The sequence below is a fragment of the Diceros bicornis genome, chromosome 29 (genome assembly GCF_020826845.1).
Source record: "Diceros bicornis minor isolate mBicDic1 chromosome 29, mDicBic1.mat.cur, whole genome shotgun sequence".
In the NCBI taxonomy this organism is placed as follows: domain Eukaryota; kingdom Metazoa; phylum Chordata; class Mammalia; order Perissodactyla; family Rhinocerotidae; genus Diceros; species Diceros bicornis.
Window position 1 is genome coordinate 15,871,359 of NC_080768.1, and position 144,179 is coordinate 16,015,537.

The 144,179-nt window shown below is 42.8% G+C and overlaps 1 protein-coding gene across 2 annotated transcripts; it reads right to left on the reverse strand.

Annotated features, from left to right (window-relative positions):
* Positions 1 to 12,426: 12,426 nt before the first annotated feature.
* Positions 12,427 to 119,829, reverse strand: ENPP6 (ectonucleotide pyrophosphatase/phosphodiesterase 6). Of its 2 annotated transcripts, XM_058524964.1 has the most exons (8): positions 119,467 to 119,829; positions 75,156 to 75,335; positions 46,719 to 46,830; positions 38,021 to 38,162; positions 37,097 to 37,276; positions 33,975 to 34,112; positions 19,256 to 19,379; positions 12,427 to 14,680 (listed from the first exon to the last, which is right to left on the reverse strand). In XM_058524964.1, exons 1-8 carry the CDS (start codon positions 119,705 to 119,707, stop codon positions 14,475 to 14,477), a joined length of 1,323 nt encoding a protein of 440 aa, XP_058380947.1. In that variant the 5' UTR covers positions 119,708 to 119,829; the 3' UTR covers positions 12,427 to 14,474. The 2 variants fall into 2 exon arrangements, with proteins under 2 accessions (XP_058380947.1, XP_058380946.1); XM_058524963.1 differs by lacking the exons at positions 12,427 to 14,680; positions 19,256 to 19,379 and adding an exon at positions 33,109 to 33,836 and having other exon boundaries at positions 119,467 to 119,764.
* Between the last annotated feature and the right edge of the window lie 24,350 nt (positions 119,830 to 144,179).

Below are 144,179 nucleotides of genomic sequence, written 5' to 3' on the forward strand. Positions count from 1 at the left end.
AGTTAATTCTTTTTGCACATTCTCTCCTCATTTACCTTACCCCAATTTTCAAACAGTTATACCATGTCTACACCATCAAAGCGTATACCCACTGCATGCTGCACTCTCTCCCTTGTTCTATAGTAACTGTTTAATGATCATCACCAGGCCTTGTGTCAATGTTCCCCTGGTCACTTTGGTTGATTTTTAAAATATGTGCATGCGCTGTTACTTTGTTAATAATTTGAAAAAACATTTTAAAGACCATGATGAATTAAAGGTTAGGTATATTGTTCAAGGTTTTTATATAGAGTGCCAAATTGTCCTCAGAAGGATATGCTAACTTAACGCTGTTGGGGTCACGTATCCCCTCCTGATGGGTCCTGTCATGTGGATGGATTTCCATCAGAGCAATGCTCCTGACATATCCCCGCTATGACTATTGAAAACCTGTTGCCAATTTGATAGACAAAAATAGCATCTTAATTATTTACAATTTTGATTACTTGTGAAGTTACAGAATTATTTCATCTGTTTGTGTATAGTAATTTATGTATAGTAATCTTTTATGTATAGTAATCTATTATGTATAGTAATCATTTGTGTATAGTAATCTATGCCCTTTATCTATTTATTTACTGTTTTCTTATTGATGCATATGGGTTTTTTTTTGCTTTTTGGTTTTTTGGTGAGGAAGATTGTCCCTGAGCTAACATCTGTGTCAATCGTCTTCTATTTTGTATGTGGGATGCTGCCACAGCATGGCTTGATGAGCGGTATGCAGGTCCGCGCCCGGGATCTGAACTCGTGAACCCTGGGCCACCTAAGTGGAGCACACGAACCCAACCATAACAGCACCACCAGGCCCCCATAAGGGTTTTTTAAAGACTGAGGATATTTACCCTTTATCATATTTACTATAATTCTTTTCAGTGTGTTCTCTTGTTGTTTGGGAATCAATTTAGCTTAATTTTGCTCCTTGACACACAGAAGTTTAAAAATGTTATGCTTCCCTTTACGGTGGCTGTCATTGCTTTTAAGCTTTAAAAGTTCATCTTTTCCCTCCCATCACCCACACCAGAGTCCAAAGATTTGATGACTAACAAGTTCATTACGACACTTGCTGGGAGCAGCAGGCTTTTGCTGGGATAAAGACATTCCGTATTTACAGGGAAAGACATAGAGTATGCCTATGTTCCACCACAGTGGGCATGCAGATTATGTGAGTGACTGCACAGCCTCTAAAAACGAATCAGAGAAGACCCTCCTTCACCCTGACGCATCTGCTCTCCGTAGCTCTGCTGGCCCTTCCTATCCTCTTGGGACTCCAGGCAGTGGCAGCTCCCTTTTAGGCCTGATTAGTGCTGAGACAGCCCAGAGAGCCACCTACTGGATGGCCTTTCCCTGGAAGGTAATGGGTCTGACCTTTCAAGATACAAAATCCCTTCACTGAATATTTGCAAATGTTCAATGCAAAGTAAATTTTATTAACTCTAAATAGCTCTTCCAATATGAAGTTGTCTGGTCCCTGCTGGACTTACTACAGTCAGTGTTCATCTAATTGCTAGATTTGATTTTCTTACTTCAAACTGACATGTAAACCAGGTGAGATAACTTCACCCAAAGACAAATTAAATTTCATCCTCCACAAAATTTCATATCTTGTGGCCCAGAACAAGGCCCGTTGCTTTTCTGGCTATACTCTCCCAAATTTTTTGTTCTGGCTACACCAGTGGAGTTGCTTCCTGGTATTTATTATAAAGTACTAAAGAACTTCCAGCATACTGACTGAGATGTATTTTTTGCAATGTGACAGAATACAATGAACTTCCTAATCTAGACAAATTCTAACATTAAAATTATGCAAACCATACATGCCCCCTTAGGATTCTTAGAAGGGCCTAATTTCAACGAATATTTTTCTTTTTTAATTAAATTTTTTTCTTCTTCTTGGGTGTTTTTCATTCCTAGTTGAACATTAGAACCACCTGGGGAAATTTTTATAAAATACCAACACCTGGGCTCCCTCCAGACGATCTGAGTCAGAATCTCCAGGGTTGGGACCTGGACATGAATACTTTCAAATAATTCCCTCAGGTAATTCTGGACAGCCAGGTTTGAGAACCAGTGCCCCAAATTAAAAACTTTCATTTCTTAAGGTTATTACACAGTGCACATAGATAAAGATAGAGCTCCTCCTTAGGAGCTGGTAGAGGCCATTTGATGGGGTCTTGGGTCATCAGTGGCAGCTCCAGAAATAGTGTGGGGGATCATGGGGTGACAGCTTGGGGAGGGGGTCCTAAGAGAATGTCTGAAGCTATTTATAAAGCCCCCTGCTTTGACTGCGCTTGCATGTTTTGGGGGGCGAGTTCTTGTGGGGGTGCTGATGGGAGACTGGGGGGCGGGGGCAGGTTACCAGTGCTGGGATGCTTCTCTTCACACCCAGAGTCATCCTGACTGGACCTCTCTTTCCTAGCTGTGTGGCCTTGGGCAAGTCATTTAATCTCTAGGCCCCTCGGTTGCTGTGATAAACAGGAAACACTGTGTGTAAAACGCATTTCATCACACGAGGCACCAGAGGGGTGCTAGTTTTACGGGTTTCAGATGCAGAGAGCAGCCTGGATCCTGGAATGCCCAAATCCTCCACAAGTCACCGCCCACTTCATGCAGATTCCCAGAGATCGTCCAGGGAAAGAATGTTTATTAGTCACTGGGGCTTTGATCCCAAATCCCTCTTCCTTTGTTGAAATGGACTATGGTCTGGACTATGATGAGCTTCCAGAATTCCTTCCGCTCCTTTAGTTTAACAGAGAGAGAGTTTAAAGAGAGAGGAAAGGTGTGAACAAGGCTGTCCCAGGAAGGGGATTTCTTAACCACCCCTCTCCTCTCTCCTGCCTCCTACTCCCCATTTCTCAGGAGCAAAGGCAAATGGGACCCAGAAGGCATGGGAAGGAAGGAGACTGACTGGGGTTTTTCCTCCTCCTCCATATGCTACATCCTGGGTGTTCAAGGCTTGAACTCCCTTCTGTTGTCTCTTCCAAGCCATAGGGAAATAACAGCACCAGCTTGTGTTGGAGTCTTGTTGAAAAGTCGAATTAAACATGGTGAAGACAGAGCTAATTTATCTTTTCTTCCTTTCTTCCCATCTGTTCCACTTCCTCTTGTTCATGGCTCAAGAGGGGGCCTGCTGAAATGCTGAAAAAGAAACTCCTGCCCCCTGGATTCTGTGTCACACAGCTAGTCATTTGTCAAATCCTGCTACTTTCTACAAAATGGTTCCTGCATTTGACTTTTCCAACCTGTCGCTGGTATGAGAAGCTCCATCCAAACTCAGGAGATCTTCTGACCAGAGTGCCCTAACCCTTTCACCTCATTCATTCATTCAACAATTCATTCATTTATTCACCAATTATCAACTAGTTTGTGCAGACTTTGTTGGTGCTTCTGACTTTGAAGACTCCAAAAATGAGAAGACGCAATCCTGGCATTCTGTTAGCTCACAACCTAGTTGGAGAATGCTTGAAAACAAATTATTACAACGCAATGGGACTTGCTTTGTAACAAATGAAACAATAAAAGAAAAGGAGAGCATAAAGGCTTCACAGAGAATCTAGTTACGAAGGGTAAATAAATGTTTGCTAGACAGAGAGTGGGAAGGGGCATCCTGACATAGGGCCAAGGTAAGAGTTGAGAATGGCACATTCAGGGGGCTCAGATGAGAAATTAGATAGGAACATAGAGAGATGGAGGGGGAAGTCAAACCACAGAAACGGGTTGGAAGCAGAATTTGCAATTTAATTCTCTAGGAATGAGAGAGACAAGGGTGGTTTTTAACCAGGTGAGTAACATGATGGATCATCCTTGCTTTTGCTGAGAGATAATGATCTAGGCAAGACGAAGAGCAGACTGGAAGGGGGGACATCCAATGGCCAACAGCCAGATCCCAAAGGAGGCGATGGACGAGATGCCATCAGGAGCACAAGAGGGTGAGCTTCCTGCCTCCCGCTCCTCTGCTCTAGAGCTGATGCCTTCTTGCATTGTGTTACTCCTGTTTTCTCGGAAATTCTCTCCATGCATTGCCCATAGCAACCAGAACGTTTTTTTCCACAGCAATGAGAATTCAACTCTGCTCAAAAACGGAAGAAATGAAATGACTACATTGTATGTTCAGTGAGGACAGTAATGGTATTTTTCTCTTCTATGTATTCCCAAAACAAGGCACAGTTCATACCTGGTATGAAGAAGGAGCTCAAGGAATCTTTGATGAGCTAGACTGACTCCCAAAGCAATCTGAAGGTTGTACTAGTTTCCCGTGGCTGCTGTAACAAGTTACCACAAACTGCGTAGCGTAAAACAACAGAAATGTGTTTTCTCATAGTTCCGGAAGCTGGATCAAGGTGTTGGCAGGGCCATGCTCCCTCTGAAGGCTCTAGGAGAGGATTCATCCTTGCCTCTTCCAGTTCCCGGTAGTTGCCAGCAATCCCTGGTCTTCCTTGGCTTATGATGCATCACTCAAATCTCTGCCTTTGTCACCACATGACCTTCTTCCCTGTGTCTAAATTTCCCTCCTCTTGTAAGGACACCAGTCATTGGAATAGGGCCCACCCCAATCCAGTATGACCTCATCTTAACTTGATTACATCTGCAAAAACTCTATTTCCAAATAGGGTCATATTCATAGGTACCAGGGATTAGGACTGGGAAATATTTTTTAGGGGTCACAATTCAACCCATAACAAAGGGTGTGTGTGTCTCCTTCTGTCTCTACCAGTCTGAACCTTCTCTGGAGGGACTTGCTCCGCGTGGGGCAAGTTGTCCCCAAGGCAGCTCTAGAACTTCAAATAATTGTATTACATAGCCACCATGCTCTTCTCGAAAAGAATTAGACCCATCTAGTCTACAGATACTTGAGGGTCTACTATGTGCCTGACTCTGTCTCAGGATCTGGGTATGCAGAGGTGAATAAGCCAGACCTGGGCTCTGCTCTGATCGAATAAAACTATTTGACCGTGTTTTAAACTTGCCAAGAGTATAAGAAACTGTTGGTAATTACATGAGTGAAAGTTTTTTAAGAGGAAAGGAAATTAATCATTCTTTTGCCAAAAGTTAAACTTAGACTCACAATTGGGAGAATGTTATTTCATAGAATTATGCCTTAACTACAAGAGCTTCTGGCAAAAATGTGAAACTCAGTTTCGGGTACCCTGGATCTGAGAACTACAGGGAGGACTGGGCAGCCAGCAGGGCCAGGGGCTCTGAAGGAAGGGCAAAGTGAAGAGAGCTGCCTGGAGGTCCTTTCCAAGGACCCGATTACAGGCAGTTCTGCCTCACCGTGGATCATGCCATGCTGAGTCCTCCTGAATCACCTTGGTGACCACTGGAACCACCACAGTGATGCTCCTTAAGAGCTTGTCCTGGCCCAGTGAGTATGCTGGGTAGCACAGAAAAGAAATGCCCTAGCAGGTACCCAGCATTCAGGGATTTAACTCCAGAACTGCTGTGGATTAGTCTTTGTGCCTTCTGGCTTGACACGTCATTCGCTTCCCCTCCTGCCTCCTGCCTTTGATTTCTATCCTCGGATTTTGAACAACTCTTCTTTCTTTTGGCAATATTGAGAGTACATCATAACCGGCCTCAGGATGGCTGACACTTATGAATGGGCCCATAGGCAGCTCCTCTAGCCAGACCAAGCCTACAGGGTCCCAGATAATGACAGCAAGCAAGGAAGCTATGTCCTGGCCCAGGAAACCTCAAGTATGCCCAATAATGAAAGACACAGCTTAAGACGCAAAATGAAATATATGGACATGAGTGTAGTTGTCTAGTATAGCCCCCAAATAACGGAGCAATGCTACGTCCCTCTACAGCTTTTCACCTGGTGATGCACTATATATACCTCTCATATCTATATGAGAACTAAGGACAGATTCTTGAGGATCATGGTTCCTGAACACAAATTATAAGGACCAACCCTAATGTGATGGTTACAATCAAAAATCCTATCCAGTTTCTCAACTGTCACCCCTTCACATGTGTTAGGATTTCGAGACATTGTAACCTGCAGGTAAAATTTAGTGTTCAGGTGTGGGCCCGGTGGCGTAGAGGTTAAGTTCGCATGCTCCACTTCGGCGGCCCAGGGTTCGCAGCTTTGAATCCCAGGTGCAGACCCACACACCGCTTGTCCTGCCATGCTGTGGTGGCGTCCCACATACAAAATAGAGGAGGATGGGCACAGATGTTAGTTCAGAGACAATCTTCCTCACCAAAAAAAAAAAAAAAGGGAGCACCTCTCATCTCTGGCTATAGCCCAATATACTGTAGGCTGGTGCTTCCTACTCATGCATGAACAGACTGCCCCCCTTTTGTAACTCCTGGGCTGGGGTACTAGACATCTGGCACCTATGAAAAAACAGCTATACTTTCCCCCAAGCTATTGAAAGACATGTGCTTTCATATTATTTGGTATTAATTTTTATATTTACACTCATTTGTATACCTTTTTTTTAAATCTTGAATTCTAAGACTTGGAAATGAACTAATTAAAAAAATCCACGGCCAGTGCATTTCAGGTCAGGACTCACAGCAAAGTACTGTGAGTGGCCAACATGAGCTTTTGCCAAAAGGCTCCAGGAGAATCATGATGTGTGTGAAGTGTCTGAAGGTCCCCTATAAGATGTTTTACTCTACTTACTTTGCATCACTTTGGTGTGAGAAGCAGAGATGTATAGTGAATGCATAAATAAAACACTGAATTTAGTAAATCAAATCCAAACCCCCAGCTCTCTCATGCATCCAATGGAAACCTTTGTCCTTATAAAGCCTATGATGTTACGGCATGATAGCATTGTGGCTGCATCACGTTTCTCCAGAGCAAGCCTGTGGTTCACCCATAAACTGTTACCATTTTCCTTATCCATCAGCTTTTTTTGCTGTCTAGCCTGGTCGAGACCTTGCCTTGCTAATCTTTTCACAGCACGTCTCAAAGTGACAGAAGCTGCTTCTGGATCTTGTACCCTCTGGTCCTCTCATTCCAGAATATGTATCGAGGTCATATGCCCAGGACTAAAGATGCTCCGTGTGGTAGGGGAACATTTACTCCCACTCCTGGTGCTTCTTTCCATTTGCTATGGTACCAACTCTGGCCTTTCTCTGCTCCCCGTACCCATGTCTCCCCAGAGGAGATTTACCTGACGGTGAGTTTGAGAAAAGAAACCCCTTCCTCTTCCCTTCTTTCTGAGGGGCTACCTGTGCACACGAAGCCCATGGTCCTCTCTGCTCCTCCGTGCTCTAAGTCTTATACACTTGGTGGGCATATCTGTGTAATTCAGAGGTGTGGTATTATAAGCCACATTTTCCAATATCTACCAGCTTTAATGTGATAAAAGTGATGTTTTACTCTCCATCCACCAAACTCTGGGTCTACCTCAGTTAGTTACAAAATTAGGGATCAGAGATGCCAATTATTAGCATTCCTCTAATCCTGACATTCCAAGAAGGAAAGAAAAGAAAAGGAAGGAAGGAGAAGGAAAAAGAAGGAAGACGGGAAGACAGGCAGGCAAGAAAGCTCTCTGCTTCCAAGGAAACTATAATCTAATGAGACAGAGAAGAAAAATGTAATTGTTTCTATACTTAGCATGCAAAACAAACTCATGCAAAATAGAATGTGTATGAATTCTAGGAAATGGAAATAAAGATAATTGTGAGGTACATTTCTCAGTGCTAAAGGGAAACCAAAGTGAAGTAATTAATAAGGAAAAATGGGGTTAGATAAGAAGGCCAGAGGTGAGATTAAAATCGTGAAGCAGGAACCTTAAGAAGCATGTGTAGGGGGTATAAAAATGGGAAGAAAATGCAATGCCACTCACGCATTCAACAAATATCCATTGAATACCTGTTGTATGCCAGGCATTTTGCTAGAGGGATAAGACACTGTCACTGCCTTTCTCAATGGAACTTCCAGTGAGCAAAATAGACAATATTAAACAATAACTTAAATTATTAAATGATTAGAATATTAACCAGTGTATGACAGAGAACCACAGGGGGTTTGCATGCAGCTAGTGAATAGAGGGAGAGTGTACAGCCAGGAGGGGCCTAACCTGGTCAAGGGGAGTGTAAGGAAGCAACATTTACCCTGAGCCCTAAAAGAAGGGGACAGCAGCCTGGTGAGGATGGGCGCTAGGCAAGGAGGAGAAAGTGATGTGACTGCAGTGCCCTAAGGCAAGAAGAGCTCAAAGCGTGAAAGAGAGAGTGACATGAGGTCAAGTTGACAGAAGGGCAGACAGATCCGGGAAACCATGCTAAAAGTGTTAAATTAAGACAATGGAAAGTCACCGCAGGCTTTAGAGCAGGGAGTGCTGGTCTGACTTGCGCTTTAGAAAGTCCCTCAAGTGGAAGAGAGAACAGTGGCTACCAGCCCTAGGGATCTCAAGGAAACCTGTTAGACAGCCACTGTATAATGATACAGTGGACCTTCTGGTTGGGGTACTGGTGAGAAGGGGCATGTGGGGCTGTTACTGGTTTCTGGGGTGAAGCCATAAGGATGCTCTGGGAGAGACTGGGTAAATTTGGGTGGTAAAGTTGGATAGAAACTGGACTCAGGCCATTATAGGGATCATGGTTGAAATGGGGCACCCCTGGAAGACGGCACAGGCTCCTAGTGGTAGGGTACGCCACAGATGTTTCCAGTGGACATGAGTTGTTTTCAGGAAAAACATCAGTATTCATCTTCTGTAGAAGATATTTCTTCTTGAATTTATGGGATTCTTATTGAAGTGTTGCATGTCCAGTGTTGTGTAACCAGAAGTACAAAAATTCAAATTTCTGCAGTGACTATTACCTTTTTTTAAAAAAAGAAGTGTTTACGTTCAACAGAATCATTTTAACATTTCTCTAAAAAGTAAATATTCTTTGCAAGAAACAATTCTGGGACAACTGGATATCCACATGCAAAAGAATTAAGTTGTATCACTTTCTCATACCATACACAAAAAATTAATTCAAAATGGATCATAGACCTAAATGTAAGAACTAAAACTATAACACTGCTAGAAGAAATTAGAGGAGTAAATCTTCACGATCTGGGTTAGATAAAGTCTTCTTAGATATGAAACAAAAAAGCACAACTGACAAAAGAAAAAATAGATAAATTGGACTTCATCAAAATCAAAAACTTATTTATTTATTTTTTTTGGCTGAGGAAGATTTGCCCTGAGTTAACATCTGTTGTCAATCTTCCTCTGTTTTTGCTTGAGGACGATTCACCCTGAGCTAACATCTGTGCCAGTCTTCCTCTATTTTGTATGTGGGTTGCTGCCACAGCATGGCTGATGAGTGGTGTAGGTCCACGCTTGGGATCTGAACCCCACGAACCCTTGCCGCCAAAGTTGAGAGTGCCGAACTTAACCACTATGCCATGGGGCTGGCCCCAAAATTAAAAACTTTTGTTCCAAAAAGTGAAAGTGAAAAGAAAACTCCAGAATGGGAAAAAAAAGTGAAAAGAAAATCCTAGAATGGGAAAAAGAAAAGTATTCGCAAATCATATATCTGATAAGGGATTTGTATCTAGAATATATAAAGAATTCTTACAACTCAATAATAATAAGACAAAAATCCAATTTAAAAAATAGGCAGAGCATTTGAACAGACATGTCTCCACAAAGACAGACATATGGCCAACAGGCACATGAAACGATGCTCAACATCATTCGTCATTAAAGAAATGCATATGAAAACCACAATGAGATATCACATCACATCCACTAGAATGGCTACAATAAAAAAGGACAGATAATAACATGTGTTAGCGAGGATGTGGAGAAACTGGAACCCTCATACGCTGCTGGTGGGAGTGCAAAATGATACAGCCACTTTGGAAAACAGTCTGGTAGTTTCTCAAAGGTTTAACAGAATTACCATATGACCCAGCAATTCCACTCCAGGTGTGTTTCCAAGAGAAATGAAAACATATGTCCACCAAAACTGGTACATGAGTGTTCAGAGTAGCATTAGTCATAATATTCAAAAAGTGGGAAAAAACAAATGTCCATCAACTAACAAACGGATAAATAAAATGTAGTATATCCATACAAGGGAATATTATTTGGAAATAAAAAGAATGAAGTACTGATTCATGCTAAAACCTTGAAAACATTATGCTGAGTGGAAGAAGCCAGCCGCAAAAGACAACATATTATGTTATTCCACTTGTATGAAATACCCCGAATAGGCAACTCTGTAGAGACAGAATGTAGTTTAGTGGTTGCCGGGGGGGTGGTGGAGGGAGGAAATGGGAGTGATTGCTCCTGTACTAATGGAGATGGAGTTTCTTTTTGGGGTGATAAAAATGTTCTAAAATGGATTGTGGTGATGCTTGCACAACTCTGTGAATATACTAAAGCCATTGAACTGTAAGTACACTTTAAATTGAGGAGTTGTGTGGTATGTGCATTAAATCCTCATAGAGCTGTTATATTTTTTAAAAGCAAATATGCTTAGCATATTTAAAATCTAATCCCCTTCCTTCCGTCCTGCCTTCTTTCCTTCCTTCCTTCCTCCCTCCCTTCCTTCCTTCCTTCATTCCTTCCTTTTTTCCTTCTGTCAAATTTATAAGCCTGGGAGAGAACACCATGAAATTGAATATAATTATATCATTAGTCGAGTGATAAGAAAGGACAGCAGTGAAAAGTTTGTTTAATTTGAGGAACTACAGATAAAGAGAGGCTATCTGAGTGTAAGCAAGACTCCGTAATGATATTTATTGTTTTTTTCATTCAACTCATATTGATGGGACATTATTAAACATTTGAGCATAGCACTAGGTGCTATTTTATGATTTCAAAGCAACATTTGAGTATATTTTTCATAGCATATACCTGAGACCAAGTTTCAAATGTTTTATAACCAGTCTGCCAAGGCTACCAGCTCCCTTCCTTCTAGCAAGTGATTTACAACAGCTGACTTTGGTCTATCACAAATTACTTAAAAAGATTAAACACACATTCACATTTGGAAGTCTCTTGATATTTACAGAAAGGCAAAATACTTTCTTAGAAAATTCATAAAATAGCTGTGTGTCTTGAACAATGAGTTTGCCTGATAGCACTGTTGAGAACCTCAGACCCAGAAGGAGTGGGGTGTGGAGAAGCCAAGTTGGCCTGTTTGGATTCTTCTCTCCATCACTGGAGCTTACAGATCTGCTTTGGTTTAAAGAGGGCTAGATGCTTGACCCAGCTTGGATCGGAGCTCATGCCACCCTAATGGCTCTGGAGAAACTGGCAGATTATGAAATTGCTATCAGGAGACATAGGTCTCCCAAGGTCAAATCAGAACCCATCTCTCCTTAGAGCAAACCTAACCTTAGATCAGTGTGACTTAAGTGTTGTCTGAGGCCCCACCCCAGATCCTCTGAACGCGCATCTCTTGAAGCACGCCAGATGATGTTGATAATCTTAGAAAGTTTGCAAATTTCAGTAGTCCCCCTTGTCTGTGGGGGATACAGTCCAAGATCCCCAGTGGATGTCTGAAACCACAGATAGCATTGAACCCTATATATACTATGTTTTTTCCCATACATATATACTTATGATAAAGTTTAATTTATAAATTGGGCACAGTAAGAGATTAACAACTAACAATAAAACAGAACAATTATAACCATATACCGTAATAAAATTTACCGTAGGTCTTAGCAACCTCAAAACAGGATTTTTTTTCTTTTCCTTACTAAGTCAAGAATATTCACCTTTTCACTTAAAGGAAGCACTTTACAGCTTCTCTTTGGCATATCTAAATCGCCAGCATCACTACTCTTGTGCATTGGGGCCATTATTAAGTAAAATAAGGGTTACTTGAACACAAGCACTACAATACCGGGACAGTCATCTGATAACTGAGACGGCTACTAAGTGACTAACGGGTGGGGAGGGTATACAGCGTGGAACCACTGGACAAAGGGATGATTCACATCCCGAGCAGGATGGCTGGAATTTTCATCACACTATTCAGAACAGCGCACAATTTAAAACTTATGAATTGTTTATTTCTGGAATTTTCCATTTAATATTTTGGGACCATGGTTGACTGTGGGTAACTGAAACCACGTGGATAAGGGGGGACTACTCTACTACCTATGACTGAAATAAGATCTGATGTGGATTTCCAAGGTCCCTTTAAAAGTAAAGAGAGTTGGGACTTTATAATTCAGGACTCTCTGAGACTGGAAAGAATTCCCTGGGCCTGTTCTAATTTATGCTTAAGGCTTCAGAACCTAATTGAATTAAGTTCTGGAGATTAGGCATATGGCCAGGGAAAGTAGCCATTCATCTCCTCTCCAATTTAAGGATCATTCCTTTCATTTATCTTCAGTATTTGCAGGTCAATCCAATTATCTTCTTCCAGGAATTAGCAGTGAAGTAGTAAAATAATCCAGGAGAACAGGTGTCTATTCAATGTCTGAAGTTTCTTTGTTATTTATTAATATTCATGATTCCAAAAGTGTCTTATTCTCGTTCATCTATTCAAGATTATTTATTAACTACACTTTGTCAGACAAATATCTGAAATTTTATTATGTAACTTGAAGATTTTTTTAAGGATATGTGAGGGAAAAAATGGTAGATCAGAACAGGAAAGACACATGCAGGACTGTGTACATGTTTGTATGTTTGTACCCTGCTTGATTTTGATGACCCACTTTAATTTAATCCCTTGGATATCTTTTAGTGATCCTTCTTCACAAGGGAGGAAGGTGGGCTCCACTGAACTCATTAGAACCTGTCCTTCAAGGAGAAAGGAGCCCTTGAACAATAGATGGCTGTTTCAGTGACCCCGCCAGTGTTCTGAAGGCACTAATTTGCTTTCAGCCAGAGAACAAAGGCTGATTTGCCTTCTTCCCAATTGATTTGATGGTTTGCTGGCACTTTAAAAACACATTACATAAATCCTGAGACATCTTTTCTGAAGAGAAATTCAATGTTTTTAAGCAGTGGTCCTTTGCTCTCATGACTGAAGGCACAGAGACTGCTCCCGGCCTTCTTGAGCCAGGACGAGCGCTGATATTCATTGTTCAAGGTAAATGCATAAGGGCTTCATTGTCCTGAGGAGACCTGATGTGCTGTCTTTTCCTGACAAAAACTCTCATTTGCAGATGTGCCTCATGGAGAGCAAACTCATTTTTAATGCAATGCAGTGATATGGTATATACACGTACCATATCCATACATATCATCATTTAAAATCCAGTTATCCCTTGTTTTACAAGATGTCCTACAGCAAACTTAGATGACTAAACTACAAACATTTCAACTCAGGCTCAATGGCTCTTCTCAGAGGTTCTAAAGAACAGAGGTCTCTGAGGTGGCGCTTTGACCAAACTGTGTCCTAATCAAATGACTAGTTGTTTAGTGACTGGGATTCAGCTCCATCATGTTCTCTCTATTCCCCATCCCCCTCTCTCTCACCATTTTCCTTGGAATTTTGGGTCTCGATGATTCATTTGGCTGTTATTGTTAAATAAGCATTGCTCCAGGACACTGGTGCATAAAACTTATGCTTAATGCATCACCATTCCCAGCAATGAACTGAGATTTCTGCAAGTATGTCTACACTCTCATTAGCAAGACATCCCTCTCCCAGTCTGTAATGATATGTCAGGTATTGCTCTGTATGGGACCAAAGAGTGGCGGTCTCTGAGGAAGTCTCCACACAGATAGACAGGCAGGCACGCAAGCCATCCATCCATCCACAACACGCAGGCCCTGCCACGTGCAAGGCTTATACTGTGATACACTGTGATAAGTCTCAGAGAAGCTTGTATCTGTTGTAAGCTTTTCTGGTCCTCAAGCAAGGGAGAAATTTTTGTGCACTCGAGACTTTGGGAGGGAACTCCTGTCTTTCACCTTGTCCTGTGAGTTCTCCAGTCCTTAGTGATTTTGACTGATTGGTGGTCCAAGCTAAGATACACCCTTCTGGGACTCTGTAGACAATGAAAAAACTCCATGAGCTGGGTCAGAAACAGAGGGCAGCTATTGCTTTCATGTGGACCTCCTTTTTCTGGGATGGAAGGAGCAGTGCAGGATTGTGGCCATAGACCCTGACGGTTGCTCCTGGGTGTAGACAAGGGCCTGCTTTGTGCAAGACGGGACAGAGAGGGGCCCAGGGCTACTGTGCAATAGCTGCTCAAAGTCTGTTTGCTGCAGGGGCAGGCCCCTGCTCGGACAGGTCACCTGAGTAACTACGTGAAAAGAAAGGAGAAAATGACATACAGTTGAACAAATGAAAAGCTAGAATTTTTCTTACCTCCAGAAAAAACAAAGTTTGGGTCTCTCTTTTTTTTTAAGAAATAGGACTTTTATGTATAGAATCATCCAAGATAAGATATTTACAATTTTTATGGCCTTGATTGTGTTAATGAAGCTATTATTCATATCGCAAATGAAAACCATTCCGCCATGGCGGCACACATCCCGGATGTTCTGGGACAACAGCAGGAGCAGCTATGCAAACAGCAAGAGGAGGACCAAGGCCAGTGCACAGCCGCTCGGCAGGACGGACGGAGCCGAGCCGGCCTGGCCCCTCAGCATGCACATCACCCTGGACCAGGACCCGTTGTTGGGCAGGGGCGTGATGCCTGTCACATTGCACATGACATTGTAGACGTCCACGGATCTGATTGGAGCAGCTCTGAAGTTGGATTTGAAATCTGAAAGGGAAAGGCAGGCAAACAAGTTGTCACAGTCGCTCCTCTGGCAGAGGGGGGCTGAGTCACGATATGGAAGAATTACGCTCAGGCTCCAGGCAGCTTTGGGATTGGAAGATTGCTCTGTCGATGGGGCGTGGCCAAGTGGTTGTGAACGTGGAAGAGTATCTGGAAGGCTACAGGTTATGAAGGGGAGTAGCTTTCTGTGGCTTATAGAGATGAATTTCTTTGAAAGACAAATCAGCAGACAGACTATTTTTGTGCATAACTGTGCTTGCTTTGTGACAAAGAGCTTCCCTGGAGGGGCAGAAGGGCCACCTGGTGCTGCTCATTTCTGCAGAGCACTGGAGAACAAGCGTGGTCACGGAGGTTTGACTGTCTAGCTGTGGTCCCCAAAACCCAATTAAAAGATAGCTTATCTTCAGAACAGCTATCTAGCAGAGACTGGTTAGCCAGGGTACCTCACAACTCAAGAATGTTTCTCCATTTTCCTGCCACATCGAGGTCCCAGACTTGATGGAGTGTGAAACTGTATGGTTCCTTCGGTGCTGGCTAATTTGACAGTTAACAGCAATGGTTTCCTAAATATGTTTGGGAGATCAACTGAACATTCCCTGGGAGCCTTTCACTGGCAGATAAAATAAGTTAGCTGTGTGGAAAATGTGCGAACTGGTCTTGGAGTTAGGGAGCCGGGTAGAGGTTCTGAGACGTCTGATGGAGAGGAGAACTGTGCTTCTCCACAGAGGCTGCACCAGACTCCAGCGGGGACACAGGATATAAAGGGTGGGCTGGCTGCTCACAGCACAGCGAGTATGGGCGCTGAGGGAGGGATTTCAATCCAGATGCGCCTTCTCCTTCTCCACGGGGGCGCAGAAGATGCTGAATGCAAAGGGCTTGTCTGTCTAAAGAGTGAATGTAAGAGTTTAGTAATATATGTAAGCAGCTTCACTTTTAGGCCCCAAAGCAGAGTTTCCAACACAGTACCCAAAGCTGCATGAGGCTGAATTCAGGAAGGAGATGTTATCTATCAATACAGGCCTGTGCACGTGCTTTTAGTCCATCTAAGACTGTCATAGGAAATGGGTAGTTTGGGGGCTGTAAAGCCAAGTTTTCTCTCTTAGAAAATAATCTTTATAATTGCTTTGCTAAAATGATCACATATACTTTATTTAAAAAGCAAACACACACCACCAGCAACATAGAAGTGCCCACACCAAATTCTGCTCTTGTATTAACCCTGAAATTATAAATCCAGGAGGAAGTTATATACGGAAAATTCTGTCACAGAGTATGTTAGATCTGGGGCAACTTCCCAAAGGGTGGGTTTTGCTCGCTTTGGAGAATTAAAGTTGAATTCAGTACAAGAGGCTCATGGGCTCTACAACCAGCCTGCAGCCACTGACTAGCTGGGTAACCTCAGGAAATGGGCATGGATATGGTACCAGAGTTCCAGGCATTCCCAATAAATGCTAGCTGTTATTTAAAAACATGTAAAATAAATGCTCAGCAAGGGCAAACTATGGATTGAAAATATTCACCATGTAAATTAGTTGGAGGGTTCACTTTACTTTTGGGGCAAGGAGGGTAAGGGTCAGCATCCCCTCAGGGTAAAAACTAGTTTAAAAAAAATCCAGAACCTCCCTGGAGAGGAGAATGCAGGGGCTGCCCTGGAATGCCAGTCCTTCTTAATATCAAGGCAAATTTTACGATTAGATGAGGATGGTGGTTATACTTCCTTGGAGAATCAGCTGCAGCCTGAGAAGTCAATGGAAAGGTTGTCTAAGCGACATGGAGGTAACTCCTCTCCCTCCTGTGACATGCCACGGACCCGGATGTGAGGATCATCCTGCCCCATCACATGGTGGTCATGTCCTTGTCACGTGTGTGGGAGGGAGGGAGGGTATGTGGGGTAGTGGACAATGGTAAGTCCAAGATATCCTTCCCCAGCCTTTCAAACACCTACTTCTTTAACACTTGGCAGGAAAAATTGAGATCAACTCTACTGACAAAAATGCTGGAAAAGATGACCTTTTTATGTTGAAAGTACAAAATCCAATCCTGTGCACGTAAGCAGGAAGGAGAATTGGGTTTTCTTTCCCATTCCATCTGGTTCACCGCTTTCTATTCTGCAGGACTGGGACTCTGGGCCCAATGCAGAGATGATCCAGGCTGGAATGAGAGCTTCTAGAAAATTCCTGAATAGCAAAACAATACCTGATGCAACTTGGGAGGACCCAGCCAACCTCTGCTAGCTCAAGATGGCATTTGGAACCTGGATTGGGAATCCACGTTATTCCCATGGGCTTAAATCTTTTGGATATTAAAACCATTTCTCCTAAAGACAGAAGGTTCTCAGGTTCACGCGGTGCCTGGCCACCTTGGGCTGCTTTCCCAGTGAAGCTTGCTAGCTCGCAGGCAGCTCAATGAATCACACTCCTGCTGTCTTATCTTGAATGTGGCGTTCTCCAGGGCAAGATTAGGTTGTTCAAATTAGAAACTGGGATTAACCAGAGGGAGGCTATCTTCCAGAATTATTTCCCTTTGTCTTAGCTGGACCAGACTTACTGACTTCTAAAGCTGTGTCTGAACAGCCGCGACGATGCCCAGCTTCCTTCCTAAGCGAGAAGTACATACAATTAATCAGGCAGGACGCACCTTTATCTCAAAGTGCAGCTAGATAGCTATTAAAGGCCTCGCTCTTAAATTTCCTTCTGAGTAAACAGTCAGTGTGTAAAGCTGTTCAATCTTTCATGAGAATTGGAGCCAGAAACGTGATGGTTTGCGGGAGACTCTCAAGGCTGTATCTGCCTGGAAACATTTTTGCAATTAGCCCAGTCCATTTTCATCAGGGGTCGTCTTTCTGTCTATAAAAGACTTAGCCTTTTAGTTTTAAAGGAGCATGTGATGGAGGCCTTTGTTGACGGACAAAATCTCCTCACCGAATTTTACTCTAAACTAATGCAGCTTTGAGTACTTTGTTTAAAAATGTTGGTTTGAGGCTAGATTCGCTTCTGCTTTCAAATATGCCCGAGACTCTTGCTCATAAACTTCCATACTCCTTCAACTGACAACTGTTTTGCATTCATGATCTTATTTCTCTCTTCTGGGGAAGGAGGAGGCGATGCTTTTGAATGAAAGCCCTGCTGTCTACTGTTCTCCTCTGTAAAGGCCATGGCCCTGGAGCGTCTCCAACCTAATCCAGCAGTTGACCTCAACAAACACCTCAAGGCTCCATCCCTGGTTGGTTTCATCTTTGAGCCCTGCAGATCTAACCCGGGGCGTGGCTAACAGGGAGCACCTGATAACTATTATCGGCTGATGGCAACACGCTCTTCTGGCATCCTCCACACTCTCTTAGGCCAATGTTGTGAACCCAGTTAGTGCTCTATAAATGCTTGCTGCTACTGGTTCTGATGCTTACTTCAGGGCGCGGGAACTTGGGTCACACGTGGGAAAGGATTTGGACTGATGTGTTCCCTAAACTCAGGCTCCCAGAGGCACCCATGGAGCATGCAGAATCTGACACCCCATAGTTCTCAGCACCTATTTTGTGGTAAGTAGAGTGACCCAGGGCAGATGGAATGAGGTGGGTGGACATATATCTTTGTCTTGTTACATCGAGGAGAAGAGCAGGGCTTCTAGGGGTGATCTCTAAGCTATAATTTGAAGGGAAAGCCTGGACTTTCACAGGCTGAAATACTTTGATGAGCACCCAGAAAAAAGCATTTGAATATGGAGATCACGGTAACCTTATTATAAGGAGGGTGGACAGCAGAAAGGAAGAGGAGCAGCTCACGAGCCAGGCCTCTCACAGTTGATGGCTGTTGCACGCTCTTTACCCTATCTTTTAAAAATTGGATGTTCAAGTAGTAGTATGATCTTCAGAGTATTTGACAAACTTTTCCAAAATGTGAATTTACGGTGCTCTATCAATTACAGCAAATGACCAAATAGGCCTTCTCCATCTCCTCTTTCTTCCAGCCCTAGGAATTTATCTGGTCAAGGAAGTCAGTGAATTTGCTCTCATCCAAGACATCGCTAGTCATTCTGGCTCATTCTCAAAGTCAGTCTCAAGGTCATTTCCTGGCCTGCCCTGAGCATATCCTAGCTTCTGGTTGGGGCCTAACCTGAATGACCCCCACAGGGGTGGGTGCTCCAGACAGGGAGGAAGTGTGGGAGAGTCAGACCCCGTGAAGCGATCACGTCAACCTTGAGACTCACAGCTGTCAGCAACCTGGTGTCTGACAAGCTTTCCTGGACATCAGATAGCTGTGAAATAACATTTTGATGAATTAAGTAAAAAATGAATGACCAGCATGTGGAATACATTTTCTTCACTGCACTCAAGATTTAAAATTTACAAGGAAAAGTTTCTGGTCACATTTGCCAAGTCCAAAGAAGCATTTGAAAGCAAGCCAGCAAAAGACGTTTCATGGAGACCAGCTGGGTTTGCTCAGCTTTGCTCATAAAGAGGGTCCATAAAGAAATCACTCCAGCCTCTACTAGCGCCATTAGCCCCTACTGGAGACGCTTCCTTGGGAATGGGTGACTAAGAGAATTTGGTCATTTCTTGCCTACCAGGTCCAAAGGCCAGGAAGACGCCCCTCATGTCCATGAGTTCATTGTCATATCCATGCCATCCATGCTGCCAGCCTTCCCTCTTGCCAGTGCTGTTCATCCAAAATGGAAGCATCTCTCGATTCTGAAAGCAAGCAAGGCAATTACATTCCACTGTGTCCTGACTATGATGATGAGTGAGCATCTGGTCCAAACTACCACCCAACATGGGGATTTCCTTCCCAGCACTCTCAACTGGGGTCATCCAACCTCAGCTGGATCACTTCCTACTCAAGGTAGCTCAGACCTTTGGAGGCAGCCCATTAAGTTGCCGAAGAGCTCTAGTTATGAAGGTATTTTCTTACATTGGGTTGAATGTAATCAGTTTTAGAGCCACTAAATATAGCATGTTAGAGACAGAGGGATGTTGAAGAGTACCCGTGGTATAATAAAAATATATTTGGCCTTTGTCTCAGGTTCCTGGCCCAGAGCTCCTAAAACTCAGAATTTCCTTGAGTGATAGGAGTGATTTTTGTTATTCATCACTAAGTTTATGCTAATGAGATGACCCATAGCAGTGGGGGAACTAGGTAGCTACAGAATGGGGGCTGGTCGCCAGACGAACCAACCACATGATGAGAGGGTTAGCACTTTCAGCCTCATCCTCTGACCTCTAAAACTGAGTCCAATCATGTGGCCAATGATTTAATCACCCATGCCTACACGGTAAAACCCCCTATGAAAACCCTGAAACAACATGGCTCAGGGAGCTTCCGGATTAACGAACACCAGGAGGGTGGTGCGCCCAAAGAGAGCATGGAGGTTCTGCTCCTCTACACTTTGCTCTGTGCATCTCTTCCAGTTGGCTGTTCCTGAGTTGTATCCTTTTTAATAAAATTGTAATCATAAGTATAGCTCCTTTCTGAGTTCTGTGATTCATTTCAGTGAATTATTGAACCTCAAGAGGGGTTGTGAGAACCCTCAGATCTGTAGCCAAGTTGGACCCAAGTGTGGGTAGCCTGGGGACCAAGGACTTGCGGCTGGTGTCTAAAGTGGCGGCGGTCTTGTGGGACTGAGCACCTTCAGTGTGAGGGCTGCTCTAGCTCTGGGTAGTTGGCGTAAGAACTGAAGTGAATTGCAGGGCACCCAATAGCTGTCGGAGAATTGTTGTTGGAAAACACAGCATCTAATCTAATGAGCTCTTTCTTCTAGCAAAGCCATTGAAGCCTGGAGGCGGTCCAGTCACTACCATCCCAGTGCCCTTTCCACCATACGTAGAACCCCTGTCCTTCCTCTCTTCTAGCTCCACCCATGGGAGAGACTCAGAATAAATTAGTCCCCTCCTCTCCATGTGGCCAAACATTTGAAGATGGCACTCATGTTCCTCTCATCCAGGCCTTGTATATCTTCATTTCCTTCAACCAGTCCTCATTTGGGATGAGTTCCAGAACCATGAGTCCTGTCACCCTTCTTCCCTTCAGAACTAAATTTTCTTAGACTGCAGAAGCTTGCTTGTGAGACAAAAGGCTTAAAGGTTTTGTGAATCCTGGGGAGGCTGTAGCCAGTTGGACACAGCCCTGGCCCTTCATTGCAGACTAACCACTCATTCCTGATATTCCAATCATCTTCTTGCAGAGGGGGGTTGAATATTACAGATATTTCAAGTGCAGGAGGTCATGATGAATGAGTGGAAGCAAAACAGCTAAAATACCGGCAATTTACAGGTTGGCTCACAAGACTCGTAAGAGTACCAGGTATTTCATGTGCCACACGGTTCACCAAGAGCCTACTCTGACACTCACTCACTGCTCACCACATCCTAGTATGGATGATATTATTCTCCCCACTTTGTAGCTGAAGGAACTAAGGCACAGAGAGGTTAAGTGACACTCTTAAAGTCACACAGCTGTTGAGAGGCAGGGCTGGGATTGGAACGCAGATCACCTGTCTCCCAGTCTTATGCATCTTCTACTACCCCACAGCCAGAGGTCACTGCAGTGCCCCTGGGTGACAGTGAGGTGTCCCCTGTCCCTTGCCTCTTCACTCACTGAGTGGTACCCAGTTATACAGTACAGAGAAGAGATTTTGGAACTGCACTGGTGTGGGATTGATTTCCAGTTTGCCACTTTCTAGCTCTGTGATCCTGGGTGAGCCGCTTAACTTCTCTGAGCTTCGTTTCCTTGCTGAATGCGACCCTGCAGAGTTTTTGAAGGAACAACAGGACTGTGTGCCAAGTGCATGCCACACAATAGGTGTTCAATAAATGGCTGCGGGATGGTCCCCAGATGCCCTGGCTGCAGGGCGAGGTGCTCCAGCCACGTGCAGCAGTGGTGGTGAGGCAGTCGTGGTGCGAGGGCTGAACTTGCCTTTGCTTATGTAGCTGTCACATCGCACTGCACGCCCATCCAGCCTCACCCCATAAATCGCTCCCTGGCCTTACTGCTTTTCACCTCACAGGATTTCATTGACTCTCTGTTTCCTGCATTTCCATCATCCCGCGTCCCTCCTTCTCCAGCTGTAGCTTGCATTTTTCCATGGGAATGTGTTTATTAACTTACTGCCTTTCTAACGTGTTGTACTCGTTTTTGTTCTTTATCTGTCTCTGGTGAGGATCACAACACATCCCAACATAGCTTCGTCGGCTAATTGAAGGTGTTGTTTCCCCTCTCACAGTCTACACGGCAGTGATTCCTGAGGCACGAGGTAGAACATTTTGTTACTAACGACTTCACTCATTATGAACCCCACAGGACATATGTACCCCACGACAAAGGGACAGGTGAACGGGAGACGAAGACTGATTACCTCATTAAAAATTCCAGTCTAAATTCCACACATACACACAGCAGGGAACATCTCGGCCCTGAAGGTAACTGGGGATCTGTCTGATCATAGGGAAATCCACTGGTTTCATTAAAATGACAAGCTGCTCCAGGCAAACAACTGTTCTTACCGACTTTAAGAAGTAATAATAAACTGGCTGGTTATGTGGGAAGCTAACCATCTTGTCTAAGTGATTGAGTGGATCACGTTACATGCACTGACTTAACCAGAATAGTGCATTGACGGTTTTCGCCTTTTCCTTTCCTAGTGGCTTTCCGTGTCTGTGTTCTGTACCCACGTTATCTTCCCAAGTGCATACACAGGAGCCCACGCTGAGGAGATGTGGGTCACAGACCTTTCAGCCTCCAGAGCAGGAAGCCCTGGGCTGCCGATCCTCAAGCTACCGGTTGAGGAGCCTGACCTCATCCTGACCCTACCAGGCCCAGGGACTGCCACATAGTGCCACCTAGTGACATCCTGAGGAGGTGCCCAGATCCTCCAGATTTTGCCAAAGGTGAGAGACAGGGTAGAAGGGTGCGTGTGCGTGTACGTGTGTGTGTGCACGCGTGTGTGTGTCTGTGTGGACGAGGGAGGGGAGTGCTCCTAAGTTTAGGTCACTAAGAAAGCCAGCCCATCGCAGGGTGGGCAGCCCATTCCCAGGGGTTGCAGGAAACGTCTAGTCCTTCTGCAGCATGTGTTGGAAGGCCCGGATGAGGGCCCTGCCTGGAAGGGGTGGTTCCCCACTAATAAACAGGCGAGGGAGGGAACCCACTCTGTGAAGGCAGTGAAGGAACAGGGTGTCGTTGGTGAGAGGAGTCCCAGGCGAGGGTGGGGGCATCCCTGCCAGCACGGGGGAGAAGGCAATGATGTAAGAGCCTCTTTATTCAACTCAGCAGACACACACTGAGCTCTGAATCGGCCAGGCACTCTGCTAGGCTTTTGGGTGGGGGCACAGATGAGGAGCACAGTCCCTGCACTTAAAAGAGGTCCTCTTTAGTGAGGAAAGAAGGGTTACAGCTTCTCTGTACTGACTCCCGAGCAAGCCAGGACCAGAAACGGGTGCCCTGAGTCGGAAGCGCAGGGTGGGGTCAAGCGCTGGGGTGGCCTTTGACCTCAGAGGAAGCAGGAGGAGCTGTGTGGTGAGAATCACTGTCAGTGGGGATACAGCTGTGTGTGTGTGTGTGAGTGTATGTGTGTGCATAAGTGTGTGCAGCAGCGGGGAACCACCATGAGTAGGTCACAGAGGAGGCTCTAACAAAGGGGGGGGCAGGTACCGAGGCCCCCCAGCAATGGGACCCTGGGGAGCTCCATTGGTGGGGAAGGTGTGACACGGAGAAGGCCCTGAGAGGCAAGGGGACCTTGTGTAACCTGACATGGGAAAAGCATCAGAAGAAGGTCACCATGAGACTGAGACTGTCAGAAAGAGTAAGGAGGTGAGAAAAACTTGGAGCTTTCTGTTCTCAGTGTCTACCTGAGGTTGTGCCAATCACACAGGGTGACCAACGGTCCCAGTTTGCCCAGGACTGAGGGGTTCCAGGGATGCAAGACTTTCAATTTGAAACCAGGACAGTCCTAGGCAAACCAGGACAAGCTGATCTGTCTACAATGAATACTCTCTTGGAAACTTCAATAAAATCCTCACCAAGAATAATTCTTTCAGCACATTCCAGAGCCTTCCAGAACCCTTCCACGTATAATGAGTGGATAGCAGTGCCGAGACCCTCCTTGATGATCCACTAAACGAGTTAATCGTTTCTCTCAGGAAGGAGCCAGAAATATCTCCACACAAGGAAACACTGTGAGCAATGGTTGAGTTATTGTGTTTACAGACTTGTGTTCTTTTACTTCAGAGCCTGCATTCCACCACCAGCTCACCATGAAAATGTCTATCGTAAGCTTGCTTGAATTTGGAAAACCAGGGGAACATTTATGGGATAAAAGTTACAGTTTCTAGACTAGGTATTTTTCTCAGTCATCCTGAACGTTAAAAAAAGAAAAGTAACATTCACTGTTTACCCCCAAATCAGAAAAGCAGTTAACGAAGTTTGTTCAACACTTGCCTGGACGCACCTCTTTGAATCCACCATTTTACGATTCCCTCATGGTGCTGAGCCTTGAGGTCTGGGGGTCACAGTCAGAAATGGGGTAGGAGTGGGAATGAGGATAAAGAAGGAAGGAGGGGTGGAAGGACAGGAAAAAGCAGGAAGGGCCTAAACAGTCTGTGTTCATTATTTTCTGTTTGCACACGGCCAAGGCACCTGCTGTGGCAATCTCTTGGGGCATTTACTTGTTTTTTAGAGTTGCATTTTTGGAATATATTAGTATGTATGTTCCTCACCAGTTCCTTCTGATTTCCCCTCACTGTAGCTCAGAGAATGGTTGCTAAGCCACAGAGAAAGATACTCCTGGGGAGGCGGGAGGGCTACCAGCTGCCGGGTCGACATCTGGACTCCAGCTCTTGCCCTGCACCCCAAAATGACTTCTCGTGAGGATGTGGAAGTCCGTCCTTTGTGGATTCCCTCCCTGAGCAGAGGAGCTGCTGGGCCTTGTCTGGTCCCTCCTGCTCCGTCTGGGGTCTGGGTGATTTCCTCTCCAGTCTTCCGCCCTGGAGGCCACAGTGGGCACTGAACCTCGAGCACTCACTGTCTGCACTGCTGGCTCCCAAGCCTGGCTGTGCACAGAGGGCCCTGAGCTTATCCTGGGCCCCACTTTCGGGATTTGCATTCAACAGGTCAGGATGAGGCATGGCATCTATCTATTTAGTAATCTCTCCTCAGGTGATCGGGACGCAGAGTCAGGAGTGGACCTGGCATCTATCCTGTGGTGTGTTAAATGACTATGTGTCCTTCCTGAGGACACTTCGTGTTTACCCTGGATGACCAGGCTGAGGCCCCTCTGTATGGCCCTGTGGCAGCAGCATCGGGCCTCCCTCCCAGAGAGAACGCAGGGCCTCGGGGGCGCGGAATCACTCACAGAATCGCTCACACAGGGCTGCTGTCCAGAGCAGGCCCCAGTGCGGCCCTCCCGGCTGTTTCTAGCTGGCATTCATTCTCACCGGCCGGTGCCCATGGGGTTCTGCTTGCTTAACATTTTGACTGTCACCCCTCCCTTCAACCACTAAGCTTATAATTCTTCCAGGGAAGTGGGGTCAGGGACCCAGTTCCCCCTGTCCCTCCTTGAGGAGGCTTCCCACCAGATCTCTAGGGCGCCAGGAACACAACTGAAATCCGGTCAGATGAAAATAAATAAAACGTGAACGCCTATCAAAGCTGTGTGAAGGGCCTAATAAAAACTAAATCTACTTTATTCTCCTAGGACACGGTTATAAGAGGAACCTCCCACGCCCCTGAAAATACAATAAACTTCTGACATCATCTCAGGCTGAAAAAGGTACCCAATAATGTCCAAGTCAGGGTGGCTTCAGTTAAAACTCTTGTGGAAGTGACAACAGTTTGGCTGGCTCTGGTGGCTTTGCTGCTAGGGTTAAGGTTGAGACGGTTTCTATTACAAACCACTGTGTCTCAGATTTTGTGGCACTGCCATTCTAACTTGTGCCCCCGAGTGGCTTTCTGTTGGCATGACTCCTTGGAGCCCGGGGCAGTGTGGTTATGAACCCTAAGATGTGGGTGTGCCACACGCCACTGCAAGGAGATGTCCCCCTAACTGTCGCTCTTTCTCCATCTTAGAAGGCTGCCTCTTTCTAAAACAGAGTTGAATTGCTCAGGCCACAGGCCCCGGTCTGACCCTGGAAAGCCCATTGGCACACACAGCCTCATCCTGGAAAGGGAAAATGCCAGACAGCAAAGTCAGCGGGGATCAAGAGAAGCAGAATTCCTTGGAGTAGAGTGAAGTGTTGGAGAACACTGAGTGGATGGAGTTTCTTTTTTCCTTTTTCTTTTTTTCCGGGCTCATATTTACTGAGGTTTGCCAAGGGTGAGAAGGGTACGCATGCGCTCTCAGACACCTTACACAGACAGCTCTAATCACCACCAGAAAGCAAGCAGCTTCCAGTATTCGACACCCAACTTTCTGAAGCTCAATTAGTTGGGCCTGGACAATACCACTCTAGCTGCCACTAAAACTCAGAAACCATGTTTTCCAGATTGTCTTGATTTACCCGAATATTTTAGGTCTAGGCCTAACTGCCATTCAAGCGCAGGCCTTAGAATTGAGCCTGGCATTTCATATCCTTTGCCAGTTTTCAAAATAAATCTTTCCTCCAGAGACAAATATTGGCCTCTCTTGGAAGCTCGGGCCTCAATTTGCCACATCTCTTTCCACTCGACAAGACTCCAGAAGATTCATTAACAATGAAGCACAACCTTTCACCGGGTTCTGGCCACCTTCTGGAGCACGGTGGCATCAGGCAGACATTGTTCATGACAGGCCAGAGGAATCAGCCCTTGAAGTTCAGTGGGCACTGGGGGGAGCTGACAGGTCCTGCCCGTGGCCTCCCTCTGTGGATTCACTGAAGCTAGGAGAATTGCCATCAGTGGTTTCAATACTTTTTCCTATTGAAATCCCTTCTACATCTACGAACAATTAGCCAAAGTTGAAGGCCTGACTTAGTTTTCCTCTCTGCTTACTAGGTTGCTAGTTTAGAAACCTACAAAGTGAACGAACTGTTGTTAAGCAACCAAGAACCAACTCTCTCAATATTTATTAATTCATATTCCACAAACATGCACTGGGCCTCTGCCATGTGCCAGGTTCCATGGAGGAAAACGAAGGTCAAGTTGCCACAGACCGGCCCTCAAGGAGCTTCCACCCAGTACAAAAGCACACAGACAAATTTAGCACCTGGGGGAGTGATTCTGGGTTTTATGAGAATTCTGAGATGGAGGAAATTAGAGAAGAGTGGGTGTTTCCCGGAAGAGATGGTATTTGAGTTGGGCTTAAAGGACAGATGGGAGTCAGGAAAGAGAGGGCACTCTGGGGATTCTACTGACTATTTATTGGACTGATTGATGTTACTGGAACCCGTTGAGTACAGGTGTGGGGATGGGAGAGCATGGAGTACCTTGGGACCCCAATCACTTAATTCCCAACACTTCGGTCTTGCACTGGAAAACTCATTTTCACAAACATAAAAATTTTGGTTCAAGTATTTGCAAATCACTCATGTTGGTGGTAGGAAAGGAGAGGGCTGGAGCTTAGGAACAGAAAAAGGAGGCAAAGTGGGCAGCAGAGCCAGTGTAGACGTTTTTGCAGTGTGACATGAACAAGAAAAAAATAAATGACTACGTTAGAACTTTCGTGAAGGAGCCGAGATTTATCTCTAGACTCTGTTGGGAACCAGAAGGGTGAGTCCATAAATCCAAAATATGAAATCAGAAATACATTGAACATTTTGATGTGGAGGATGAGGAGCATCTTTGGAAAAGAGGATGGACTGAGTGTCTTAATGGTTATATTTGGGTTCAAATCCTGGCTTTCTCTCTCCTAGCTTTGTAACCTTAGGTAAGACATTTACAACTCCGAGACTCAGTTAACTCAGGAAAACTGAGATAACAGTATCTACAACGCAGAGACAGCAACCAGGAGACATTTAATTCAAGATAGCTATTATCGCTGTCGTTGTTGTTGACCAAAATTTTAAAAAGAAATTTTTTTACATTTATATAAAATATTGTATTTTATATATTTTATAAAAGAATATTTATTATCTGCAAAATGTAAAATAACTTGATGCACGTGTCAATGAAACATTTTGGGGGTGGTCATGGGGAGCTCATTCTAAAGTTTCTAATCATCCATGATAAATGAAGATGATTTTTACAGTACTCATTATTACTAAATAAAGGTGTATGAAATAACATTGGTAGTCTCTATATTTAGTGAGTCAATAAGAAATACAAGAAATTTGGGGGAACTGCTCACAACTTCAGTTCCTCAACTCTGTTTTTCTTATAAGTCGTGAATTAAATATCCTGAGGATTATGGATCAGGATGCTCCCTCGTTAAAATTCCCTATGGTTTTCCACTGCACTTGAGATAAAATACTGTCTTCCCCGTGGTCTGGCCTGGTTGGGCCCCTGCTTACCTGGGCAGCCTCATCCACGAGACGTTCTCTCTCCTCACTCCCCACACTTGGCCATGTGGTCCATACTGTAAGTTCCTCTAATTCTCCAAGCTCTTTCCCGCCTCAGATTCTTCGAGCACCCCACAACTTCAGTCTGGAAAGCAACCCCCCTCCCTGCCTGAATGATGACTCCTCCTCCTTCGGGTCTCAGCCTCAAGGTCACTTTCTCAGAGAGACCTTCTCCCCGTCATCTAAATTGGATTCCCTCTCCTCCCAGACAGTCTTGTTCATAATACTCTTTTTCCATCATAACACTTAATGCAATTTTTAATTGCACATGTATTTGTTTGCGTGGCATGCATGTTTATTTAACATTCGGCTCCTTCCCTAGGTTCTAAGCTCCATAAGGGCAGGAGCTCCCAGTGTCTCCACACTCTAATTGGGATTAGAACTTTGAGGGGTCACATGGACTAGGTACTCATCAGGTGCTTGTTGAACTTAGTAGACGAATGGTTTTCTAGGTATATGGATGTAACAGGGAGGACGGAAGAGCGTACCTGAGTTTGGCAGGAACCACCCACAGTTCTTCTCCACTTCGCATTTTGCATGTTGTTCCTGACTGTCCCATGTGCCAAGGAAGTTTGGCATCATTAGACCTACCTCCCGAGGGCCCTGGACCACTCTAGACATTGTGACAACCCAGTCGGCCCCAGCGCCTTTCCCAGCGCCCCCTGGGGGAGACGTGGGTGTAGAGCATGGGTAGGTGAAATGACGTGGGCTGGGAGAGTGGGGCCAGCTTGTGCACGGCTCGAATGTTCCAGTGAAGAGTGTGACCCTTGTCCTCTAAGGAGGACAAGCAAGGTCTCCAGAGGACAGTGACCAGATCTTAGGGAGACACAGGAGTTGGGGGCATCAGTTAGGAAGCTCTATTTCCATCCTTGAAGAAAGGAGCTTGGCAGGTGTCCAAGGCTGGGGCTTGACCTATGTAGGTGGCTGGTTTTGTGCCTTCAGTCCTCTGGCAGTATGAACACCTTCAGCTTTCTGCCCTTGCAGAGAAAAGACTGGCAGCACTTGGAAATCCAGTCTGTACAGTAAAGAGTGCAGGAGCAGAAGCAAAGTGCAGGGAGCCACTGGGCGGGGAGCTTGCTTTTATACGGCAATGTCGGCAGTCACACTGGATAACTGTGCAATTCCAGGTGACAAAGGAAATCTACTTCCATGTCTGTATCTTTTTCAGTGACAGCTCACTAAGCAACCACAAAAAAAAAAAAACAAAAAATGAACTCAGTTAAGTCTTCCTGTTAGAGCAGCTGCCTTAGAGTCCACAAATTTACATTGGTGGCAAAAAGTTGGTGTTTATGTGGGAATGGCATTTTTGCCAAGAAAGCCAAATCTTGTATGTTTATAGGATAACAGCTATAGGGACAAAGGAAGGGGAGATGGTATTCTATTTTATTGGCCCCAACCAGCATCAATTTGTTCTGATTCAACTGTTTCCCTAATCATGTCTAAACCAGAAATAAAGACTCCTCTGCTCTCGAAACCCAGACCCAGAGAGATTGCTTTTGGGGCTGAGAATTCTGCCCTGCTGCAGATGCAAAATGCAGTCCAGCACAGAACACCACCATGTGCACTGTGCACTGGTTGCAGGTTACAAAGCAAACAACAGTCTTTTACCACGTGGGGAGAGATTTTGCAAATAGGAATGTGGGAGATTAATAGCCCTGGCACAGGCAGGAACAAGGATATAGAATAGAGTTTTCAATTCTCTGTAGTCTAGTAAGTATAATAAACAACAGAAAGACGTAAAAGAAAAAAGTCCAAGGCAACAAGGGAAAAATGGACGCTTGTTTTTAGGATTTTTCAGAAGACAAAGAGGTAAAACCCCAATGTTATGTCAAAGTAGAATTGGAAATTATAATTTTTATATATGATCCTTAAAAGTAGAAATCCATACATTCAAGGATAGGAGTAAAATGATTAAGGTATTTAGTTTAGGAAACTAAGATACAAAAAGGAGTAACTAAAATATACCTAAATTTCTCTTAAGACTCAGGGACAACCATGATTTTCTGGAGAAGCATCTGTGTTTGTATGTTATAGACACATAAGTTACATTAATATAATTCATTGTACTTAATATAATATAATTGACTTTCCTCTTTGAGTTGGCTGCTAGGAAGCTCAGAACCACGTTTGTGTTTCATTTTATGCTGTGGTATGTTATTTTCAGGACTAACAATATCTACAATGCAGTGTCATTGAAAGATGAGAAATATTAACCAGAAAGTGCTTAATTGAAGACAGCTATTATTACTGTCATCATTGACCAGAATTTTAAGAAGGAATTTTTGTTGATAGATTTATTTCAGCAAAAAAGTAAAATAACTTTATGTTCATGTCATTGAAACTCTGGAGGAGGAATCCTTCTAAACTTTCTAATGAGCCAGGCATGATAAATGAAGGTCAGTTTCACAGTAGCCGTTATTACTAATTAAAGCTGTGTGAGATAACATGGATAGTTCTTGTATTTAGTGGGTCAACACTCATCTTTCAGAACTAATCTTATTTTTTCACATTCTATTTATCTTCCTTCTGATTTCTTTCTTTTTTGAAAAAAGTTTCTGCTTCAAGTGTTTTTAAAACTGCATCAAATCTCCTTGTTGAAATAATTCTATATATATTTTAAAGCTGCTCAAGTTACAGCCAACAGTTAGGCATTTTTCCTTTCCGTTCTTGTGGCTTCTCCCCACTTCTTAAGCCATACGATGAAATACTGGGGAGCCCTTGCTAGCTGATTGACTCTTAGTTCTGATTTACACAAACATACAAATGTGTGTGTGTGTGTGTGTGTATTTGTGTGATACATACAAAAGTAATATAATATAACATACAATTGTGTCGCCTAACGATGGGGACACATTCTGAGAAATGCGTCGCCAGGCGATTTCGTCATTGTGCAAACATCATAGAGTGTACTTACACAAACTTAGATGGCATAGCCCACTACACACCTAGGCTGTATGATACTAACCTCGTGGGACCACCTTCCTATATGTGGCCCATTGTTGACTGAAACGTCATTAAGCAGTGCATGACGGTAGCATAATAGATAGAGTGCACTTGCCATGTGGCTTTCCCTCAGAAGACATTGCAATTTGCCAGTTTCCTGCAGGGGAGCAGGTACTTGGACCCTGAGCAGAGTGGGGGAATGTTGGGAGGTAGGGGGAGGGTGCAATGGAAGCACAGCCAGGGGTAGGAGGAAGCATCATCAGATTTGTCACTGGGTTTTCGGAGCTAGCCATCCCTAGTCACAATGGTAGAGATGGTGCCCTTCGTCCGTGCTTTCCTCTCACCTCCTTTTCTTGGATGATCTAGGTTCAGGGACCTTGTCTGCCTAATCCTCTGTATCACTTTTGTCTTGTGATTGTGGCTCCCTGGTCTGCATTATAGCACAGTTCCAGATCTTTGGACCAAAGGGAACCCAAGGCAGGAATTTTCTAGCCACACTAATGAGTTGATTGATCAGACATAAGGAGAAGTTTGCTGGTGGGTTCTGGGCAGAAGCAGATTTACAGTGCAGTTAAAGAAGCTTCTGGGCTTCTCGCTTACATAGGTTTCTTCCAAGTCCCTGTATCTAATCTTATATTCATAATTATGTATTCTTTTCTTAAAGAGAGACCTCCTCCCCCCAATTTTGTAATTGTCAGAGTCCCACAAAACCGATATCTGCCTCTGATTCTGGGTTATATTTTGCTCCCTAATAAAATAGAAGATATACAAGAAGAAATCACATCTCTTTTTTCCTGCTTCGGGATGACCTGAAGGGATGTGATGCTTGGAGCTGCAGCAGCCATCTTGTGACCCTGAGGGAAAGCTAAAAGAATTGCAAAAGAGCTGACCCAGGACCTTGATATCATTGAGTTGCTGGATGAACCAACTCTGGAACTGCCTACCTCCAGACTTCTAGTTATGTGAGATAATAAATCTTTATTATTTAAGCCACATTTATTCAAGTGGCCTATGACTTATAACCAAGAACATCTAGACTGATGCCCCTAGGTTCCCTATCACTGGGTTTTAGTCACTCATCAGAAAAACCTGCATCTTCTTGCAGGATGTGCTACTGCAAGATACTGTGTTCACCTTCCAGAATGAACTTTCTCCGACAGCACGTACGGCTAGAGCAGCTTCACTGGTGCCTGTTCCACTCTACTGGAGGGGTCCAGGGCCTCTCCTGTTGGAATTGAGATGGCACCTCATTAGCTGTCCAGTGTCTTCATGCTGCCCTCTGGCTTTGCCACTCTCCCTACCTAAGCCTGTTTTCCCATAAATTACCCCAAATCACCTCTGCATTCTTACAATCTCCCTCCCTACCATGACCAGCCTCTCGGTGTAGTTGATTTTCAGCTAAATATGAGAACGCAGACAATAGATACACATAGGCACGCTAAGAAATGAGTGACAGCTAACTGTGGACTAGCCCTCATTGTCTTTTTGCTTTTAAAAACTCAAAGCAATTCCACTAGAATTTTCTAAATTGGAAAAGTTTTAAAACACAAGCCCTTTGGTATGACTTGGAAAGTTGGCTTTATGGGATAAAGCTGGGTGGACACCCATCCGGGTGACCACTGGACTGCATGTGTGTTCAATGCAGAGCCCTGAAGAAACCACACCAAATGAAAATGCTGGGAGCCTAGAATCATCTCACTCTAGGTGAGCTTCAAATGGTGTGATCAAGTGAAGAGAAGCATGTTGGTTCTCAGAGGAGAGCGCGTTAGGGGCAGAGGGACCCTCTTGGAGACTTTTAAATCACGTGGCACAAGCAGCCAAATTCTGCTCATTAGAAGGGCCCAGCTTGGCCTCGGGACTGTGCAGCTGACACTTCTGAGCGAGTCTGCTTTGTTTCCTTGGTGACCAGGTGCTTCTCTTCGTCTGCGAGCACAGAGGAATGACAGTCCTCTTGAAGGACTGAATTTCAGGTCAGGGAACCCCCTGCAGAAGAATGGGGGTTCTTCAGAATGGGAACCCCCATTCTTCCACACCTAGGTCCCCAGTCTTCCACTCATTTGCTTGATCAGTATTTCTGCTGATCACCACCTTCCCTCTCTCTGGTAGATTAAATACTAGTCTGAGGTCTTACACTTCAGTGGCCTCGACCAACAACTCGCATGTACCGATGTGTGCCACTCCCTTTCACCCTGTAGTCTGATCCATTGGCAACCCATCTTCAAACTCATGTCTACAGTAAACCACGCCCTCTTCAGGAACTCATCCTGAAGAGGACATGACCTCGGGCTCCCCTGAGGGGCAGGCCTTCCCACGCTGGCCCAGTATCAGAAGCTGATCCAAGAGCCTGGTGAGCTTGGAGTCCAGGCGGGCGAGGAGGAGCCTGCTGCAGTCACTCGGGCGTGAGGCTATTAGGGTCTGGACCCAAAATGCAAGATAATCTCCTCCATAAAATCAAGTTGGCCAACTGGGGACCTGGATCTGTGGAGTTTTGTTTGCCAAACCTTTCTCTTTAAGGTGGAAGCAAAGCTGAGCCTTTCCTCGCTTTTCACAGCCCTAGAGCAGTTGCTTCGGTTCACAGTGATTGCTCCAGTTTAAACTGAATAGGTTACATTGTAACCCTGGTAACTGAGTTAAGGCCCATTTGTTAAAACAGAGCGAGTCTGGAGCGGTGCAGTCCAAACCGTGACTCTGCGTCGGGTCTACAGTTTGTGTCTCCCGAGTCACCTGACCAAGACTTCTGATGCTCTAGAGAAGGAAGTAATGCAATGAATGATACTTAAGTGAAAACAAAATCTTTTAAGTGTAAAAGCTGACTAATTATTTATCTTTGACTGTTTGATAGAATTTGTCTAATGAGTAAATTGTCATGTATTTTATAATTACCTCAGTTATGAACCATCCTTCATCGGCCACTAAGGTCAAAGGAGAGACAAATTTCCCTTTCTTGTAGTAGAACCTGCTCGGTATGGCTTCTTTCTCGTAGACAGTCATGTGTTCCACTGTCTTCAATTTGTTATATATCTGCAAACATAACCAAGAATGACTAGGTTTGCATTTTCTTTCTTAAATATATGTGAATATTGATTAGACCTGGGGAGAGGGAGGACTATATAAGACCAAAGAAAGAAATTACCAAAACCCCTGATAGATTTGACTACGTAAAAATGAGAAACTTGTCTGTCTCAGAAAGCAAGATGGCTTTATCCAGTAAGGCTGAAGATCCACATAGCCCATGACCTAACAAGTTAACCCCCAGGGATATAGTGAGAACTCTCATACATGTGCACCTGCAGACATGGAGAGGCATATATACTGAAAATTGGGAGAGCCCAAATACCTGGCAACAGTGGGAAGGGATAAATGGATTGTTGCGTGTTACTGCAGTGGAATACTACACAGCAATGAAGATGAATGGATTACAGCTACACTTGGAAGAATCTTGGGGATCTCAGTTTGAGGGGAAAAAAAGCAAGTTGCAGAAGAATACAGACAGAATAAGAATACATATAATTATTCCTATTATATGAAATTCAAATAACTACAAAACTAAAGAATATATATGGTAAAACTAAAGAGAATTATGGAAATGATAAGTCATAATTTAGGACAATGGTGTCCTCTGCGAGGGCAGAAAAGGTGATGGCGTCTGAGGAGGGCACACAGGAGACACCACTGGTAACGGTAATGTTCTCTTTCTTACATGTCTAGTGGATATAAAGTGCTTGTTGTAACATTATCCTTTATACTTTACACATATTTTATAATAATTTCTTGGTATCTACTCAATAATTAGTGAACAAATTACAAAAACTTACTTATGTCAAAAATGCTATAGTAAAATTGAAAGGCAAATGAGGAATTGGTCTGCCTGATGTTAAATACCACCAAGATCAAAGAAAGAGGGTTTATTCTTTGACTTGACCTAGAGGGTGTCCCACCTACACTTGAATCCTAAAAGTACTGGTAATAGTTTGCCATTAATTACACTTCTAATTTCATAGTGAAGACGTAAACTCTGTCCATATTTCCAATATTTAGCAGGAGCTTAAATATTTATGGCTAAAATTAAAATTAACTCGCTGATGTTGACTTGTTGGCCCTTAGCCAAATCAGGCATATATTCCTGGGTAGAACTGAATGTAAAATTGAATTTATCAGTTCAATTCCGGAAAATAATTAGTCCTTAGGCTGTGTAGTAGAGGGTTTCTGATGGCCCCATGAGTTATGATTTCCTACTTAAGAAAACCCATAGTTATTAAGGAAAGTAGGGTGCATTTGCAGAAAGATTTTGGATAAGTGAAAAATCTGATGACACATAAGGGGTCTCACAAACTGTTGTGTCCATCACGTGACAAACTGTCACCCAAACAGAGCCCCCGCTTTTGAATAATCTACCAACTGCCTGATTTAAACACCGTATTGGAAGCAGCTCTTCCCAGCTCATAAGCTGTTGATGCTCAAGCATTCTGGAGACGCATGTTCCTAAGTGCCAAATTGGAGATACAGATGATCTTCCTTGCCAGGAAAACAGAACTTCTTTGCAAGAAGCCATTTACTGTGGGACCTGCCAATGTGTAAAACATTCTTCCCAGATTCATATTTAGGGAGTTCATGGGGACACTCTGTACACATATTCAGTACATCCACTTCCTGATCATGGAGCCTGAGAAAAAAGGGGCATCCACAAGGGAATGGGACAAGGCTGAGGAGGAGTGGCATTGTTGGCAACTGTGTTCCTCAACCCCAAACAGACAGATCTCAGACTCTTATACGGGAGTGGGCAGAGTTGAGAGGAGGGTCTCTCTCTGGGCCAAAGAGGAGAGACGTGGCCCACCCTTGTGCTCCGTCAATCCCAACAACAGTCCATCACCAACTTCATCACTGCTGTGAGGATGAGTGGAGGCACCAGGACCACCCAAGGCGGATTCCTGGCACCCTGTGGTTGGCACCTCCACAGGCAGCAGTCTGGGCCTCCCCCGAGGAAGAGACTCACTTCCTGGTCCAGACCAGTTTTCTCTGGGAGTGGGCAGAAGCCCTAGAGCCTGTCCTGGGAGGTGGCTAGGCAATATGGGGTCAAAGTATTCCACCAAAGGTGTCACGTGCTCCTCCTCATTTTCTCCGTGTGATTTACCAAGGACTGCCAGACATGATTATTGTGTGGAGGGAAGGGTAAGTAGAGGCCTGGTCATCTCAGGGTGCTGAGTTCCTGGAGGGCATGACTGTGGGGAGTGGAGCTTTCTCCCACATCTGCACATTGTGGGAACTCAACCACACCCTCTTGGGAACATCCCCCTTCGATGGTGATAATCATAATAAGTGACACGTCCATCGTCCTTGCAGTGGGCCCAGCACGGTTCTGCGTGCTTTCCAGCAGCCCAGGAGGGCAGCTACGACGACATCACCACACGCAAGGACAGAGAAGAAGCAGAGGGCCAGGTTAGGGAGCTGCCCGGGTACCAACTGATGACAGAGCTGGGATCTCAACCCAAGCAGTGTGGCTCCTGCGATAAGCCTCAGCTTTCATTCATTCAACACCTTCTCATCCCCAGGTCCCTGAGGAAAACAGATCAGACTGGCAGCTTTCTTCCAGAGAAAGAACACTCGACGCCTGCATCCGATATGCCCCAGATTTGCCTGAGAAGTGCTGCATTTTAGCCAATAATAAAATCGCCCTACTAAGGACTAAGCACTTAACGTGCTAAGCACTGCACATCCTTTATCTCACTGAATTTCCACTAACATTCAGTGTGGTAGATACCTTTCTGCACATTTCAGAGAAGAGAAGACAGAGACATAGGAGGATGAACAACTCGACAGAGGTCACTCGGTGAGTGAGTGGCAAAGGAGGTCCCCTGTCCCCAGAGTCCCAGCTCCTGACACGGATCTGAATGTCAGCATGAAAACTACAGACAAGAGCAAGCGCAAAGCGATGGCGAATGAGGGCGTGTCTGCCCCCCTCCCCTCGCCCCTCCTGCCGCCCTTCTCCCCCATGCTGGCTGTCTTGCCTCGGAGTGTTTCCCAGGGGCTGGCCAGAGGCTCACAACAGGCCCTCGGTCTTTCGCTTGCTGCAGGTCATTCAGGCTGATGTAGTTATTCAGCTCAATCACTTTGTCCATCCAGAAAATGTCTGTCATCCCGTGATCTGAGAAGATGATGACATTGAGGTCGTCCTGCAGCTCCCGCTCCTGTGGGCGACAAAGGCGTCATGCCAGCGCTGAGAGAGGGAGGGTCTTACACTCAGGACTCTGTAAAAGGGTGTTTTAAACTACAAGTTATAGGAGAAAGGATACTTCCTCAATTCCAGATTTAATCCTCTACCCTTCTGCCCTGAGGGGGGACAGTTCAAAATCGTAGCAGAAGCCCTTTGGGGAGGGGAACGTGAACGCCCAGTCCCCATTCTACCAGTGCTAAAAATAATACATATGGGGCATTAGCCTTTTGAGGTATCTTCTCTATTTTCATCTTCTTTGGCTCTTTGAACAAACTTGTGTCGTAATACGAGCACTGCCGCTTGCCCATTTTACAGATGTGAAAAATAAAGCCCAGGAAAGTTTAAAAAAAAAATACCTTGCTTAAAGTCATTCAGCAAGGGTGTGGCAGAATCAGGGACAGAAACCAGGTCTGGTTCCCCTGCCCATGCAAAGCTGGTTACCAGATTTATTAGGTTTGGTAAAGGACTGAGCCATTCCGCCAGCTAAGCCAGGTAACAATGAAGACCTGGGTCATTTCCATCCACGGGCCTGGCTGTAACACAAGGGGTCCCTTGGTACCTGAAGAGGAGTTGTGTGAAGAAAAGAGACCCCTCAAAGCCTTGTGCCAGCCTAGTCAGCTATCCACAGTAAGAAGGAAGATGTTGAGGGGTGTGACAGTCAAGGAGACAGAGATTGACAAGAAGGAAGGTTAGCCCAGTGGTCCTTGTATTTGGTCACCTGGATCCACTTGGTCATGTACTTCAGGACGGTGTCCACTGCCTTGAGGGCATCTTTTCTTTGAGGTGATGAGGGGCCGTAGTGGTGGCCTTCCACATCCAGGCGCTCGTGGTATATGGCTGCCAGGTCAGCCCGGCCACTCCTGGAGGGAGCAGAGCGGGAGACGCGCAGTTGAGGGAGGCCCCCGCCAACTCTCTCCCTTCTCACCCACATCCTCTGTGAAGGCATTGGTGTTCCCTAAACCCTGCCCTGTGGGCCAGGCAAAACTGATACCTTAAAATAAACAAGGTGGGATCTCCAAGGGAGAAACAGGAATACTGCACCAAGATGGGCCAGTCCTGAGCACCTTGGTGTCCCAAGTCAGAGAGCATGTTTAGGGGTCACCTCCCCTCTTGGCTCATGTGGCACTGCTCATCATGTCCCAAGAGTTGGAAGATGTGGTAACAGGCAGGAGATACTTCTGATAGTTCTACCCTGACCATCTGCTGTCATTGGAACATCAGAAAAACTAGAGGCAATCATTTAAATAACAACTATTTGATTATTGCTGGACTTCAGGAAGTCTACAGATAAAACACTAGACTGTGGGTTTAATTGACTGGTGAGAAGAAGAACAAGCTATACTGCGGCAACCTTGTGGGAGTCAAGCAGGTTCATGTTGAGGGCCTGACCACAGCAGATACCCCCAGGACCCTTATTCTATGGGGACACATGAAGGCTCAGCTCCAATGTGGATATAGAGTGAATTCTAGCAGTGACCACACTTCTATGAGTCCCAGGAAGACCTTGGTTCTGGCAAAACTCCCCTTCTTGGCCAGAAGACTGATGGTAAAAATCTAAGTTATGTAACCCTCTACGCTGGGCTGAGAATGCATGGGAACTAGCGACATAAATTGGAAGAAGGGGCTTCTGGAGTCAGGGAGGAGAGAAAAATACCATGTAACGTACCCTCCCTCCTTCACCCAGTGCTTTCCACCGAGACTCCCCTCCCCAGCTCTAGCTTTGCCCACAGCCTACCCCCAAAGCACCTGAACAGAACAACGATCAGGATGATGGTGATGGTATCAGTAATAGTAACTGACAGAAGTTGAAGCAATGGAAAAGAAATTAAAGCTAGAGCCAGCCCTAATGGCCTACTGCTTAAGCCCAGTGTGCTCTGCTTTGGCGGCCTGGGTTCGGCTCCAAGGTGCAGAACCACACCACCCATCTGTCAGTAGCCGTGCTGTGGCAGCGGCTCACATAGAAGAACTAGAAGGACTTACAACTAGAATATACAACTATGTACCGGTGCTTTGGGGAGGATAAAAAAAAAAAAGAAATTAAAGCTAATTCCTTTGCTTGGACTTTACAAGGGTTAATAATTAATACTCTTGGCAGATTGCCTTATTTCTCTTGAAAAACTATATTTTAAACCCACACACAAACACACACACACACACACACACACACACACACACACACACACACACACGAGGTGGCATGGTCTCTCCTGATGTGGCCTCCCCACACTTGAAACACAAGGCAGGAAAGAATATGCACCCTCAGAGCCTCTGTGCCTTGGGTCTTGTGATTCTCAGGGCAGGAAAAATGGCCTCACAGTGGCCCAGAGAGCATGGTCTGCATGACCACAGATAATCAGCTCCTGTCCACCCTTCAGGTCTCAGGGGAGGTGCTGCCTTTTCCAGGAAGCTGCCTCAGTTGGGTGGCCCTCCTGGGTGCTCCCATAGCACTCTAGGTTCATCTCCGGGTTATGATTTTTCATACTGTGCTATAATTGCCCATTTCTGTGTCCTTCTCCCTCTCTAAATTGTGAGGGTTTTTCACCTGAGGGGTGGTGACTCATTCTCCATTGTGTCTCAGCTCAGCCTAGGATTTGGCATACAGTAGGAGCTCTATAACTGTCAGCTGAATGTATAATAATAGTAAGTGCTCAATAGATGATAGTTACTCTGGGTCAGGCACTATGTTGAGGGCTTTTCATATATTATCTTATTTAATTCTCACAGCAACCCTATAATTGAACAGAGAGTTCAATACAGCTGCCGGCATCACACAGCTAGTGAGAGATGGAGTTGGGATTCAAACCCAGGTCCAGCTGACTCCAACATCCTGGACACAATCACGGAATACTCTGAAAGGTCTCAACAGCCCACACCAATGGGAAAACGTTCTGCTTGACCTAACTGACCTTTTGGAAACGGTTCTTATTCTTATAAGAATCCCATCAACCCCAAGAAAGCTGGGTATGAGACAAGGCACAGGCAGCACAGGGAAACTGAGTCACTTCCGTTTCTCAATGCAGAGGGCTCTATGTCTGTGGTTTGGATGTGCCTCCAAATTCTAGAACTACAGTGAAAAGCATCCCTATAGAAAAGCATTTACAGGGCCGGCCCCGTGGCTTAGCGGTTAAGTGCACACACTCCGCTGCTGGCGGCCCGGGTTCAGATCCCGGGAGCGCACCGACGCACAGCTTCTCTGGCCATGCTGAGGCCGCGTCCCACATACAGCAACTAGAAGGATGTGCAGCTCTGACATACAACTATCTACCGGGGCTTTGGGGGAAAAAATAAATAAATAAAATTAAAAAAAGAAAAGCATTTACAAACTTGGCAGAGGAGGAAATAGGCCAAAAAGGATTCCAGGAGTTACTCAAAGCCTCACAGATCTCTGAGACGTGGCGAGGACTGGCAATGTGAATCTTCCACCTCCAAGGTCAGCACACTTTGCTCTACCACCCTGCACTTCTGAACGTCCACATCTACTCCGTTCACCACGGGGCAGCGAGTTCCAGAGAATGTTCTGTCTGGCGTCTTCCTTGCCGAGAGGGCACATCCTTTAACGATGCTATGATGATCTACTGAGTTCCCTGGGGTGTGCTCCATTAATGGTTCTGAGGACACATTGGTTTTGAGTTAAGTGAAATTGCTAGTCAAGTCTTCTCTTCTCTTTTTAGAACAACACAAACTGGCCCTTCCTTAACAAATACCATCACCACCCTCCTCCACAATGGGGCTTGGGTTAGGTTATTATTTAGAGGTTTCTCATCCTTGCAGGACACTTGGTCCTGTCCAAAATGTTCGTGGAGACATTAGGTCCACACCAAAAGGCCCTTGATATTTGGTCTATTTGGTCCTGTCCAAAATGGCCATGGAGACATTGGGTCTATGTCAAAAGGTCCTTGATATTTGGTCCTGTCCAAAACCACTTGACATGGACCAAATATGCTCATGGACATTTTGGATGGGACCAAATGTCCAGGACCTTTTGGCGTGGACCAAATGTCTTATGGATCAAATGTCTTACGGACGTTTTGGACAGGACCAAATGTCTGCTAATCTTTCTCACAAATGATATTGTCATTATTCATACTTGCTAATGTGTGAATGACTGATCCAAACTCCCTCTGCATCTGTAGATAGCAGAGAACTAAAAGTCACTTTAGGTCCCACAAGTATGTGGGCGGTATGTAAAAGTTCTTACTAGGTAATGGCATTTTCATACATATCCCTAAACTTTTTTGAAGCCCATCTTCATTACACCGATGGCACTTCCTCCACCACTGTGTTGAACATAATGGAACCTTCCATAAAATAGTTCCCTCAGATAAGCTCAGCAGTTAGCTGCTTTGTGTACTTGCATCTGTAGCATCCAGATGTGCTGAGTTAACCTGTGTTTAGGTGTGCATCTTCCAGGGTGGGGCTTGGATGTGGGGAAATTTCACAACCAAGCTTTACTTTTGCATTAAAGTTCAATGAAATGCTTTTCGGTCCCTACATTTTAGATATCTCCCCTTCACACAGCAGCCACTGGGCGGGTTTCTTTAAGGCTATTTACTAGATTCACAAATCTCCATGTGATCAGAAAGCCAGTAAGTCTCAGATTTACCTGATGGCTTTGTGTCAGGAAGCTGTCAACCCCAGATGCCAGGAACACTGGATTTAGGATGCTTGTGATTCAGGGGTTTATACACATGCCTTTTGTGAAAGACTTCTATGTTGGAGTTTCATTGATTCATTAGGGACCTAAGTCTTCAAGGGCTGAGAGCTCTTGCCTGTTTGGAGTTTAGCTGACAAATTCTTGGTCGCCAGCTGTTTTCCACATGGATCTGGTCTCCATCACAGGTCAGCTCATTTATAACAGAGTGGTTGGGTGAGGAGCAATGGGTGGAAATGCCTGCAGATCTGTTATTGGCCATTTATAGCTTTAAGGTCCAGGAACCATGCCAGAAGGACATGTGGCCATCAGCCCAGTTACCTGAGAGCTAAAAGGGGCCCCTAGCTCTGGGGTTTCAGGGACACCCAGGTCTCCCATCACCTTAGGATTCTGTCCAGATTTCTTTTCAGTGCAAAAAGTTCATAATGTCACATCTATTTTCCTTACTGAAGGGGGTTGGAAAGAGAGAAGAAGTACGGAGACAGAAACGGAGGCAATTTAAAGGAATGGTTGAAGTTATTGACTGTTAAGAAAAGCGATCCAAAACTTAGAAATAAGAACAAAAAAATAACTGCCTATCCCTTCAGTGTCATAGTGGAGCAGTATCTAAGAAACTTACTTACGGGTCACCAGACTTAATGGGGGGTTAGAGCCCAGACTCTAAACTTAGCTGTTAACCCGTAGGAAACTGATAGGATGAAAATTATTTCTGTCTGATAGAGAAAGCAGTCCTGAAGATTATGGTTTGATTATCCTCTAAGTTATTAAGCATTTCTGTGTCTAACAATAATTGTACCCCCTCATTTTCCATAGTGCTTTTTCTTCATGTGTGTGTGTTTCTCATATTCTCCTTTTAACCAGCCTTGTCATCTCCTGATTCCCTCAGTAATAAATTAATTTGAACTTTGGCATAATTCTCTTATATGTATGTACTGAGTACATGACAAAGTTTTAATTTTGAAAATTATACTTTGAAAGGGCATTGGAACTAGACATATCTGGGTTCAAATTCTGGCTTCTCTTCTTATTAACCTGGAGGTCTCAGATGAACGGCAAAAATATCTCTAAGCCTCAATTCCTCCATCTGGAACACCTCCTCAAAGGGCTATACTGGGTATTAAATGAACTGATGTTTGTCAAGTGCTTCACACTCAGTAAAAGAGAGGCAAAGGGAAAGAAACGCCTCCCATTTCTCTTTTCCTTCCACATACCCCTAGATGGCTCTTCCCTGCGCCGAGTAGGGAGGAGAACCCAGTCTCTGCCGAGACTGCATTCTTGCCCCTTCTTCCTCAGAGTCACAGGCAGGAGGGACAAAGGCCGGGACATTTGAGCCGGCTGCCTCGTGGCCTTTGGAAAGAACCGTCTGTGTCATCCATCCACTCCTTTATTAGCACCAGCAGCCACTGAGGTTGTGGGATCCTGGAGGAAGTCCTTTGGAGCTTGACAAAGGACAGCAGCTGTGTCCACTGTTCCAGTGGCCCACGTGTTACTTGACCAACCCTTTTGAGGGGCTGCATCAGTCAGTCTGCCGGGACCAACTTGGAAGCAGCTGCCTGGCCTCCTCCAGGCAGCCAGGGCTGCAAAGTGGGTGGATGGCAACAAAGCCTTTGACACAATGCTAGCTGATGGGCATTGAGAACATCAACTCTCTTCCCCTTCTTTCCTCTGCGCTAGAAGGTGTCTAAGTGCAAAGGTAACATCTACCAAGGGTATGACTTGGGTCAATACAGCTTTATGAGCTCTGGAGGCAATGCCCACATCACACATGGAGGCTGGACCAGTCCTTCCTACAAAGACGTACAGCTTCTGGGCTGACCTAGACCCTTTGCTGAAATGCTGTCCCTGGCTAGGACTCCACGTTCAAGACCTTAACTGCCTGTCCTGTCTTCTGTCAAAGCCTATCTATCCTGTGTCCATTCTCTCTGCTTCTCCAACTAACAGCAGAGTGGACAAAGGCCCTCTGTAAGCAGTCCTGGCTTGCAGAAATGTATGCGTGTGTATTTGCACACTTGTGTGTGAGAACTCTAAGTGCTCTTCAAATTATAGCTAGGAATTTGAGATAGAGCTGAATAGAAACCCAGAGATGAGCTACGGAGCTCTAAATGTGCTCCTCTGTTCAGGGCTATCTGATGGAAAGATAAATAATGATACATCTCTACCTAAACACACACATCAAGAAAATTCATGATTCCTTTGAGTCACATTCTTGCATGAACAAGCTGCTACCTGCAAAGTGGTCTTGATTATTCCAGACTGTTCTAGACTAAGCAAATGTTGGCCCGCAAATGTCAATCCTTTATTCTACTTTGCAGGAAGGTAATGAGACATGTTCTAATAAGACATAATACGTAGGCTGTTGAAAGAGGTGTCTCCTTTTTCTTTGGAGGAGAGCCTAAATCATCTTACTGCCTTCCACAGGCAGTAAGTATCATCTGGCTAATTGTTTTTCTTTTTTTTTATCTCTCTCTCTCATTTCAAGCACTCAGAGACGGTGGGTCTCCATCTTTCCACCCACTATTCAAAGGGGCTGTTTCTGGCTGCCTTGTTAATTTGGCAGTATAATGACCTGACAAGACAATGGCCCTGGCCTGGTTCCATCCTGCCCAGGCCTTCACTGTCCAACTGCAGAGGCATCATTCACAGGTAGACTGTGAATGCATCCACTGGAGTTCGAGGTCATCTACACAGACTACTGTGTGAATGGTGCTGAGGTGGGCAATGTGGTAGTGCCAGGACACACCACGTGGAGGCCTAGCCTGGGGCCACTTTTATGGGCCTCCAGTTCTTTGTAGACTTTTCTCTCTAGGGGAGTCCAATGCCTTTGTTTAACACACACATGTGCGCACACACACACACAACCACCACCACCACCATCACCAACACCATCCTCCCCCTTTTTAAATGCTGTGCTTCAAGGCAAAGATGGGATTCCCCAGTGTTCCACAGCTTTGCCATGTTGCTTAAGAAGGAAAAAAGAAAAACTTTAGAAATAGAGAAACAAAAACAGAAATTTCTCTAGGAAACAGAGCCCGGCACTTATTCCTCCAGCATTCTGGTATGCCTCAGGACCAGGAAGTCTGCTTGGATTGGCCAGCTTGCAGGCCAGCGCCGACATGGGATTCTCACGGCTGTGTGCTCTATGCTTCTCTATGAACACAGCGAGAGACCGTTCAGCTGTCCAGGCAAGATGAATGCAAAAAAGATTACCCCACCAGAGTGTTGGATTCTTTGGAGGTATTTGTATGACAACTATGTTGCAAGTTTTCACATTTGGCACGGCTATAGGCGGTAGGGATGGCTAGCATTTTCGATATGTTGGAAACAGCATTGTTCCAAATGACATAGAGCTGTTCCAAAGTTCGAGCTTTGCTCATCTGCTGTGCATGCTGTGCTATTCTGTTTTGCTTGCACAAACCAGACTGCAACAAAATATTCCAGTTCATCACGTGTGTGGTTTTCCAGCACTTGTGGGCAAGAAAAAGAAAGCAAAGTAGGTAGGAGACGTAACACACGAGTTACAAACCACGTGTTGAAGAATATTTATTTAAAGGTTATTTCCTCCAGACCCTGCCCCTGCCCTTTCCGCCTCCCCTCAAAAACCTAAACTTTTAAATTTGTTACTTCTCAATTTTTAAGCATTTTAAGCCTATTTTCTCTCCAACTTATCAATCAGAATCTGAATCTTCATGTGCCCCAAAGACCCTCTTGATAGGTTTTCATGGAAGTGGAATCCTTCTAAGAAGCAGTAAAGGCAGGAGTATTGTCTTCTCCTTTTGCAGCTCTGTGGGGGGTGACTGCTGCTCCCCGGGATGGCTGGGGTGGAGGTGATAAGAATGAGATTCATAATTGGTCAAGTCTATATCTGAAGCAATCTTAGTTACAGGTCACCTACATCATGTGGTTAGTGCTAGTAATTATACCATGCCTGTGGTATTGCAGCTCTCAGGGTCTGCCAGCTTGAAACCAGGCTCTTTCTCTCAGGAGGATGAAGGTCCTTCACCAGCCTCCACACTGATTACTGTGTGTCTTCTGCCTGGATCCCACCCAGGAGACCCACTCAGCATCCAAGGTGACCCCATGCCCAGCCCCGGAAATGTGAGAGTCTGAACATCCTTGCTGATTTCTACTGCAGACCCCCACCTGTTCTCCCATCTTGACTTCCACTTACAGTGATTTCTGAGACCGACTTGAGGCTTTGTTTTGACCTGTGTTCTTGATCAGTCTCCCTGACACACTCCTGTGTGCTACTCATGACAGCAGTACTGATTACTGCATTTTTCATAGTCTATCATAGTTCCATGTGAAAGAAATAAAAAAAGTTCTATGTTTTAATATGCTAATGTGCTTTGTGTATTTCCAAGAAAAGGGTAGAGCAGGCAATTTTTCCAAACTAATTCCACCACGGATCCTCCCTTTTTGCCAAATACTTATTAACATCTTCTGTGATACAAGCATTCACTTTATCATGATTAGAGAAATGCTGACATTCATATTGCTTCTCCATTGTCCATCAACATAAAGAGGAAAGTCTCAAACCTCGGGGGACCTTCTTGTTCTCAATTCAACATTTCCAAAGTGTGTCCCTGCCTGAAATCACTTGCTCACAATTATTCTCTGCTAGCAGTCAATCACCATGTGAGAGGCTCACCACCTCTCTGAGACATTATTTCACCTACACCAAGCCTTCTTAATTCACTTTAGCATTCATTATTGGTCCTAGAAACAAGGAAGAACAATGGTATGGCTAAGAATTTGGGACACTTACTTGAAGGAGTCAAGGGCATCGCTGACTGCATTGGCAAAATTGATATCCGTTGGCACGTTTTTATATTCTAGGCAGTAAGTAGGTCTGACACCAAGAATCTCAACCTCACAGCCTAAGAAGGAAAAAGATGGTAAATGTTACTTTCCTCAATAGTCGAGGTAGAGCTATGAGCCTATTCCAGGAAGCAAGCACCATTAGTCAAAATTAAATTTTTGTTCCTTTTCATGAAATAAAAAGATTTATTGTTGATAGGTGGTGTATTTAACTGTAATTTTGTTTAATTGCAACAGAGGTTTTCAAATGTCGTTCCTATGCAACAGTGGTGTCCCATGATAGGGACTAGCAAAAAATGGTCAATGGTTGTCTTTTCCAATTTGAAACAACAAAACAGTTAATTAGTACCCAGAAATGTCTCAATTAAAACTTTTTTCCTATAGATTTTTGTAACTGCTAAGTCTTCTAGTGTATCTTTGGCTACTCTAGAATCAAGTATTAGGCAGTATCTGATCAATCTGGGAATAATAAAATAAATATTTCATTAGTCTCACTGGACTTAGAGGTACTGCACTGATTAGCAAGCCTAAAAATCACTGAGTTAAAGCAAGGGGTCTGAGCCAGGACCTTGACTCTCCCAAAATGAAGTAAAATGATGAAAGGCATTCAGATGTCAGGAACTCCTACGGCTTCAGCTTTTCTGCCCCAGACCCCTGGGCAAGTAGAAGTAGTTGCCCTGAGGAAGACACACAACCTTACTATCAGAATACAGGGCAGGAGAGGGATGAGCCAGTCTCAGTTGAAGTTAGTTGAGTATATTTATTGGGCAACTACTATGAATGAGTCACTATGTTCAGACATAGTGGAGACAAAAACGTGCCAGCCAAGGTCTGCATCCTGGAGCATCCCAGAGTTGAGTCTAGTGGGAGGAGTCATATGTGAAAACAGTGTAATATGTGAAGCCTAAAGTGAGGTGCATATTTACTGGGTGGTGTGGGAACTCAGATGAGGGGCATTTAATTCAGATATTATCTCCTCCTGGGAGCCTTCTTCAAATCCCCAGGTTGGGCTCAGTCTTATAGACTGCATTTAGCCAATGAGTCAGGGGATGGAGGTGGGGAAGAAAGGGACGTCCCAAGCAAAGAAAGCAGCAGAAGCAAAGGTTCAGAGACGAGAAACAATAAGGTGTGTGTGTAGAACTGTCAGACAAGGAGTGTCAGGAGACCAGACGGCCAGCTTTCCTGTAGCCCAGGGACAATGATTTCCAAGGTGGAAGTGAGTAAAAGTGGGACAAGTTGGGAGTGTGGGGAGGAAGGAGTGTTTCTGTCAGGAAACACATTAACCTCACTCCTGGATACATCTGCTACTTGGTTACAGCTGATTTACAAGAAGGTGGGGCAGTCTCCAGGAAGAATTCCTTCAACTGGCATATCATAGCAGGACCTTAGCACTCATGGGAGACTCTGTCTCTCTCTGCCTGATGTCTCAAGTTCAGCGAGAGCAAGGGCTGTCTAGGACAACAGAGAGAGACCTAGAAGGTGGGCAGCTGCCTTTCCAAGTCTTGTTTATTGAGTGGGATGAATAGGCCGGATGACCCAAGAGAAAATCCTACCCATGGGTTCTTGGAAAATATTCATTATCATAAGAAATGCCAGTGGGATTTTGACTGTAGCACTTTAGATACTTGTGTTTTATCTGTTAAGGGTTATTTGTGAAGGTTTATTGTTCTCTCAAAGCTGTTTATTCAACAACATGTGAAGGGTGTGCTTTGTATCCACTCTGTGTTCAGTGTCAGCAACCCAAAAGCAAATAAGACAGCACCGATCCTTCAAAACTTTTAACAACCTTATATAATGTGGCCAGGTGTCTACTTCTGGCACATCTGACATATGGGTATGTGAGTTTTTTTTTTTTAAAGGCCTGTTTAAACTTTAGAGAGAGGATTTATTTATTTATTTATTATTTTTTGTGTGTGTGTGAGGAAGATCAGCCCTGAGCTAACATCCGTGCTAATCCTCCTCATTTTGCTGAGGAAGACCGGCTCTGAGCTAACATCTATTGCCAATCGTCCTTCTCCTTTTTTTTCCCCCCAAAGTCCCAGTAGATAGTTGTATGTCATAGTTGCACATCCTTCTAGTTGCTGTATGTGGGACGCGGCCTCAGCATGGCCAGAGAAGTGATGCGTTGGTGCGCACCCGGGATCCGAACCCGGGCCGCCAGTAGCGCAGCGCTAGCACTTAACCGCTAAGCCATGGGGCCGGCCCTATGTGAGTTTTAAAGTACTGGAATTTTGACCATGGTTTTGCAGATAAAAGAAACTGCACACTTTTTTTGTGTTCGCACATTAATATCAAACCATGAGTGTTTTTTGTATAATAAACAATAATTATGTTTGTATATATTACCAATCATATGTTCCCCTAAATATTTATTGGATTAAAATGAGTCTGGACTTAACGCTGGCATAGTAATATAGTTTACCTGAGAAATTTTCCCTTGCCTTAGGTTAAAGTAGGATGTAACTGATTTTTTATGGATTAATTATAGGTAAAATTCTATAATAAAGGTAGAGACAATATGTGGCAAAGTAGATCTGTTGTTACACTGTTGTGTAATTTTTTATTTTCAAAAATTACAGTGAATTTTAACTTAATCAAGAACCACGGTAGCATCCTACCAAAGGCTATCGGTAGGACAGGAGAATTGAGAGAAATTCCCCCAAAGTACACAGATCCTTCACTAAGTGCAAGGCAACAGCTCATCAAAGGCTAGGGACAGAACATCAGAATGGAGAGTGATCTTCCAAATTGCAGAAAGTTGGGGACAATGCTGGAGAGAAAAAGAACTCCCCAGTGATCCCAAAAGTTGGCAGCATAAACTTTCTATGAAAAGAATAGAGAGTTCTCCACTGGACAAATTCCAAGACCTGCTAAAGGGATAATCCTTATCTTCCCCCATGACCTTTTGAAGTTAGCAAAGTAAATTAAACTAAAGCTTCAAAAAAAGCCCAGAACCAACTTGACTACAGATTAGATTGACTCAGCCTCCACCCTAGAGGCCTGACATAGGAAGGGGCATGAACTTTTCTGGGGGAAAATAATATGTGTTTTACACTCTGTAGTTCTTTTTCACACAATGTCCAGCATATAAAAAAAAATTATAAGATAACGTTAAGAAGCAGTGAAACGTGCACCATAATTAAGAAAAAAATAGTCAATAGAAACAGATACACAGATAACACAAATGTTGGCCAGAAAGGTAAACACAAAAGAATTTCTTGAAAAAATTATTGACTATTTAAAGCAAAATTAATAATAATATACTATGGGGTTTACAACACATGTTTAAACCAAATAGATGACAAGAACATAAAGAGTATATATGTGGACAAATTAAAAACACTAACTTCATTTGTGAAGCAATATAATATTATTTTAAGGTAGAATATGAATAAGTTGAGGATGCGTGTTGGTATGTCTAGAGTAACTATTAGGAAAAAAACAAAATAAAATCTGAAATCAACAGAGAAGATATAATAAAATTCCGAAAGTACTCAATTAATGGAAAAGAGACAGGAAAGGGGCAACAGAGGAATAAAAACAGTTAAGACAAATAAAAAAATAGTACCAAGATGGTAAGCTTTATCCCAACCATATCAATAATTACATCAAATGAAAATGAAGTAAACACTTTATTTAAAAGGCAGAGATAGTCAGACAGACTGGATAAAATTTAAGACCCAAATATATGCTGTCTATAAGAGAAATTTTTAAAAAATATAAATACACTCGTTAAAAAGAAAGGGGTTGAAAAAAGGTTATACCATGCAACAATAAGTACAAGCAAGTTGATATGGTTATATATCAAAGTGGATTTCTATAAAATATCAAATGATATTTTGAACTGAGCAACCGGAACTGTTTGTAATTTTCTGGTGGGACAGTAAAATGATATGGCCACTTTGTAAAATTGTTCAACAGTTTCCTATAAAGTCAAATATATATCTACCCTGTGAACCAGCAATTTTACCTCTAGGTATTTACACAAAAGAAATGAAAACATATGTCCACAAAAAGACTTGTTTAAGAGTGTTCATAGTAGCCTTAGTTATAATAGCTCCAAAATGGAAATAATCCAAGTATCCGTAAATAGAAGAGTGGAAAAACAATTTTTGAAATATTTATGCTACGAAATACTACTCAACTGTGAAAAAGAATAAACTACTGATACGTGTCACATGAAGAGTGTATCTCAAAAACATTATATTGAACAAAAGACGGCAGACACAAAAGAGTATGTATGGTATGATTCTATTTACGTGAAAACTGGGAATGTAAAACTAATCTATGACAATAGAAATCAGAAAGCTTTTGCCTCTGGGGATGGGGAGTGGTTGACTGGAAAGAGGAAAGACTATGGAAAAATTCTGTACCTTGATTTGGGTGGTAGTTACACAGGTGAATGCAACTTCGAAAATGCTTTGGGGGAGAGTGCCAAGGAAGCAAGGAAAAGCGTTTTCATGTTGTTGGAGGGAAAGGATGGTTGACATATAATGCTTCATTCTAGACATTGATTTAAAAGATTGGAATATACAGAAGAAAGTTGTGTGCGTGACTTCCAAATCACTAAAGGAATAAAAAATAAACATAAAAAATTAATCAAATATCAAAGTACATGAAAAATGGAAAAAAAAATAAATATCCACGAAGCACTAATACCAAAAGCATAATAAAAGAGAAAAACAACTAAAATGATGCAGAAAAGTTAGATATAAAAGAACAAACCAAAAACCCCCCCAAAAGAAAACCAAAAAATCCAGTATGTCGGTAGTATTAAAGTAGATTATGGTCTCAAAAGCCTGAAACAGCTACAAATCCACATTAATAGTTAAGAATGTGTATGACTGTTTATATATTATAAATATACACAACACACACACACAAAGAAGTCTTGAAAATATAAAGTGGAAAATTACAATCTTGGTGGAAGATTTTAATGACAGCTCAATACATAAAAAATAAACAATATATAAGATGTATCTATATAAAGACATTAGAGGATTTGAATGTTAGTACCAATAAGCTAGATTCAATAGGTACTGAAAATTTTATCTTATTATTTTTAGAATGTTCACTATTTTCAAACATAACAGTTGGAAAAACTGATCATATTTTGGTCCACAAAGAAAATCTCAATAGCTTCCAAAAAGCAGAGATTTTATAGGCCACAAAATATATTATCTGACCACAGGTAATAAAATTAGGAATTAATCATAACAGTTAAGTAAAAATAAATCCAATGCCTTAAAAAGGAAAACCTTTATGTAACTTGAAGTAAAAAAGAAATGAAAATGCCACGGACAGGCTAGTTATTAACCACAGTGAAAATTTTATATTTCAAAATTTCATGGGATGCATTTTCTTTTAGATCAGAAGCAAATCAGGAACGTTGCCATCACCACTGTAATTTATTACTGTTATAGAGCTTCTGTTATCAAGGCAATGAATAAGAAATAGAAATAAAAAATGAGTGCTGGAAATCAGGAGGCACACGAGAGTTCCTCTATGGGGACGTTTTAAAAACTTTGTCTGTTACTCGTGGCAAAATACTCACATTGCTTCATGACATAGAACACAAACACACACACTCACAGTGGAAACAAAAGTTTCACCAAACTATGAGCAGTGCCAGCTAATACTTTCCATTCCATTCCACTCCACTCCACTCCATTCCATGTGTGTGCTTTTGTTTTTTAAATACTGATTAGCAATCCATACATTGATTTCACTGTCACATCACGGATCAAGACATGTGTTTGAGAAACACCAATATGAGGCACAAATCTGGGTATGGATTCCTGAGTCGCTGTCATCCATTGAGAATAAGCTTGTTAGGCAATATTCATACAATTGTTTTTTGTGTGTGTGTGAGGAAGATCAGCCCTGAGCTAACATCTGATGCCAATCCTCCTCTTTTTGCTGAGGAAGACTGGCTCTGGGCTAAGATCCGTGCCCATCTTCCTCTACTTTATATGGGACACCGCCACAGCATGGCTTGACAAGCGGTGTGTCGGTGTGCTCTCAGGATCCGAACCTGGGAATTCCCGGCCCTGAAAGCGGAGCCTGCGCACTTAACCGCTGTGCCACGGGGCGGACCCCCATACAATTTTTATAGTATATATGCTTTACCTAGCAAACCACTTAAAGGAACATATTCTAAGAAAATAAAGTTGTATATACAAGCATCTTTATTTCAGTGTTATTTATAATATAAAATTAAGAAGCAATTTAAACGTTTGGTGATAGAGGTATGGCGAAATTATGGTACATCCACATAATGAAATCCTATGCAAGCATTAAAATCATTACGTTATTTGTATTTACTGGCATAATATTTTAGATGAAAGAAGGCTAATAAATAGTATGTAAAGGATGATTTCATTTTTTTTTTTTTTTTGTGAGGAAGTTCAGCCCTGAGCTAATGTCTGCCAATCCTCCTCTATTTGCTGAGGAAGATTGGCCCTGGGCTAACATCCATGCCCATCTTCCTCCACTTTATATGGGATGCCGCCACAGCATGGCTTGCCAAGCGGTGCGTCGGTGGGTGCCCGGGATCCGGGCCGGCGAACTCCAGGCTGCCGCAGCAGAGCGCGCACACTTAACCGCTTGTGCCACTGGGCCGGCCCCTGTCTTTGCTATTCTTTTTTTTTTTTTTTTTTTTTTTTTTTGATGTTTTAATGGTTTCTAACATTGTGAAATTTTGGGTTGTACATTTTTGTTTGTCCATCACCCCATATATGACTCCCTTCACCCCTTGTGCCCACCCCCACCCCCACTGCCCGGGTAACCACAGTCCAGTTTTCTCTGTCCATGTGTTGGTTTATATTCCACATATGAGTGAGATCATACAGTGTTTGTCTTTCTCTTTCTGGCTTATTTCACTTAACATAATATGCTCCAGGCCCATCCATGTTGTTGCAAATGGGACGATTTTGTCTTTTTTTATGGCTGAGTAGTATTCCATTGTATATATATACCACATTTTCTTAATCCAATCGTCAGTCGAGGGACACTTAGGTTGCTTCCACTTCTTGGCTATGGTGAATAATGCTGCAATGAACATAGGGGTGCATAAGCCTCTTTGGATTGTTGATTTCAGGTGCGTTGGATAGATTCCCAGTAGTGGGATGGCTGGATCATAGGGCATCTCTATTTTTAATTCTTTGAGGAATCTCCATACCGTTTTCCATAGAGGCTGCACCAATTTGCATTCCCACCAGCTGTGTATGAGGGTTCCTGTTTCTCCACATCCTCTCCAACATTTGTTGTTTTTTGTCTTGGTGATTATAGCCATTCTAACGGGCGTGAGGTGGTATCTTAGCGTTGTTTTGATTTGCATTTCCCTGATGATTAGTGATGTTGAGCATCTTTTCATGTGCCTATTGGCCATCTGTATATCTTCCTTGGAGAAGTGTCTGTTCATTTCCTCTGCCCATTTTTTGATCGGGTTGTTTGTTTTTTTGTTGTTCAATTGTGTGAGTTCTTTATATATTATGGAGATCAACCCCTTGTCAGATGTATGTTTTGCAAATATTCTCTCCCAGCTGGTTGGTTGTTTGTTCATCTTGATTCTGGTTTCATTTGTCTTATAAAAGCTCTTTAATCTGATAAAGTCCCACTTGTTTATTTTTTCTTTAGTTTCCCTAGTCTGGGTAGGCATGTCATCCGAAAAGATTCCTTTAAAACCAATGTCAAATAGTGTGTTGCCTATATTTTCTTCTATGAGTTTTATAGTTTCAGGTCTCACCTTCAGGTCTTTGATCCATTTTGAGTTAATTTTTGTGAATGGCGATAGCACATGGTCCACTTTCATTCTTTTGCATGTGGCTGTCCAGTTTTCCCAACACCATTTATTGAAGAGACTTTCCTTTCTCCATTGCATGTTCTTAGCACCTTTGTCGAAAATTAGCTGTCCGTATATGTGTGGTTTTATTTCTGGGCTTTCAATTCTGTTCCATTGATCTGTGTGTCTGTTTTTGTACCAGTACCATGATGTTTTGATTACTATTGCTTTGTAGTATGTTTTGAAGTCAGAAATTGTGATGCCTCCTGCTTTGTTCTTTTTCTTTAGGACTTCTTTAGCTATTCGGGGTCTTTTGTTGCCCCATATAAATTTTAGGATTCTTTTTTCTATTTCTGTGAAGAATGTCATTGGGATTCTGATTGGGATTGCATTGAATCTGTAGATTGCTTTAGGTAATATAGACATTTTAACTATGTTTATTCTTCCAATCCACGTGCATGGGATATCTTTCCATTTCTTTATGTCATCGTGGATTTCCCTCAATAACGTCTTGTAGTTCTCATTGTATAGGTCCTTCACCTCCTTGATAAGATTTATTCCTAGGTATTTTATTCTTTTTGATGCAATTGTAAATGGTATTATCTTTTTGAGCTCTCTTCCTGTTAGTTCATTATTAGCATATAGAAATGCAACTGATTTTTGTAGATTGATTTTGTACCCTGCAACTTTGCTGTAGTTGTTGATTGTTTCTAACAGTTTTCCAACAGATTCTTTAGGGTTTTCTATATATACAATCATGTCATCTGCAAATAGTGAGAGTTTCACTTCTTCGTTACCTATTTGGATTCCTTTTATTCCTTTTTCTTGCCTAATTGCTCTGGCCAAAACCTCCAGTACTATGTTGAACAGGAGTGGTGAGAGTGGGCAGCCCTGCCTCGTTCCTGTTCTCAGAGGAATGGCTTTCAGTCTTTCCCCGTTGAGTATGATGTTAGCCGTGGGTTTGTCATATATGGCCTTTATTATGTTGAGGTACTTTCCTTCTATTCCCATTTTATTGAGAGTTTTTATCATAAATGGATGTTGTATCTTGTCAAATGCCTTCTCTGCGTCTATTGAGACGATCATGTGGTTTTTATTCTTTGTTTTGTTGATGTGATGTATCACGTTGATTGATTTGCGGATGTTGAACCATCCCTGCGTCTCTGGTATAAATCCCACTTGATCATGGTGTATGATCTTTTTAATATATTGTTGTATTCGGTTTGCCAATATTTTGTTGAGGATTTTTGCATCAATGTTCATCAGCGATATTGGCCTGTAATTTTCTTTCTTTGTATTGTCTTTGTCTGGTTTTGGTATCAGGGTGATGTTGGCCTCATAGAATGATTCAGGAAGTGTTCCATCTTCCTCTATTTTTTGGAATAGTTTGAGGAGGATGGGTATTAAATCTTCTTTGAATGTTTGGTAAAATTCACTGGAGAAGCCATCTGGTCCTGGACTTTTATTTTTTGGGAGGTTTTTGATTACTATTTCAATCTCTTTACTTGTTATTGGTCTATTCAGATTCTCCATTTCTTCTTGGTTCAATTTTGGGAGGTTGTATAAGTCTAAGAATTTATCCATTTCTTCTAGATTGTCCAATTTGTTGGCATATAATTTCTCATAGTATTCTCTTATAATCCTCTGTATTTCCATGGTATCCGTTGTAATTTCTCCTCTTTCATTTCTAATTTTATTTACTTGAGCCTTTTCTCTTTTTTTCTTAGTAAGCCTGGCTAAGGGTTTGTCTATTTTGTTTATCTTCTCGAAGAACCAACTCTTTGTTTCATTAATCCTTTCTACTGTTTTTTTGGTCTCAATATCATTTATTTCTGCTCTGATTTTTATTATTTCTCTCCTTCTGCTGGCTTTGGGCTTTGTTTGTTCTTCTTTTTCTAGTTCTGTTAGGTGTAATTTAAGGTTGCCTATTAGGGCTTTTTCTTGTTTGTTAAGGTGGGCTTGTATCGCTATGAGTTTCCCTCTCAGGACCGCTTTTGCTGCATCCCATATGGTTTGATATGGCATGTTATCATTTTCGTTTGTTTCCAGATAGTTTTTGATTTCTCCTTTAATTTCATCAATGATCCATTGGTTGTTCAGTAGCATGTTGTTTAATCTCCACATTTTTGTCACTTTCCCAGTTTTTTTTTCCTGGTTCATTTCCGGTTTCATAGCCTTATGGTCTGAAAAGATGCTTGTTATGATTTCAATCTTCTTAAATTTATTGAGGCTTGCTTTGTTTGCCAACATATGGTCTATCCTAGAGAATGTTCCATGCGCGCTTGAGAAGAATGTGTAGTCAGCTGTTTTTGGGTGGAGTACTCTGTATATGTCTACTAGGTCCATCTCGTCCAGTTTTTCATTTAAGTTTAATATTTCTTTATTAACTTTTTGTCTGGATGATCTATCCATTGCTGTAAGTGGGGTGTTAAGATCCCCTACTATTATTGTGTTGTTGTTGATTTCTCCTTTTAGGTTTGTTAATAGTTGTTTTATGTACATTGGTGCTCCTATGTTGGGTGCATATATATTTATAAGTGATATGTCTTCTTGATGGAGTGTCCCTTTTATCATTATATATTTCCCTTCTTTGTCTTTCTTAACCTGTTTTATCTTGAAGTCTACTTTGTCTGATATGAGTATGGCAACACCTGCTTTCTTTTGTTTGCCATTAGCTTGGAGTATTGTCTTCCATCCTTTCACTCTGAGCCTGTGCTTGTCTTTAGTGCTAAGATGTGTTTCCTGAAGGCAGCATATTGTTGGGTCTTGCTTTTTAATCCATCCTGCCACTCTGTATCTTTTGATTGGAGAGTTCAATCCATTTACATTTAGGGTAATTATTGAAATATGAGGGCTGAATGTTGCTGTTTTGTCACTTATTTTCTGGTTCTTTTGCATTTCCTTTGTTTCTTGTCCCATTTGTTTTGGACTGCCAATTCAGTTTGGTTGTTCTGTCTTATGATTCTTCTAGTTTTCTCTTTGTTTATCATATGTGGTTTTAATTTGATTATTTGTTTAGTGGTTACCTTGAGGTTTGGGCGAAAAATCTTCTGTATGAGATAGTCCATTATCTGATAGCCTCCTATTTCCTTATACTAAGTCAATTCAGTCACTTTCCTCTTCCCCTTCTAAGTTGCTCTTGTTATACCTTATTCTATCTTGTGTTGTGGCTGTGTGTTTACAGTGATGAGGTTAAATTTATTTTCGGTGAATTTCTTCCTTTGATCTTTGAGTTTAGTATTTAAGTGGTTGCTAACCTATTCCGGTAAAGATCTACTATTTCTCTGATTTTGTCTACCTACTTTTCTCCTTACTCCAAGCTTTGTGTTCCCTTTCTCTTCTTTTTTTCAGGCCTGAGGGCCTTCTTGAGTATTTCTTGTAGTGGGGGTCTCGTGGCCATGAACTCCCTTAGCTTTTCTTTATCTGGGAGAGTTACTATTTCTCCATCATATTTGAAGGATATTTTTGCTGGATAGAGTATTCTTGGCTGAAAGTTTTTGTCTTTTAGTATTTTGAATATATCATTCCAGTCTCTTCTAGCCTGAAAAGTTTCTGTTGAGAAATCCGCTGAGAGCCTGATGGGAGTTCCTTTGTACGTTATTTTTTGTTTTTGTCTAGCTGCCCTTAATATTGTTTCTTTGTCGTTGACCCTGGCTAGCCTTACCACTAGGTGTCGTGGTGAAGGCCTTTGTCTGTTAACATATATAGGCGTCCTGTTGGCTTCGCTTACTGGTATTTCCTGCTCCTTCCCCAGATTTGGGAAATTTTCAGCTATTATTTCCTTGAATAGGCTCTCTGTTCCTCTTTCCCTCTCCTCTCCCTCAGGAATACCTATAATTCTTATGTTACATTTTCTAATAGAGTCAGATATTTCTCGGAGTCTTTCTTCATTTCTTTTTAGTCTTAGTTCTCTCTCTTCTTCCATCTGGAGTATATCTGTATTCCTATCCTCTAAAGTACTAATTCTTTCCTCCATATTGTCAGCTCTGTTCTTTAAAGATTCCAGATTCTCCTTTATCTCCTCCATTGTGTTCTTCATCTCCATCAGCACTGATAGGTTTTTCTTTATGATTTCAATCTCTTTTGTGAAGAAACTCCTAATCTCATTTAATTGTTTGTCTGTGTTGTCTCGTATTTCGTTGAGTGTTTTTATGATAGCTATTTTGAAATCTCTGTCATTTAGTTTATGGATTTCTGTGTCTTCGGGGTTGATTTCCGGGTGCTTGTCATTTTGTTTCTGGTCTGGTGATTTCATATATTTTTGCATTGTGGTTCCTGTGTTGGTTTTGATTTTCCTCATCCTGGAAGTCTCTGGTTGCAATTTCCACCTGCCGCCACTGTCTGGTGGTAAAGGGCTGTGTAGTCTAAGCCCCCTGCGCTCTGCCCCAGTTTTTCTGCTGCGATCCGCAGTTTTGTTTTGTTTTTTTTTTTTTCCCCACTGCGATCCACGGGTCCAGTCCAGTTTGTTCAGGTCTGCCTCGGATCGCTAGGTCTGGTCGAGCTGCAGACTCCGGGTTGCGGGGAGGGGGGAGCTCTCTCTTTTGCCCTCTGGGTCCCTGACGTGGGAGGCTTCTCGTTTGCCCCTCTTTATCCGCTCTCTGGGGTGCTCAGATGTTGATGGTAGCCCTGTGGCTCCTCTGAGCCCTCTGTGCGGGAGGTTCCCACTGGCTGAGAGAGCCCGAAGAGCTACAGTTTCCCGCCGAGGGCCGCCCCTCCCCCCTCTCTGGGAGCCACGCGGACCGGGATCGCTGATCTGATGGGGAGGGAGCGGAGTTCTCCTTACCTCTCCCCACTTCCTCCGGGGGCCCAGCACGTTCCGCTCTCAGATGTGCGGCAGTGTGGATCCCTCCGCTCTAGGTTTTCACTGTCTGGGATTCCGTTGTTGGTCTGTGGCTGTTGCTTTTGTTGTATCTTGTGGGGGAAGAATTCACGGGAAAGCTCACTCCGCCATGATGCTGAGGTCACTTCTGTCTTTGCTATTCTTAATTCTGCATTTCCATATAAATTTTAGAACCAACTTGTCAATTCACAGACACACACAGTTGGAATTTTGATTGAGATTACATTGAATCTATAGATGAAATTTGGGACAATTGATAAAACATTAAGGCTTTTAATCCATAAGTATAATATATTCTTCAATTTTTTGTTTTTTTAATGTTTATCTAGATGATTTTATATGTAAAGTTCTTGAGCCATTTTTGGTTAGATTTATTCCTACATCTTTTATGTTTTTGATTCTATTGTAGATGGTATTGGTTTTTAAATTTTATTTTCTATTTTTTTGTTTCTAGTATATATAAATACAATAATTTTTTGATATATCAAAAGACTTACTAATTCTAAAAGTAAATTCGTTTGGATTTTTTGCAGAAACAGGCATCTGTGAATAATGACATTTTTTTCTTTTCAATTGTTTTATTTTTATTCCTGCCCTCCCTGCCACATCCCCCACTGCACAGGACCTCTGGTACAAGACTGAACAGAAGCCATGGTAGGCAGCATCCTTATCTGACTCCTGAACACATTTCACCACCAACTGGGATGTTTGCTCTAGGTTTTTTGGTAGATATTCTTAATCAGATTAAAGATGTAGTTTACTAGTTACCCAAGTTTTTTCTAATAAATTCTAGTTTAGTTTACTTGGAGTTTTTGTTATGAATGTTGTTGAATTTTATCTAATACATTTTATATCTCTACTGAGATGATCAAAATGATTTTTTATCTTTATTTTGCTGCTGTTGTGAATTATATTGATTGATTTTTAAATATTAACCCTATCTTTTATTCCTGAAATAAACTCAGTTTGGTTGGCATATATTATTCGATTTATGTATTGATAGATTCAGTTTGTAAATATTTTATTTAGAATTTTTATATCTATGCTCATGAAAAAGGCTGTCCTGTAATTTGATGTTCCTTTAATATCCTTGACTTTCCTTTAATACCCTTGCCACATTTTAGTAGCCGGCTTATGCTGACTTCATTATGGAAGTGATTTATCTTTACACACTCTGTGAAAGAATTTGTCTAAGATTGGTGTTACTTTCTCCTTTAAATGTTTGAAAACTTCACTAGTGGAGGCATCCAATACTGAGGAATTCTGTTAAGGAAGGTTTTTAAAGATGTAATTTAAAAATAGATATAGACGCATTCCAATTTTCTGTTTCTTTTTGTCAGTTTTGGTAATTTTTCCCCAGAAATTTGCCTATTTCATCTACATTTTCAAACACATTAGTATAAAATTTTTCATAATACTATTTTACTGACTTCTTAATGTCCATAGGTTCTATGTTGATGCCCTCTTGTGCATTTTATTATTGGTTATTTGTGTCTTCTCTGTTTATTTCTTGATAAGCCTTGTCAAGGTTTCATCCATTTTATTAGCTTTTTTCTAAGAACAAATGTGGCTTTTTCAATTCTCTCTTATATGTTTGGCTTCTATTTCATCCATTTCTGTTCTTATTTTTATTATTTCCTTTTTTCTATTTTGGTGCAATTTAATTTGCTTTGAGATTTGTTTTTTGAATAAAATTATTTTAATAAAATTAAAATAATAAAAATATAATATTTATTTAATAAAATTATTACTATTATTCATTTACTTTTACCCTCATATTTACCCTTTCTGTGGCTCTTCACTCCTTCCTCCATCTCTGTGCTTCTATCTGTGACCATTTTCCTTCTGCCTGAAGGATTTAGTATTTCCTTTATTCTAAACCTGCTGGCAATAAGTTCAGTTTTCTGTCTCTAGAAAAAGTCATTATTTTGCCTTTGTTTTTGCAGGATGTTTTAACTGAATACAGAATTTTGGGGTTGATAATTATTTTCTTTTCTCGCTTTGAGTATAACATTCTATTGTCTTTCTGGATTCCAATATTTCTGTTGGAAAGTTAGCTGTCAATCTTATTACTGATTTGAATAATTTTCTCTGGCTGCTTTTAAGATTTTTTCATTGTCTGTGGGTTTCAGCAGTTCTGAAATTCATGACGTTCTTTCCTGCGTTTCATAGTATGTCTCAAATCTATGATTTGATATCTCTTGTCTGTTTTGAAAAGTTCTCAATCATTATCTCTCAAGTATTATTTGTGTCTCCTTCTCTCTCTCCAATCCTTCTGTGACGTTTTCACCATGTCCCATATGTCTCTTACATTACTTTACGCATTTTTCATCCTTTTGCCTCATCACATTTAAGCTGGATAGCTGTCTTCAGTTCTAGAATTCACTTTTTTAAAAAGATTCTAGTTTATTAGTGCAAGTCTCCATTTCTCATTTAGTTCTTTTATCATAGCTCTCTTAAAGTCCATGTCTAATATCCAGATCATCAATGGGTTTGAGTCTATTTTTTTTTTTCTCTTGATTTTTCAGTTAAGACTTGTCTGTTTATTTCTCTTGATTTTTCAGTCAGGGCTTGTTTTTCCTATATTCTGGTTATTTTTTTTAATTGAATACTGCATATCATATATGGAAAATTGTAGCTATCATTTGACACTCCATATGTTGTTCTCCTCTTCTAGAGAGCATATGCTTTTGCTTATGATGGGCACCCAGTCTATGGGCAGACCATCTTAACCCAGAGTGGATTTAGTCAGGGATTAAGATGATTCAAAGCTCAGCTTTGTCTTTATGAAGGCTTTAGTCCTCAAGAAGGTTTCACCTCGTATCTATTTCTTGGTCATTCTAACTCCTAGGGTGTTAGCCTTTATTCTTCCCAACTGAAGATCTGGGGTGTTTAATAGATCTCTTTCCCTTGGTGGGACATGAACTCCAATTTTTGTAATTTCCCTATCCTGTGGTTTTGTCAAAAGCTCAGTTCAGTTTCTTAGCCTCTCAACTACTGTTTTTGAGATCAGTATATGAATGCAGGGGAGACATGGACCCAGTGCCAGACACAGCTCATTCTCTATGTCTTGGTGTGTCTCTGAGCCATCACACACGTGAACGCATACACACAGTCCAGCAGCTTTTCTAGTTGTTGCTGAAGAGAAGAGTTGTTTCAAAACAACTTAGCTTGTCCTTGTACCAAGTGGAATGCCAAATTTCAATAAATAATTTTTAAACATAAAAAATTACATTTTATTAGAAATGTATCTCATAATGAAAGGAATAAGGAGGCTTTTAAATATCAGTTCACATATCGATGGATGAATACGACTGATCTCAGAATGAGACAAATTCAGAATCCTTTCTATTTTTATTTGTTAAATCTAAGTGCTGAGAAAGTTGTTCACATAAATAAGTAGATGGAAATAGAAGTAGTTTTGTTGTACCAATGTCATTTAATTCTTTGAACGGCTTCTTTGAATGCAACATTCACAAAGCGATCTATCATCATAAATTTTTAACTAATGTTTCAGCTGACAACTCAATTAAGTTCTTCTTAAATAATTTAAAAGCCAGCATTGGAAACTACTTGATTTTTTAAAAAGTTTTATTATTTTGTCACTAGACGCATTCCCTTTCTCGACACCTATACCAGTATGTTGAACTGTTCCTTTGATTGATCCCTAGAGTCTTTACATACTGGGGCAATGCACCTCAGTAAGGGTCTTGATGGCTGAGGGGTATTCCTTTCTTATGTAAAGTAGGAGAAGGGTATGTTTCTAGTCAGGACAATTTTTGCAATATATATGAAAGTTGAGATCTTAAAATTGATTCCCTTAAAATTAATCTTGCTCTTGGAAATCCTTGGGAACCCAGTTTGAAGACCCCTGAACTAGGACATGAGGCAGTAGTAGCTCTACTCTAAGGGAACTGTGATGTGCAGAATACAGCTGGGCATAAGGTGGTGTGGGGAGTTGGAGGTAAGATATGGCTGATAGTTGTATAATTCGTTCTCCTCAGGGCTATTCCACAGCTGACGCTCTGTAAGCAGAGCAGACAGGAAAAACCTTCACAGCAGAGCAAATGGGGTATGATCATTTACTATCCATTTAGATAATCAGAGAGCCAGATGATGGGGTGAGAAGATCATGTCTCAACCTGTCAGAGATGCCCTGAATGCAAGTCCTGCAGACACGGTTAATTTGAATAGAAGCTACACACCTCCATGTGCCCCTGAGAAGGGATTAGACCAGCATTGAAGTGGACAGAACCTTGGGCAAGTGTAATCCTTCTGCTCAGTCTGTCCAGAACAGATGACAGGTGATATCTCAAAGGCAGAAACATTCACCTTACCTCTAGTCTTAAAATCCAGAATGAATAGATGACTGGCAGAGGAAACAGCCAACAAGAAATGACAACTACAATGCCATGGAATATGGAATTAGGGAAATTGGTCGTTTTAGAGAGAGCAAGGCTAACTGTTCCTGGGTGAATGAGTGTGGGTGCCTTGTTTAGTCTTCTTTAGTCTTTATCTGATGTGCAGCAGACTGGAGGGGGTGTGTTGTGTGGATCCCACAAGGTAGTCCTCCAATCTGGAGTCTGTGGGTCCCTTTCTGGAACCCCCCAGACTCAATCTGTGAACGTGAGCGCGTTGCTCAACCTCTTGGGCTGTGCCTCCAGGCCCTGTTCATGGCTCACGGGCAGCAGGGACTCTGGTCCACTGCGGTTGTTGCAGGTCACGCCCCTGAGACTGAGGAAAGCAGGGATTTCTGAATCTCTGCCCAGGGATCTGTAGGGAAACAAAGGCAATGTCAGGATCTTGCTCCAGAGTTTCAAAGATCAACCAGGAACTTTGGAGTAAGATTTTGGTTTCATAAACACTTTGAGGGCGTGTTTTGGCTTTACTCCATCTTGTTTCCTCATCGTTCCCAGGGAACTTTGAGGGAATTGCTCTTCATCAGGGTTCATTTGTTTAGGACCTCATCTTATCTCTGTCTAAGTCCGCCTTCCTGCTGGATAGTCCCACCTCAGGCTGGGTGAGCAGCCTCTCCTACAACCTAACAAATAGATCCTGAGCAGAAAACACAGAGTTAGAGGAAACTTACAGGATAACCAAAGATGGCCACCACCAAGCCCAGCCACTTTTGTGCAAAAAAAAAAAAAACTTTTAAAGGTATTTCTTCTTCAAAACACTTAACTTCCATCCATCAGAAAATCATTTCAATATGCAGGTGTACTTCGGAGAAACTGAGAGTTCTGTTCCGGACCATCACAATAAAGCAAGTCACATGAATTTTTTGGTTTCCCAGTGCATATAAAAGTTATGTTTACACTATACTGTAGTCTATTAAGTGTGCAATAGCATTATGTCTAAAAAAACAATGTGCACACCTTATTTAAAAAATACATTATTGCTAGAAAATGCTAACCATCATCTGAGCCTTCAGTGAGTCGTAATCTTTTTGCTGGTGGAGTGTCTTGCCTTCAATTTGTAAAAACCTCAATACCTTTGAAGTGCAATAAAACGAGGTATGCCTGTACCCATTTTGTCACAATAACATTTGACTGCCACTGGCCAAAAAGTTGTCAAAACAAATATGCAAATCTATAACATCTACAATGGGAACGATGCCCCCATGGATATGGCATCCTTGAGCAATTAATAGATTTCACGGCCCTTCACGGCAGCCTTACATCAAACCCCTTTATTTTACAGCTAAGAAGACAAAGGCCTCAGATGAGAGAAGTGATTGTCCCAAGATCTCCCTGCCAGCTGGTAATCAGCATTCCTGGCCCTGGGACTTTTCCACCATGCACACTATTTTCCTGAATGATCCTTGCTTCCTGGCAACCCTCTCCAAGGACCACCAAGTTGAGCCCATAGAAATCACATTTCTCCAAACTTCCTAGAGCACAGATATCACCTTCCAAGCGCAGCCCTGCTTGCCAACTTTGACACATCTTGTAACAATAACTCCTCTGAGCTGCATTTTACATGATATGAGGCAGGTGTACAACTGTGGAATACATGTCTCAAGAGAGCTTATTAAAACGGCTAAGCCAATTAACTCTCTTAGCAACATGTAACCTTTCCCAGGAAAATACATCTGAGGCCCAGGAGCTTGTGGGAACAAGCCCTTGGGGGAAAGTGTGGCCTTTGATCTCAGAGATCCTCTCCCCAGGGTCAGCCTGGCCCCCGGGTCCAGGAGACCTCTGACGGCGGCTCTCTTCTGATGTAGGGAGAGGGCAGTGGGCTGGCCCAAGCATAGGACACCACTGCAGACTGGCCCTGTGTGCAGGGGCAGAGAGCAAGGCCGGGAGACAAAGGAGATGAGAAGCAACTCATCCATTAGAGCGGGTTACGAAAACGCAATTGATGATGACTCACTGGGCTTAGAAAGTGACTAATAGGAAACCAAGGTGAGGAGGAACGTATGCTTCTCTACTTTATGAAGGCGGTAGTGAAACTACAGCAGGGCAGAAGGAGGCCAAAGGTAAGGTTTTAATCTTTGCCTCTGGTAGTTAGCTTTAGATGGGGAGAAATCTCTGGCCTGGGTTCAGGGACTGCACTCCTCACAAGTGGGACCACGTGAGGACTGAATGACCGCTACTGGATGATGGCCCTGGGTGTCCCCTCATACAAGCTATCATCTTCCGGTCTGAGGCACATGCTTCAAGATCATCTAAATTTTGCGAACGACTGTAGGATTACAGTGACACCATGCTGCCCTGATGGACACCATCTTGACTTCTGCACCACAGGGGATTCCCAACCAAAGCCTCCTTCTCCCAGCAGGTGCTTTCCTGGTATTTGGATCACCTGGGGCTTGTGTACCAGCAGCACAAGACCCTCCCAGATTTGGCTGAAGCTCAGGTATCCGTGCAGGGGACCTTGTGTGGGACCTGAAGTCAGGAAGCCATGGGTGGCAACCCAGCTTCACTTACTTCCTGGCTGTCTGTTCTCTGAACTTCCATTTCCTCATTCAGAAAGTGAGGGTAATAGTAATTTCTTCGGGTTGTTCTGAGGATTACATAGGATTATGTATGTGAAATGCTGAGTTCACTTTTGATGCTCAAACTATCCATTTCTTTTCTTTTCTCTGGCGGGTCTTGGATTCAAATATGCCAGCGCCAACACAGTGATGCTGGGGGATTTTCTAACCATGATTGGGGCAGAGGAGAGAGAGCAAGGGAAAGAGGATTCCCAGCGCAGTTTAACCAGCAGAGAAAGGAGTGATGGCCTGGAGGTCCTGCCCTGGGATGGGGAGAGGAGCCAGAGACAGGCACATCAGGTGGAACGCACCAGACTAGCTGCTGTGTCTTTCACTGTGGTCCTCAGTCCTGTCGCACATTAGAATCAACGTGGGAACTTTTAAGAACACTGATGCAGGGGCCCTGACCCCAAGCCAATTAAGTCAGGATCTCTGAGGGTACAGCCTGGGTGCTGGTATTTTATAATGGCCCCAGGTGATTGTTAGCTGAACCAGAGTAGAGAGTCACTCCTAAGAAGGGAGAAACAAGGGCAGAGACTTAAAAAGTAAGTTTGCCTCTTAAAGGGCAAGAATGAAGGACCCAGTGGGGAGGAAAGAGGATTGATGGAAGCCACTCCCAAGAGCTCGAGGGGTGGGCATCCTACTTAACATGGAATTCTGATTTGCAGCCTGGTGACCCTGGGGAAGAACCCCAGACCCAGACATGGTCTTGAATAGCAGATGGGGAGAGGGCAGGGAACAGCCTTTTCCTTGGAGTCCCCTGGAGAGACCCTTGCAGGAAGAGGGGTCCTCCCTGTAGAGCCAAGCCTTCCCAGGAGCCTGAGGTCAGAGTCTGGGGCCTGGACTAACCCAGAAAGCAAATGGAGGTGGCGGGCCCTGCAGAGCCCCTAAGTCTCCCACACTAGCATCTGGTGGAAATTAACCTTGACCCCAAACAAGCTCTCGAGCTGACAGAATGCCAAAATCAACCCATTGACCTTGCTGAACAAAAATTTCTTCTTCATTGGGTCCTACCCAGAAGGCTGCCAGTCCCATATTAGTCGTTCCTTTAAAATAGCAGGGCGATGGGGCCTGTTAGAATGGAACATTGTCCTGAGGTACCACGTCATTAGTCTTAGCTGAAATCTCTTGATGGGATCAGCTGGGGCAGGGGACGTCAAGAGAATGGGAGACAGGTCTACAAAGGGTGAGTCAGAGAGTGCTGTGAGGCTGCGGGCCGCTTAGGAGGCCAGAGCAGGTGGAGCGTGGCAGTGAGTCCTGAGCACCCAGGAGGAGGAGCGTAAGCGCTCTGGGGATCAATGGCCAGCCCTTCACAAGTCCTAATGATGGCAGGACCAGGAGCCCTGGAAATCCAGTTCCCTTGTTCTGACTTGCAGCAACCCAGAGCCTTGCTTCTGGCATGTCTGCCTACTCTCTCACCCTAACAAATGTCAGGGCAGTGTCTGTCCCTCACACTTCCTCTCCTCCTTGTCTTCTTTTTCACTTTCCCTCCTCTCTCTGTCTTAGTACATTTGGGCTGCTATAACAAAATATTATAGACTGGGTGGCTTAAACAACAAACATTTATTTCTCACAGTTCTGGAAGCTGGAAAGATTCTGTGCTGGCAGATTCGGTGTCTGGTGGGGATGCTCCCCCTGGTTTACAGATGGCCACCTTTTTACTGTGGCTGAGAGAGAGAGGGCTCCGGTCTCTTCTTATAAGGGCGCTAATTCCATCATGGGCCCCCATCCTCAGGACCTCATCTAAACCTAACTACCTCCCAAAGGCCCCACCTCCAAATACCATCACATTGGGGGTTAGGGCTCCAAGATACAAAGTTCTGAGGGACAGATTTCAGTCCCTAGTGTCCGTATTATTATTTGGGGAATCGACTGCTGATCAGGAACACCCATTCTGAACTTTCTGTGGGCAAAAAGTAAACATCTATTGGGTTAATCCACTGGGACTTTGGGGTTGATCTGTTTCTGCAATTGACATTATTTTATACCCTTTCCCATGAACTCATATCCCTTTACATAGCATGTAAGGTAGTGAAAGACCTGGCCTTTTCTAGCTGACATCTCTTCACTCCTGCCTTAGTCAGCCAGCTGCAACCTTGTTTTACTCTTTGCCGTCGCACAAATATGGCATGCCCTTGCTTGCTTTGCCTTGAACATTAGAACACGCTCCTTTCCTCTGCCTCAAATGCTCCTAGGAATCTGTCCTACAGGCTCATCACCGGATACCCTGTGTCTGCTATAATCACAGTGACATCCGTCACAGATGGTGACTGCCGACTTCTTGTCCACCTCCATCCCTGAGGAAGCGCGCCTTGTTTGTCACTAGAATATACGAACTCTTAATGGGGCTCAGAGGATTCACTAGCCAGAATCAAAAAAGGTGCTGGGTTTTTTTTTTCCAGTACTTTTTTCCTGCTTAATTGAAAATTGTCTTTGTGGAAAAAATCATGGCAAATTTCATTATTTGTATATTTTGTTTTCTTCAAAACCAATATTGAATGAGGTACGATTATCATTGTCACTATTAAAGTGAAGACTATCTTGCAATAGATAGAAATTAAAGGATACCCTGGGGTTATTATTAATAACAGTATTTATTAGTCTAAAGTGGAAAATGTTAAGAGAAAGTAAACAGCTACAAAGTTCAGAGCTTGCCAGTGACGTCCCAGATCATAAATCAAGGTGCTGTCTTTGCAGTCCCCATAATGTCCCTCAACAGTGAGCACTGATGACGGCCACTCTCCTCTTGAAGCCATTTTATCCCTTTGGTCTCTATAACAAGCATGTGCCAGCAGATTTCAACTGGTATTGCTCTCTCAGCGAGACCTCTCCCTGCCCTCTCAGATGAGATCAAGTTCCTTATAAAGTGACGTCACTCTCCTTTACTACGCTTTTCACAACTCTTCTGTTTGTCTCCTGCTTCTCAATCTACTCCTGCTTTGTTTCCTTTGCAGGCTTACTGGTCTCCATATGATCATTAAAAGTTAATTTCCTCAAGGCTGTGTCTGGGACCTCTTCTCTCTTCATGTTTGCTCTCTCCCTGGGTGAACTTCATGCCCACAGCTTCATCGACCCCTGACACTCCCATGAACCACATCTTTGTATCCCCAGCTCTCTTCTCTGAGCTCCAGAACTGCCCACTGGACATGTCTCAGAGTCAACTCCGAGTCCACGTTCCTCTGCCTCCCAACTGCTCCTCATTCAGGTTCCCCCATTCAAGCAAAGCCTCACCCTCCATACGGTTCTATAAGCCAGAAACCAAGTGTCATGCCTGTCACTGTTCGATCACGTAATCCCAAATCCAACCCATCACCAGGTCCTGGCAATTTTAATTCCTAAATATGCCCCCAATCCACCCATTTCTCACCACTTCTGTTACCCTGGTCCAAGCCATTCTCGCCTCTTTCCTAGATCTGTGCAATAACTTCCTGACTGGTCGGTCACCCCTTGTCCATCCACTCTGGATGTCTATGTTCTATTCTCCACAAAGCAGCAAAGCAGTCTCGTCAAAATGCAAGTATGATGCTAGCACCTTCCTCTTTAAATCTTGCCAAAGACTTCTTATTCCTCTCAGGGTAAGAATAAATTCTTCAGCTTGATCCATGGAGCCTGGCCTGGCCTCAGCTTCTCACCACTTCACCCATACTACATCCATCCTTCTTTCAGTTTCTTGAAACTTCCATGGTTCTCCCATCTCTTCCAGGACCTTAACACCTGCTGTTCCCTCAGTCTGGGTGGTCCTTCCCACCAACTCCCTGCTCCCCTTCTCCCACCCTACCCTCCTCTTGGGTGTTAACTCATGTTACCCTCTCAGATGAAACTAGATCCCTATTAGATGATGTCATAATTCGATATACTTTTCATTATTATACTTTTAACAAGTGCATTTTTACATTTATTTGGGCAACTATTAGATATCATCTGTCTCCTTGACTGGATGGTAAGTTCTCAGGGGAGAGGGGATGAGGAGAATGAGGAGAGCCTGTATCTGGTTTTGCTCATAGTTGTCTCCTGAGAGCCTATTCCAGGGCCTTGAGTCACACCTTTTTACGATTTTTATGAAGAAGCAGATTTGCTATGATTTGTGAAGAATGGAAGTTCGTCTCTGGATTTCTCTTTAAGGCTTTCTAATTACCATAATGGATGCTGCTGAGAAACTATGAGCTCTTTTGGCCAAGAGACCATCTGCAAAAGAAGATTGGCTGTGGTTGGACAGCTATGAAAACTTTCTAACGCTGGAGGAATTGCTTCGGCAGGCAGCAGTCCAGAGAGGCAACACCTCCTCGACTTCTCTGCCCCAGAAATGGTTGACTCCTGGAAATCCTGCAGAATGCTTTTGAAGATCTCTTCTTGGAGACAATCTCAAACTTGAAACGCAAATTGGTATCTTTTTCTTGCTGACACAGACAGACAACATCAGTGATTCAGGCCTTACCAAAGTTGCTGACAAAGAAAGGAAATGACTCTGGGTGAATTCAACCCAAAGAGTCTTAGAGAATTTTGACCCAAGCCTACTCTTGCCAGACAACATTAATTACAGGAGCTTGAGTTTCATTTGATACTTTGGTGACTTTTTAATACATTTCCATCACATTGAAAAAATCAAATCAATTAGATATTATAGATATATATGCGCTACCATGTCAAGGACCACTTGGCAATATTCATCATTGTAGTCTCTTGTATTATATGAGCACAAAATTGGGAGTGTAGTATGTATAGATGTGTTTTTCTGGAAAGGGAATCCATAGTTTTGATCAATTTCCTAAAGAGGTCTTGATTTACAAGTGTAGGAACCAGCAAACTACCCACTGACTAAAGCCTCTTCTGGTTCTAAATTACGTACATCTTAAAGTACATTTTAAGTCTAATGCTCAATTCTTGGAAAATGTAGTGAAAATCTGGATCCCTTGTATGCAATATCAAACATTTGTCTGAAAAAAAAATTTCAGTTTTATCCAGATGTTTGGAGTCACATACATAGAGTCAAAGAACTTGCCCATAACGTTAACTCACACGTTTGCATGATGGATGCTGGGCTCTTCATTTGCCCTGGGCCTAAGTGTATGCACCTAAGTTCAGCTCATCTGAAGGTTGTCAGGGACCCATCATGGCAGGAAAGGGGAAGATGCTGTGAACAATCCACAATTCTTGATCAATAGCCAATACATGCCTCCTTACTTATCCCCATGAAATCACCTTGATCGTAACAACCAAAACTTGATAGGAGCTGAGTCAGATATCCGCCCATTAAATCCCCACCCAGCCCACCTCTGGAAAGTGGGGGAGGAAAGCCAAAGGGCAATGTGTCTTTTCCATGTAGAAGGTGTCTTATTTGTCTGAACACTTGCACAGGACAGGAAGAGGCCAGGACAAGAGCCCAGACCCACACCCAACACCATCCCAGGGCCACAGGAAGGGTCGCCCCAAGTCCTCCTGAGTTCTTGGTTATAGGGAATTAACGCTGCAAGATGCATGATGAAAGATGTAGAACTTAGAGTCTTCAAATGCTCACTCCAAAGAATTTTAACCACAGACTCCTAAAAGGTTGCTATTTTTTGTTCCTTTTTTGTATTTCACGATAGCCTTAAGGACAAACTTAAAAACCACTGCCACTGTATAAGGTAGCACTGATTGTCCAAGGAGCTCAAACTCTATTTCCATACAATATCTTACTTATCCTCCCCTATTCCCCGAAATGTCCTTCTTCCTTGAGGCGTCCTTCTCTGCTTTGGGTTACTCTCAACATGAAGTGAATACTGGAGCCTCTTCCTTTTCCCTCTCAATAAAATGCCTTTGACCTCAAACCAGAGGGATGGAGCAGGGGAATAAAATTAGTAAATGACACACACTCAGCTCTTATCCTTTGCAGAACATTACCAGGTCCTAGTTATGTAGTTCCTGGCTCATTTCTTTGGGCCTCCTCAAACAAATATTTGATGTAGGGCCTGCGATCATTTCCTGAGGCATTTCTCCCTGCACAGCTCAATGGCACTATTGGGTGGGGTAATAAAGGGTCTGTTTACAATATTAAGTTTCTCAAGACTTGAGGGGGGGTATTTTGGACTCTTCACCACTGATCAATTTTTCAGTCTGCTGCTTTATCTACCTGACAGGAAGACTTGAACTCCTGCCATTTCTAAATTGCACTTCTAAATATTGACTTAATGGCGAGACTCAAAGTGTCATAACACAGCTCACTGGAGCAATGAAGATTTCCCAGGCCTCATCGAGAGATCTGTACAACGTCCTGTAGGGAGTGGAGAAGGAAGAAGAGGATTTGAGAAGAAAAATAAAATCAAGCCATGTTTAGAAGAAATGCCACTGCACTTCACTTAATCTTGCAGAGACAAATGAACACCCACTGGGCTATTAGCTGTGGCTGGAGTCAACCGAGGTAGAAGCAGAAAGCATAGCAGTGACCATTAATCCCTCCACTGTCAACCAGTAAGAATGGAAGCTATCTCTCACAGCACTTTTATTTGTGTATCCAGTTTAGAAGGACTGGACAGTGTCTAAGAAACAAGAGACTTGTCATCTAATTTCTATAAAGACTTCAACATGGCCAGATCATTAGCTACTCTTCACTTAGGTCACTGAGAAACTTCTAGGAGGCTATCTTTTTAGCTTTTTCCCTCCTGATAGTTAACACTATAAACTGATCTTAAGGCGTATTTGTCACATCACATTAGCTGTTGAGCTGTAAATCAAAGGAAGCGATTGGCCCTTTCTTGCCCTTAAAGAGCTGTTTTGGAGGAGCAACAAGATATTATATTTCACATGCAAATTCGCCTTGAGATTTTTTTTGGATACTCAGTGATACATAAATTCAAGTTGTTTATTATCATTAAGGAGCCAGATTCTCCAGGATGAGATAAGAGAATGCTGTGTAATACAGCAGAGAGAAGTCTGAAATATGGCAACTGCCTCCCTGTAGGATCTCCCCTCGTCTTGCCACGAGCATTGGCATCCACGGCTATCCAAAAGGCTGTCGACAGGAGATCATACATGTCATATGTGAAGGAGGCATGTGTGGGGAGCTGGGGAGAGATTATGGGGGAGGTGTTCTTCAGAACATGAAGACCTCAAATTCTAAGACCTTGAAAGTTAAATTAACCAGATACCATAGAAGATGGCCCCGATGGCATCAGGCAATATTCACCTTGGTGGTTCTTAGATTTGTTTTCAGGTGGTCACTAAGACAGCATGCCAATCTGTTCCATCTCTTATGCCTACACATGTGGGTCCTTGTATTTTTTGATAATGATTTCTGAGAATGACTTCAAAGTGCAGCAACATCTTTTGGCTTTAGACCTCATCACACTGGGCTGAATCATGAACTTGACTCCTCTAGTGAGTCTCATTAGCTTGGCTGAGGCACCGACTTGTTTCCTTGATCTCACGTCCAACTCCATGATAAGTTGAGTCTCAATTTAAGGCAATGGAGTCCTCTTAAACACTTCCCTTGCTTGAAAGCTTCTCATGTCAGCTGAGATAGCTGCTATGTACAAAATTCCAGGTGTCTTCTGAAGAAAGTCTAGCACTCCTCTTGAAACTACATCTGCCAGCAGAGCCAATCTGTGTCTGTCCTTCTGCCCAGTTTTGAATTAATGCAGCCTGCTCTGCTCTGGCCTTCATGGGCTCACCTGTGGATGCCAGTCTCTGCTCTCTGGCAGCTTTCAGGGCACTTACCACAGCACAGCTGTGTGTCTGCTTTCCCTGGTCTCCATCTATCTGGGTTCTATGTTCCTCCAAGAGCTGGCGCAGCTTTAAATGCCCTGAGCAGCTCTCCACGTGACCACTTCAAACCACCATCCTCCAAACTCCTGCTGAAGGCCCACGCCCTCAGTGTGAGCCATCTGTGATTCAGCCTTGGCTGACTCATCCTTCTTTCCACTCTCCCTGTACCCACCTGCCACCGTCCCCCATAACCCACTGTGCTCTCAGAACTCTATCAGGCTGTTGCTGCCCTCCAATCCAGGCCCACGAGATCCTCTCAGTTGCTTCTCCCCATTTATCCTTCATTTCTTTTAGGCCTCCCCTGAAATCTTCTTCCATAAATCCTCTTCCAATCATCATTATTCCACCATTAAGAATTAGGAAAAAAGTATCTACAGCCATGCATGGAAAAGTCAAATTGTCCACCTATCTAAAGAACAAAGCCCACCAATGGGAAGACAATGGTAAGTTGATTAGTTTGTTATCTTGGAATCCTCTCATCCTTAATGAAAGATTTTTGACTGCCAAGATGATAGTATCCTGAGGCCTTCACACAGCAGCCAGGGCAGTGTGCGTGATTATTGGCCTCCTTGCAGTAAGTAAAGTCATTTAATTCCTCAGTGATCTAGGATGTACAGGAGGAATATTAATACAAAAGGACTTCATTTAATGCACTACCAAGAAGTTGCAAGTGCTTTGAATCCTCTTTTCACTATTGTAAGGGAGCTCAAAATCTGTAGAACTGGTATGCTGACTTTCTTTGTAAAGCAAATAAGCATCCTATAATTTCTCTCTCCTCTACATCCAAAATTTTGCACATGAAAAAGCATGATATACTGCAGCAATATTGCTGAACCAAGGGAATCATTGTGTCTGGTCTGATGTTAGAGAGTTCAAAACAAAATTTTAAAAAACATGCCCATGCGACTCATTTCCGGAACAAAGATCCCATTTTCCAACCCCTGGCTTGGTCTTCAAACACGACTTCTACATCCTTTGTCCTCAGAGACGCCATGGTGTTTTGAGGTTTAGAAGGTTGCAGGGGCCTGGATGTCAACACACTCACCTGGCCAGTAGTACATGTAGACCTTCCTTTTGGCTTTGGTCAGAGTGATCCACAGAGGTTCTGATCCATTCCACCAGAGAGGCATCAGGCTGTCTCTGTTGACACCAATGTCAAATGACTTGTTGGTGATGGGGTCCCACATGTAGTTCCCGATCATCTGATGGACCTCACAATGGCGACCTACATTAATGAGAACACAAAGCTGTCAGTTTATTGTGCTGATCGTTTTTATATTTTATCTTTGCTTTCTGATCATAAAACCCATTCATGCACATTTAGGAAGTACAGAACAGCATAAAGATTTGCTTTTGATTTTTTTTAATCCTAGATGTTTTTTCTTTCTTAGATTGTACCATAAAGGCAAATAACCCAGTGAGAAGTCCGATAATTGATTGAGGATGGGGTCATTTTGAGCTTCAAGTCTGAAGCTATTTTAAGTTACACTGAGGACACTGTGTGTAAAATTGGACCCATTGTTCCTGGCTTGAAGTCTAAATATGAATCAGTATGGAAATTGTGGATGCCCGTGAGACACGGGTTAGGTCCCCACCCCAGAGCTCTCTTCACAGTCCTTCCAAACCCTCCTCCCACAAGATCACGAGCCTACATGCAATGGAGTTTGTTTCCCTTTTTCCTAGATAAGAGGAGTGATCGCTCCAGCACTAAACAGTGATAGAACCTATGACATTTGGAACAGAACGGTGAAAAATAGATTCAACTTTGAAAAACAAAGCAAGAAAACCACCCTCCAAATGGAGCGTCATGTAGAAATGAGTGTTGCTTCTGCTGGGTACAGCTTAGTCCCAGAAGAGGAGCCAGAAGTGAAAGACACAAGCGCTTGGACTCTTTTGAAACATTAGGCTTAAGTTATTTACTTTGGAGCAATCTGTTACATCTTTAAAGCAAAAAGAACACAAACATTGGCAAGTGCATCAAAAATTGCTGCAATTTTCACGAGCGTCATTTGGCACCAGGATGACACACGCTTCACCGAGCTCAGTGCTTCATCAAGGTGCCTTGTTTGTTTGTTTGCTGTTGTTTCTTCCCGAATGCCCCCGAACACACATACACTTTATTTTTCAACAAAAACAAGGGGAAACCATAAAACACAATTTTGAAAACTTGAAGACCCAAAATATCATCAAGAAAATACCTTTTATTTCATCACAGAAACCCAGGCATTCCACAAATCATGCTTTGAATTTAAAGCCCAGAGATCCAAACAGAATGCTTTTTACCCAAAGCTATAGGGTTAGTTTCTTAAGCCTGACCAAAGCTTTCACACGTGTACTGATAAAATCAAAAAATATAATAAAAACTTTTGAGCAATTTCTCCAATGGTTAAGCAACTTATTAGTTTTATTTGTTCCTCCCACTAACACTTAATTAAATTCACCTATGAACTATGTGCTGTGACAGGTGTAGAGATTCAAATCTGAAGAAACGTGGTCCCATCTTCAAGGGCTGTGTAATGTAATACTCAACAGAGGGTCCTCTGCACAAAGGAGACAGGCGTCCTGGGGCCAGGGCTAAGAAGGAGACCAGGGTGCAGCCCTAACTTAGAATCATGAGGATTCTCATCCACTCTGTTGCTGAGGATAATTCCTAGTATGTTCTAACTGATTACAAGTAGGGGCAAAATTCTTATTGTGTCAACTATGTTATCTTTTTAGTGTATCAGAGTTTAATATTATTAAGGGAACCCCACTCATGAGTAAAAGTCCTTATCTATTTCCTTTACTCAAAATTCTGCATCCGGTATCTAAAAGTTTTATCATCCTAGTGATCCCCACTCACCCTTTTCACAAGGCAAGATAATTCTGATAATATTCAGTGGGCAATGTCCCCTCTACCGTCTTTCTCTGTGAATGTTCTCTAGCGCCCTCCCAAGTGCAGAGAGGGTATCTCACCCGGATACCCTGGTGATGTACAGACTCTGGTGCAAGTCTTGGTGTGCACAGAGACTCTGAGGAAGGGTGCAAATTGGAAGGGGGTGTGGAAAGTGTTACTGAAGTCAGTGAACCAAGAGGAGCCTCTAAATGAATCACAGGAAAGGCCTGGAAGTTCTAGGGATACCAGATATGGGAATAATAGGGAGAGATGCCGAGTGGGAGAGGTGCAGGAATCTCTGCCTTTAATTTGAACTGTTTTGACTATTTCAGAAGAAATGTGTGAAAGTCAGATATAAGCATGGGCTTCATGGGCTTCAGTTTTCATGAAGTGCTGCATTCAAAGAAGCATGAAGCAACCAAAAATAATTTTTAAAGTACTTGTAACCTCTTTACTTGTGTATCTCAGAAACCCCACAATATCATTTGATAAAATTTCTTTTTCCTTTTCAACACTCATACTCAATACTCTAGACCCCACAGCATGAAAACTTTCTCACCCTCCTTTGCTCTCTGGGTAAAAAATTATAAGGAGCCTCCCATGGATGGTAGAGTTGCTGTACGACTAGGCTGTGTTGTGTGTATGTGTGTGTATGTGTGTGTGCGTGTGAGAGAGGGAGAGAGAGACACACAGACAGAGACAGAGACAGGGAGAGAACATTCTTCCAGAGAATTTCTGCTAAGCTAAATTCTCCCCCTCTTACATATATTTTTTTGGAAACACCCATAGGGCCTCACTGAGAGGAGATAGGATCTACATGTGCAGTTAACACACAGTTCTAGCATATTTTAAAATTTCAAATGATGAACTCTTGTTTCCTGCGCGTATGAGTCCCTTAGCTTTTTTCATAATGGCTCTTCTCTCTTAACCATTAGGTGGGATGTAGTATTAGCCTTAGCACACCCTTTACAAACCAATCAAATTGGTGGTGCCCGTTGACTCGAGTGAGTTTCAAAGACTTTAATTATGGCATTCTTTAGGGAAACATCTTTGAGACAATGACTCCAAAGATGCCTTTGGTCCCTGCTGCCATCTAGCATACTGGTGGTCTAGACTGGTCCAGCGTGGCTCATGCATTCTAAGGGGAACTTGGACCTATGGAGGTAAGTGATCCATTCCCCTCTCCCAAGACTCAACACTTCTCCAAAGGCTGGAAGTGATGTGCTGGAACCGAGGTTCCTGCTCACTTCCTGTGAGTGAAGGGTGTCCAAAGAAGATCCTGGAACCAGTAGTTTTCCTTATATGAGTTAAAGTGTTTCCAAGTGTAGAGTGGAGCTCTTTCACCAAGAAGGTCATCTGAGACCCCTGTTTAGAAAGTAGGTTTTATTCCTTTTGGTGGATTGGGTCTTGAGTTGAAATAGGAGGATGTATTCTTCAAAGGCTTAATCACAGATGCTGTGCTAGTGCCCAGGGGCATCCCTTTATTCTGGGAAGCAATGCCTTTCATGGAAGCCAGCAGTAGGATGTACGTCCCCATCTCCTCATCTGCTCGAATCTTCTCTCCCAGCTGAGCTGATTTTCCTTCCCATGAATATATTAGGGCTGGCAGTCTGTACTCTCAACAGTCTGAGTCTGCTCTCCCACAAGCTGGTTTCCCTACCTACCCTGTCTCTCTCTTGCTCTGTTATTTTTATTGCCTTGGTAAAAGTGGTGGCTGAAAGAACAGAACAGAACAAAACACAATGTACTGGCTTCTGCAGCCCACAAGCTCTCATCTCCATATTTCTGCCTGACCTATATCTATTTTTATACATCTGCAACTCTTCTTGATTATTGTCTGGTTTGGGCTTTCCAAACAGAGTTTTGCTGTAGTTTGATTATTTGGACTCTTTGCTCAAGGCTTCAGTAGAAATTTCCTGACACTGTCACAACCCACAGATCCCAGCTGGTTTTCAGGTATGGCATAAGGAAGGTCTGCTCCTCCTCCTCCACATGACAACTCTGTAGGCCTTTAAAATTTGTGCCAGGAGGCGCAGTACTCACTGTGAAAATGGGGCCAGCTCCTGGTACAAAAATTTCCAAACACAATTGAATATTTTTCTCTCTTTTTTCCCCGTCATCCCTAAGACCCAAGAGTTTATAAACTTATTAACACAATGTGGCAATCAATCTGAAACTTGAAGGAGTTGCGGACTCTTGAAGCCCACCTGTAGACCCCACCTCAGTTTAAGAGCCACTACATTGACTAGGACTTGCTAATGGCTCCTCGGGCCAGTGGCCAGGGCAAGGGCTACTGCTTGCCTTTCTCAGAGGAAATCATAGAGCAGTCCCCACACAGAGAACTGCTGTATGATAGGAGCAGGATATAACACCTTCATTTTTTATTCCCCCCCAAACCCTAGTCAAGTGTGTTCTGATGTAATGACCACCACCAGAAGTTTCTTAGCAAGCACCCATCATCCTCTTCACCATGTTATATATTTTGGAACATCTCAGAAATGGCTGGTCTTCACATCAAATGAGTCAACTGAGGATCTGTCCATTTTGCCTATAACTGATGGGCATCTATAAGATTGCTGCTACTTAGTCTTCAAGCAGTCTTAATTTTTTTTTCTCATTATTTTCAAACAGTAAATGTTAAATTCCGTTTATGGTCCCTTGCTTAGTTTTTTTTTTTTTTTTTTTTCATTCACTCAACATGTATTTACCAAATAATGTTTACATGCCAGGCATATAAGGAGCAAAAGATACGGTCCCTGTGTTTGAAGTGCTCACATATGGGATAGTGGTTAGGCGGACAGGTCTGGGAGTCAGACGGCATAGGTTCAAATCCAAGTCTACTATTTACTATCTGCATGACCTTGGACAAGTAGCTTAGACTCTCTGAAGCCTCGATTTCCTCATCTGAGTAATGGGCACGGTAATAGTCATCATGAGATATACAGACATGCAGTCTTCCCTCTGCATGGCAGCGCAGGACCACAGAAATGACCAGGCAAGCTGAAACCATGCAAAACTACCTTAATAACCAGTGGGAAAAATTGCAATTGTTCCATGACCTTTAAAAATTTTTGTCAAAATCTTTTAAAATTCTCTTATTGTCAGTTATAACTGTATAGAAAAATGAAGAAAATAGTAAATTTAATATTTATTAGTATATTGTCATTTAAAATATTAGAAATATTGAGAGTTAAAGAGTTTCACTTCTTTGTAAAAAACTTATCTAGATTGGCTTGAACAGTGCTTGCCTTCTTCTTCCTGAGATATAAAATGATGCCAGTGAGCATCTTTTCTATACCTAGGCAAATGGTCATACCCTCTCTATGTTTGGATAATTTTCAAACATTTTATCCTTTGTCACTGTCATGAAATATCTCTGAGAGTTCTTTTAAATGAAGTTTTTTGCTGGTGTCACTTCATCTTTTTCATCACAGCCACTTCCCTTATTTATGTCAATAAGTTCGCCTTTACTAAGATCGTCCGGCTGCACAGTGAGTCCCCAGTGGCGCCAGTGTCAACATTCCCATGGTCAACTATTTCCTCTGTGATACCATTTACTTTTGATCCAAACTCTGCACAGTTATTTGGACAGTGCAGTAAAAAGTTTTTGCCATTCTTCACACATATTACCTGCTGTTGCTTTCTGCCATGATGCTTGAATGTTTTCAGTTGCATGTTTTATGTCCTATTTCTTTCAAAACTCAGCTAAAGAAATTGCACGATCTCCCACTGTAGCATCAACAGCCTGTCCAAAAGTCCATCTAAGAAAACAGGCTTTAAAAGGTGAAATAACTTCTTGGCTATTTGCTGGATTACTGAAATTGGTTCTGTAGTGAAAAGCAAATTTCCACATCTTCATTCAAGTGTCCAAGAGACTCAGGATGACCTGGAGCATCACGCAACAGCTATAGTGCATTAAAAGTTAAATTATGTGGGTTTATCACTGGGAGACAAGGAGGCAACACAATTACATTTTGCTGTCTGTGCATGAACTAAGTAACAGATGTGCAACAACCAATCCCCAACAGACTTTGAAAGAAGGGATGTGATTGGTCACTGATTATGATGCACATTTGTTATTTACATAGTGATTTGGGGACGAGGAGCTAGAAGCGAAGTTTATGCTATAATCACTACAATTAAGGTTGCGAGATTTATTTTAGTTAATATACTATAGTAACTGAAATTTGAATCACGCTGTTGGGGAACTAGTATTATTTAACTAAACTGTGGTAACTGGATTTTGTGCTTATTCAAACTGTGCAAATGGAGGAGCATCTTTGTGTATACATATACACGTGTACGTAGCCCATAGTAAGCATTGATAACATTAACTTATATTATTATTATTAGGGTAGAGAGTCGCACAAACAAATGTAGTCTAGAGATCAGCTGGAGCCTCCTTTCTCTGGAGCTCTCCATATGATTTGCTCCAACACTATTTCCAAGATTCTTGCAAGTCCACAGGAGACTCACATAATTGCAGGCATCTCTACCTCTAGACTCCCACTTCCATAATATGCGGCACCCCAGAAATGAAGCTCAGTCTTTTGCCACATTGCACAAAGAAACCCCCTCACATGAAATATTCATGAGTGGGGTGAACTTGACTGAGGATTCCATGCGGTGTAGAGGGGAAGATGGAGAACAGTGCCAAGAATTTGAAATTGAATATTCGACATCTAAGTTCTTAAAAGTCCTTTGAGCCACCCCCCCCAGGGCTTCCCCTGTGGCCCCTCACTCTAAAGGCCCCAGCCTTGTGCATCTTACTGATTCCCCTCTGCTCCATACTCTGCTCCACAGCACCCACCTCCAAAATGTCTCTCCAAACTTCAAAGTTTTCCCAAAAGCAAGTCAGCCCTCCAGAGCTCCTGCTCAACTCCTAAATTTAAATAGCTCGTTAGCTCATAGAATGCTGAAGGAAAAAGGAAGGAAGGAAGGAAGGGAGGGAGGGAGGGAGGGAGGGAGGAGGGAAGAAAGGAAAGAAAGGAAAAGGTTCCTTTGAACAGGAACCACTCACTTTAGAAGGCCATAGTAGTTAGAGTCGCCAGGTTTCTTTTAGCACAAAAAAAAAAAGAAAAGAAAAGAAATAGAAAAAGTCATAAGACTCCTAGTTAAATCTGAATTTCAGATAAACAATGATTTTTTTACTGTATGTCCCAAATATTCCATGAAACATACTTCTGCTAAAAAATTATTTGTTATCTAAAATTCAAATTTAACTGGGTATCCTGTATTTTATCTGGCAACTCTAATTGCTGCTAGGAAAAGCATCCTTCATTTGTTCCTATTTCACAATCACTGTAAAGCATGAGAAGTGGAATAAAGAGGTATGCATGGAGCCCAGGGGGAATGTAGAATGAGGAGCAGCCAAGTCTGCCTGGAGGAGTCAGGGAACACTTCTGGAGCAGCTGGGACTTGAAAGCTAAGTAGAACTTTTCCAGGCACAAAGAGCACTGCAGACAGAGGTGATGTTGTGTGCAAAATGATGATGGGATGAGGGGGTGGATATCTCTTATTCAGGTAAAATGAAGAATTTCGCTTTCCATCGCTCAGTGTTCACTTTCTTTGAAAGGTGAGATGCTCTTAATGAGATGCTAGGCTACTGCAACCCAAGATAATCATAGCTTGACTCAGTTGAGGTCCTGGCACAATTGACAGATGGTACAGGGTTTCATTAAAGGAGCTATTTACAAAGAGGTGGCCAGGGTTGCAGGGAACCAATAAGAGATGGTGAAACAACCCAAGATTAGTGGTAGCAGGGAGCCATTACCATCCATCTTGCCCCCCTCCAGGCTTGAAGAGCCAGGGGGGTAGGTGTGGCCAGCAGGGAACCTGGGAGTCAGTCCCCTGACCTCACGCTCCTCCCTCTGTCCAGCTGAGTCTATCCATCAAGATCAGCCTCTGGGTCTCCAGGCAGACTAGAGGACGAGGAGCAGGGCAAAGAGACAAGTGGAGAATAGCCAGCACGACAGCCAAAGAAAATCATAAGACGTGGATTTTTCAAGAAAATCAGGTTGACCACTTGGGTAGGGTCCTTAATTAAATATCGAGGACCAACTGAGCTTTATGTCACCAGCACAGCGCCTTGTCAGTGTTTATGATCCCACACACATCTCAGAAATGGAAGGAACTTCAGCTGGCCTCCTGGTCTAACCCTCCAGCTGTAAATTCCAAGGTAAGTAATAACCCTCCACATTTTATATACATTAGGAGTAAAACAACTGAATATTTGCTCAAGGTCACAGTGCTAATAAATGGTGTGCGGGGCAGAGAGGCTCAGAGAACAAGAGCAACTTGAACTTTGATCGCCTGCCTTTCAATATAACGTTCTTCCCACTTCACTTTTCATGGCTACAATAGAGTTAGTGGTTACATTTGTATCCTGGAACCAAAAACATATGCTGATTTCAAGAGGAGACCCATTGGCTTTTTTTTTAACCATTTATTTATGTTTATTGTATGTATCTCTAAACATATATGCAGAAAAACTACATAGTGGATTATATCACTAAACACTCAGGTTCCACAGCTACTGAGGAATTTCTCTATTATACGAAAACTTTCTTAATCCTGGTGTGTAATCACCTTTACAAAATAATATGAATCTTTAGTTTCTAAAGCCATTTGTTGTGTTTTTCAGAGGTCCATGTGTGTTTCCATTAGATGAATGCGGATGTATGTACTAGATAGCAAAACAGCTTGCTGAAAAGCGAAAAATGAAATTATATTTTAGGCACATCAATTCAGTGGAAGTATGGTAATATAAACACAGGTTATGAAATATTAATAAGGATCTTGGAAATTGTTCTTTTAGAACATTTCTACCCAGAGGCAGCTCTCAGGTGAGTTCTGAGTCCAGAGCTGCAGGCAGGCCTCTGGGGCCACCCACTGGAAATCTTGGTTACAACCACATGCGATGGGTACCCTGAACCAGGCTGTGGGCAATCTGTCTACCTCTGGGAGATGATGCGTACAGTGGGGAGACAACATACATGTAGTCATAATGAGACCAAAGTTTGGGTTAAGGGGTCTTCCCCCTTTCTGGTGGTGGGAATGGAGGCTAATTCTTAACTTCTCAGAGTCTCATTTTTCCATCTTTAAAATGGGAATAATAATACTTCCCTGGCTGGATTGTGGTATTCAAAATAAAAATAGTTAACACATATGTAATGCTCGCTATACTCCAAGTATTGTTCGAAGTTCACCTTTCATGGGTTGAATTATGTCCCCCAAAATTCATATGTTGAAGTCCTAACCCCTAATGCCTCAGAATGTGACCTTATTTGCAAATTGGGTCTTTACGAGGTAATCAAGTTAACATGAGGTCATTAGGTGGACCCCAATCCAATAAGACTGATATCCTTATAAAAAGGGAAAATTTGGACACAGAGACAGATATGCACAGAGGGAAGATGATGTGAAGACTCAGGGAAAAGACAGCCATCTACAAGCCAAGGAAAACCTGGGGCTACCAGAAGCTAGAAGACGCTGGGAAGGATCCTCCCCTAGAGCCTTCAGAGGGAGCATGGCCCTGCCAACACCTTGATTTCTGACTTCTGGCCTCCAGAACTGTGAGACAATAAATTTGTGTTGTTCTAAGGCACCCAATTTGTGGTACCTTGTGATAGTAGCCTTAGGAAACAAATACAGCATTTAATCCTCACAACCACCCTACGGAAGAAGTACTATTGTTAGCCCCACTTTACGGGTAAGGTACCTGAGGCCCAGAGGGGTAACTTGTCTAAAGTCTCACACCAGTAGGTGTAGTGGAGCCAGGATTCAGCTGAGTGAACTTGAATCCAGAGACCTTGCTCTTAACCACTATGATCTACTAACACTAGCTCACCAGTGTATGAATTGGCACTCGTACAACCCGCAGCACTTAATAAGCCCACAAGAACGGGAGCTGCTGCTGTTGGCCTTGCTATTAGGCAATCTATAAAGCTTCCACCCCCAAAGACAGGATGACTTCAGGGGACCCGGTCAGTCCAGGTGCAAGGTTCCAGGGATCAGCACACTCAGGAAGCCCTTTACCTGGGGCAATGCATGGATGGGCTAGAGGCCAAGTGAGACTCAGGAGGGGTCATAACCTGAAGGCCAAAGGCCTGAACCAACTTGACAGGTGTTTGCTGACCAGCTTAGTAGCAAGACTAGTTACCAGCTCTTGGCCACCTTCCAGGTATCTGGAACTAGATGCTTTACATTTCCATCTTATTTAGTCTTCAACATAACTCCAAGAGATAGATAATGGCATCCTTACGGTGCAGGTGGGTGAACTAAAGTTCAAAGTGGCTAGTGACAGGGCCACGCCACTGGTAAAAGGCCACAGCCCCAGTTCCAGGCCAGGTCTCACTCTGAGCCAGGACTCAGAGCCCACATCCCTCCCAGCACCCACTTTCCTCCAGTCACTGGGTTGCTCATCAGCCCACCAGGGCTTGGTCATTTTAATAGAAATTGCCTCATTGTCCAGGTCTGCCTCTGAGACTTTCATCACGGTAAGCACACAGAGGTGCACAGATCTCCAGAGAGCCAGACACTCTTATCTGTTGCAATTGACTCCATGCACAAACATTACCGTAAATATCTCTAAAGGAGGGAATGCTGTCAGACAAAGAATGCTAACAAAGCAGACACGGATCTTATGTTCCCTTTCCCTCTGGCAAGAGTCCAGCTGTGGAAAGAGAGGCTCCCAAAGGTCTGAAATCTGGGGGTCTCGAGTTAATGGGTGCATTTTAGAGACCAAGTATATATATCACTTTAAATTGACATGGCTCCAAGAAGTAACTATACACCCAATTCAGAGCCAGGCAGGCTGAGAATGTTATATAAGTCAGACTTTCTCACTACTGGACTCCTCTCAGCACTTTTCCCTGAGCATTTGGAGGGTCTAAAGATGAGTTTAGACTCTGTGTAGATTAGTGAATTTTCAAATAACTACTTGATACCCAAGAGACTTGAAAGAATTAACAATTCATTGCTCAAACACCTCACTTAACAAGTTGAAAGCTGCTTTACAGGTCACCTCTGTTGGGAAACACATCTTACTTCCTTAACTTGCTCAGACAGAATTTGGTAAGTTAAAGAAGCGGTTTCGAATGAAATACGCAAGACCCAGTTGAAACAAAAGCTCACAAGTTGCACATCTTTAAACGCAACCACTGATGTATGTGCCAGACACAGTCACAATTGGAGTCTGAGTCACAAATGTTGCAAGACTGAGATAACAGGCTTTGATTATAGTGTGAAGTGTAAGGACTGCACCAAAAATAACCCCAAAATGTTAAAAGGGGAGATATTTTCGATTAGAGACATTCACGCTTATAGTTTTGAGGTCACTGGGCTCAAAAGAATGCACTATTTTTTCTGGAGTGTGCTAGCTTGCAGTTATTTAACAACTAGAATACAGGAAAAGAAACAAAAATTATTTTCCTGCATGAGGACAAAAATGCAAGTTTTAGAGTTTTTATTTTAAACACTTTTTATTTTTGGAAAGCTAATTTTTATCAAAGCTCAAAGAAATTTCCAGACAATTTAATCTATCCTTACCTCTGTGCAAAGTTGGAAAAGAGCTTGAATTAATTACTGCATTTAAGATGGAGTCTTTTTTGAGACACATTCCCATTTTACTGAGTACTTCTAGGACTTGTAAGGATGGTAGGTGTTGGGAGGGGGAAATTCCTGATCCTTATTCTCCCATACATGAGAGAAATTCAGCCATTACCTCTAACCTGAAATTCCCCTACCCTCTCCCTAGAGATAGAGGGTCCATCTTTCCCCCGTCCACTGAGGTGCCCTCCTCTCCCCCAGTGACATCAGATTGGCCACATTCCTCATGTTAATGGGGGGGGGAGGTTACTTTGGCATAAAACAGGCCCCAGCCCCCTCCCTCCTGTCTGCCTGCAGGTGAGGCCCACTTCTGCATTCTCTCCCCATAAACTCACCCAGGACAGGCATTCTCCTAGCGCCAGGGCAGGGGGTTGCTCCCTCTCTCCAGCTGCTCCACCTGTGACCAGGGCAAAGTGCTAGGGGGTCAGGATGAAGAGTTCAATTCAGTAAAAAAAAGAGGCACATTTAGGTCTTGGATCCAAGCCACATTCTCCAATCCAGCTTTTCAATTGGTGTAGAACCTGGAACGGCTGATGGGTGAGCTCCAACAGCAGGGACCAGATACCAAAATAATATTGGATCAACTACTAACACCAGAAATTGATAAAGAATGATCAAATTCAGCTGTTCAGGAGTGGGAGGTAATCAGCAATGTCAACAGTTCAATCAAGTGTGAACCAACCAGTCTAAAAAAAACCCAAAAAACCATCCCCCTCCTTTTTTTGGTAAGAAACAAATGGAGGAAAACTCCTTTTTTCACTGTGGTTAGTTTTGTTTGTCACTGCTAGAATGCGTGAGGTAGGATGCTGGCCTGTCCAAGTTCACTGCCAGGTGTGGCCACAGAGAAGTAATACCAGCCTCCCAAGTCATGGCTGGAAAAAACAGTTTAGGTCACGGCTGTAGCCACAGCTTATCTGCTGTGATCAATGAGCAGTAGCGATCGGCACATAAACAGACGGCGTCTGGAGTTGACACCTGGAGTTGACACCGTGCCTCATCTAACGATTTGTGTACATAATTCTCCTTGGGTGCTCTTAGCATATATAAAACGTGTTGAAAGATAATTTGCCTTAGGGATGAAAGAGTAACTCAAATGAGCAGTTCATCACTTGGCTAGGTGTGAGAAGTATCTTTTTGATGTATTGATAGTTTCCCAGTCCAAGCAGCAGACAGCCCTGGACTAGAGGAGCTTTTTGAGTTAAAAATAGAAGCATCAGACAGGATGAGAACTGGCAGGAGTTGAGGACCTATGAGAGCATGTGGGGAAAGCATTTTGGAAACCAACAGACCAAAGTGTGAGTCCTAACTCTGCCGTGGGACCTCTCACAAGTCACTTAACTTTAGTGAGCCTCAGTTTCCTCATCTGAGAAATGGACATAATCATACCTCGTCGCAAGGTTAAATAATTTGGGGTAGGCAAAACTTTTGCAGTGTCTGGCACATAGTAGGCATTTGGTAAATGCACACCACCTCCTAAATTCCCTTTTAAAGGGCAACCCTATCAAATAGTACGCAGTGGTCAACGGCTTCTAAGAGGGAGAAGGCTGGGCTATTTTTCACTTCGTATTTACACACCATATTCTGAAGCCGACTCTCAAATCCCCTTGAAGGAAAAGAAAAGAAGCATCACCACATACGTGTCTTGCTCAGCAAGGTTTGCAAAGTGTGAATCCCTAGTTCAGAAACTGACCACGGGGCTCATGATGGCTGAGAAAGCGGCTGGGAAATCCCTGGCCCGACACTGCCCTCTACTGGCGGTCACAATAATCTCCACTATCCGCACCCTCACCCTCTCATGCTGAGAGCCGCGCGCCTGTGCCAGCCTCGTATTCTGTATTCGCATCTCACGGTTTGAAGGCGCCCCAGGATTTAGAGCCGCTGGTGAAGATTCTGAACATGCTAAGAATGCAGGCCGAGGAGGGAGAGAGGCCAGCGGGGCCGGGCGGCCGCGCACCCAGCAAACGACAACAGCGCAGCCTGCGGAACGAGGGGCGATCGCCTTTTTACGCATTTTAAGTCTCACGTTGTGTTTCCAAATCTTCATCCCCCCGCCCCCGCCCCATCCTAATCCTTGTTTGTTTCACTTTCCATTTTAGGATTTTTGCTTATTTGGTATTTTATTATCCTTGAGCCCAGCCCTTTATCTCCCTCCTCTTCTTTTCTCTTTCGGTTAAGGTCCGTGATTTTTTTTTTTAACCCCAATTTGTAATGGTCACTGCAGTGGAAATTAACTTCCCTAGCACCCCTTTGTCTTTCTAGGAGCGGCTACCCCCGCCCCTTGGGAAATTCCTCCTCCTCTCCCCCCAGGGGGCTCCAATCGGGAGCTTATATGACCGACCTCTCTGGCTACTGCGAGTGGGAAGAGGGTGGGCATTTCTTGGTCACAGTAACAGTTGCTCCAGGATCCAGGCTGGGCCGGTCAGAGCCCTGCCCCCACATTCCTCATCCTGCGAGAACCCATTCCTTATGGTGGCCAAGCTGGGGAGACGTACCCCCGTGTAAAGACAGGCTCCCTGGGGCAGACACCCGGGCTGCAGTGGAGGCGAATGTGGGCGCAGAAAGGGAGCAGCAACCGGGAGGGGGGCGGTGAGTCCCGGCGGAACGGCGTCCTTAGTTCTGCTCCCACCTCCACCTTGTGTCTCTGGTGCAGGAGCGCCAGAACCTTCTCTCTGCCTGGAGTAGCAGGGTTGGATTTCCGCTACTTGCATCCTTTTTCTTTTCTGGGACTAATCTCCCTGCAGCCACCACCCAGACGCTGTGGGCGTTTCTGGCCGCTTTGCTCTCCTCCCTCTGAACTCACAGTGCCTGGCCCGGGCCCTGGCTGTTGAGGGTGCCGCCTCAGAACCGCTTTAGACCGAGGCCCTGGACCTCGGGGTGCACGGCTTCTGAGCACAGGGCCTTAGCAGTCTGACGTTGCTCCTTCCTCACTTTGCTGCTCACCCGTGGCAAATCTCGTACACCCTTGCTTTAAAAGTGCTTATGGTGGGGCCGGCAGGTGGTGTAGTGGTTACGTTCAAGCGCTCCGCTTCCGTCGCCCAGGGTTCGTGGGTTCGGATCCCTGGCGCAGACCTACGAACCGCTCATCAAGCCATGCTGTGGCAGCGTCCCATATAAAGTGGAGGAAGATAGGCAGGGATGTTAGCTCAGGGCCAATCTTCCTCAGGAAAAAGAGGAGGATTGGCAACTGATGTTAGCTCAGGACTAATCTTCCTCATCAAAGAAAAAAAAAGTGCTTATGGTCTGAGTCTAGGTTTCCCCCTTCTGAAGAGCTTAGATACAATTTAAAAGTTCTCTACTATGAAAATTTTCAAAAGTACAAAGTATGATAAACAACAACAAGAACAAGAACACTCTGCCCCAGTTTCATATATTCCCCACCCCTCACTGGAATATTTTTAAAACAAATCCCAGACATCATATCTTAAATCTTAAATCCTTCTATGCCTAGCTCTCATACTGAAGTTCTTTTCAGAAAATGCCACTGTTATCTTACACCCAACAAAATGAATAATAATTCTTCAATATCATCTAGTACCCAGTTCATGTCCAATTTTCAACAATTATCTCAAAAACGCCTCTGTGCACTTGTTTCTCTGAGTCCGGGTTCAGACAGAACCCACACATGGTATTTGGTTATGCCTCTTAGTCTCCTTTAACTTATAATGGTTCTCTTCTATTTTATTCTTCATTCATTTATTGAGGAAATTGGGTCATTTGTCCTGAAAATGTTTCATATTCTGGATTTGGCAGATTATATATTTGGTGTTATTAACATGTTCCTTTATCTCCTGTATTTCTTGAGAACTACTGGTTCTATCTAGAGGTCCGATTAGCTTTACGTTCCATTTTTTTGACAAGAATCCTTTGTAGGTGGTGCCATGTGCTGGCCCTTGCATCACATCATGTGCTCATAACGTCTGGTTATCTCACCTTCCCTTAAGATTGATCTGTGGGTTCTGATGGTGTCAGCCTAACCCATTTACTAGAAAACTTCCCATCAACCTTCTTCCAACAGTTTTAGCAACCATTTATGACCATCACCTACATCCATTCCTTTTATAAGGGTTGCAAAATCCCTCCCTCCCCAAGTGAAACTATTTGCTGGAAACAATCAGGTTCTTTTTGGAATTTCTGTTTGGCTTGTACGTCCCTTACACTGAAGCAGGTGGGTGTATCAGTTATCTATGGCTGTGTAACAAATGGCCTCAAACCTTAAGTGGCTTCAAACAAGAATCATTTCTTCAGCTCACAAATCTGCAATTTAGGCAGAGCTTGGAAGAGAAAGCTCTTCTCTGCTCTATGTGGCATCAGCAGGGGCAGCTCAAAGGCTGGGAGTGACTGACGGGGGGGCTGGAACTACCTGAAGGCAGTTCATGCTGGCCGCTGGCTGGGACCTGAGCTGGAGCCGTCAGCTGCCACACTACACGTGGCGCCTCCACGTGGCTGCTGGGCTTCCTCAGAACATGGCGGCCGTGTCCCAAGGGTGAGCCACCCAAGAAAGCAAGGGAGAATACTTGGCATTTTAATGACCAGACTCACAGGTCACATAGCATCACTTCTATTGTACTCTATTGGTCAAAGCTGTCACAGAGGTCCACCTAGGTTAAAAAGAGGGGACACCATAGAGTGTCTTCAAGACATTCTGGTTTAAGCACTCATCCATTTCTGGATTATTCATTCTTTTCAAGGCACGATATTAGGCACTGCGAAAAGTACAAGATTAGAGGAAGACGATCCCAGTCCTTAAGGGCCTTACGATATAATAATGGCCATAAGACAGGCAGGAAAAATGCCCCCCAAGGCTGCCGTGAAAAACGCCAGAAGGGAAGTATAAGGCACAGTGGGGTCTGAAGAGGGAGTGGGGACCTGCATTGGAGATCCACCTGGGGACACTTAGTTGGTCAAGCCTGAGGGACACAGCAGCTTATAAAGAGGCTCAGACCCTACTGAAATTTTAACTGTTAGAAATTAGAATAAATTAGGCAGGAAGGGGCAAGATCTAAAGAAGCAGCTCTACCGGATAGTGAAAGAGGAAGCTCTTCGAAGAGGCCCTATGTACTTTTTGTGAAATAAGATAGGATGTCAATCAACCAACCAATTAATTATAAAACAATAGAAGATATCTTAATGCTTTAATCCTATGTCAAGCTAATGAAATAAACAAGATACACATGCCTGCAACATCCCTGATTATAACCAATGGGAACAGATGCTTTTACTACATGCCAAACAAGCACTGTGCTGAGAGATTTCCAGAATTATCTCATTGTATCTTCACATTTGCCTCATGTAGCAGATATTTTACAGATAAGACAGCTGAGTCTCAGGTAGGTAAAGTAAGTTATTGTAGTTTCGCCTGCCAGGATTGGAACTAACCTATATTTAATTTGCACCCCAACAGTATCTTAAAATATTTTTTAAATGACGTATATGCACTTGAGCTTACTGCTCGTGTTCTGGGATACAATGGGAATTTCCCAGGGACAGGAAAGGGGAAGGGTGGCAGTTCACAGTGGACTTCGGACATTTAGCCCCGTGTGCACCTACACAGGCCTTGAAGTCCATGGGGGCCCACACTGAACCTCAGTTCCACCGATTACCTGACCAGTCATCGTGGGGGCCTCCCGGTTTCCTCACCTTTAAAATGAAGGAAACGTAGGGGCCAGCCCCATGACTTAGCGGTTAGGTGCACGCACTCCGCTACTGGCGGCCCGGGTTCGGATCCCGGGCGCGCACCGCTTCTCCGGCCATGCTGAGGCCGCATCCCACGTACAGCAACTAGAAGGATGTGCACCTATGGCATACAACTATCTACTGGGGCTTTGGAGAAACAAAAGGAGGAGGATTGGCAACATATGTTAGCTCAGAGCCGGTCTTCCTCAGCAAAAAGAGGAGGATTAGCATGGATGTTAGCTCAGGGCTGATCTCCCTCACAAAAATAAATAAATAAATAAATAAACAAATAAATAAATAAATCGAAGGAAATGTAAGCCACGCATCTGCTAACTCTGCTTGTTGTCCCTTGTTTTCACCCACAACAACTTTGAAGCAGAAATCATGACTTCTACGTGTTCACTGGAAATAGTCCACTCCCAGGAAAGCATTAATGAACAATGTGCGCTTTACTGAAGATTTCCTCACAATACACTGTGCACAGTACTTCCTCCAAACCCCCACAAGATACAGTTCCAAAGTCTCTCTTCTCGGCCTCACAGCTCCCAGGACCCCTCTCTCTCACCCTGTATTCCACAGTGCTCAGTTTGGGCTCCTGACTCCCTCTGACCCAGATCTGTTCCCTTGTCCCCCAGGCCTCTCATTCTCTTTCTCTTGTCTTGGGCAGAGGCCTTCAGCTCATTCCCAGTCCCAGTTTCCAAATCAGCAAATCCACGCCTGTCTCCCTGATTCAGCAAACCAGGATCCAGTCCCCTTCAGTGTCAGTGGAGGACCATAAATCACATGTCCAACAGGAATAATAGAGAGAGAATTCATGTAAATGCATCACATAATAATCACTGAATTAAAGGCAGCTATGATTTTCATAATAGTCCTGCCCTCTTCCCTTCTACACCAATACTGAGTTGATGCCAAAAGTAAATGGCAGAAAAGCCTTTTGTCTGGGGCTCCCATTGCAGAAGAGGGCATTTTATCACATCACTGGGAAAAGCAAAGCCGGCACTAGAATGGGGACTATAAGTTGTTGACATCTGGGCCAAAAACTAGGCACTCTCTCTAAATGGAAACTCCACCAACAATCGGAAGGTTGGAGCTGAGTTCTTTTTTTTTTTAAATTTTTTGTTTATCGCAGTAACATTGGTTTATAACATTGTAAAAGTTTCAGGTGTACATCATTATACTTCTATTTCTGCATAGATTACATCATGTTCACCACCAAAATACTAATTACAACCCATCACCACACACGTGTACCGAATTATCCCTTTCACCCTCCCCCCTCCCCCCTTCCCCTCTGGTAACCACCAATCCAATCTCTGTCTCTATGTGTTTGTTTAGTTCCTATTCTGGAATACTGAGAAATAGGATCCCCACTTACATCAAGTCTGGTCTGTGTTCCTACCCATAAAGATGGACAGGGGAAGTGCGGTATATGAGAAAAGAGCCTGAGAATTAGAAGACCTGGGCCCAATCTGCCAAAAACCATCACTCCACATTAATGTCTTTGTCCTTGCAGGGGCATCAGGTCAGAGGTCCACAGAAGTGGCAGATGTGTGTGGAGGATGGAGGAGGCGGCAGGTGTTGGGCAAAAAAAAGCCTGTACAAAACACTCTTACAAGCCATGGACCATTGTTACCTCCACTGAACAGAGACTTGGGGAGGTTGAGTCCATATCCCAAGGTGACGTAGCTGGTAAGTGGTAGAGCTAGGAATCCAACTCCAACAGTCTGATTCCAGAGCCAGCACCCTTGGCCAACAGACCAAGGCCTCTCCAAGCATCATCTTCACCATCACAGCTAATAGGTACCAAATACTAAGTTTATGCCAAATAGGATACGAGGTGCGTCACCTGCATTATTTTTTTAATCCTCGCATCAACCCTGTGAAGTAGACACTATCCTCATCTTCTTTTTATATAGAGAGCAGATGGAAGCCCAGAGAAGTTAAGTGACCTGCTCAAGGTGATTAGGGGAGGGAGAGGAGGTATGTGCACAGGCCGTCTGGCTTGGGGTGCGGCTCTTGAGTGGTGTGCCACACTGCCTCCCGTGGACCCACAGGGAGCACACCTCCCCCTGCACTGAACTGCAGAAGGGGAAGGACTTTGCTAAGGATCAGAGCTCTGGGTACCAACTGGATAGGGGCATGAGCTATGAGTAACGGATGTTGTTACCTTGGGTACTCTCAGGTTGGTGGGGTCTAAAGAAAAACCTGTTAGAGTTGACTTAACCTTTTTTAAAGTGACTCAGTGAGAAAACTTCATCATGAGAATGATCACAGGACTGTGAAAACATCAAAGCAGAAGCAATAGCTATCTGCACACCATCTTTGCTGCCCAGGCCCTGGAGGTCGTCACTGTGGGGGGAACATGTGAGCAAGAGGAAGGAATGTGGGCCTTGGTCTTTGAGAGATGTGGTCTTTGGCTACAACCTTCTGAGGATCAGTTTTCTCATCTCTAAAATGGAACTAAAAGAATCTTACCTCTTTGCACCAGATGAAGAAATCCTAAAAATACACGCGTTAATACATATGAGAATGTTTGAGAACTCTTCGGAAGAAAAGTGCTGTGGAAACATGATGCAGTGTTGTGTGTACTATGTGTGTGTCATGTTTGTATAGACTACTGCACTGAGGGATTTATGCTTCCTAGTAGTGCTACACCAGATTGGCAGACTATTGGAACATAACCAGAACATCTGATTCTATTAGGCAGATATTGAGTATGTAGAAATAAGTGAATAGCTTTTAACTGTACATTGCCAGCTGTTGCACAGCCAATGAAATAGATTAAACTTGAATATTATGAGCATAGATACTTTCCATGGTTGACAGGCAAGGGAGGTACACTGATATGAAGGCTGGCAGATGAGATACTCTGAAAGACTCTCTCTCTCTACAGTATAACTACAATATACAATATAACTAGATCCTGTATAAGACACACACACACACACACACACACACACACACACACACACACACACACACGCGTTTAAAGTATTGCTAAGCTCACAAGTGGTCCCAGGTCAGTAGTGTCCCTTCTTTCCTGGAGGAGCAAATGAATATCTTCTCTCAAGGAAAGTTCCAATTTAAGTCCTCAGATTTCCCACAGAGTAAGTTCAATCAAATATGAGCTGAAAAAAAAAATGACCAAACACATAGAGAAATAAATCATGTGGAACAGGCAGATTGTTCTCAACCAAAGTCTCTTGCCTTCCTTCCATAGTGAATAACTGCTGCTGGAAAGCAACTTCCCAGCCAGTGATGACAGCTTCCAGCCACTCGTGCATCTAGGTAGAGCCACGAACCATGCTTTGGCCAATGGAAAAAAGGCAGGAGTGGTGTATACCATTTCTAGGCCTGGCCCACAGGACCACCCTTGGGATCCTCTACAGTCTCTCCCTGTCCACCAGCAGAGTACTGGTGCTCAGGGTGACCTTGGAGGCCACGTGTTGAATATGGCAGAGCCTTCCTCAGTCAGGGTCCCTGAATGACTGCATGGAGCAAAGTCTCACCTCAATCCACCAACTTGACGTTATGTGAGTAAGAAAAACGAGCTCTAATATTAGGCCACTGAGATTTTGGAGTTTAAGTGTGCAGCAATTAGTTTTACCTTAACTCATCAGTCATTGTGAGTGTCAGCAGAAACAATAAACTACAAATTTAGCACCAAGGGCTTTGGAGTTTGGAATAATAATATTTAGAATATAAAATAAGTTTCATGACATGTTTAAAGAAATTAAAGAGAATCAAAATTATCAAGGAACAAAAGACTATCAAAAATAACAAGGCAGGATTAAGAAAGAATCAAACAGAATTTTGGACATTAAAAATATAATTATTTAAGTTAAAATTTCGGTGGTAAGCTAAATGGTAGAATAAACACAACTGAAAAGCTAGTGAACTGGAAGATATAACTGAATGACCCAGAAGTCGGCATATCAGGGAAAGAGATTAAAATATGACGGAAAGACTATAGAGGCTTGAATGGTGGCTCCTCAAAAGATATGTCTACCTAGAACCTGTGGATGTGACCTTATTTGGAAAAAGAGTCTTTACAGGTGTAATTAAGTTAAAGATCTCCAGATGAGATCATCCTAGACTATCCAAGGGTCCTCATAAGAAGAGAGGAAGACACAGACACACAAAAAGGCGGCCATGTGAAGATGGAGGCAGGGATCAGAGTGAGAATCTATAAGCAAAAGAACACCAAGGAATTCCAGCAGCACCAGAAGCTAGGAGACAGGCTCAGAGCAGATTCTCCCTCAGGTCCTCTAGAAGGAACCAACCCTGCCAACATCTTGATTTTGGACTTCGGGCCTCAAGAACTGTGAGAGAATAAATTTCTGTTGTTTTAAGCCATCCAGTTTGTGGTAATTTGTTATAGCAGCTTGGGGACATTAATATAAAGGCTAGGAGATAAGAAGACTAGAATGAGAGGTTCTATGTTCCATCTGGGAATAGACCTAGAAGGAACAACAGAGAGAGTGGAGGAAGGGCAATATTACAAGAGATAATGGCTGATAATTTTCCAAACTGATGAAATACATAAATCCTTAGATAAGTAATCACAGCATATAAAAAAGTAGGTTAAATGGTAATACCAAAATTCATACCAAAACAAACTGTAGTGAGAACGCAGAACATCCATTTCTTCAGAGTCTATACCTGGGAATAGAATTACTGGGTCATGGGTAGAGTTTGCCCAAATCCCCCCATCAAGATAAACATAGCAAAACCCATGGTTTTATGGGTGCCCTTAACCTTCTTTAACTTTTTCCATAGAATTTATCACCACCTGACATTATTTATATCTATTTGTTTATTTGTCTGTGGCTCTTCACAGGAATGTAAGTTCTATACAGGTAGAAACTTTGTCCTATTTTATTCACGTGTGTCTCCAGTGCCTAGAAGAGTGTATCTCTGGGCTCATGGAAGACACTGGATACTTTTCGAATAAATGATAAATGAATGATACACATCTATTATGTCCACATAGCTCTGAGTCCAAGTGCTCTGAGAATATTTACTACAGAATGAATAAGTCAGGCACTGTTCCAGGAGCTGGGGACACAGTACTGACAAGACAAAGTCCCTGCTGTCATCAAGTACACATTCTTTAACAAAAATAAAAGTTTGATAATTGTATGCTAGAGTCTAATAGATCATTTATAGAAGCAGAAGTATCTTGTCATAAGTTCCTTTAAGTTAACATTAAAGGAGCCAGCTCTCATAGGAGACTATCCCAGGAAAGAATGTAATATGGCCCATGGGTTGAGCAAACCCAGTGGGCTTTGTTTTTATTCTGGTGTTTATGTTTCAATTCTAGAAGTCAAGCACTGGTTTATATTGTGCCCGAAGCTTTCCCAGTGGTGTCTCCTTATGAAAACGCTAACTGAGCTTGGCTTCTGTGGGGTAAATTCCAAGACTTCCAAAGCAAACATTTTCTAAATACCAACCCAATTCTATTGAACAAAATCAAGCATTGTCTGAGGTTATTGCTCCAGCTAAAGAAGGTTATTTCTTCACCAACTGCCATTTTCACTCCTCCCAATATTATCTAAAGACCTGGGAACCCATGCTCTGTCTGTGCCTTTGGTAGGCACATGACGAGAAGCATCCATTGTGAAGCTGCATCTTGGCCTCGCTACTCTATGTTTACTGGTGGTCGCTAGGCATCCCCTCCATGGGACCAGTGACGGGGATCTTGTGTAAGACGTAAAAAGAGTTCAGAAGAAGCCACACGTGAAAACCGATGCCAAGTAGCTCCAGAGGTCTGAAAATTTAGGAACTATTTAGCTTCAAAGAGAAGCAATTCTGATGAGAAAAGATTCTGGAAAAATGTACTGTCAATTCAATGGTGGAGACATTTCAAAACAAAGACATCAAACCACAAATACGAGATTTATTGTTAATCCCCTGGGTCCATTGATAAGGCCCTTGTTGCATTTAATTTGTTTCCTTATGTGATAGAAGAGGTACTGATTGCCATGTAGAAGTCAACCTCTGACCTCATCAACACTTGGACTTGAAATCTATTTGATTTGATTTGAATAAGATTGATAAGAATCAAAATGACAGATAAGGTGATGAAGCAAGAAGATGTATTGGCCATTCTTTCAAAACTTAATTTCCTGGGTTTTCCATTTGTGACCCACCAGGGTGGCCACTCAGCCTGACAAGTTGTTTCAAGAGTGGAGGCTTGGAACTGAACAGCTCTGCGTGCTGAGCGGGCCAGCAAGCCTGCGCTGGGAAAACGGATTGGAGTTGATATAATAAATAGTTCCTCCTGGCTGCACCAGGGATTTCTCCCTCAGCAGCACGCCTGTCCCTGCTGTGACTCTGTGTGGGGGTTACTCCAGCGAAACCACAGGGGGATGGAGTCCATTAGATATTTCCCTGAAAGAATTAAACTTTGTTCCTCAGGGAAATTGGTAGTGAAGGACGTGATTTTAAATAGAAATTTCTGGCCTGGGTTTCTAATCTCAAAAATCCTACCTCAAGTCAGTTCATTTTCCCTCTTTTTTAAAATCATAATGCTGAGTCTTAACAGGGCAAAGGGTGTGTGTAAAAACTAAATGCATGCTTCGAAAAGCAAATATATGGACTTATGGCTTCAAATGCTAACCAAAGCTGCGGTTCCAGTTGGAGTCAGTAGCAATGGCAAGGAAGAGGGGGCACAAGATCAGATAACAACCTTGCCTTTCCTTTAACAGGAACCAACGTCAGAAAGTGTAGGGGGAAGGAGACCAGAGGTGATCATCACAGTAGATAAGAAAGAGGACCTTGCCATAGCATTTGAACTCACTCTCGAAGCCCTCAACCCCTCATTCATTCCGAAAAGAAACTTGAACCCAGAAAGACTTCGAAGCCACAAAGTTTAGATACCGCCAGGGCCCAGGCTAGAACCTATGTCTCTCCCTTCCATCCACTGCTCTCTTCACACAGATATCTCACACAGAGAAGTAACCAGGCCAAAGTCCAGGATGGGCGTATGAACCCGGAAAGGAAGAGGGCTCACGTGAGGGGAGAAGGGGTGGGATTTAGCAATGAACTTAAAAAATATAAAATATGGCTGAGTAAAATACAAGGTAATCTCGTTTTGGCAGAAGCATTGCCTTTTTATTTCATGTTATTAAGAAACTCATACTCTCCTGCTGACCACAGAACCATCTGGAAGTGGAAGTGGGCTAAAACAGGAGACCTTCTACCTCACACCATGTCGCCCGAGGGAACTGTTGTTCCTGAGAACTCTTCCAGACTCTCAGTTATAAATGGCTTAAACTCCCAAACCTAAAATCTCTTGGGACTATGAAAGAAGTTGTTTTAAACCACCGGAGCACTGGATTACTCACCACTTTGGAATTTAGCGAAAACGTAAACGATAAGGGCTTTAAGTTGGGTGTCTACTTGCCTCTTAAAATATTTGACAGAGTTCGCAAAACACTTATACCCATTTCTGCTTTGTATTCCTAGAACCTATCCTGGGTTGGGTGTGGACTGGTACTGGAGAGAAAAGGCAAAGGGAGTTGGAGAGCTATGTCTGAGGTGATCTTTGCCACTTCCATTTGGAGTTTTCATCTCCTGTATGACTGAAAATGTCCCCCTTGACGGACTGGCCGCAGGAACTCCTTTTCTGTGGGGTGGGACGGGGAAGAGGACAGCTTAAAAGGAAGCTGGCTGAATATTTAGGATGAAGCAGTTTCCAGGTAACTTTAAAACAAATACAAAGAGACATTTATTGAGTTCCTACTAAGTGTCAGGGAGCATGGGACACTTGAGTGGGATGTGGGGCGACTCGGACCCTGCCCTCACTGGGACCACCATGCCTTCCCAGGCCCCCAGAACCGAGCGTAATTAGAAGCAACTATTCCAGAGCTGCTCTCGGTGGTCTGGGTCAGTATCCCAGATGTGGCTTATCAAAAGAGGTCTGTTTAAACCATTCCCACAACTGTTCAGCCTTGGCCATTTGAGAAAAGTAGCTAAGTGTTTGAGGTTGAATCCTCTCTTTTATACCCAACCCCAGAAGCGCTTATTGTTCGCATTGTCCATTGAGACACACAAAGGAGGGTTTAAAAACATAGTTGCCCATGAGGTTGCCTAGTCTGGAGGAAGCCTGGAAAGGCAGCGACTCATACACTATGGGTGTCTGTGTGTGTGGGCATATGCCGTGTGCATAACACAATGACAAGATCACTGTCTGAGGGCTAGACACTTAGATGGCTACACAGGACAGTGCTGCCCTGAGAGCCACTTCCCTGAAAGCAGGAAAGTTGAGGCACCATAAGGTCATGGGAGGAGCACAGGATTTAGTACTCACAGTTCTGCCATTTATGGGGTCTGTGATCCTGAAAAAGTAATTTAATATCTCACAGCCTTGTTTTCCTCATTGGTAAAATGAGGATTACTATGCCTACCTTACAGGGTTTCATGAGGATTGATTGAAATAGTACTCGAAAGCACCTAGCACAGAGCATTGTAGACATATAAATACTGTAGACATCTGGGAAATGTACATTCTGCTCCCCGCTTGTCTGAATCTGGCTGCTTGGAACAAAAGGGTGCTGAAGAGATATAGGCCATCCATTGCCTTCTCAGATTCTGACTCTACCAACCAGAGGCAGCGTGGTGAAAATGCTGAGTGATGGAGCGGGGGCAGAAGTCCTCTGTTCTGGTCCTGATTTACTCACTTCCTGGCTAGGTGACTTCAGATAAGCTGCTGACCCTCTCTAGACTTCAGTTCTCTCATCCGCAGAAATGCCCTTACAGAACTCCCAAGGTGATTGTAAAGATCAATCAAAGGTATCAAGACTAGAAAGGAAGAAGTAACTGTCTTTATTTGCAGGAAACATAATCTTATATATTCCTCTATGCAGAGAAAACTAAGGAATCCACAAAATACTATTAGAACTAATAAATTCAGCAAGATAGCTGGATACAAGATCAACACCCAAAAGTCAATTGTGTTTTCATACATTGCAAAAATGAAACTAAGAAAATAATTCCATTCATAATAACATCAAAAAGAATAAAATACTTAGAAATATTTAACAAAAGAAGTGCAAGACCTGCGCACTGAGAACTATAAAGCATTGCTGAAAGAATCTGGAACCTGAATAAATGGAAATACACCCTATGTTTATGGATCAGAAGACTTAATATTGTTAAGATGGCAATACTTCCTCAATTGTTCTACAGAGTTGACACAATTCCTACCAAAATCTTAGCTGGATTTTTTTTTTTTTCAGAAGTTGACAAGCTCATCCTAAAACTCATTTGGAAGTACAAGTGACTCAAGATCACCAAAACAATCTTCAAAAAGAAGTACAAAGTGAGAAGAATTACACATCCCGATTTCAAAACTTACTACAAAGCTAAGTAATCCTTACAGTGTGGTCCCGGCATAAAGATGGACGTATGGAATAAAACTGAGAGTCCAGGAATAAACTCTAACATTTATGGTCAGTTGATTTTCAACAAAAGTGTCAATAAAATTCAGTGGAAAAGGAATAGTCTTTTCAACAAATGGTGCTGGGGAAACTACCTCACACTACACACAAAAATGAACTCAAAATGGATCACAAACCTAAATGTAAGAGCTAAAAGAGCTTATATATTAAAAGAAGAAAACACAGGAATAAATCTTCACGATGTTGGGTTAGGCAATTATTTCTTAGACATGACACAAAAAGTACAAGTAATCAAAGAAAAAATCAATAAATAGGCCTTCATCAACATTAAATGCTTTTGCACTTCAAGACACTCCATCAAGAAAGTGAAAAGACAACACACCACCTGAGGGAAAAATATTTGCAAATCATGTATCCCCTAAGGAACATATATCCAAAATATATTTTAAAACTCCCACAACTAATAATGAAAAGACAAAAAACCCAATTTTTAAAAATGGATAATAGAATTTGAATAGACATTTCTTCAAAGAAGTCATCAAGTAGCCAATAAGCACACTGTAGTAAGCATCATTAGTCATCACAGAAAATCAAAATCAAAACCACAATGAAATACCACTTCACATCCACTAGAACGGCTATGATAAAAAAAGACAATAACAAGTGTTATCGAGGATGCAGAGAAATGGAAAGCCTCATACATTGCTGGTGGGAATGTAAAATGGTGCAGCTATTTTGAAAAACATTTTGGTGGTTTCTCAAAATGTTAAACATAGAATTACCATATGACCCAGCAACTCTACCCCTAGGTATCTACCCAGGAGAAATGACAACATACATCCACACAAAGACTTGTACTTGAATGTTCATAGCAGCATTATTTATAATAGTCGAAAAGTGGAAACAACCCAAATTTTCATCAACTAGTGAGTGGATAAACAAAATGTGGTCTATCCGTACGATGGAATACTTCTTGCCAATAAAAAGGAATGAGGTACTGATACAACATGGATGAACCTCAAAAGCATTATGCTTAGTGAAAGAAGCCATACACAAAAGAACAGATATTCTATGGTTCCATTTATATGAAATGTCCAGAAAAGGCAAATCTTCAGAGAAATAAAGTAGAATAGTGGTTGCCTCAGGCCGGAGGTGGGGAGCAATTACAGGGCACAATGGGGTGATGGAAATATTCCAAAATTATACTGTGGTGATAGTTGTACACCTCTGTAAATATTCTGAAAATCACTGAATTGTACAATTAAAAAGGATGGATTTTATGGTATGTAAATTATACCTCAATAAAGCTGTTCATAATAATTTTAGAAGATCAATTGAGATCACAACTATATAGATCCATATATAGGGCCTAATTAGCACATTGAGACTAAGTAGATCCTAGCTACACAGGCAAATACCAGCCCCAAGTAGTCCTCCAAATGCAGACTTTACCCACAAAGCACTGTCCCTCCTTTCCTTCTCCCTACTGGTCTCCAAGACTTGCTGTTCTGTATAAGTCCCCTAACCTAATGACCTGTTTCTTCTTTTCTTTAATTTTTCTGTTTGATAATACTGACCTTCTCCTGTTGGAAACTTTGTCTTTCCTTGATTACTTTGACCCTGTTTGACTCCTGATTTTCATTTTAGGCCATTGCTAGAATGGTCTGTGATAGGTCTTTACTTCTTCCTTGTCTCCTTTGGTGTCTCTTCTTCTACATCGTGCTCCCTAAATGTAAGCAAGGTCCCCAAAGTTTCATCTTGACCTCTTTCTCTTCTCTTGTCATAATCCTCCAAGGGGCCTCATCTACTCATGTAATATCCCTCCTCTATGAGGACAACTCTGAAATCTGTGTCTCTAGGCCTTCACGACTAGTAAAGATATCACCCCCGGATATCTTGCAAGAGCCCAAAGTATGAGAATAGGAACAACTGATTTAGATACTGTATTGAGATACTTTGTTGAAATGTGAATTAGCCTGTTGTGTTCCTGTATATTCCCTTGCATCGTGTTTCAAGCAGGTATCAGCCCCTTTTGTCTTTGGGGAGGTCTGTGTTTCTGGAACAACAGCTGGTGTTGCCTGCTGGACACATTCTTCCTTTGGGACTTTTTATCATCTCAAACTGAGCTCATTTGAACACATTGTGAACATGTCTCTGAAGGGGAGGGGAGGAAGGAAGGAAGGCATATGTGCCTTTGAGAGAAGCAGGGAAGAGAGGAAGGCAGGATGGGCTACAGAATTTCCAGAACCTAGTGCAAAATGAAAATGTGGGATCCTTTGTCCATAAATTATTCAGAATTTCACAGTGGTAACAGCAGAGCATGAAAGAAAGCACAAGGTCCTTATAGGCATGGGGCCCACTGTGACTGCATAGGTCACACTCCCATGAAGCTGGTCCTGGTGGAAAATTTTCCTCCAGACCAAGGAGAGATAGGAAGTCAGCTGGTCCAGTGAGAGCGGGAAATGATGCACTGCCTGGTGGCAGAACTCCTTGGGGAGCACTGACGTGAGAGATACAATGGGTGAGGCTGGCGTCAAGGCGCAAAGTTTTCCAGCTCAAAGCAGCAGAGCCTGGTCTCTGGGGCCACATGGATCAGCACGTGGGCATCTGGGGGGAGCCAGGGTGAACCAATGACCAGGGCTGCTGCCCCAATGCTTTGGGACTATATATGACCCAGGATCTTTGCATAACCCTAGAGGAAGCAGAGAAGTCACTCCACTAGCCACCCAGTAGTGACTGAGACTGAATTTCCACTGAGCCCTGTGGGGTGGGGTTCAGAGTTAGATTTAGGTTTATTTTTTTTACTGTGATAAATATACATAACATAAAATTTACCATTTTAACCATTTTTAAGTGTACAGTTCAGCGGCATTAAGTACATTCACGTTGTTGTGCAACCATCACCACCATCCATCTCTAGAACTTTTTATTATCTCAAACTGAAACTCTGCCCCATTAAACACTAACTCCATCCCCCTAGTAACCACCATCCTACTTCCTGTCTCTGAATTTGACTCCTCTAGGTACCTCATCTAAGTGGAATCATGCAATATTTGTCCTTTTGTGTAGGGCTTATTTGATTTAGAATGTTTTCAAGGTTCCTCTATAGATTTAGATTTTTTTAAAGAAAATAAAGAAATGCACTACTTCTTATATACTCAAGTTTGTGAACTTGAATCTACTTTACATTCAGATTAATCCATTAATCCTACTCTAAGACTAGCTTTAATTCTTGTCTAATCCTGGGATTCTCTTTTCTCTCTAATCGTCCACATCCAATCAGTCTTGCCAGTTCCCTCTCCATCAAATCCTTGACCGCAGCTTCATTCTGGCACTGAGGACTTGATGCCCAGGCTCCTTCATTCTCACCTTAGACTTCGATGGCCTCCTTCAAACCCACACTGCTCAGAAATGTCAGAGTAATTGTCTCAAAGCCCAGTTCTGGTCTCCAAATGCTCCTCATCATCCCACCTCTGCCCCTTGACTTGTGCAATGCCATCCACCTTCTAGGCCCTTCCTCCAGGTTTCAACCCATCCAAGTCCTTCAGGCTTTACTCAAATACCATCACCTCAGTGAACCTTCCCTCTTCACCCCATACTCTCAGAAATGGTCTCTGCATCCCCTGTGTCCATTCTATTCTGTCCTATGGTTATATTTATTTCAACACATATTTATCAGTTGCTCCAGCCTAATTGCAAGCTCATCCGAGACAGAGGCCATGTCCCAGTCATCTTTAAAGCAGCATCTCTCACATAGTGAACATTCAACATACACTTGCATGGAGAATGTTCATAAACGAATGCACTGTATGGATATATGTCAATATTACATAATCACCAAATTCTGTGGCTCAGACAGTAAGTGGTCAAGGAGTAAGCAAATGGATGAAAATAAGATCTCAAAGCACCATCCAGCCCTGAAATGTTGCTGTCTGTGGGTTAAGGCCTTTTATAGGAGAGACATCTTGGTTTGGTTTGAAAGAGAAAGATGGGTGGAGGGAAGCTGGGGCCTGGGCTGGAGCAGAGCCTTGGGGGTTCCCAGAAGCATGGGAATAGAGCCCTTACAGAGGTAATAAGTAGTCTAGGTGAAGGGAAGGACTGAGAGTTCCTAGAGAAGCCTCCAACAAAAACAAGGAGATGAGAAGGGAGAGGTGAAGAGTTCATTCTCCAAAATTCCATTCCAACAGGGGTTTCACAACTGGCCAACAGAACCCTGATGATCCCCTTGTTTGAAGGGTAGGAATTAGTCTGATGTCCACTGAGGGAATCTCCTGAGGTGAATTTTCAAGACATCCACACAGCTGGCTAGTCAGTTCAAAAGAACAGTCAGGCAGGTGGTTGGGAATTGCGTAAATAAAGTTATTTTTGTTTTCATTTGATTATTTTAGGTTTTAGCTAGAAGTTGAAATTCATGTTGACACAGTCTGCGAGTCAATTCTTTGGAACATGATTTTCTTATTTGTTCCTCAGAGCTTGGTGAGATCATTTAAGGCATTTAAAGAACAGCTGCCAGCCTTTGATTATCATCCATGGCACCGGGAAGTAGGGACGATGCGTCCAAACACCACATCCAATCTTCTAGGTGGTTCCACCTCCTCCCTGACCAGATCTTTGATGAAATCTACACAAAAAGCTTCTTTGAATCTCATCTCCATTTCAGTTTACACATCCTGGGAGATGTTAATGAGGGTGAGAAGAGAAGTTTGAAAGCGTGAAAGAGTGGAGTGCACGGAGAAAAGTTGAGAGCTCAGGCAAAGCGGTCAACAGGCAGGAAGGGTTGGAAAGGATGCCTGGGCTTCCACCCCTGTTTATCTGAGGCAGGCCAGACCCCAGCCCAGACCTGGAGACCTGCGCCTGGTGAGGTTCTGCCCTTAACTAACTGCTAGACCCTAATCTTAGGCCTTGGTCTCCAATTCTGCACAATGAGACAAATAAATGCACTCGCATTTCTAAAGCATATTCTGAGTTTTACATTTTGTAATTCTGAATGCCTTTTGGGGGAAATTTTGGATTGGGATCTAGTGGGTTTTGTTACGTATTCCCAAGATCATTCACATAGTTTTAGGGTTATATTTTACACTGACAAATGCATGCTGAAATGAACCATAAAAGTCACACACAGAAATACACAAGGAAGGGTGTCATGGTTTGGGATGAGGCCAGCTGGCTAAGCTGCAGGGGAATGGGCCAGACTGGAAGTAACAGGAACCTGGAATTAGATCCATCCGCAGAGCCCAGCAAAACCGGAGATAGCCCCAGGTTGTGGGAAGTCCGGGATGACAGGCTGAATGTGGCAATGGTGTTGCTTTGGGCTGGGGAGGAGAAGCACATCCAGTGTGAAGATGAAGGAGAGAACTTAGAGGCCTATGGAGTATGGCCAGAGGGAATCCAGAATCCAGTGAGATCAAAACAGGTATATGAATGCACCAGTGGTTTGTTAGAAAATAGTGGAACCTAAGCAGATGAGATTCTGCAACAAAACTCTAGAGCCTGGAAGAAAGACAGGTAACATAAGGCTTCCACCATGGGGTCAGACAGAAGTCCAGGTCCTGGCACCGAATCAGGGAAGCCCAACAAACATGAATCAAGTGTCTCTTCCGAGCAAGCACTGGGCCCACATGCAGAGATTGCTCATATTCCACTGCCCTTGAGTGAGTGCAGACCAACAGCAGGGTAGATTGCTGTGTGGACTTGGCCTGGCCTGCAGGGGTAGCTGGAGGGATCCACCTGGGGAATGGAAGCCCTTCAGAGGCTGGACACAAGGTGGGGCCTGATAGATTGTCTTTAGTCCTGCTCCTCCGAGGGGCAGTGGCAGTTCCCATGAGGTGACAGGGTTCAAAGAAGGATGGTGACAGTGGCCTTAACCATGGGTCTCCTGAGCCCTGGCTGGTTGTTATTTTGCAAGTCTGCAATGCAGACTGAGAACACTGAACCAAACCACAAAACACTGCTTTATGCACACTAGGCTGGGAAACATCTTCTTAAAAACTCTTTTAATGTGAATATATTTCCCTAAATCACAAGAAGGGTGCAATGGACTGAATGTTTGTGTCCTCTCAAAATTCATTTATTGAAATCTAATCCCCAGTGTGATGGTATTAGGAGGCAGGGCCTTTAGTGTTTAGGTCATGAGGAGGAGCCTTCATGGATGGGATTAGTGCCCTGATAAAAGGGACCCTAGAAAGCTCTCTTGCCTTTTTTCTGCTGTGTGAGGATACAATGAGAAGATAGCCAATTGCAACCTGGAAGACAGCCCTCACCAGAACCCAATCATGATGGCACCCTGATCATAGACGTCCAGCCTCCAGAACTGTGAGAAATTTCCACTGTTTATAAGCAGCCAGTCTATGGCACTTTGTTGTAGCAACCTGAACTAAAACAGGGGCTTAATCAATGTTAAATTAAAATGTCTGCTGATTCAACTAGAGATGAGCAAGTTTCACTGGTTATGGATATATTTTTTAATTTAATATTTTGAATAGATAAATCATAGTGTTCAAAAAGATAGGCAACCAGACATCTCTCGTCCATCTTTGTCATGATCTCATCTGCTCATGTGCCTCTCCAATAGGTCACCATGGTTCCTAGTTTCTTATGTATCTTTAAAGGTATAGTTTCCCCCCAACTGGCAAAAATCCTTGGCTGGGCCCTGATGACCCTGAATGGAATGCTCACTGCCTCCTGATGGAGCCTGGCTGGACAAAGGGCAGAAAAGAGGCTGCCTCCCCACCAGGGAGCATTTGTGACCAGAGACTGGGGCAACATGTATGAAAAGTTTATAAAATAACTGACCACATACATACAGTACATGGTCTGGCTGCTGGGAACATCTCAGGCAAGTGACTTGGCGGCATTTTCTAGGGGCTGCTGGAGCCAAGAGTATGGACCCTGGTAACCTCTCTGAGGTGCCCTCATGCTGTGACATGGCCTAGCCTCACATCTTCCCTCTTGGTGGGACGTCTTGCAGGCCAAGGCTGTGTCCTAGAGAGGGTCCACATCCTTTACAAAGGAGAACACTGAAGCCCAGAAAGAGAATTCACATGGCCACTGAGGGTGGACCTGGTGAAAGGCCCTTTGCTGCAGGTGTAGAGGTGGGAGGCAGTGGGGAGCAGGTTCCAGGCTGGGCCTCTGGTCTGCTAGTGAGCGATTGAGAAGCCCAATGTTGGTTTTCTCCCAAACACCTATGTTTGTTTAAGGTTTTTGCCTTCAACCATTAAAGCAGAATGTTATTTCAAGTCCACCTGAGAAAGCCAAATCCTTATATATACAGATAATTTTTCAGGGAAAACTTGACATGCTACAGAGCCGGTGGGCTAATTTATTTGATTTGTGTGCAGAATCTGGAAGAAGGGCTCAAGGCCCAGGGACCCCTTAGGCAAACTCTGGGGCGGGGGGTGTCTTACTCACTACATCTGAAGACACAGGGACCTCCATCTGCTGCCTCCCTCAGGCCACAGGTCTTGTCAGGGGCCATAGCATCCAGTAGGATTAACTACAGATCACTTTCTTCAAAAGTATGAAGGAGGTCAGAGTTGCTGTGAATAACGGGAAGGGATGCAGAATCTCATCGAGAGCCCCTTTCAGATACCCTTTCCCTCTGCCCCACTGTGGCCCCTAAAAATCTCCTTGGAACATCACTACTGTATTCCCAGCACCTAGAACAGAGCACCTAGAACATTCTCAGCACATATCCAACACTCACTAAGTGCACAGCTAACCCAGGGCTCCATCTGGCCAGGCCTTCATTTTAAAGCAGTGAGAACTCAGGACTAGGAAGATGATGTGACTTATCCAACATCCCAGCCTGTCATGGCAGAGTCGGGAGAAGAAACCTGGCCCCATGACTCCCTCCCCCTGCTTTCTCTGGTCCACCAGTGCTTTCCAACCTGCTCCACACCACACATTTCGGTTGGGCAACCTGGGGTAAACAGACAAGGCTGCTCATACCCAACGTGACTGGGCAGGGGACCTGGCCTCCTGGCATACCTGTAACCCTTTCATGGCCCACAGCACACACTGCTCTGCTGCAGATATTTACATGCATTTTCACAATGACCCCACTTGTCACCCTGCCTCAGACCTGGCAACCGATAAGCACTCGCTCTTAAAGGCAGGTGCCAAGGGGAAGTTATTCCACGAAGGAGGTAAAGTATCTGCAATATCCTTGACCAAAAGTCTGTTTATGATTTCAGCCTAGGCAGCCCTTTTTCCAGAAGAGTCTGCCCACATATGGTTCCATGACCTGTCAAACCTTTTCTCCTTGCTATGGAAAGGGCTGAAGATAGGAGTAGGTTATGATCAAGCACAACATCCAACAAGAGCCAAATGCTACACACAGGACCCAGAGGGGCCCCAGACCTGCCCCAGGTCCTTGCCTGGGAGACCATGGACACAATGGTCCTATTCACAGAAGGGGACTCTGAAACATGAGTAGGTGTTGTTTAAAGTGTCTCTGAAATAAATGTTAACATGCTGACTTAGGCTCCCTCCGAATTAATTTTAAAGGTCCTTTAACCCATTTTTGGCACAGCACTCATGATGAAGCAGGTACTGAGAGCAGCATGGTTTAATCAAACTCCCAGCAGCCTTGGCAGGAGGCATATGGTCCTATCAATCAATAATGGGGTTGGTGGGGAGTGAAAGGGGAGGAGATCAGCCATGGTTTGGAGACTGCACTGGCTCCGTGTGGGTGAACCTTCTGAAAAAGGGTTTGCTGTTACTATAATCAAAAGCTTTCACCATGTTTTTAAGCTTTACCCACTACCCTAACCATTCCCTTCTTTGGGGAGTGAGTTTCCAGCAGCTGAATGCCATATAACAAGAACTCCCTCTCATCACCATGGAAGCCAAGAGAAACACACTTTCTGAAAAGTGGTACTTCAGTGTAGAGAGGTCTGCTGATGGGAGCTTAAATAATGACGTGCCAGGAGAGATTATTTTTGTAAATTCTTGGAACACACTTTTTTCTCAGGGCATGAGCTGGTTAGTGCTCTTCACGGCTTCTGTTGCCCCATACCTCACCTACCCAGCCTGCTTCTTCAGGCAGCTTAAAATCAGGGCTCATTACACAGACCACAGTTTTAAACGGAAAGATGTTGTTAGCTGTCCCTGAGAAGTAAGTGACAATTTTTAGACAAAAGTTCATGCAGATGAAAAGACAGATTTAATTGTGCATCTGTGAGAAATATCCTCTACCAGCCGTTTGGCAAGCAGAGAGATAAGAAGTCCATTTACTGGGGTCCATTGGGACCTATAGGAGTAATTTCTCTCCTTTACCCCCATAATTATTCCACATGTTTCTGGAACTCTTCTTTAAGATATTGTCTCTGATCTTCTAAAGGGCCAACTCCAAGTGAAGATCCTACTCCAACTTGAAATCTATTCTGATGAAAATATACTTCCCCAAATAAACAGCTCTCCAAACTTCCCCATCTCTGCTCAGAGGAGCCCCAGACTTCTGAATCTCTTGTAGCCTTGGAATTGACTCAGTCTTCACCCTTTTAGTTCTTCTATATTTGCTCATTACCCAACCAGCAAGTTCTGCCTCAAACTCATCTCTTCCCTTGCAGCCCATCATAAAGAATAGATGCTTAGATGTTTGAAGTGGAAAACAAGGAAAGGAGGAGCTTATCGGATTATCTTCGATTTAGCTTTCAAAGCCTTCCATCAATTGCATGTCTTTTTTCTTTTTTTTTTTTTTAACAAATTCATCTCTCTCTAACCCTCCAACCTACACCCAGATAGTGAATGGGTTTAGCACCCTTCCTCTGTCTTATTAATGCTTCTCTGCCTTTGCTTGTACTGTGTCCCTCATATATCACAGTTTTTAAAGATTTCTTTTTTTTTTTAAGATCTGGCTCAACATTCATCTCCTACTAAAAATCTTTCCACTCATCTTCCAATGTTTAGTTCTAGATCCACCTTCTCCATGAAAATGTTCAAGACCATTATATCTCCCAATAATACCTCCCTCCCCTGGGTTGCAGATACCCATCTCTATACCATTCATTTTCGTAAGACCCACAAATTTCCTTAAAAATGCAACTAACACCCATTCAGTGTCTGTGAAGCATTGCATTAATGTTAAAGATAATTCCTGCCTCCCTCTGCAGGAGGATTATACATCCCTGACCTATTGGCATCAAGCTTGGTAATAGGATTTGCTTTGGCCAACGAAATGTGAGCGGACGTGACTTGAACCACCTCTGAGCAGAATTTCTAAGCATTATCACACCATTCTGCCATTTCCCCTTTGCCACGTGAACAGCACGTCTCATTTAGAAGTTGCTTTTTCAGCCTGGGTCTCAAAATGAAGAGGAAATGAGGCAGAGTTAATCCTTAAAGTCTATGCACATGAGTGAGAAACCTTAGTTGTTGTAAGCCTCTAATATAGCTTGTTACTGCAACATAATTTAGCCTAATCTTATTGATAAAGTATGTAATATGAGTTTTTATAATGGTGGTTTTCACATAAAGTTTCTCATTCTGTCCTCACAGCAAGCCTACTGGGTAAGTTTTACTTTCTCCATTCTACTGATAAATAATATTAAAACTCAAAAGAACTTGTTCAAACTCTGAAATTTAAAAAGTGAGAGAAGAGATGAAATTAGATCTTCTGCAGCAAATCTATAGCTCTTTCCACCATACCATGTGTTATGGGTGGAACTGTGTTCCCCAAAAAGAAATGTTGAAGTTCTATCCCTCAGTACCTGAGAGTGTGACATTATTTGGAAACAAAGTCTTTGCAGATAATCAAGTTAAGATGAAGTCATTAAAACGGGACTAATCCAATATGACCGATGTCCTTATAAGAAGAGAAGAGACACATATAGACACACAGGGAGAATGTCATGTGGCAACAGGGGCAGAGATTGGAGTGATGCATTGATGCATCTCAAACCAAAGAATACCAAGGATTGCTGGCAACATAAGAAGCTAAGAGAAAGGCATGGTACAGATCCATCCCTAGAGCCTTCAGAGGCAGCAAGGCCCTGCCAACACCTTGATTACTAGCCTACAGAATCGTGAAGAAATAAATTTCTACTGTTTTAAGCCACCTAGTTTGTGGTAATTTGTTAAGCAGCCCTGAAAAACCCAACAGATCTTGACTACCTCAATTTCAAGGCAGAAACCACCAGAAACTCTCAGCAAGTAGGTTTGGGGACAGAAGTGGTCTGTCTAAAAAAACCCTTCATTCTTCCATTGGCAGCCTAGTGTCACCATCCTGTCTGTATTCGTTTCCAAGAGCTGTCATAACAGACCAGATGGCTTAAACAACAGAAATTTATTTTTCACAATTCTGGAGGCTAGAAGTCTGAAATCAAGGTGTCATCAGGGTTGATCTTTTCGGAAGCCTCTCTCCTTGGCTTGTAGATGGCCGTGTTCTCCCTATGTCTTCACATGATCTTCCCTCTGTGCCTGTCTATGTTCTAATCTCCTCTTCTTATAAGGACACCAGTCATATTGGACTAGGGCCCACTCTAATGACTCCATTTTAACTTAATTACCTTTTTAAAGACCCTCTCTCCAAATACAGTCACATTCTGAGGCATTGGGGGCTAGGACTTCAACATATGAATTTGCGGACAACATAATTCAGCTCATAACACCATCTCATGTTTTCAAATATCTAAGGAGCCTCTCATGATGCCTGTGTTCATAGCCTGGCCACTTGAGCAATCTTGGATGGAGAATGAGAACACAAGGATGGCCCTGCCAGCTCTTTAAGTTGCCAGACCCATCCCTAGGACCAACAGCCAGGACCACACAAAACTTGGCCTTCACTGTCCTCTCACAGTTGTTCACGTGGGTATGAACCATTTGCCTTGTTTATGCTTTGCTGTTGCCTCTGGATTGCTGGTCTTGGATTCAGCAATCTTGGCTAGAGTTAGGCTCTCCCTTGAGCTATGCTGATGGCTAGTGTTCCTCCCAACACCCCAAGCTGTTGATCCCTTGATCCCTTCCTTTGGCACAGCCTCCTCCTCATGGGTGACCCTCCTTTCTACCCTCTGGCTGCCTCTGGCCTCATAATTAAAATTTAAAACAAAATTGATAGACATATTTTGAGATACATAAGATTACTAGACATAAATGGTAATCAGTTCACCTAAATGGCTGTTAATTGCTTTCATAAAGCAAAGTATAATTTTGGTTTTTTCTCCTCAGTATTAATTTAGGAATATATAACATCAAAATAATAATCAACAAGTTCCCTGAAACTCTGAATGTTTTAATCATTATTATAGTGTTTCTTTGCTATAATAAATTTTATTTGGACAAGATAGAAAAAATAACAAATTGGTAAAAATTCGGAGAAAAATAAGGAGAGAGAGAGATTTGAGAATGATGAAATGATGCAAGCTCTTTTACTTAGGGTGGCCAGGGAAGGCGTATCCACCACAGTGACTTTGGGGAAGAGATCTGAACAAAGCAGAGCAATATCCTGGGTCTTTCTGGGGAAAAGCATTCCAGCCAGAAGGAACAGCAAGTTCAAATGGCCTGAGGTAGCCGCACGCCTGGAACAGATGAGGAAGCAAGGGGAAGAGTGGTCGGGAATGAGGTCAGAAAGGGGCTAGGTGACTGTGTGAGGTCAGTTCTGTAAGAACTTTAGATGGCACTCAGTGAAAGCAGAATCTACTGGAGGGTGTGAACAGATGAGCGACATGATCAGATGTGAGTTTTAAAAGGACTACTCTGGTTGATACGTGGAGACAGACTGTAGGGCAGAGAGGGTGGAGGGAGCTGAAGCTATTAGGAAGCTCTAGGCAACAGAGGGTGCTGGGGATGGAGGTGGGAGAAGTAGAGGCTCCCAATCCATCTTGAAAATACAGCTAACTTGGGCTGTGAGAAGGGAGGTGAGAAAGACAAGGAGGAACCAACAGAAGGGGCCAAGAAGTAGTCAGTGAAATAAGAAGAAACCAGAGAAGCCGGAGTACTGGAACCCGAGTGAGCTGCGAGGAAGGAGGAGCAGGGCTGTGCCAAACGCTGTTCCTGGGCACAGAAGTCAAAGCCTGAGGACTGACCCTTGACCCTCGACCCTCAGGAGGTCACTGGGGAAAACAAAAGCACGAATGGGTTTCATACCAGAGAGAATAGGGGGAGAAGTCGAGGGCCCCCAAACATAACGTATCTGAGGAAGTCTCTAGATCTAAGGAAGCTAACACACGGGGGTGAAGGTCTCCATGCCAAGGTGATCTTGGGGGAAGGGGAGGGGAGGGCGCCCTGGAGACCGTGTCCATGTTGCTTGTGCTGAGGGCGTGCAGAGGTCCGTGGGCAGCCCCCCAAGTGAAACCAGAATTCTCCAGAAGGCTGAGGATGTGGGCTTTTTCAAAACATGATTTCTCAAGTGCTTTCTACACTGATTTCCTTTGGTCCAAGTGACAGCCGGTTTTAATTTAAATCAGCTATTTTCTTAAAAACAAGGGAAAGTATACCTCACCCTGCAATCTCTTACTCCAGAATGTCAGATTCTTGATATCTGGGATGAATTTGCTTCACATGTAATTCCTAGGAGTACAATAGGAAATACGTTGGCACAAATATTAATTCTAAGCAGTGGCCATCCTTGGTTTTGCTTTGATTCCGGTAGAGGATTAACAAAGCACCTTTATTTAGGCTCTCACTGCCTCCAGGACCGATCTTGGGGAGACCTCTAGCCCTGGGTCTGGGTGCTCCAGGACTGGGGTCAGGGCCCTGCAAATCGCTGTGTGAGACCTGGGCCTCTGACACCCACCCTCCAATCTCAGCCTGCTGCTAACATTCTTCAGTGTCTGGAGTGAAGCACCCAACCTCCTTGCACTTTATTTACTAGTTTCTAAATATGGAAATGATACTAACATACTATATAGCAAACGCATTTCAGCATATGCTCGCCTCTTGGTAGATTACGTTCAGTAAAGATTAAATTCTAGACTGGCTTCCCTGCTACTGGGGACATTTCTGGCCCACTTCCCCCCAATGCTTAATCAGAAGTGTTCAGGAATTACAAACAAACCTTGCCATTGGCCTTGGCAAAATGATGCTAAGTTAGGCTGCCTCAAAATATACCGTGCATTTTCTCTCACCCATGATCTGGATTGAACAAATCCAAATTCTTCCATGGATTTTATGTTAAACTTTACTTAAATCAAACATGGATTTACCTCCAAGAGCTACTTTACAATAAGTCTTTACAGTAACTTGACAAAAAGATCCACAGTGAGAGAGACTGAAACAGAAAGCATCCTAATAGCAGTTACACTGGTTGTGTTTCAACTAAAATGAAGTTGATTCACACATAGCTCTTCAGAAAGAGAGCTTCTGCATCAAGTAAGATGTAACAATATATGCTATGCTCATGGCTGTTTATTCCAGCTCAGAGCCCACCTCCTTCAAAATGCTTTCACACACTGCTCCAACAGGAAGAAAATTCTCCTCTTTTCTGGTCTTCTGTAGCATATTAGGAAACTACCCATTAGTCCTTTGTATCTCAGTTTGCCAGGGCTGCCATAAAGTACCACAGACTGGATGGCCAAACAACAGAAATTTATTTCTCACAGTGCTGGAGGCTGGAAATTCAAGATCATGATGTTGGCTGACTTGGTCTCTGGTGAGACCTCTCTCCTTGGCTTATAAATGGCAGCTTTCTTGCTGTGTCCTCACATGGCCTTTTCTCTGTGTACACTTTTCCCTGGTGTCTCTTCCTCTTCTTAAAAGGACATCAGTCATATTGCATTAGGGCCCCACTCTAAGGGCCTCATTTTAATTTAATCACCTCTTTAAAGACCATATCTTCAAATACAGTTACATTCTGAAGTACTTGGTTGGGACTTCAACACACTAATTTTGGAGGGATGCAATTCAGCCTTGTCATTCCCTGCAGAACATCAGTAGGGACCTGATACGCTTCTCCTTCTCAACTTGAATGCAGGCTCCGCGGGTGAAAGGCCCTGTTTTAAGATTCTATGTGTCCCCAGCAATCAACTGCTTGATGGATCTTCTTGATCACTACTGAATTTTGTTCACATTTGTCCCGATGCAAATATATTTTGAAGGAGAAAAAAAATCAGCCACAGTGGCTTCATGTCAGTGGGCTAGATGATTTCCAAGGTTTCTTACAAATCCTGTGATTGTTCATTTCACATTACCAACCACACTGGCATCCCAAGAAATTCTCCTTTTTAGAGAGTTTCAGTCATTTGCTTAATATCTTACATGGGGGTCTCCCAAGAGGTGCCAGTCCTAGTTTTTTCTAATTCCCTATGCATTGCTTATTTTCATGCCTGCATCTGGCATCACCTGAGACCCCAGCCTGATTAGGACCCAAAGCTGAGGAAACTGAGGCTGAAAGCTGTACTATGACTTGCCTGAAGTGGTCCAGCATCATCCTGCCCCTGCGAGCACTCCAATCATGATCTTCCACCTCCAAGGCCAGGGTTCTTTCCAATAAGCCATCATTGGAAAGATTATTCTCATTATACAAAGAGAATAACACCAAGGGCTTTATGTCTTATGGGCAATAATTCACGTAATGAAGTGAGATCATAGTCTCTCTTATGAATTGGGAAGATCCCTAAAACACCATATCTTTTAGTACCTAAAGGATCTAGCATGATTCTTATGTTGGTTCATAAAATACTCAAATGCTCAAACCATATGTTTAAGTACAATTCCCAACAGATCCTTCCTTATACGAAAAAAGAGGAATTTTTCAACATCAGGTGAAAAAATAAACATGGATATTGGGAGAAATAGTCTAAATTTAGCCCCAAGCCATTCCCAGGGCAGGGGAAACAATACCAGCCTCATGGCCTGGCATCTCCCAGCCTGCAAGCCTGGGCCAAGCCCTTTTGTTCACTCAGGAGGTCCAAGACAAATCAGACCAAAAAACCTTTGCACATGAACAGGAGCCTTGCTAGACACATCCTGTGTACGATATTCCTTCTATAAAAGTGGAAAGGCCAATTTAAGTATTGAGCAGGCTTTCAAATCAGATAATACATTTAACATCTAAAAATTAACATTTTTCTTTATTTTTCTTCCTCGGGCTAGACTCAGTTTGAAAGTGAAGGTGAGATCTTTGTCAGACTCTCATGGGAACTACACTGTCCCACGTGGAAAGGGCTCTTCTGTCCTGACCAGACAAGTGAAGACACCCATGGCCTGAAAAGAAGGTGTGTCTCTGCATGACTGAGGCTTTGTGTCAATTATTCCCTGTGCCAATATCAGGAATGTGCATCTGACAGACAAAGGGCCATGTCACTGGCTTGGTTTCTCTGTGGAGATTGTAATGGTCCCTTTTACTCACTGGAGTCTGACTTTCTAAAATGGATTTTGTTCATTTTCCACTGAGATTGAGAAAACTGCACGTGGCAGTTTATGAATTGGGTCTCCCAGCAGGGCTGTGAGAGACAACTGGAGTGGGGGTGGTCTGCGTGTGTGGAGCTCCCTGGACAGAACTGAAGTCGGGCTGTGACACACAATAACAGCTAGTGAGACCCAGCAGCCTGCAAACCGCTTCCCTGCAAGGGGAGAAGTGTGCTAAGAGAGGACCAGAGGACTTCTGCTCATCCTCTTTATCCTAGAGACGCTGGCTCTCTGTCGGAGGAAATAAAAAAAATCAACAAATGAATTCCTTGCTTGTATGCAATCTGGATTGGATTTTTTTCTCTCCGTGCCTTCATTTCTAATCTCCAAAGTGTCCTCCCCCTTTAACTGTATGGTGTTTTCACGTGCACATGCATGCAGTACCCATGCACGAAGTCAGAGATATCAATTTGTCTTTCCAGACTCCTTTGGTTTGCTGTTCTATGGAGATCCATAATGACATATGCGAGTTCTCATCCCCTTTCTGTTAACGTAATTTATAGTTTTCCCTGTGCTCAGAGCACATAGCTAAGTCCTGCATAAGCAGCAATAACAGTGCATTCTTAACAGCCTCCCTGGATAGTTTGCTAAATTCTTTCTGAGAGCCTCTTGCTGGCCCTTACAAAGGTTAACTGAAAAACAAACGAAGCTGGGAATCCAACTGCGAGAGCAGAAAGTACGTTCTATTGCACAGATACGGGGGATCAAGTTCACGGCGTCACCTTTGGCCTTCTAGCAATCCCAGATGAAGGTCATCTTTAGGCAAAAATCAGCTTTCTCAAACCCAGGCACAGTCTGGGTTAGCTGGGGCTTTGTTTTGTTTGTTTGTTTTTTTAACAGATGCTACAAGTTAAAAATGGGAATCTGAATTACACAACAATATTTTTCTTCTCCATGTCATTTTAGCTGGCCCAAAAAAGCAAAAGAAGACACAAGCGGCATTGCTAAGTAATAATACTTCAGGATATGACCTAGAAACTCCCTCCAAGTAATCCAGGAACCCCATGTGTAACTCTCATAGTCTAGCACATTGATAAACAAGCCAAAACGCCTCCAGGATTACAGATGACTGCAGAGCAAAGGAACAGAAGGAATTTGGTATGGACACATGAAGACCTGTTGACTTTTTAAACTTGAATTTAGAAAATGCGGAGTTAGCTACAATTTTTATTTGTAAAACAAATAATCACTCTTTAAATCATCTGTTCATGTAGTTTTCTGTTCTCCACACTGAGAATCCAAAACAGGTCCTTGGGATAACTTTTGGAGAACAACACAACTGTGAAAAAAAAAAATTCGGCCAAGAACACAGACTTCTTGTCTATCTTTGGTGTCCCAAAGGACTAGGGAAACCTGAACATTTAAATGAGACTCGATGCCAGGAGCTAACTGTTCCCTGTTGGACTCCAGCCCACCCCTCCCCACCTAGAAGAGGACACGGTACTCACCAGTCATTAGAGTGTAGTAATTGGGATAAGAGAGACTGGGAAAGTCTGGGGTCAAGTAATCCACTTTTACTCCCCTGCTCACAATCTCTTTGAAACCAGGCAAGGACTCCAGGGCCTCATCACTGATGTAGTCCGAGCGAAAACCATCCAGCAGAAACACCAGGAGCTTCCGGTGGGCTGAGGCTGGCTGTGCCAGGCTGAGCGCGAGGACCAGCAGGAGGGCCCTGAGCTTCACTGCCATGCTGCCAGGAGCCTGCCCGAGCCTGGCTGGCACAGCCGTCCCCTTGCAAAGACCGAGGATGGAGAATCTGTAGCTATTCTCTCTTCTAGGGGCTGGACCTTGACTGCTGGCCTTCCTGAGCCAACTTCACTTTCAGAATTTAAAGGTACAGCACCCCCTTTTAAAAACATCTATGCTCGCCCTTCCCTTTACTAGAAAGTCCAGAGACTGAATCCTTCGGAAAAGCTGGGTTCCCAAACAACCCAGAATTAACACCAGGGGAGAGAGTGCAACCTTATTATTTTGAGTGAATGTTCCAGAAATACAAGCACCCACAGAGAGGTGGAATTTTAGAAGATGACAGAAGTCTACACTGACTTCGCAGTTGGGCTAACCAAAAGGAGGAGCCAAGCAAAAGGGCAATCTTTTAATTTGCTGTGATCCCATGTCTTTGCCTGATTTAAACTCTCTGACTTTTGCACTTACAATTTAGTATCGCAAACCTCGTAACTCGGTATATAAACAAGAGACAGTCAAATGAGGTGGGCATATTTGAACTTCTCAGCAGTGCCTCCACCACCACACTTAAAAACAAATTATTTATCTATGTCTCAGCCACTTATTTTTTTCATATGCATTTATATACAATGCTTATTGTTTTATTTTTCAAATTGCTGGCATCCAAACCCATCTGTAGGAGGACGTGGTTCTCAGCAGAGTTGTAGAGCCAGAGAGAAAGTTCCCGAGTTGGACAACAAGGGGTCATTACTGGCAGATTGGTCTGAGGTAGCATTGCCCCAAGGCGGCAATGAAATAGAGAGCTGGAAGATGAGACTTTGAGATGGAAAAGCAGAGCTGGAAATAACCATGCAGGCTTCATGACAACGATAAGGCAGAGGAGGGAATCGAAGGTGGAGCAGAGGTGAATCAGTGCAGCAAGGCCCAGGCAGACAAGGAGACAAAGCATTCAGTCCAGACTCCCAGGGTCTCTAGGGTGAGTCTTTCATTTGGCAGAAAATTAAATGTAAAGGCTTATACAATGTCCATGGCCCATAGCAAGTGCTTAACGAAGGCTAGCTATTATGAGCATGGTAATGCTGCTTGGATCCTGGTGAAACTTGCAAGGCTTAGGGCAAAGCTTTGCAGGGACAGAAGGGGCAGTCAGACACCAGCCACCCTGATCTTGATCAATTCTAAAATGCCTCTCCCACCTCTGCCCTCTGCCCTTGTTTTATTCTTAAAGTTTGTTAGCTTATTATTAAAGTTTGTTAGTTTGAAAACACAATGTCATTATTATTTCTTTGAGTTGTGGGATATTATTCTAAATGAAAGAAGGAAGGAAGGAAGGAAGAAGGAAAGAGAGAAAGGGAGAAAGGAAGGAAGGGGGGGGAGGAAGGAAGGACAAAAGAAAGGGAAAAGGTGCTGGAACCGATGCCCTAGCAGTGATCACACACTCAAAGAAGAATTTCCTCCTGTAGTGAGGGTCCAAGGAGGCAGCAGACACAGCCGGATGTGCTGTGTCAGTTCCAAGCAGTTCTGGGGTTCTGGACTGTGGACGGCATAATAGTGCAATTCCACATGATTTGCCTTGGGAGGTGGCCCCTGGGCTCACCTGGGGAGAGGTTAAGGACTCCAAATTTTAAAGATGAATATAAAAGGGTCATTTCCTCTGCTGCTAGCTGGGGGTACATCCCAAAACATGGCTCGCTGAGTGCCTTATCCAGCTGTTGAGGAGGGCAGCCCTTAACTAACTCACTCTGAATTAGAGTGTCCACAGATCCCCAGAGGGTCCCAAGGCTCCTGGGCCAGTGCTGTGATGTGTCGGGGGAAGGGAGGGGCATGGCTGATGTGCACTATATTGTTTTATGATGATCATATTATTTTATGATAATGTTTAGACAGTTTCTCTAAAGTTCTGGGTAAATAAATCATTGTAAATAAGCATCTTTAATACATGGACCAACACGTGAAGAAAGAAAGAAACATACAGGATGGAATTCAAAACATGAAATCCCAGCATCAGCTATAGTTAGACTCTTGGTCTTGTGGCTTGTGGCCTAGAAAAGGTTGGAAATTAAAGCTAAAAGGCAACAAGGGAAGGCAATAGATTGGAAAATGTCGTTAATATTAAGTGCCCAAGTTCTTGTGGTCCAACACCTTGTGTGTCTGTTATCTGGATGTCCTCAGTTGGGGGTGGTTATCAGCATCTAATACTTGAGAGTGCTCTTTGCCATTTGTTTTCCAAGGGTTGACCATGCTATAAGGTCATTGCCCACAGGGGTTTAACCCAGAAAATGCAGCATGAAAAATTTTCTCCAGAACTTGGAACAACCTTTGCCCTGAAAGCTGCTCCAGGCCTTGCTAGGGACATGCATGAGCTCTCAAGAATGTGCTGCCCAGATCCGTCAGCACTCTGGTGTCTCACCTCCAAGGAGAGGCAGGTGAGGCGGAAGGGAAGAGTCCTAGGCTTGGAGAAAGAAGATATGATTTCAGAGCCTGGATTCTGGCATTATGCAACTGTGTGATTCTGAGAAAGTTCCTTTCCAAGCTTCAGTTTTCTCCTCTGAAAAGTGACAGAAGCTTTAAGGTTCTTTCCAGCTGTAGAATCAATGCGATTCAAAAGCTGTGACGCAAGTCAGATCATGTTGGCCAACATCAACCCTTGTTGGTCCTGTTAATCCAGTTTTGTCAGCCCATGTCGGCCCTTGTTGGTCCCTGTCAACCCTCACCTTCCCTAGAAATCAGCAGTCTTAGCTCCTCAAAGTTCTTGCCCCAATCCCTGACCATGGCAAGTGTCCCATCTGCCTTCTCTCTGGTGAGGCCTTGGAACTAGACTCTTAAAACATTTTAAAGGACTGAAATCCTAGAGAATATGTTTTAGATCCAAGAAAATATTCTTCTAAAATTGAGATGCAATAAAGACATTTTCAGATGAATGAAAGCTGAGAGAATCAGTCACCAACATACTTGTATTACAAGAAATACTGAAGGACATCCTTCAAGTTGAAGGGAAATAATACAAGACGAAAAGTAAGATCTACAGGAAGAGAATAATGAGTATCAGAAATGGTAAATATGTGGGTAAATATAAAAGACTATGTATTTTTCTTTTCTTATCCTTAAAAAAATACTGTTTGAAGTAAAAATAATAACACTATGATGGGATTTATAATTTATAAGTTATGAAGAATTAAAAGATATAAAAAAAGTAGCTTAAAGACAGGGGTAGGATGTTTAAATGGAATTAAACTGTTGTGACATTTTTTTTTCATTTATGAAGTGGGAAAATCAGAGGCAAAGAATAAAATCTAAAGTGATCAAACGTTAATTCTAAGTAGATTATAGTAAGAATGCATATTGTAATGCCAAGAGCAACCACTAAAAAACAATACAAAGAGGCATAGCTAAAAAGCCAAAAGAGAAGTAAACTACTTCAACATAATAAAGGCCATACGTGACAAAACCACAGCTAACATCAAACTCAATGGTGAAAGGTTGAAAGCTTTCCCACTAAGATCAGGAACAAGACAAGGGTGCCCACTCTCACTAGTCCTATGCAACATAGTGCTAGAATTCCTAGCCAGAGCAATTAGGCAAGAAAAAGAAATAAAAGGCATCCAAATTGGAAAGGAAAGCTAAAGTGTCTGTGTTTGCAGATGATATGATCCTATATATACAGAAAATCCTATAGACTCCAAAAAAATGTTTAAAAAAAAATTGTTAGAACTAATAAATGAATTCAGTAAAGTTGCAGGTGACAAAATTAACATACAAAAACCAGTTGCGGGCCGGCCCGGTGGCGCAAGCAGTTAGGTGCGCGCGCTCTGCTGCGGCGGCCTGGGGTTCGCTGGTTCGGATCCCGGGCGCGCACCGACGCACTGCTTGGCAAGCCATGCTGTGGCGGCGTCCCATATAAAGTGGAGGAAGATGGGCACAGATGTTAGCCCAGGGCCGTCTTCCTCAGCAAAAAAAGAGGAGGATTGGCAGATGTTAGCTCAGGGCTGATCTCCTCACAAAAAAAAAAAAAAACCAGTTGCATTTCTATATATTAACAATGAATTATTTGAAAAAGAAATAAAGAAAACAATCCCATTTATCATAGCATCAAAAATAACAAAATACTTAGGAATAAATTTAACTAAGGAGGTAAAAGATCTGTACACTGAAAATTACAAGACATTGATGAAAGAAACTGAAGACACAAATAAATGGCATGACATCCTGTGTTTATAGATCAGAAAAATTAATGTTATTAAAATGGCCATACTACCCAAAGCCATTTATAGATTCAATGCAATTTCTATCCAAATTCCAATGACATTTTTCACAGAAATAGAAAAACAATTCTAAAATTCTTATGGAACTATAACAGACCCTGAATAGCCAAAGCAATCCTGAGAAAGAAGAACAAAGCTGGAGGCATCACACTTCCTGATTTTAAACTTTATTTCAAAGCTATAGTAATCTAAATGGTATGGTATTGGCATAAAAACAGACACATAGACTAAGGGAACAGAATTAAGAGAAATAAACCAGAAAATCCACCCATATACAGCCAACTAATATTTGACAAGGAAGCCAAGAATACTCAGTGGGGAAAGGGTAGTCTCTTCAATTAACGGTAATGGGAAAACTGTATCTTCACAAGCAAAAGAATGAAACTGGATCCCTATCTTATACCACTCACAATTAACTTGAAATGTATTAAAGACTTAAATTTAAGACCTCAAACCATAAAACTCCTAGAAAAAAACATAGGTGTTAAGCTCCTTGACATCAGTCTTGGAGATGATTTTTTGAATATGATACCAAAAGCGCAAACAACAAAAGCAAAAATAAACAAGTAGACAGCATAAAACTGAAAAGCTTCTGCACAGCCAAGGGAACAATAAACAAAGTGAAAAAGTCTATGAATGGGAGAAAATATTCACAAACCATCTATCTGATAAGGGATTAATATGCAAAATATATAAGGAACTCAACAACTCAATAGCATAAAAAGAAATAATCTGATTAAAAAATGTGCAAAGGACCTGAATAGATATTTTACTAAAGAAGATATCCAAATAGCCAACAGGTACATGAAAAGATGCTCAATATCACTAATTATCATGGAAATTCAAATCAAAACCACAATGAGACAACATCTCAGATCTGTTAGAATGGCTATTATCAAAAAGACAAGAAATAAGTGTTGGTGAGGATGTGGAGAAAATGGAACCCTTGTGCATTGTTGGTGGGAATGCAAATTGGTGCAGCCACTATGAAAAATAGTATGGAGGTTCCTCAAAAAACTAAAAATAGAACTACCATATGATCCAGGAATTCCACTTCTGGGTGTTATCCAAAGGAAATGAAATCACTATCTCAAAGAGATATCTGCACCCCCATGTTCACTGCAGGCTTATACATAACAACCAAGGTATGGAAACAACCTAAGTGCCCATCGATGAATGAAAGGATAAAGAAAAGGTGGTGTGTATATATATATTAGAATATTATTCAGCCATAAAAAAAATGAAATCCTGCCATTTGCAACAACACAGATGGACTTTGAGGGCATCATGCTAAGTGAAATAAGTCAGACAGAGAAGACAAATACTGTATGTTCTCACTTATATACGGAATCTGAAAAACCAAAATCACAGAAACAGAGTGTAGAATAGTGGTTGCTAGGGGCTGGGGGTGGGGAAACTGGGGAGATGTTGGTCAAAGGGTACAAACTTCCAGTTACAGATGAATAAATTCTGGGGATCTAATTATGTACAGTATGGTGACTATAGCTAACAATTCTGTATTATACTCTTGACAGTTGCTAAGAGAGTAGATCTTACATGTTATCACCACAAAAAAAAAAGCTAATTATGTGAGATGATGGAGATGTTAACTAACCTTCTTGTATTAATCATTTTGCAATATATGTGTATCAATTTAAAAAAACACAGAGCACTCTGCAAAGTATTAGAGTTAAAGGAGAAAAGGAGTAAAAGGTAGCATTCAAGAAAAATGCATCCTACAATTATTCCATGCATTCCCACTAGGAAAGCAGTCTCTATCTGTGCGCATTTTAAATGAAAAAGGTCTCCAAGAACATACCTCCTACATAAAGGCAGCTGACTACGCAAGATAGATACTAAGTGGAATATCTAGAAACTCTTAGCCTGACTCCTAATCTCATGCTTGGCACTACCTTGCTATTTCATGCTGAGGAGCAGGGACTGTCAGCAGTCACTGAATGAGAACCCACTATCAGCCTTCAGGGGGGCCCCAAACTCACGTCTACTGTGGTAGACCCTGGTCTCACCTCTCAAGAGTAGAGAAAAGGGCTAAACGACCCCTCCAAAATTCCTGTCGGTGAGACTGGGTTAATATATATCTTTTAAGGTCCTCATATGATTTTGATCCAAAGCCAGGCTTGGGAACCACTGCTGACAATGGCAGGCAGCAATGGACAAGCCTGAGCAAGGGCATCATCAGATCTGCATTTTAGAAAGCAGGCTCCGGATGCCTGTGGAGGCAATAATAGTGCTGGCGGACACAAGAATGATAATATCCGCCTTCCCTGATATGAGGAACTTTACATGCAATAGGTCATTTAGATCTGATAATTTTGTAAGGCAGGCATTTATACCCCTGTGATACAAAGGAAATCAAGGTACAAAGAAACCTAAGGTCAAATAGCCTGAAGTGTCAGAATTGAAATTCAAGCCCAGGTCTCTTTTATAGCCTTATATTTTGGGAGAATACATCCAATTTTTGAAATTAAGAAGAAAAATCAAAGCCTATGTAAGAAAAAATAACACACCCTAAATATCTTTAGTTTATCTTGATCAAACTGAGGGGGAAATAGAAAATCACCATTAGAACACTACAGAAATAACTATTGTATGCAACATCCACTGATGGATGCTAACATTAGTGGGAGAACCAGAAAGTAAGGAAATGTTCAAAAAACCAAAGGATGAGGCATGTCAAACGGACACAGGAGCCAACCTGAACGAGTTCTTAATGGCCAAAGCTGGAACAATCTGAACCATAAAATAAATAATGCAATATTGGAAAATTAACACAAAGTATAAAATAGATATGCAAGTCCATACTGGTATACAGAAGTAATTGAATAAACAAACAGGGGAGAAGTGACAGATCTTCCCTACAAAAGACTTCCCAATAATATACGTTGATACCCTCACTCCAGGAAGTGAAGCTTAATCCTTACCTCCTCCCCATCAAGGGTAAGCTAGACCTAGTGACTCACTTCCAAAGAACAGAGCAGGGAGAGGGAAAATTAGCAATTTTGCAGTAGAGAAATCTGCTAAACACAACATTACCCAAATACTGAAGGTTAATATCACCAGAAATACCATGTGGACATCACGTACCCCCTTATATCGTAAGAGGAGGGGGGCGCTTCGTTCTGTGGTATTCGTTCAAAAATCCATAACCCCAGTATAATCATGAGGAAAACACCAGACGAACCCAGATTAGGGGATATTTTACAGGATAACTGGCAAGTACTCCTTAAGAAAGTCATGAATAACAAGGGAAGACTAAGTGCAATGTGGCATGGGATCCTGGATGGGATTCGAGAACAGAAAGAGACATCAAGGAAAAATTGGTAAATCTAAATAAAGTCATCTAGTTAGTAGCACTGCACCAATGTTAATTTCTTAGTTTTGATGACCATACTCTGGTTATGTACAATGCTAATTTTAGGGGAAGTTGGGTGAAGGGCTTATGGAAACAATCTGCGTTATTTTTGCAACTTTTTGGTAAGTCTAAAATTTTTTCAAAATAAAAAGTTAAAAAAAATAAATCGAAACCAAAAGTCTAGTCATCAATAATAAGATCCTCGAGAAGAGATAAGTGTTTTTGAGAATACAAAGCAATGGAGTTACAATTGCCCTATGCTTAGAAGCTAGGAGAGGAGGTTATCTCGAATATATACATACTACAACCGTAAGAATAAAATCTACACTTACTCTGCATCTTGTCATGGTAAAGTTTCTAAGTCTTCTTACTGAAACAGGCAAAAAGACTTTCTGTAATATCAAAATATTTGTTTCAGTGGTTTCAATGACAGATAGCTTATAACCCTGTGACCGAAAAAAAATCCTTGTTAAAGGAAGTCACGGATGCTGTAGAAAGCTGTTTGCTTAAAGATACAAGCTATATTTTTCATAGAAAATTGGTCATACTTGCCCACCTTGAGAAGATGAATCACTAACCTTGTCTGATGTCTGACATTGATGTCATTCTAATTTACTCAGCCAGTATAAAGAGACTGTGTAGATTTTCTTAGAATTAGAACACGGTTCAAAGGTGTTCCTTCTTGTTAAAAAAAAAAGTAAGTTTAGAATTAAAATAAAGTGTCTCTAATATATTCTTTGAACTGTAGTTCAGCATATCACTTTTTCTTGACAACTGGGAGGTGATACATGCAAATATATATATATTTAGACAGATAGATAGATAGATAGATAGATAGATAGATAGATAGATAGATTACAGAGGATTAGTATCCAAAATACACAAAGAACTCCCAGAAATCAGAAAGTAAAAAAATAAGAGAAAAGAAAGAAGGATATGAATAGTCAAGTAACAGAATAAGAAAATAGGAATAGGCAAAAAACTTATGAAAAGATGTTCAACCTCATAGTAAACGAAGAGAAAAACAAATGGAAACAACAAAGACATTTCATGTTTTCATCCATCAGATTGGCACCAAAAACTCCCAAACAATGCTGGTGGGAGTGCAAATTAGTATAACCCTTTTGAAGAGCAACATGACATTATCTAGTAAAGCTGAAGACCCACTTACCCCTGGACCTAGCAATTCCACTCTCTGGTACTTACCCAGAGAAGCACTATTGTCTTTACTCCATAGCACATAGAAATTAATCACTTCTTCTGCCACTTACTAATGGTTTACCTCAATCAAGTTACTTAACTGCTTTCTGTGCTTTGGCTTTCTTCTTCCTTGTCTATAAAATGGGAACAATAATAGTCCCTTTCCCAAAGGGTTATCGTGAATATTGAATGAATTAATTTATGTAAAGCAAGCCCCTTTACATATGGTGCTTGGCACCACAGCACATGTCATGTAAATTGTAGATACCACTCAATGACTAAGTGGAAGAGGCCACTCAAGCCCAGAGCCCAGATGCTGCTGATGACTCAGGTACCACCCACCTGTCCCACCAGAAGAGGAGATGAAAATCTTGGCATATTTGTACCCATTTAAAGGACACCACTGTGCTACATTAGTGTGTAGACATTAGTGCTACGGTCCGTTGTGTCCTAGAGGAGCTCTCATATATTTGCTTCTACAAGGAGATAGGTACATGGATATTTACTGCAGAAATGTCTGTAACGGCAAAAAATTAGAAACAATCTAAATGTCCATTAACAAGAATATGAATAAGTGACACCAATATTCATGTAACAGAACACTATATAGCTGTTCAAAAGAATAAACTAGACTTAAATGTCTAGTTCTTGGATAAATCTCAAGACCAACCTTGAGTGAGAAGAACAAGCTGCAGATGGATACATACAGTACAAAATGTTAATATAAAAACATGTAGCACAATACTCTATACAATAACAGTATAAACAGCATGGAAATTATAAACACCAAAATCACAACTGAAGTTTCCTCTGGAAAAGAGAGAGGAGAATGAAATCTGAGAGAGGTACACTGGGGGTTTAAACTTTATCTGTAATGTTCTTTATTTAAAAAAAAAAAAACTTCAAATGTATATATATGGCAAAACACTACAATTTCACAAACCTGAGGGTTGGTACATGGGTGTTGTTTATATTACGCTCTCAGATTTTCTGTAGGCCAGAAATATATTATAACTTTTTAAAAAAATCATCAGGCCCTGGTGATTAATTGAACATGTGGGTGGTAGGGGAGAGGGAAGGGTCTTGGATGATTCCCAAGGTTCTGCCTTAGATGACGGAGTGGTACCATTTGTCAAGATCAGTACTGGAGGAGAATTACCATCTTTAAGCAATCACCTCATCATATAAATCAGAAAAAAGAGGGAAGTTAACCTAATTCAAACCATGATCCAAGGTAACAAAGGAACTTTATCTTTGGAATAGAACGAGGGAAGTGATCTCAGCACACCCGTCAAGAATGAGCAATTCTGAGTCCTGGCTCAATTACTCTTGTACAAATGACCTAATGTTCTCTCTTTATGTCTTTGCTAGAAACATAGAAATCATCATGTACGCAGAGGAAAAGAAAATGGATTATTTAATAATTATACAACAATTGGATGTAAAAACTCACTTAAAGCCAATAAAAACTGCTATTTTTTTTTAAGAAAACTGGAAAAATGGTTAGTCAAAGGAATATGTTTGAATTTACATTAAATATGTGAAATATGAAGGGAAAATGCAGTAGCTTGTAAACTGAAAATGCCTTGACAGAGAATTGCCACATCTTGGTTGCTGCCAGATGGGAAGAACTGCTTAGAAAAAAGGAACTAGAATCACAGAATTAGAGGATTGTCAACATGGAAGAGATTGTAGAAATAACCCAATCTCTTCATTTTGGAGAAGAGAAAGGCTGAGTGTCAGGTGGGCAAAGGAACTTGCCTGGGGGAACACGCAGGTAGGTAACGGCAGAGTCTAGAGTAAGTATCATCTCCCATAGTAATATTTTTCCAGATTTCAACTTTATTTATTCTGCCTCTCCTCCTGCCCCACCCTCTTTTATTGTTTATTTGCCTGTAATATATTTATTAGTCGCTTTTAATGGTTCAGGTCCACAAGCCCTTATTTGAAACTCTTGGGGCCAGCTATGTTTTGGAATGGAGGTGTTTTTTTGATTTGAAAAGGTAACATGGTGCGTGTAGAGTACATTACATGAACATCTGCAGCATCTGAGGCATCACCCAATAATCAAGTCTGTTAATGTTTCTACAGAAAAATGTATATCCATTCACACCAAGTGGGATAAATAAAGGCCATAGTAGCCTCACATGAGCTCAAGGTGAGCGTATGCCACCCAATAAGTTCAGGTAAGATCAGGATTTCCCCCGAGTAAGTTATCAAAATCTTTTAAGTTTTCAGAGCTTTTTGAATTCCAGAATTATGGATAGGGGCACGAACTTTACGTTTGGGAGAAAGCTCTAAATGTGTTAGGTAAGGATATTTATACTTTGCTGTTAGTCCATAGGGTGTGGTGACACCTTGTCTGTGTAGAGCATTGTCAGAAAGATAGAAAGGACAGGCCCTCCCTACATCCTAAAGAAACGCCCAATGCCATGGGAGGCTGTAGAAGGTAAGGGTGCCTAGAAACTAGCATGAGGGAGGAATGAGTTGCTAATTTGGAAAATAATAAACATGGACGTGATTGTCAATTAGGACATAATCACCAACTACCTTTGTTCTGCAGCATATTAGTTTAAATCTCAGCAATAGGCATTTGTCCGTGCTTGGGACAGGCCAAGCCCCTTCTAAGGACTCTCTTCTATGTAGTCCTGCCCAGCCCCCAGACTGTACTGGAGAGCAGCCTTTATGTTGGCCATTTCTGTGTCAGCTGACTCTGTTGTATGGCCTAGCCACAGCTGAATGGACGAGGGTGGTCCCCTGACTCAGTTGCAGCTAATCCAACAGCCTGTGATAAGCCTCATAGGATACAGTGAGCATGACCATAAGATTCCCTCCTGTGGGAACCGGCACTTGGATCAGTGTCAGAGACATATGTAAGCTGAAGCCATGAAGAAGCAGAAACTGTAAATAAGCAGAGGAATCAAAGTAGTAGAGAAGAGTAAATGAAGAGAGAGAAGCAGAGATACACATGGGGGAAACTGTATGCCCATAAAAGAGAGAAAGAGGGCGTAGCCAGTCCTACTTCTGCCTTGGATGCTTGCCAGCTCCATTTCCAGTCCACAGTATCCTTTCAGTGAGCCCTCTTTTTCATAACGGGGTCTGAGTGAGACTCTGATATTTGCACCAACTACCACCACTAAGGCTACTAGTTGCCAAGTCACATAAAGTACCTCCTTCCTGCCCAGGGTCTCACTAGTGGGTTCCAGAAAGAAGTCTCCAGTTACCTTCCTTGAGAATAGGCTCTCTAGGCCTTTCTTTACCAGTCAGAAGAGTTTCGTCTTGGTTTGACCTAAGCTCTCCCCTGACTGCGAGGGGCTGACCCAAAGTGTCCAATTATTGGGAGCCCATTCTTGAAAAGATCCATGGACTGAAGCAATTTGCACATATAAATTTATTACAGAGATAGTTTATCTTATTGAAAACAGTGACTATTTTTGAACACCAAACAGTGTCATCATGCAAAATTCGTGCAGCACTCTCAAATCCTATCTTATAAAAGGGGTAGATATACAAACCACAGGGAATGTATACTCCAAGTCAATGTATGCTGCTTGGAACTGAAGTTTAACTTTAAATTTGGTTATAGAAGTGTAGTAAATAAAACCTTTAGAAAGCCTGACGGGGATGTCATTTCAAAGAATGTGATGAACTAAATACCAAGACTGACCTGCTTGCTGAAAGCAACTAAAATACCATGTGATTTCTTTAAAATATTTGTGAAATCCATTAATAATCTCGCGAGAAAGAAAAGAATTACTGGAGTCAGAAATCGAGTGAACACAAGAAACCAGACTGGTCAGAGCACTCAAGTCAGTTCTCACCATGAGCACACTTGCCAAACTGTGGTGATCCGGAGGTTTACTTTTTCAAATTTCACTCCTGACAGGAAACAAGGGACAACTCCTAGGTCAGATAAAGATGAAGAATCTAAGAGAATCATAAAGATAGGACTCGAAACAATTGATGAAAGATCATCACTGAAAAAAAAAAAAAGACCATCACCAGCACTCTGAGAAAACAAGAAAGGAAATCTGCCTGTTTTGAAATCAGGTGCATGGTGGATGAAAAGTCATGAGAATTCTTAATCCCAATCCAGCCCTCAGGTGAGTTTGAGCCTCAATTTGCACCATCATGTAGTGAAATAAACATCAGGAAAAGAATTTAGCTTCAAATTACCCCAAGTTGATAGTGTTCACAGGTACCTGGAATTAGCAAATGCTAATCCTCCCTGGAGTAATTCACCTTGAACTTGAGACCCAAGGACTTCCCACATATAAAGTTCCAGGAATAGGAGCCTAAAGTAAACACACACACACATACACACGACAGAAGGAAACAAGGCACTTTGCTGAAAGGCAGCAGAAACAACAAACAAAAGAACCAGATATTGGAATTATCAACTATGCAATATAAAATAAATATGTTTGACATGCTTAAGAAATAAAAGAGGGGATGAAAAATATAAGTAGGGAGTAAGAAAAGATTTACAACAGAAGCAGATATGAAAAAGAACCCAATAGAAATTCCAGAACTGAAAAGTAAAACAAACACAATTCCAAACTTAGAGGAAGTTTTAATAAAAGATTAGACTAAGCTGACTAAAACATTAATGAACTGGAAGACAGAGCAGAAAAAATTATGCAGAATGCAATACACAAAGACAAAAGAAAGAAAATACGAAAGATGGTTAGGAGTGTTGGAGGATAGACTGATAACAAACATTTAAGCATAATTCCTAAAGCAGAGGAGAAAATGGGACAGGGTAAAATTTGAAGAGATAAGAGCTGAGACTTTTCCAGAAGTGATAAAGGTCAATAGCCCTCTGATTCAGGAAGCCCAATAAATTCCAAATAGGATAAATAAAAAGTAATACTCCTGGATGAACCTGGAGAGCATTATGCTAAGTGAAATAAGCCAGACACAGAAGGACAAATACTGCATGACCTCACTTATATGCAGAATCTAAAAAAGTTGAACTCATAAAAGTAGAGAGCAGAATGGTGGTTGCCAGGGGCTGAGTGGTGGGAGAAATGGGGAGATGTTGGTCAAAGGGAACAAAGGGAACAAAGTTTCACTTATGCAGCATGAACAGTTCTGGAGATCTAATGTACAGCATGGTGACTATAGTTAATAATACTGTGTTGTACACTTGAAATTTGCTAAGAGAGTAGATCTTAAGTGTTATCACCTTACACACACGGAAATGACTACTGTGTGAGGTAATGGATATGTTAACTAGCTTGACTGTGGTAATCATTTCACAATGCTCACATATCTCAAAACATCACATTGTACACCTGAAATATATACAATTTTTATATGTCAATTATACCTCAATAAAGGCGAAAGGAAAAAAAGTAATACTCATCTAGACAGATCGTAGTGAAACTGCAGACCACCAAAGACAAAAAGAAAAATCTTAAAAAGCAGACATGGTGAAAAGAGAGATTACTCAATAGGAACAAAAATTAGAATAACAAATTACTTCTCAACAGCAACAATGGAAGCCAGAAGACAATGGAGAAATATCTTCAAGGTGCTAAATAAAAAATAATGATCGGGCCGGCCCCATGGCTTAGCGGTTAAGTGTGCGCGCTCTGCTACTGGCGGCCCGGGTTTGGATCCTGGGCGCACACCGACGCACCGCTTCTCCGGCCATGCTGAGGCCACATCCCACATACAGCAACTAGAAGCATGTGCAACTATGACATACAGCTATCTACTGGGGCTTTGGGGGAAAAAAGGAGGAAGATTGGCAATAGATGTTAGCTCAGAGCCGGTCTTCCTCAGCAAAGAGAGGAGGATTAGCACAAATGTTAGCTCAGGACCGATCTTCCTCACACACACAAAAAATAATAATGATCAACCTAGAATCAGAGGAAATAACTTTCAAGAAGGAGAGCAAAATGAAAGTATTTTCAGACAAATAAAAACTGAGAGTTTGTCTCATGGACCCTCATCAATGGAAATTCTAAAGAATGTGCTTTAGGTATAAGACAAGGTAGCCCAACTAGTTTAAGATGCAAGAAGCAATGGGAAACAAAGAAAATGGTGAATATGTGGCTAAATCAAAAGAAACATTGGTAAAGAAAATAATATTGATAATAAAGTCTCATGGGGCCAAAAATAGAAATAAATACACTACAACAATTACATATAAATTGAAGAAGACCTAAGGTCATTGTTATTGGTTTTCTTTTTAACTGAACACTTCATAGTAAATTTTATAAGCATGCAATTTAAAATAGATAACTATAAAACTAGTAGGAGAGAGGGAAAATTGAGAAAAAAATAACCAATCCAAAATAAGACACAAAAGAAAGAAAAAAATAGAAAAGGTTGAACAATAGGAACATGATGGGGAACAAAACATGATGAGAGAAACAAATCCAGGTGTAGTATTACTTACAACCAATGATAGGACTAAATTCTCCCCTTTAAAGACAAAGATTATCAAATTGGATTTTAAAATACAACTATATGCCATTTATAAGAATATTATTTAAAATATAAGGCTATAGTAATGTTGAAAATAAAAAAATAGCACATAGATTCTAAACAAAAGTCAACAGACATGGCAATGATATATTAATATTAGACAAAATAGAGTTTAAGGAAAAATCATAACAAGAGATAAAGAGAAGCTACATAATAAAAAAGTTTACTTTGCCAGGAAAATGGATCAATTTTACACTTCTAATAACTTAGTAATACAGTCTCAAAAGATATGAAGCAAAAACTAACAGAACTACAAGAAACTGAAAAATCTACCACTACAGTGGGAGATTCTAAAACACCTCTCCAAGTAATTGATAGTTCAAAATCATTAAAGATGCAAGGCTGAATGGCATAATCAACAGGAATGACCTAATGGACAGATACTGAATATTGCACCAAACAAGCAGAGAATTCATATTCTTCCCAAGCACGCATGGAACATCTATGGAAAATGGACCATAAAAGTACTCAACACATTTCAAAATTTGGTACCAGACAGCCCATATTGGTAATAACAATACTATATGATAAAACCTGTGGGATGTAGCTATAACTATATTTAGAAGGAAATTTATAACTTTATATTATAAAATAAGAAAGCTGAAAATTAATGAACTAAGTGTACAACTTGAGAAATTAGAACTAGAACAACAGAATAAACCCAATAAAAGTAAAAGTAAATAAATAAAAATAAGAGCCAAAATTAAGAAATAGAAATGAACACGAAACAAAGAAGATCAACCAACCCAAAAGTTGGCAAGTTGAATAAAAAAGGAGAGAGGGAGAGAGAGTGCCTACACAAATAAACAATAATAGAAGTAAAAAGAGAAACATAAGTAGAGATCCTGTAGTGATCAAAAATTAAATAAGATATCCTGAATAACTCAATGTCAATAAAGTTGAAAACAAAGGAAATTGCCAAATTTCTAGAAACCCTACCAAAATTCACTCAAGAACATTAGGTTCTAATAGTACTAGAAATTAAATAATAGAGGTCAAATAGAAAAGAGATACTGTAATAGAAGCAAAGGTAAGTGAAAATCTATGCTATATAAAAATCAAAATGAAAGTGTCAATAGAAATCCTTACATATTATTATTTTTTAAGCTGATAGCTATGTTCCCCAAAAAGACCTAGAAGCAATGTCTTCTTAGTGGCAATGAGCTTGCTGGAGGAGAGGCAATTTGGGGGGTTGTCTCCCCGCTCAAGCTCATTGTTTTTGATGGTCTCAAGGTAAGTGCCATTTGGTAGCAAGAGAGATGAATGAACTGAGCTCTAAGGACAATAATTAAAAGACCAGAAGCTGCAGGTAAAATAATCACATGTCAGTCAAGATCCTTGACTGTAGTTACTTGCTCGTGAAACTGACAGAATAAAATAGATTGACATCTTTTTATATTTTTGAGAAAATTATATTGCCAAAAGAAACTACAACCCTGGCCTCCAAAAGCCGATGACGCTTCAAACCCATAAATCATTCCCCAAGCCCTGCATGGAGAGGAAGTGGTGGGGGGGAGCACTGTACAGCCTGACAAAGGGCAGACATCACACCTGCTTCAAAAGTGGCCAGAGAGGAAACTGGACAAGAAAGAACCTTCCAGAGGAAGAATCAGGGGCCAGAGAGGATGATGGACAAGGGTGATCCTGCTGGAGGTTAGATAGAGATGCCAGGTGGGCTGATCCCGGAACTCTCTGCACACCACAGCAGGGAGACTGTGCAAGCCCTGCAGGACTTGACGACTGCCATGGGCAGTGGCTGCTGGGTCTCCCTTCTGCCATTTCCTGGACGGGAGTTTGTACTGTAGTGGTCTTGTTCCTAATCCACCACAGTGTATTGAAGGCGGTGGGCAGGTGGACAGCTCATCTTTTGGTTTATGGGTTGTTGGACCACAAGGAGCCCCAGCACAACTTGTTTAAAGGACTTTCCATTGCCCAGAGTTCCCGGACCATGAACTGGATGGGATGCTGGCTTGTTTCCCTTGGGGACAGGTGCATTTATTCTCCAGGTGAAGGGAGTGCATGAGTAATTTGTGGCCACAAAAGTTGATGGTGGCATGAGCTACTAAACTGTCCCCTGGTATCTAGTCTCCTCTTCTGAGTTCTAGCTGGGCACAGTACCTCCTAGCTAGAGACCCTAATTCCCAGTCTCCCTTGCAGGCAAGAGAGGCCATGGGACTAGATTTGGGATATGAGTGGAAGTTACATCTGCTTAAAGGCAAAACTGTTCACTCTGCACGTTGTTGTTCCCCATTCCCGTGGGATGAGAAAAGGGGGCGACAGGCACAGCCACTTTGGGTCCAGAGGTGGGAGCACTATAGCAAAGTGTCCCACCAGCCTGAATTCCCAAATGCTCTTGTGGAGCAAGGCCGGCCTGCCATCCCCAAATCACCCCCCTACTTTTGAAAATTTACATGAGAAAAAAAAAATAAACTTTTATTTTACTTAAGCCATTCTACTTTGGCATCTCTTTGTTATAGCAAAGAGATGTGCCTAGTTCTTAGGTACTATTTCCATATGTCCATCTATATTTTTTAAAAATATACATTTTATTTGCAATGGCTTTGATTCCCACATATTCTTACATTTATCTATCCTGTTTCCTATTTAATTTAAATTTAAGGCATTGCTAAAAAATAATAGGACTGGTTTCTCCAAGATGTATTACAAATTTACAGTCATAATTGAGACCCTTCTACCCCCTCAAAACACACAAGCAATGTGGCACATCCCCATTAGTAACAGTGGTTTTTGTGGCAGTGCTGCCAGGGATGAATCAGAATGTCTGCATAAGTGTAAGAGAGGGAGGCGGGGAGCGCATGCATTATTATCTAGCAAACCCTCTTGTGTCTGAGATACGCCACACGGAGCATTAGGCTAAAGTCACTCCGCCTCATTCCTTCTGGGCCCTGTCTACAGTCACTGGACTCCTTACTTGGCAATTTGGCATCTGTGGCTGATTTTTCTCCACAGCGCCTCAGCTGGGCTCACACGATTACCATGTTAGACATTCTACCTTACGGAGGCAACCTCTTTACTACAGAAGTTGCATTTTATAAACTTTGAGATGTCAGGAGCAAATCTTGTGTCGGGGAACCCAGAACTCTGTAACAGAGAAAACGCACCCTGGTTCCCATTGCAGAACAATATTGTCAGGTGACACGTGGTTGCAACAGGGCTGTCTGGGGAAGCAATGGCCACTGTTTTAGCCCCTACATGACAGCTCTCATAGACTTTAAATCTTTGGGAGTCTATGTTTTTATATATCAGTTCTGACAATTTATTGGGCTTTCTTTCCACAAAGTTTTCCTTCAGGGAGAAAAGACAGAGAAGATTTTTTTAAATATTAAGCTGCCAATGGGTAGGCAAAATGGACGCTTTCTTTGAACGGCCTGGGTGACTACGGAAGGGGGAGCCGCGGGGATGATGGTGAAAGTTGTTCACTGGGGTCTGCACTGGGGATGAGTGCAGGAATTGGCCACCTGTTAGGTGAGCCCTGAATACCATTTTAAAACATACACACTGCTTTTATCTTTCTACACCCACAGACGTGAGAAACGGCCTCAGTTCTTCAAAGAGTTGTCTCCCTCTAGCGGTCAAAGATTTCTTCTTCTTCTTCTTTTTTTTTTTTTGTGAGGAAGATCAGCCCTGAGCTGACATCCATGCCAATCCTCTTTTTGCTGAGGAAGACCGGCTCTGAGCTAACATCTATTGCCAATCCTCCTCCTTTTTCTCCCCAAAGCCCCAGTAGATAGTTGTGTGTCATAGTTGCACACCCTTCTAGATGCTGTATGTGGGATGCGGCCTCAGCATGGCCGGAGAAACGGTGCGTGGGTGCCCACAGGGATCTGAACCCCGGGCTGCCAGTAGCAGAGCGTGCGCACTTAACTGCTAAGCCATGGGGCCCGCCCCCAAAGATTTCTTCTTATATAAAGACTCAGGCCTGCAAGGAAGCAGGGTCCACTAACAACATAAAACCTTTACATTTTTGTGTGAAATACATAAAAAATCCTTGAATTTAGAAATATAGTTATAGCATATAATTTTATACGTTTCCTCAACATAAATCCGAGAATGATAATATCAGTTTCAAAGGGTTATTGTGAGAACTAATCTGAGCATCATTAAATGAGATCAATGGAGTGTTGCGATGTCACAGCTGGGAGGCAGGCTATGTTCACTCACGGGTAAGGTGCTGGCTTTGGCACAGTAGCATAGAAGTAAAATGGCAAACGACTGTATGTCATGGACCCTCATTATCACTCCCAAATAGTTGAAACCAAGAACCTTCCAATCTTTAGAGGTCAAGATTATGGATGTCAAAGGTCTGCTCCAGGGACTGTTCCTGACAAACTGGGGATGCCCTGCGGTAGGCAGAATAATGGCTCCCCCAAAGACGTCCTCGTCCTAATCCCTGAACCTGTATATAAGGTAAGTTACATGGCAAAGGGGACTTAATGTAGCAGACGGAATTAAAGTTGCTAGGGAGATTATCCTGGATTATTGGGTACATCCAATGAAATCACAAGGGTCCTTAAACAGGGAAGACGGAAGTAGAAGAGGAGGTCGGAGTGACATGTTGTGAGAACTAGAAGAATCTGAACCAATATTGCTGGCTGAAGAGGAGGAAGAAGGCCAAGAGCCAAGGAATGTGGGCAGCCTCTAGAAGCTGGAAAGGTCAAGAAATGGACTTTCCCTGAAAGTCTCCAAAAATGAATGCAACCTTGCCAATACCTTGATTTTAGCCCTGTGAGACCTACTTCAGATTTCTGACTTCCATAACTGTAAGATAATAAATTTGTGTTGTTTTAAGCCCCCAAGTTAGTACTAATTTGTTACAGCAGCAGTAGGAAACTACTACATGCCCTAATCGCTATCCTGGAGGAAACATGAAATACTGTCAGATCCTGAATTTACTTACTATTCAGAAAGACCTGCCAGTAAGCCACATACCATGGGCTCAGAAGACTCCAATGTGACCAAGATTCAGATTGAAGAACATGGACCCCCACGGTGTAGTTGCTCAGTGCCCCTCCCCAGCTTGAGAGGGGATGGTCCTGCCATTTTCCCTAAGCCTGTCCAGGCAATGAGCATGAGGGAAGGTGTGAGCACGAGTGCGCTACGCCACTGACAAGCTGCTGGACAACAAAGGCTCTGATGCCGAGACTGCAGCTTCATGCTAACTGCTCACAGAGGCTTCCGGCTCAACCTTCCCACTGGAGAAGCATCACACCTTCGGCTTTCTTAACCAAGTCTCCAATAAATTGGAGGCATTAGGCCTGCAAAGTGTGGTACTGTGTTTCATTAAATCCCAAAAACCTCAAATCACTATGACTCTGCTGACTACGGGTTTATGAAGGGAGGTATGTTTCCAGAAAGAGTTACAATAACTCCTATTCCCCAAGCTAGACTACTTTGTGTAGGTGCCATGCCGGTAGCTGGGGTTGGCACATGATTTTCATGGGCAGCCACTGCCATTTGCTTCGACTGAGTCTTTTTGGGGGGCTTTGCTGTCGACATTCTCACTCTGTCTGCACGGTCGGTAAATGCCCTTTTCCAGCTTCATTCCAGGCTTAAAAGTTTACTTACAAGTTTGACTCAACTGCATCATGTTTCTCTGGAAACCCAGGCTACTCCATAAGCCAAATTCTACATCCTTACGCCTAGCCACCTTTCACCAGCAACTCTAAAGTAGATTTTCACCTTCCCTGGGTATTAACCTTTGATTTTCAGAAGCTGAAGTAGCTTTGTGGAATGCAGAATATCCATATGCAAATAACCCACAAAGAGCCAAATCCAAAACAGCCATTTTATATTACGTGGTCTTCAGACACGGAGGCCCACTCAATTGTGAAGACCAACCTGGTGAATTCTCCAAGAAGGATCAAGTACACCTGTGATAAGAAGGATTCTGAGGCTGCACTCAACTCTTGAGTGCTGTGACTAATTGGCAATGCCTGCCCCAGGTTTGGGGGAGGCTATGGAGACACATGTTCTCCCTGAATTACACACTGTATGTCTACTTCAGAGCAAACCAGCATATTCAGTCTGTTATTCACATGGGCATCCAGGAGCTCACATCCAGGCATCAAGCAAGAAGGTCACAGGAGTCACTTCTGATCCATCCAGAGCACAACAGCCTTATAGAGCCAGGTTCCTCGCGGCATGGACACTGATGTCCCATGCCTTTTATCTGGGTCAAGCTATGTGCTTGTCTTGAGCATTTGATTTAAACCACTAAGAGTTAGGCCTGTCCTTAAATGGGGGCTTATTCTGCATAGAACAGGGGCAGAGAGTATCTGATTTCTCCTTCTTGCATTGAGGACTATAGGCCTATTAATTAGGAATTCTGTGGTTGTTGCTGCAAGAGAAGGAAAGCTGGCTTGAATTAGCTTAGGTGAAGTGCGACTATCCTTGAGAGGTGTGGTGATCTCAATGCACCTCAAGAGAGGGGTAGGATGCAATTGGGCTTCGGTGATAACTGTTGTAGCAGGACTCTCCCACCATTCCTAGAGTCTAATTCACTCTGTCATTGGCTTCAGACTCTCCCGCTGGCTCTTCTAGATAACCAACCTGTCTCCGCCAGCTCCTGAGAAGGACTGACTCCTTCTCTTCATTCCAATTCAAAAGTGTCCAGGAAGAGAATCTCGTTTACCTGCCTTGCACAGGTAGGCCTTCACGACTGACCACTGGGACCAGGGCTAAAGTGGTCTGACAGACCTAACTTGGATATAGTGCCCACACCGGGATCACTTAGCCTGGGGAAAGGGCAGGCCCGGGGACCCAGAGCTGTTCCCTGAGGCCCACAGCTGAGTATCAGGGCCCCTCTAGGACAAGGAGCAGAGTGGCCACCGGTTACCCTCACTGCAACCACCACCCCATGAGCCAGGACTGGGCATGGGAAGGAGCAGCAGCCCTCAACTTACAGGGTGGACTAGAGGGGTCAGAATCATCAGAGTCCCGGAGGCCTCGGGTTAAGGGAAGCGTGTCCAAAAACAGAAGTAGTGGTCATGGTAATAGCAGTAAGAAAAATAACACCATTCATTGAGCATCTATTTTGTACCAAATATAAAAAGCACTTTACCTGTTCTATTTCTAATTCCTTATAACCCTGCAAGGTAAGTGCTATTAGTCCCATTTTGCAGTAAGAAAATTAAGATTCACAGACATTGAGAGACCCTCCTGTAGCCTGAGAGCTAATAAGTGCCAGACATGGTTCTAAAATGAAGGGCCTGGAAAAATGATCAGGCAAGATGAAGCAAGTCATTCAGGGGGTAAAGCTCCTGTAATTCCCTGGGGCAAATGTACCCAGACAGAGAAAGCCTTTTTGGAGGGATTGTGCAGAGCCCTGGGTGGGGAGGGAGCTGTTAAGGAAACAAGCCAGCCCTGAGAGCTGGTACAAAACCTGGGAAGCTTTGTACAGGGTACAGTCCTGACTACACCTGTTGTTCCAACATATGTATTAACAGCACCTCCTTTCGTTCTCAAAAGCAGTGGTGTGCTGGTAAACGTTTAAAAGAAGGTCTCAAATATATATATATATGAGATAAAGGATGTGTAGCGCACAATCTACAAATAGTAATAAAATATACACTATTCTTTATAGTAAATTCCACATGTCCAATTGATTCTCACAAAACGTTTTTGTAGGTTTTTGCCAAAATCTTGTATCCTTAGCCAACCTGTGGTTGCAATTTAACCACAATTTGACAAATGGAGTTACACTCCAGTGTGCTAATTCTTTTCCCCACAAATTCATTGTCATTAAATCTCATGTGTGATCTGCCATTAAACTATTTCTCATCCTTGTACAAATTATATTCATTAAATAGAAATCTCTGCGCTTCAACGCTACTGATTGCAGTAGCGCTCACTATCTTTATATAGCTGCAGGAACTAGAGCATTGTTTGAATCTGCATTATTTAATAATGGCGGTATTTGACAACTGGCTCCAAAAAGTCCGAAAATTTAGCAATCGACTCATTGCTCATTGCCAGTATGAGCCAGCTCAGGTACATCACTAAAAAAGTGTCCCAATTTGGCAGTAAATGATATAGTCACCCTATCTTTTAGAAGAATAGCTCTCATCCTCTCTCCATAACTGTGACGTTGGTGACTGTTACACTACATTCTTAAGGAACCAGACAAGAGCGGGGAGAGAGGAAAGGGCTGGGGGCATGGAGCTCTGCGTCCATCTGTGACCCGGGATCTGTGTTGCTCGGACTCTTCCACTGTAAACCGTTCCTCCACGTTGTCACAAACGGCTGGATTCCATCGTTTCTTACGGCTGAGTGGTATCCCATTGAATATATATACCACATCCTCTTTATCCATTCATCCCTTGATGGGCACTCAGGTTGCTTCCAAGATTATGCAAAGTGAAATAAGTCGGAGGGAGAAGGTCAAATACCGCATGATCTCACTCATTAAGTAGTAGATAATAACAACAACAAACAAACACACAGAGACAGAGATGGGACTGCTGGTTACCAGAGGGGGAGGGGGGAGGGGGGAGGGCGAAAGGGATGATTAGGCACATGTGTGTGGTGATGGGTTGTAATTAGTATTTGGGTGGTGAACATGATGTAATCCATGCAGAAATAGAAGTATAATGATGTACACCTGAAATTTTTACAATGTTATAAACCAATGTTACTGCAATAAACAAAAACATTAAAATTAATTAATTAATTAAAAAATAAAAAACTGCACCTCGCTGACGAACAGACAGGGACACTGAAGGACAACTTAGGAGATGCTGCTGCCCTGTGAGTTAAGTGGACTCATGCAATTTTCTAAGTGTTCCAGTGTCTCTACTTCTTACAACCAAGGAGAGGATGTTCTTACAACTTCCCTGTACCTGGGCAGAATCTGACTCTGTATTTACAAAACCAAGTTTACTTCACATTTTTAGAGGCTTCACCATGCAGGAAAAAGTGAATCCTGGGTTGGACACTTATGTAAGTTACTCAGTCTCTCTAAATCCTCACACTGTTGGCTATAAAATGAAAATAACAAGGACACTAATACTTAATGCACATAACTGCATTAAGTATTGTTTTAATTAATTAAGAATTAAATGAGATAATATACACGCGGGAATCCTTGTAAACCACAAATAGAAGGCACCATCGTGTCATACTGTTT

Coding starts and splice junctions, on each gene's coding strand:
- ENPP6 (XM_058524964.1), bottom strand. CDS start 119,707: ATGGCAGTGAAGCTCAGGGCCCTCCTGCTGGTCCTCGCGCTCAGCCTG. Junction 34,113..37,096: donor CCCCTGGGAAACACTCCGAG/GCAAGACAGCCA, acceptor TTATGTTTGCAG/ATATATAACAAATTGAAGAC. Junction 14,681..19,255: donor CTTCCTGGCCTTTGGACCTG/GTAGGCAAGAAA, acceptor TTTCCCTTTCAG/ATTTCAAATCCAACTTCAGA.